The sequence below is a fragment of the Anolis carolinensis genome, chromosome 6, assembly GCF_035594765.1.
Source record: "Anolis carolinensis isolate JA03-04 chromosome 6, rAnoCar3.1.pri, whole genome shotgun sequence".
Taxonomy (NCBI): Eukaryota; Metazoa; Chordata; class Lepidosauria; order Squamata; family Dactyloidae; genus Anolis; species Anolis carolinensis.
The window spans coordinates 88,829,691-88,973,869 of NC_085846.1; the positions used below are offsets into that span (position 1 = coordinate 88,829,691).

Below are 144,179 nucleotides of genomic sequence, written 5' to 3' on the forward strand. Positions count from 1 at the left end.
TACTGAGCTGATTAACAACCCAAACTGAAAGACTTTTTGTGTAAGCAGCATTGTGATTATTTCCATTCAAGTGAGAAAGATCTGTGCAGATTCAAATTCAGTTACATTCAATGCTAGCACTTTCTAAAAAATTCAAAAGAATCAGGGCCTCACACAACTAAGTAAATGAAATCAGATAAAAGAGGGACATTTCTGCTTCCAAACTAACTTTTAGGGATGTTTCCACGGCTTCTGTTCCTACTCTTCTGGGAATGGGGTGAGATGTAATGTTTCCTTCCTATCTCACACAAGTGTTAAGAGCAGCTTCATAAGTAACCAGAGACAATAGGAAGTGGTCAAAGTAGCCTTGCTTCAAACCTTCCCACTGCTGAGGACACCTGATTTGTTAGGTGGTTCCTGTTTCCAGCTACTAATATGCACATTTACTGGAAAGTACAATTACATGCATAGTTCTTTTCTGAATGCTCATGACTCCAAAGATCAAGCAGAAGTTGCCTTGATGTTAGAAATAGCAGTAAAATCCTCTCTTATTAGTTCAATAATCCTAATCAACAAATGAAGGGTCACGTTAAAAATATGAATTAATGATGCAAAAAACCACTTCAGATTCATTTACCATTAAAAAGATTCCTTCATGTGGGATATCATGAAGTTGTGATAGTTGTTGCTGTAGTTCTTTTGGTTATATTTTAAAATATCCAAACCATATTTCTGTTGCCCCAGAGTATTTTTTGGCAGTTCCTTGCATCATTATGAGTTTATTTCCAGCCTTAGGCAACTTTCTTTTTAATTCTGAGTGATATTAGAAAAATGTTTCCTTTTCTTCTCTTATTTTTTATTTGGTGTTCCCGTGGCTCAGTGTGTTAATGCGCTGAGCTGCTGAACTTGCAGACCAAAAGGTCCCAGGTTCAAACCCAGGGAGCGGAGTGAGCGCCCGCTGTTAGCTCCAGCTTGTGCCAACCTAGCAGTTCGAAAATATACAAATATGAGTAGATCAATAGGTACCGCTCCAGCAGGAAGGTAACGGCGTTCCATGCAGTCATGCTGGCCACATGACCTTGGAGGTGTCTACGGACAATGCTGGCTCTTCGGTTTAGAAATGGAGATGAGCACCAACCCCCAGAGTCAGACACAACTGGACTTAACGTCAGGGGAAACCTTTACCTTTACCTATTTATTATTTATTTACCCCATTTATACCCTGCCTTTCTCTACCCCAAAGGGGACTCAAGGCAACTTACATAGGGCAGTTATTCAATGCCTTAAACACATACAAAACTTTGAGCTTAAAATAAATTAAGTTAAAATTACTACATATTTAAACATTTAAAAATTGCATTCAATATTAAAATCATGCCATCCAAAAATTCAGTGTGGTTTGGTGCATTGGTGACATGGCTCTTTAAAAAAACAAGTTCAGAGGAAAATATTGAACATCAAACCATAAAAGCACTCCAGTAAACCTTGTCCCAGTTTTAAAAGAAAAGTATTATGGAAAAAGCTCTGGTGTGAATTCAATAAATCATCACAAGCATCCCCGAACCAAAATCTGGTAGGAATGGATGTGAAGATGACAACAACTTGCTTCTTTAAGCCAATCTGAAAGAGCCCAAAATAGGCCTTGGCAGGCCTGTAGCGAGGGGGGGGGGGGTTTAGGGGTTCAACCCCCCCCCCCCCCCGAAATTTTTCAGGTTATAAAAAAAACCTGGTTTACTCATGAATTTTAACTGATTAACCAAATCCCCATGCTAAGTCTATGAGACACAAAACATTAAGAGTCCCTCCAGCCACTATCTTAAGCAGATATTGACAGGTTTGTAGCGGGGAGGGGTGTGTGCTAGGGGTTAACCCCCCCCCCCCCCGAAATTTCCAAAACCCCTCCCGAAATTTTTTTCTGGCTACAGCCCTGGGCCTTGGCATAGGCTGGCATTCAAAGACTCCCATGGATAACACAATCAGTAGGTTCTGACATCATGTTATATACAATGCCATGGGAAAATAGTGTCCCTTGTATATTTTTTTGTGTCCAGAGTGACTTGAGAAACTGCAAGTCACTTCTGGTGTGAGAGACTTGGTCGTCTGCAAGGACATTGCCCAGGGGATGCCCGGATGTTTTGACTTTTTTACCATCCTTGTGGGAGGCTTCTCCCATGTGTCCACATGGAGCTGGAGCTGAAAAGAGGGAGCTCATCCATGCGGCCCCCAAGGTTGGATTCGAACTGACAACCTTTAGGTCAGCAACCCAACCTTCAAGTCATCAGTCCTGCCGGCACAAGGGTTTAACCCACTGGACCATTGGGGGCTCCCATCTATATATATAAAAGAGTGATGGCATCAGGGCAGCGGACAAAACAACAAAACTACGCATCCCAGAAACACTAAACTTGGCAGCACAACCCCACATCCATGCCTCTACATTCATACAACATAAAGAAAAGAAAAATAAAGTCCTAATTAGAGGGAGAGGAATAATTACTTTCATCCAATTGCTGCCAGTTAGAAGGCTAAGCTCCGCCCACTTGGTCTCCTAGCAACCAACGCACCTCAGGGGACAGGCAGAGTTAGGCCTCACTTAGGCCTCTTCCACACTGCCTATAAAATACAGATTATCTGATTTTAACTGGATTATATGGCAGTGTAGACACAAGGCTCTTCCACACAGCTATATAACCCATTTATAATTTTATATTATCTGCTTTCAACTGGATTATCTTGACTCCACACTGCCGTATAATCCACTTCAGTGTGCATTTTATCCAGTTGTGTAGAAGGGGGCTCATAGAAGGGGGCTTAATGTCAGGGGAAAACCTTTACCCTTTACCTTAACTACCACCAGTTCCTCAATACTTTATTTCCCATACCACCATAATTCGCCACAGCAACGCGTGGCCGGGCACAGCTAGTCCCTTATATAAATTGACAAAAATCAGAGTTTGCTTTCTGACGTTTTGAAGGTATTTTCAAGCTGTGGATGTCTGAATCCATGGATTCAGAACCTGTGGATATGGAGTCTCAACCATAAATGCATAAACTGATTTAAAGTATGATCCTGTGGGCCCCTTTGAAACCCAGTACCAGGTACTATACAACATTAAATAATGCAATCCTAGGAAGCGGCTGGGGGTGGTGATGGTTAAAAAGCAACTTGTAATACTTGTTTTAAAGCACACTAAAATTGAACCTTGTGAACATTTTCCTGCTCCCACAGCAAACTCTGCGCCCGCCCGTTCACTAACCCAGGGAAATCCAGCAGCTAGAGACAAATAGCAACTGCTGATACAGCCTTTCATGGATGAGTGCTTTGGGAGCATGTGATTGACTTTTCTAGGGAAATCACCTTCAGATTCATCAATGCGTATCTTCTATTCAGGAAGCTATGAGAATTTTTCACTGCTCTGGTGAAACCTCTGACTCCATAGTGTGCAAATAAATTAACTGTGGCTGTCTCTCTCTTTCTCTCTCCCTCCCTCCCACCCTCATTCATTCATTTTTTTTTTCTAGAAATTCACATCCTGTACTGCACAGCATGCACAAATTGACTGGCCAAGCCCTAGCGAATGCCTTATATCAATGGCATGTTCAAAACCCGGCATAAATTCAGAGACATGGGACATACATATCTTGAATAAATAATTCCCATTTTATTCCAAAATGCCATTAATTACAACTGAGATCACATTGTTTGGAAACCTACTCTGAGATTATATTATGAGGTTGGATTACTAATCTGCTTCCAGTCCATTCTTTTGATTTAGCAAACAGCATTTTTGTTTGTTTTGTTTGATTCTACGCCTTCTTCTCTACTCCAATGTTTTAAGTGTCATTGCACACCTACTTTGGGATTTTCCCCTCATACAGAAATTGTGCTGTATTTCTATATATAGTTTAGTTCTCATCTCCTAAAGCAGTTCTTCTTTTGTAATATATTTCCACTCTTCCATATTCAAAGTTGTTTTATTTCTTTGTTTTTTCTTCTTCTTTCTCATCTTCTTCTGAGGAGAGGGTTAAATATTTCCACACTTGTATACAGTTTTTGCAACTTGTATTGTAGTACTGTAAATAAACCATTCTGGATGCAACTGTATCTAAGAGTGTAATATATATAAATAGTGATACATTTGTTCTGTGTGTGTATTTGTTTTTACAGTTGTTGCATTCTTTGAGTAGGAGTTAGTGGTGTAGTTTTTGCATTTATCGGAATGCCGCTATCATTAAACACTCACATGTTTCCAAAATGCTTCCTAGTTTGTTCCCATTATTTGCACCTCAGTTCTTTAACACTCTGAGCTATGCCAGTTGGCAACAGGAAACCCAAAGGTTCTGGTTTTATATATGATGGAAGACACGCTGGCTTTGGCAACCCTTTGCCTATTCCTATGGATGATGACCAAGAATGCCACCCTTTTTGCTGGTTTTCACTGCTGTCCTGCTGCTCCTTCTTGGAGTATTTTTTGGTGGAAACATCTACATTTAAGCTTTTTTGCCATGTATTCTTTGCTTCTTTTTTCTTCTTGCTTGGTGTCTGCTTCTGATCTGCCTAAAGTGGAGAAAATGAAAGAAACCTTAACATTCAGAGTGAACCCTGGACATGTACAAATGCCGCCCAATCCTTTCACATTTCATTGGTATGATTACTGTCTGCACATTGCATTCTCTTTACCTCTGCACTCCTGAATGTTTTGACTACTCCCTATAACACATGTTGTAGATGCTGGACTACAACTCCTGTATTCCTCATCATTAGACATCATGACTAGAGATGATGGGAGTTGTGATACAGTAACATCTGGGAGGCTGCAGTTGGTTCTGTTTAGTCAGGATAGTGGAGTTTGAATTTAGATACATGGCTTATAGATATGATGTCTGATTAAAATCTCTTTTAACCTTTCTCCAACCTCAGAGCCACAAGTGATGTTGGGTTGCAATACCCATTATTCCCAGTTCTCTTGGCACATAATCAAAAGTGGTGTAAGTTGTTTTTCAATAACATCTGGGGACCCAAACTGGGTAAATACTAATAGTGTGCATTTGGATAAAAGCTTGTCCCGTTTCGTTTCTGGCTTTCGTTGTGGGGCCTATCCATTTTCGGAAAGCCTCCCAAAATTGGGAGAGTTGTTTTCTATTGTTTGGTTTTGGGGAGAAAGAGAAGAAGCATGCACGCATGAAATTTCAGCTCCACACAAAAGCAGGTTTTCGTGTCGACCTGAGTTTCTTGTGGGAAGGGGGCTTTCTGTTTAGTGCTTCCAAATAAATGGAAGACACGAAAGACACAGAAGAAACAGTAAGAACGAATTTCGTGCACATGTCTAGTAAATACTAAAGAAGACTGACCACTGTATGTATGTGTGTGTGTGTGTGTGTGTATTGGCCCATGGATTCTCCATCCATGCATCAACGGCCCTTTGAAGGCAATCATGTGGCCTTTGATGAAAATGAGTGTGACATCCCTGCCCTACATAGTCTATAGTTTACCTTTACCCACTGCACTTCACAGAAATTGTATTCATTCACTATAGTCACCAATGATCTCTGTCAAATCCAGGAGTCTCTATTCTGTCTCCAAGACATTAGCTCGTGATCTTTGTTTTGTCTGCCTTCCTTCAAGTCTTTCTTTTTTAAAAAAACTCTCTTTATTTACTCCACATTTCTTTCTGTCTAATAACTCATTCATTGGAATTCTTCAAAGATCTGTGCCTGGGTCTGCTGTTCTTTTTTACACACTTCTTGTAGGTAACTTTGTCAAATTCCATTATTTTCAGCACCATCTACAAACTGTTGACAGCCAACACTCCTTGTTGACTCTAGAACTTTTCCTTTCCATCTCTGACTAAATTGGAAGTTTCTGTTGTGATATTTTGTTGGTTTCCTAAATTCAAACATCTTACATTTCCTCCCTACTTTTTTCTCTCTGTATGATCTGTATAGCCAGTTGACAACTTCACTGTTCATCCAACTGATCATTGTTAAATCTTTTTTCTTCATATCCAGTAGCCAGTCTAACTCAACTAATATTTTGTAGTTTTCTAACTACTGAAACAAAGTATGTGTAATAAAACCAACCACATATCTTTCCTGTTTATCTAAGCACTCATTTTCTATGCTGAAGTTTAGACTGACCATTTCTCACGGAAAGAGATTCTCAGTGTTAATCGGTAAAGATAACTGTTCAGTTTAACAACAAAAAAGCCAAGAACAGCAAATTTAACCATATGACATTTCACAGGGTGCTCACAGTTGCAACGTGGAAAGGGATTACATGCATTTAAGAGTCAGAAACACATTAATTCCAAACTGAGAACACTGATCAGGTTGGTTGGTAAGTTGCCCAGAGATTACATTTATGGGAAGCAGGTAAGACTGTTGCAGTGATGAAGAGATGGCTTTATAAGGCACTTTGTGCTCTGACCAGAAGCTAAATCCAGTGTTGCCAACTTCGTTTGGAAAGGAGGACATGATTCATCCATAAGAAAAGACATTTGACAAGTGTTAATAACCATAAGATGGAGGACTGTATACAGCCGACTGTCTACATTCACAGGGGTTAAGAGCACAAGATCGCAATAAAAATGAAAAAAACCATGAATTTAAAAAATGCGTTTTAACCCAAAAAAACACCTTTTAAGAAATTTCTAGGTACTCCAGCATGATGTTATGGTCAACGTCTGCCAGATGTTGAACATAGAGTTCCCATGGAGGAGACAGCGATTCCTAGAGAGATAATTTTTTATCAAATCCATGAATAACCACAAGTCAAACCCAGAAATGTGAAGGACTGATTGTAGTTCCCTCCTAAGTGGAGCACTTTCCCTATGTAGCTCCCTCAGTTGTGAAAAAACAAATGAGTAACCTGAATATTCTCTGTCTCTCTATAGCCCACCAGAAAGGATTCTTTACTGGACATTTTCAAAATTGAATCAGTTTGAAATTGGGTTATGAAATCTACTCAGTGGAAAGTTCTGTTATATTAAAACTTACCTCTTTCTGCCATAGCTTGCTTAATGTTTCTTCAATGCGTTCTAGGAAGGTAGTGTGTGTACCTCGTTCACTTTTGAACCTCTGAAGATGAAATCATTAAAAGAACATGAGAGAACTACTGAGAATCATGCTATAAACTGAAGACTGTCCATAATAGTAGTCATAGGGACCCACATATAGTTATGTATTATAAATGTATTTGATAAAATAAGATGAATGTAGCTAATAAGATTGCCATCATTTTTCCTGTAATTTTCTGTGAATCACTGTAAACCTAGCTTAAGGCAAACACACCCATATATAGTTTCGATCATATTTTATGATATATTATTATGATCATTCACATGTCTAGCAGAATTCTAATCTCACCTATATCAAAATCTAGTTCACAATAAACTTGGTATGATTAACTTTTCAAAACACTTATTCCTGAATATCACCTTCTGTGTCTCAGTGAGAAAGCCTTAGCTTTGGACACAAAAGTCCCCAGTTTTGGGAACCGCTTGGGTGATGGGATCTGTCACACTTTTTTCCTGTGGTGGACAACATGCTCCAAGCAATGACTATGGAAATGATTTGACTAATAATCCATCAGACCTAGAAGGTATCAGATTGTGGAAAGCTGGTATAGACAATAATGCAAACTACCTAGCCTGACATTCATTACAATTTACTATCTACAAGTAAATCTGTTGGCTGAAACCCTGCCCACTCACATGTAATGAGCTCCAATTTGGGCAGCAGGCATAACTACTCACATGGTAGCTGCTGGTGATGACTACTGTGATGTCCTCAATGACTTTGATTTTTGGTATAATCCCATTGGCAAAGCACAAAGCAATCAGAAATAGCTCAGCATGCTATAAAGTTCTATCATCTTTCTCATGATTGAAAGGCATTTCATAGTTTTGTCTACAGTATAAAACCACAACTTCAGAAAAATTTCCACAATTGTTGACAGCATTCACAGTAGTTGATCCCTTGAGTCTACTCTAGTTGGGACCAGCAATTGTACTTAGGCTCGTAGCCCTAGTTATTAATCCTTAACAGACTGTAAAGAGGTAAACATGGTGAGAGAAGAAGATGAATCTAGTGTGCTAGAACAGATTGTGTGTATTTACATATTTATGCAATTCTGTAAAGTAAAATGCAAAAAGGAAATCAGAATTAGACGGTAGTGCATGTGAGAGTTGTGACAGCTTTGTGGTTGGGCGTCTACTTTTTCCTTCTTCAAGTGTAGTTTCTTGTTTTGTAATATCTGTTGTTCCATCACATGAGCACTCATTCAAGTGAGAGAAGTGCTTTGAGCAACAGGAAGTACCTTGCATGATCCTCTGTAGAGTAGATTAATTAATTCATCTTTCTTCATATACATTTTGGACCAAATCATTGAGAAAAATACCAGAAGACAAAGAAAAGAGAAGTAGCAGATTGAAAGCTGCACTAAAAATGTAAACCCCCAGAAGAGAAAAAAGAGGAACAGTGCATATAATCCTTGTTCACGAGACAGAAAATGTGTTTAAACTAATTTCTGTTTCAGAAAATGGATTTTGTGCAGGCATGTGAATACTACTCTACTTCGATTTTGCCTACTATTGTATAATGGATACAAACAATTTTTAAAACACTCACCTTATTAAATAACGTCACACTATTTTGTGATCCACTACAATGTTTTTGTGATCCATTACAACATCTCTTTATAGGAAATAACAGCAGTGGTCCAAAACCCTGCGTGTACATGTGGGCAGCTTTATCAAACACCAAGGAAATACTTAATATTAATGGACACACTACATCACAGGATGATATGAACTTTTATGGTTAAGATTAGATATTTTACTCTGTGTGTATTAAGAGTCATAGTGAAAGAGCACACATAATCTCAGCAATGTTCACAGACAGGCAAGAACATTCTTCCACAATTACCACATTTGTGAACATGTATTTCCACCTCCTATCTTCAGCAAATGGAAAAGTATTCCTTCCTAAAGCTTTGAACTAGTTTTCCTATTGCAAAAGGTGAGGATGATTCAGAAGTAATGTAATTAGCAGGATTGAAGACACCAATCTAATGCAACAAGTAACATTTTCTAGCTATGCAAAAAGGGCATTTTAAGGCATACTTAGGAAACAGATTTTTCAAGTGTTATGCTTTTTCTTTTTAACTTTCAGCTTATTCTCCTACAAAAATGCGAAAGGAACAAGTGCAAAAAGTTACTTTTTCAAGTTGCATTGAATAACAACGAGATCCTTTTCAAATATAATTTTTTTTCCACAAAATACCTTTCCAAGTTGTGTTCTTCGTGCATCATTAAATAGCTCAGAATAATTACAAAGGCACTGAACAATGATTCTGACTTTGTTTCGAGAGTTGTCTCTGCCTTATTGAGGATGATTCATTACTGGAATCAGAAAACTCAAAGTTTCTTCTGATTCCTGGAAGCATTTAGATAGGTAAATCTCATCATGTTTCTCTCAGAATACAACTACGATCATTGCAAAACATGCAATGTTTTGATGCCAGTGTCTTTCAACTGTGCAAAGCATTCACGGAAGTTTTGCTGATGTAAACCAACACAGAGTTCATTGCACCACATTTGTGAAACAGTATGTATTTTCCAAAGCATGCCATTGGCAGTTTCATCTTTACATGCTTCCTTTCCCATCATCTAACTTTCAAATAAAACATTATAAAGACATTTTGCAAATGATGTCTTCTTAGATTAAAGTCAGGAAAGTCCTCCGTTTTGCAGATGCACTAAGTACTTGGGCAATTTGGCAAACTGAAATCCTCATTAAAATCACTCCAGACAAACTCAAAGAAGATGAAAAAAAAGAAAAGAATATGTGTTGTACATACTGTAAAAGAAACTGTTTTGGCCGGCCAAGGTTCTTTTGGTAGAATCAGCCTTGAATCCCACTTGCGTTCCACTGGCTTGTAGGTAATGAATTTTTGTCTTGATCTAGAAGGCAGCTTTTCTGTCAGTGGATGCAATCCATGAACTAAAGGGGTTAAATTTGAAAGAAAAGGACTGTGAAAAAATCCATATTATTGTCAATGGCCAGACAATTTAAAACGGCGGTCCTCAACATTTTAAGCAGCACACTGGTTCATAGTCCCTCAGATTGTTGGGGGACCGGACTATAGTTTTTTTAAAAAAACATGACCAGTTCCTATGGACACTGCACATATCTTGTAGTGAAAAAAAAACCTTGAAAGAACAATACAATATTTAAAATGAAGAACAATTTTAGCCAACATAAACTTACCAGTATTTCAATAAGAAGTGTGGGCCTGCTTTTGACTGATGAAATAGCCAAATTAATTAAAGTTGTTGTTGTTATTGTTGTTGTTGTGTGCTTCCATGTCATGAAAATGAAAATGGAGGACCACATCTGGCCCGTAAGCCTTAGTTTGGGGACCCCTGGTTTAAAAAGTTACGAGTCATGGTTCCTGTATGAACATTCCCCAACTCTTAAGATTTGGCTGGGACAATCCAATGAATCCTCTGTCATCCCATTTTTCATCTACGTTTTTAAACTGTCCCATTTTCTCTCTTCTCTCACCATCTCCATTTGTTCTCAACTTCAGTTGCTGCAAACTGAGTTAAAAGTGCAAAAGTAATTTGCGTTCAGTTAACTCAAGAAGAGAAAGAGGGAAAGTCTTGCCCTTGCTTTGCTACCATCAGATTCTCTGAAGATGGCAGGCACAGATGCAGGCGAAATGTCAGGAGGAAATAATACTAGAACACAGCCCATAAACCACTCAACTCCCCAGTGATTCCAGCCATGCAAGCCATCGACAATACAACTTACCTTGGCTTAAACCCTGCAATTTCAGCTTTAGATTCTGAGGGTCTCTGGCATAACTTGTCACAAACTTTCGTGGACCTATTTCATACTGTAAAGAGGGGAAAGGGAGAGGGAACATATTGATTTGCTGGCCAACACTTTTGACATAGTTTGTTTTGTTTTTTTGCCATCCAGTCACACATTTCTACTGGTCTCAGCACATCTCAGCACAAATGGTAAAGAAAGACAACAATCACTTTTGTTATCTTGCCATGCTTCTAGCTTGTTAGAAATTTGAAATTTTTGTCACAGCATATTTTATTTTATTTGTTTATTTGTTCATTTCAACTGGATGTGGTGGTTATGTGTGTCTATCTATGTCTTCAAGTCGCCTGTTGACCCATTTATTTATTTATTTATTTATATACTGCTTTTCTCACCCCTAGGGGCACCCACAGTGGTTCACAACATAATGCATGGCAAAATTCAATACCTAACACATATAAAACATCACATATCAAATTAGCCACATATAACAATAGATTAGGAGCCTCTGGTGGCAAGGAGCCCCTGGTGATGCAGTGGGTTAAACCGCTGAGCTGCTGAACTTGCTGACTGAAAGGTCGCCGGTTTGAATCCAGGGAGCAGGGTGAGCTCCTGCTGTTAGCCCCAGTTTCTGCCAACCTAGCAGTTTGAAAACATACAGATGTAAGTAGATTAATAGGTACCGCTATGGTGGGAAGGTAACAGTTCTCCATGCAGTCATGCCAGCCACATGGCCTTGGAGGTGTCTACAGACAATGCCGGCTCTTTGGCTTAGGAATGAAGATGAACACCAACCCCCAGAATCGAACACGACTAGACTTAATGTCAGAGGAAAACCTTTATCTTTACCTTTAAAATAGATTAAAACTATTAAAACTATAAAACTATAGATAACCATCACAAACACAACATAAAGCATTTAACTTCCTCCAAAATATAGCCTAAAGGACCGGGTTTGTGTTAGCAGTCCCACGTCCAAGTACAAACCAGGGCTGATTTTTCTTAGCTGGGACCTTTAGGGCTTTTAGTTCCATGGTAGTTATACATCTGTGATTTTTGCTTCCAAGGCGCTTTGGGATTTTCTTCATGGCCAAAAGGCAAAACAGAAATGTCTGACTGTGAGCAAGCAAGCAAATGGACAACATGTTCCCAGAAGAATTTCTTTCCTGCTACATCCAGTTCTTGTTATTAAGCCGCTCAGCTAGCAATGCATACCAGCTTTATAAGCCTCTAAGACCTTCATACACAAAGACACACCACTGCTGGTTAATAATATACAGTCCCTTCCTTGTTTAAGGGTGAAGCCAGTTATCTGATAAAACCAGTACCTCTCTATATAGAACTGCCAATCACATCCTTTCAGTACATTTCAGTACTTGTCTTAATCGGTCCAATTTAAGTGAGAGTAAAGGCTGTTACACAAAGAAGGCTTATAATCCTTGAGTGGTGTTTTCATGGCTAATTATATTACCTAATTTAATCTAATGCTTACATAAATCATAACAATATGTCTAAAGTAGGAAACCATGCAGTTTTAAATTTCAAAAGGACACCAATGGGATTGCCAGTTGTTCCCCTGACAAGGCATTGATTAGACAGATATTTATGTAACCTCAATAAGGTGTATCCCTTGTGTTCCTTAAGACCATGTACTATAGGTAAAGGCTTTCCCCTGACATTAAGTCTAGTCGTGTCCAACTCTTGGGGTTGGTGCTCATCTCTATTTCTAAGCCAAAGAGCCACAGCAGTACCTATTGATCTACTCACATTTGCATGTTTTTTAACTGCTAGATTGGCAGAAGCAGGACATATGTGAATGTATCACAATATAGATGGAAACATGTAATGGATCTCAGCTTGGTTTTGTTCACATTGAACATTCTTAAGCCACCATCAAGCACTGTGATTTAATGAGGAAGAACATGTCCAGCGACCAAAGGCTGCAGCAGTTTACTTTTGCCTGAGGCTACAGAAGAAGGTAAGATTGTTTCCTCCCTTGATAAGTTAATTGAGTAAAACTATTTCACACTTGCAACTCAGTTTTGACTGAATTAAGCTGAGAGCAAAGCAGATAAAAAGTAGGATGACCACACATTATTCTATATTCTGCAGCTGTGGTGGCGCAATGGGTTAAACTTTTGTGCCAGCTGGACTGCTGGCCTGAAGGTTGCCAGTTCGAATCAGCAAGATGGGGTGAGCTCCCGTCTGTCAGCTCTAGCTTGTAAGGATATTAGAGAAGCCTCTCAGCAGGGTGGTAACACTTCCGGTTGTCCCCTGGGCAACATCTCTGTAGACAGCCAATTCTCTCATACCAGAAGTGACTTGCAATATGTTCTCAAGTCGCTTCTGACACAATAAAAAATGTATATTCTCATGCAGAAGTCTAGAAATCTAGTAAAAAAAAACCTCCAAACCCTGGATTGACTTATCCATGGGTCAGTTTAAGTACTATATCTTAGCTCTCTCTTTTTTTTAAAGGAACCATTCCCGTCTTTGAAAAGAGTGGCGCTAAGACCCTCCCAGGATAACCTAAAAGAAGCACCAATTGTTTCTGGCCTTCTTCAATCCCGAGTTGGGGAAATGTCAACAATCTTGGCAGTTCTTTGGTGCCTCCCCTCAAAAGAGAGCCAAGAAAATGTCATGGGAAAGTCAAGGAAGTCAGTGCTTATTCTCTGTTCATCCAGGAGGACCCTCAACTTCTTCACGGATCATATCAAAATCCATAATTTTGGCCCCCAAACCCCTTGACTTATGCATGAGGTCAACTTATTCTCTAATATATATGGCACTTGGGACTACTCCTTCCAAATGGGGGCAGTTGAAGTCTACATTTTTAAGGAATACAAAGCTCTGTACAAAATTCAAAAACAAAACACTCTTGCCATCACAAGAGAAAATTGCTAAGTTTTGGTTCTGCTTTGGAAACAACACCAAATACTTCAGACTATCGACAGCCTAAAATAAATTTGGACAAGGGAAATACAGCATAGTTCGAGGCTGTTTGATAGATCTATATGGATAGATTCCCATATAAGCTTATTTGGCCCCTTCCTGATGTGTATATGGAGTAAGGAATAGACTTCTGCATTTGTATGGAATTAGTTACAGTTTGTTCCATTCGTATGGCCTACACAAATGGGCTTTTCTGTCCAAGGTCTGAAAAAAAAAAACCCCAACTTTTTTTCAGGCCTTGGTGGGCAAAACGCCAGGCCCTGCGAGCTGGGCCTACAAGCATTGAGCGCTCGATGGCTTATAGGCCTGGTTTGCAGGGCCTATTGTCGAGCGTTCGGCGCTCGACTGTAGGTCCTGTGAGCTGGGCCTACCAGACATTGAGCACTTGATGCTTGTAGGCCCAGCAGGCAGGGCCTATGAGCATTGAGTGCCCAGTACTTGGCTGAAGGTCTTGCAAGCCAGGGCCTATAGCCAAACGCCGAAAATCAGCTGACCAAATGGCTGCCATTCCCCTCTGCTATTTGTTTCACTATTTCTTTTGTTCCCATGGGGTTGTACTGAATGGATGAAATGGTACAAAACCATGAAAGAAACAGATGAAACAGGATTCGGGCTCTACTCTAGTAAGGAACCCACTTACTAGTCAATCTTGTGATTGAATGGAAGGAAGCAATGCAATGCAGACAGAATGAATGAATTGGCACAAACTGAAGATTGTGAATCACATTGATAAAAGTAAAAATTCTCTACTCACCAACGAAGCATTAGTGATTCAATACAAATAGTCCTACAGCCAACAATTATATGAATTTCTATAATTTTCTATAATACAAGCCACATAACTACCGGTAGCTTCACCGGTGATTCCCAAACTAGTCCTCCAGGTTTTTTGGACTTCAACTCCAAGAAGCCTCAGCTGCCTTGGCCAATGAGCAGGGAATATGGGAGCTGGAGTCCAAAATACCTGGAAGAGCAGAGAAATTGGGAAATACTGAGCTATCCACAACACTGAATTAACTGCACAAATTTCTTGTCACAAGAGTGCCATCTCCTGGACATAGTTAATTCTGCTTGATATTATTTTTTCATTTATACATATTCAATGAGGACCATGTTATGTAGCACCATTGCCTGAATTGTCCTCTCTTTAGATGTTTGTCTCTCAGTTCACCATTAACATTACCTGTCTATATTCATAGGGTGTGGGATCTTTGTATATGGTGCTCTTATACTTCCCGCTCTTCACAAATGATAACTGGGCTTCATAGGGGCCCACACGTGGAAACCTTGTAATGATTTTTGGCTGCTCCTTCTTCTGTTCCATGACCTGGTCAAACAACCTGGACCTTATACTAATCAGTTCATCCTGTATGGTGCTGGCTCTTGACATCTGCTTCTTCAGTTCTTTCGGCTTTTCAGAGCGTTTCCTCATAAGGTTTGGAGTAATGTATAGTTTATAGCTAAGATCAGGAGGCTTCCTCATCCAGCCTTCTTTTTCAGGAGATTTGGGTTTCCGGGATGTGTGCACTTGATTCCGTGCTAGAGCTAACTCCAGGTTTGTGGTGAATTTTTCCTTTAAATCGAAAGTCCACCTGGATTGGTTCTTGTCATGGATATTAGGAAACATTCTGATTTGTCCCTTTACACCTAAGGAAAGTAAAAGAAAAGCATTGAGTATTACATTTTATTCTTACACATCCATCATCCAGTCAACATCATCATCCTACATTTACTCCAAGTAGCTCAAAGCAACATACATGCTTCTACCCTTCCTTCTTACAACAAGCAGATAGTCCAACCCCTGCCAAGAAGCAGGAAAATCACATTCAAAGCACCCCTGACAGATGGCCATCCAGCCTTTGTTTAAAAGCCTCCAAAGAAGGATCCTCCACCACACTCTGGGGCAGAGAGTTCCACTGCCGGACAGCTCTCACAGTTAGGAAGTTCTTCCTGATGTTCAGGTGGAATCTCCTTTCCTGTAGTTTGAAGCCGTTGTTCCGCGTCCTGGTCTCCAGGGCAGTAGAAAATAAGCTTGCACCCTCCGCCCTATGACTTCCCCTCACATATTTATACATGGCTATCATGTCTTCTCTTAGCCTTCTCTTCTGCAGGCTAAACATGCTCAGCTCTTTAAGCAGCTCCTCATAGGACTTGTTCTCCAGACTCTTGATCATTTTAGTCCCGCTCCTCTGAACACTTTCCAGCTTGCCAACATCTCCCTTCAATTGTGGTGCCCAGAAATGGACACAGTATTCCAGGTGTGGTCTGACCAAGGCAGAATAGAGGGGGAGCATGACTTCCTTGGATCTAGATGCTATACCCCTATTTATGCAGGCCAGAATCCCATTGGCTTTTTTTGCCGCCGCCGCATCACATTGTAGGCTCATGTTTAACTTGTTGTCCACGAGGACTCCAAGATCTTTTTTACACGTACTGCTGTCGAGCCAGGGGTCCCCCATTCTGTATCTTTACATTTCATTCTTTCTGCCTAAGTGGAGTATCCTGCATTTGTCCCTGTTGAACTTCATTTTGTTAGTTTTGTCCCATCTCTCTCATTTGTAAATATCATTTTGAATTCTGCTCCTGTCTTCTGGAGTGTTCGCTATCCCTCCCAATTTGGTGTCATCTGCAAACTTGATGATTGTGCCTTCTAACCCTTCATCTAAGTCATTAATAAAGATGTTGAACAGAACCGGGATCAGGATGGAACCCTGCAGCACTCCACTCGTGACTTCTTTCCAAGATGAAGACGATGCATTGGTGAGCACCCTTTGGGTTCGTTCACTTAACCAATTACATATCCACCTAACTGTAGTTTTGCCTAGCCCACATTTGACTAGTTTGTTTTCCAGAAGGTCATGGGGGACCTTGTTGAAGGCCTTACTGACATCCAGATACACTACATCCTGCATCTACCCAGCTGTAAAAAAAAAAAAAACTACTTACAATTCTCTCCAATCTGAGCACATGTTCCAAAAGTAAAACCATTTTTATTTATACCAGTAAGACTGCAATTGCTGGAAGAAATGAGCTGAAATTTATAAGAGCTGCTACTCACCTGCTCTTAAACCAAATCCTTTTTCAAACTTCTCTTGCTGGGTCACAATCTTTTCTTCACAGTGCTAGGGAAAAGCAGTAAAAATCACAATAATGTTTGTTTTGGAAGATGTGTATTCTTTTTAATTATACAAAGAAGCCTGGTGCTAAGTTTGTTTGGGTTGCTAAGAAACAAGACAATTTTGCCCCTGGATTCCATTCAAAATTCAAAAAACTGTCAAGGAAAGTAGTGCCACTGTATAAGATCAGTGCAAAACCCAGCAACAGGGCCACTTGTTCAACACTTTATTTCACAAGCTAGACATCTGAAAGATACTAGAAGGTAAATATGACCAGAGAAAACAGAATGGTAGAAAAGGAATCATTAGGAGAGACCTGAAACAAATATATCAGCTTTACTATTATTACCATTACATTATATAGACATCCCTTTCTCAGGAAATACTTCTGAAAAATACAAATCCCACAGCCATTTGGCTGAGCCTTGATTTATATACTTGGTGAAATTGTGCAGAAGCGCTGAACATGAAGCTTCAAACAGACATCTCCAGTAAGCATTGTGTGGTGAACTGGAAAGAGGAAGAGAATAGGGAATTGTAGAGAAGAAGTATCCCTGTACTTTTGCCATACAGTATACTGCATTTATAATGAGGAGTTCGAGTAAATTATTAATGAAGTCCTTTCCTTGACTTTCTAAGATTCTCAGCTTGTTTTATCCAGTGTCCCTGTGGTGCAGAGCATTGGATTGAGATGTGATAGTATGATTATTATATGTAGGTGGATAAATCTTGCCAAGAAAACACATGCTTTGAAGACACACATCAAGTAAGACAGAGTAGCACTAATGTTTTGTGATGGCACAGAATCCCAAGTAAATTAACCCATTTGTTGGACTACAGCCAGAAAATCAGAAGATGTTTACTTCTTGGGAGGAGAGCAATGATCAATCTCGATAAAATAGTGAAGAGTAGAGACATCACACTGGCAACCAAAGTCTGCATAGTTAAAGCAATGGTATTCCACGTAGTAACCTATGGATATGAGAGCTGGACCATGGGGAAGGCTGAGTGAAGGAAGATAGACATATTTGAACTGTGGTGTTGGAGGAAAATTCTGAGAGTGCCTTGGACCACAAGAAAATGAAACCAGTCCATCCTCCAGGAAATAATGCCCGGCTGCTCACTGGAGAGAAGGATATTAGAGGTAAGACGAAATGCTTTGGCCACATAAATGAGAAGACAGGAAAGCTTGGAGAAGATAATGATGCTGGGGGGAAAGGACCAAGGGCAAGATGGATGGATGGTATCCTTGAAGTGACTGGCTTGACCTTGAAGGAGCTGCAGGTGATGACGGCCGACAAGGAGCTTTGGCATGAGCTGGTCCATGACGTCATAAAGAATCAGAAGCGACTGAATGAATAAACAACAAAAAGTACTATCCTTTAATGATGCCATTAATGGCTACTACTAATCCAACAAATGCAATTCAGATAATATTTTGCATTTATTGTAAATGGTATATTCCCAGAAGCCTAAATTTACTTGTGCGTGTTGGACGTTTTTCTTTTTCAACTAAATGTGTAACAAATTTGAAAGAAGTAAATGTTGAGATTGTGTCCAGGCTACTACATCGGAGAATATTGTGACCTGAAGAAATAATCCTGATGTCTCATGATTTCTCTGCACTACATTTACACCAAATAATGTGAATTTCTTTCAGTGTATTATTAAAAATGAAAGAAGTCCATAGTACAATAGAGTCTCACTTATCCAACATTCACTTATCAACGTTCTGGATTATCCAACACATTTTTGTAGTCAATGTTTTCAATACATTGTGATATTTTGGTGCTAAATTCGTAAATACAGTAATTACTACATAGCATTACTGCATATTGAACTATTCTTTCTATCAAATGTGTTGTATAACATGATGTTTTGGTGCTTCATTTGTAAGATCATAATCTAACTTGATGTTTAATAGGCTTTTCCTTAATCCCTCCTTATTATCCAACATATTCGCTTATCCAACATTCTGCCAGACCCGTTTATGTTGGATAAGTGAGACTCTACTGTACCTACATCAGCAATGTAAAAATTGTGCTCCTTTGCCACTAGATGGCAGAGTATTACTTTTTATTGCTGTGTGGCTGCACATATTATTTAGAAGTGAAGTTTTGCAAAACAAGTTGGTACTTTTCTAACCTAAGGCACTATTTATTTACACCTGAATTAGAGCAGTTTAAAAAAAAAAAAAAAAAGACCAGGAAGCAATGACATCTGTTCTGGGAAAAGATGAAAACAATAAAAATTTAGAAGTGACAGAATGAAGAAAAACCAAAAGGGACTATCTTAAAGCGCCAGAATGTTTTTTTCATGTTTTTTAATTCAGAAGATGGGTGCAAAACTGAACATGGCAATAATTATTATACCGAGCATCACAGATTGAGTTTTGACACAGGCTCCAATAACAAGATTCTAAACAGTAGATGAGCCTTGAATACAGACTGGGCCTTAAAGGCGGATGAACCCCAGGCTAAATATCACAAGCACATGTGCAATGAAGTCACAAGCAATGTGCTCAATTCATAATTTTAAATACCAATCTGATTTCACAAATGCTGCTTAAAGTACTCAAAATCTTTCTCTTTTTGTATGAGTGATGAGACAAAGAAGAATTGTGTCCTTTTTAAAAATGCAGCTGACAGATTGATGAAAAGTGGATTTACAAATGCATGTTTTCATCTTTCTAAGCTATTTTCCCAATGGAGGGGTTAGCATTGTGATTGTCATTTCCACAGGGCTTTGTTTTGGGCATCAGCAGGTTGGCAGCACCCATGTCTTCGTTGATGGTGTCCATCCATCTTTTCTTTGGTCATCCGCATGATCGTTGTCCTGCAATCACCAATTGTAGTGATGTTTGTGCTACTGATATTAGTTCTCTTCTCATGACATGGCCGTACCACCGTAGTCTTGCTTCCTGCATTTTTTTGCTGATCACTTTTATTCCTAGTCTTTGAGGGTGGTCATCATTTGGCACATTTATATAGGATTAAAAGCTATTTATAAAGGACTGGAGAGGAAAATTATTAGACTATATCCAATGGCCAAGCTGTCCAATGGCATTAAGGAGAAATAATGAAGACTGTTAAAAAATGGAAGCTTGCATTTGAATATTTAGAAAAGAAGCCAAAAGTAGACTTTAAAATAGCAGCAAGAGGAAGTTGTTAATATGAGGGTTACCCAGAAAGTAGATTATGTTTTGGAATTAAAAATGAACAAAGTATAGGAGAAAACATTTACCATATGCAGTTGAAAGCCACACCCAAATACCACTTCTCAACATAGTCGCCATTCAAATCTAGGCACTTATCATAGCGATGAATGAGCTTGGAGACTTCTCCCCCACAAAACTCTGCCGCTTGCATCCTCAACCAGCTGGTCACCCTTCCCCGCAGCTGCGCATCGTCACCAAAACTCTGCGTTGAGAATGCAAGCGGCAGAGTTTTGTGGGGGGAGGGGGGAAAAACAATAGGCATAAGTAGGAGATAAAGGTGGAATTAGCAAGTGTAATGCTATTGAGAATATATAATTTGATGTATATATCAAAACTGTGATGTATTTTGTTGTTATTCTGCCGGTGTTTACAATAAAAACATATTTTAAAAAAACCATATGAAATACTCCATGGGCTCTTTCTTAAACTTTGGAGGGCAAAAGCCAGACCATTTAAGAAATTGAGCAACCTTTGGACATTTTAATCATCTTCCATGAATGGAACTGTCTCAAAACAATGCCATCTTCCTCTCCTCGAATTCTGAATCACCTCATGCCATCATCAGCCATCGCCTCCTCCATTGTTCAAAGACCTGCCAGCCTCTCTTTCAACATTGGACAGAAGGAGAATTTGCATCGAAGGTAGACAGCACTCTCATTGGCCAAGGCGTGTCAAGCTCCCACCTCTCCAGGGAGCCCCTGCCAATCACAGCAAGGCTGCGTCCAGCCAGCGGCGGTGGGAATTTTGAACCTGAAAACTGTATAAAAGTGCATGCTTTGCTATGTTATGTATCCCAGTCTATTTCTGGCGAACTATCATAGGCTGGCATCACTTTAAGAAATTAAATAAAATTATTCGGTGGCTTCTGCTTCAACTTGGTGAGTTATACTCTGGAAATTATTGAATTCTATTCTCACCAGGTCTAACCCACAACTTGGATCTCACTATCCAATGCTGCTCTAAATTGCTCTACAACAGCGTCGCAAATCAGGAAAGTTACTGCTCCTTTTTTGCTTTCTTTCCCAATAGGCTCCTCCAACCTTTCCTGAAGCCGCCTCTAACCTCCGCAGCTGCTTGAGGCAAATGAGAACTTGCTTTCTCAGCAGCACTTTGTGAGGTGAAAGCATTGAAGGAGCCTTGTGCTCTCTTCCAGGACATGATGGGAGTTGAGGTTTCTCTCTCTGTGTGTTTCTCACTTTCTTTCTCAGCCAATCAGAGGCCTGGTTGACTGTTTCCATTCTCCTTCCCTCCTGTGGCGTGCACTTGGAATTCCAATTCCCAGAACCCCCTCTTGTGGGTTTTTTTAAAAAAAATATGGTAAAAACTTTTAAAATTTCCAAAAAATTAATGGCTTGGTCAACATTCTGAAACTTCACCATCTTGCAGAAGTAAATGTGGCCTATAAGTGAGTTGAGTTTCATGTTGATAGACCTAAGGATGACAGAGAAATGAGCCTTTGAATTTTTCCCATTGGCAGCAATGGACCAAATCTTTCTGGCATGAAAACAGAAGCCCCTCTCAAATTTGGGAAGTTCCCTAAAAACGGAACAGGGGCAGCTGAAAGCTGGGCACCGAAAACAGCACAGGTTCTTGCCGAATTGCACACCCCTAACGATGGGTACATCTATACTGTAGAATTAATTCAGTTTAACATAACTTTAACTTGATGCTATAGAATTGTGGGAGTTGAGATTGGGGAGGCACCCTGGCAATTAAACTGGTGTCAAACTGCATTGATTCTACAGTGTAGATGCACCCTTAGAATCCTTGCAGCCCACAACACAGGGGGGGGGGGGGAAACACTTTCAAACTCTATGCCAAAAAAAAGTGCAAATCAATGAATTTGGGGTTACTTTACCTCTTATGAGCAATGGTATTGCTGCTAACATTCTTGTTTGTAATACTGTTGAATTGAACCAATTGTTTGTTTTTTAAGGCTTTTACAGAATAGAGTTCTGACCATTTTTTGTTTTTAAAAAGCTACTGGATGACTGAAACATCCTATACCCAACCATGGCTGAAAAGACCTCCTAATTGTTGTTAATTCTGTATAAAATTACATGCCATTACTTACTATTAGATCAATTATATTCACTTTAGTACACTCTGAATATAATGGATTTGGATGTTCATGAGCTGTAGGTTAATTGGAACCTGCAGTGTATAAAGGGCAGACCGCAGCTTCCTGGATATATTTACAACGCTATCATCCCCTGTGTGTAAATAATTCAGCCTATGCCCTGTAAGCCCAACACTTATTTTCTTTCTGATTTTTTCCTCTACTGATTTATATTACCTGCTAGATTAGATTTCACATGCACAAAATGCTTGACTACACAGACCTCCTCCAGTTCCAAGAGCCCCATACTTAACTCTGGCTGATTGCTCATCTCCTGAGGCTACAGGTTTAGAAGATTTTGTTACAGATAATTAAACAGGATGCATCTGTCTCTTTTTTTTGCTATAAATTCTACACTAATTCCTATAGCTTGCATTCTCAGATTGCATCCGAGTCTGGGTCACTTCATTCATGTTAGCATATTCTATAGATACTACATTTTTTTTGTTATTTATCAATGACAAAAAATGTTTAAAAACTTTTTAAAATGAAAATACGTCAGTGAAAGGTCAACATTAGTTCTTTGTTAGTTTAAAATATTACTAAAACCAAATCAGTTTAAATTTTGACAAAAAGCAAGTTTGCACAGTTTTTCCAGCCTTCAGAAGTATGAATAGGTTTATGACTGAGCCTTTACTCTGGATCTTTAGTTTACTCTGGATCTTTTTGCTCCATACCTATATACTGTAGCTACAACTCTGCCAAAGTCCAGTTGACCCTTAATCATGACAGACTATTCTAATAACCACCATGTCAGACTATACAGAGAAGCCAATGAAATCCACAAGCAAATGGACAATTTCTACAAAAAGGAGGAAACCATGAAAATGAACAAAATCTGGCTACCAGTATTTAAAAAACTCTAAAATCGGGCCAAGGAGAGTTGGCCTGCAGACCAACTCTCATTGGCGGCAGCCACACCCCCGCTGGTTGGTCCTTGGGTGGTGGCCTTGGCCTGGCCATAAAGCTCACAACTGACTTGGGCCATGGGCTCTTCCACGATCCACTTATGACACCACAACTGATAAAGTTTATGTTCCTCTGGACTTTTATCAAACTGATCAGCAACCTACTGCCATCATCAGATAAGACTGCCCCCCTCCCCGCTCTCCCCAAGGACCTCATATCACATTTACCATCCTCCAAGAAGGTCTAGGATGTTTTAGCCTCCCCATTCTGGATTCAATCTGTACCTAAAGAATTTTGTGTCTTGTGGGATGGGGGAGCAGGGAGGGTATAAAAAGAAGGGTTGAAACTCTATAGAGAGGGAGATGGGGGGTGGGAGAGAAGGGGTCTACGTTACTTGCTGCAATAAAATGTTTCATGCTTATGTCTATGTTTGATGTTTTTATAGTTTTAATGGTTTAATTTACAGTTATATGTTTTTGATTTAAATATGTGATATCATTTTATATACTATGTGAGGCATTGAATTTTGCCATTTATTATGTTGTAAACCGCTTTGAGTCCCCCCGGGGGTGAGAAAAGTGGTATAGAAATAAAATAAATTAAAATAAAATAAATAAATAAAGAACAACATCTTGAAAGCAGGGCAATCTCAGACATGAAACAATCAGGGCCAGCTAACACCTCCCAACAAAGGCAGGAATTAGCCAGACCTTGAGCTGCAAGGCCATTAAATGCTAATTAAGGTGATTAATTGCAACATTCACATTTGCCTCCAACAGATAAGAGTTCTTTCTCCTACTTCTCATTTCCTTTTTAATTACTGTTTCTCCTGCCCTGGACCTTCCACAGATATGTAAACCTCCCTGTGCTTAGTTTCCAATATACCCCACACCCTCTGAGGATGCCTGTCATAGATGTGGGCAAAACGTCAGGAGAGAATGCTTCTGGAACATGGCCATACAGCCCAGAAAACTCACAGCAACCCAATGGTAGAAAAGGTACAGAAATGTTTTCTGGATTTTTAAAGCATTATAATATAAAACACAAGAAGGTTTCTGTGCATTAATCAAGCATATGGACAAGATATTAACGGATAATCCAATCCAATAATTGTCTGCCAATTTTTTCTTTGAATAATTAGGAGAGCAGACATCCAGAAGATGTGGCTGATCTGATAAATTTGTAACATTTTGAGAATCCAGAGAACACTGTACTGCCCGCTTGGGACACCAATGTGATTTATAAATGTATTTACAGTAGGCATCCAGGTTGTCTTACAAGTTAAAGTTGTGGATAATTCTCAGTGTTTGGCAGTGCTGCACTCTGGTTTTGACTCATCTGGAATATCAGTTACTTTTCCATATTTTAATTTAAAAAATGTTAAGAAAGCTTGGAAAGGAAGAGCCATCTCATTCCTTCTGATATTTCCCACCATTCTCCTTTTCCCGCGACCCAGACAATAATCTTAACTAGGCAAAATAGCCAAGGATTAGCTGAGCTAAAATGACATGGGCTGAAACTATGTTGAATCCAAACATCACTCAGGCAAGAAAACTGAAAATTTCTTAAATCTTCAACTCAAACTGTGGCCCCTTCCACACAGCTGATTAAAATCCCACCTTATCTGCTTGGAATATACGGCAGTGTGGACTCAAATAACCCAGTTCAAAGAAGATATTCTGGGATTTTCTGTTTTGATATTCTGGGTCATGTGGCTGTGTGGAAGGGACCTAATTTACCATTGATAGTGTGATAGTGGAAGAGATGTGTATTTGGATTAAACTGCATCCATTTTCAAACTCATATTGTGTCTCTCTTTTTCTCTTCTGATGACAAATCTTAGTCAGACGTTCTAGCAGTAGATGATGATTCTTGGCAGATATTTTGAGGCAGCAGATAATTTTTACAAACAGAAGAAAATTGTGCCTAATTCTATCCCTTCCATAACTGTTGCACCTTTGAGTTAGGATCACACTCTTAGATATCGATCAGCCAAAGATTGTTTACCTTCATGTCTGAATACAGTATACAAAAAGGAAAGGAACTGTAACCATACCTATTAGATGAGATGCAGAAAGTCATCCAAACTCAAGGTTAGCGCATGCTAGATTCCTTCCTTCAGCAAGAGAGCCAATGATCTCACAAAGGCCTATTTGTGACGGGAAGTTCTAAAGAACTTCCATGTAGTGCATCAGTGATCTCATGAATACCAATTATATAAAGTAGCAACAGAAAAGACTTTTCAAATAGTTATTTCTCAATTTCTCAATCTGAATTAGAAGGAGGTAGATCGACACATACAGTTAGCCTTTTGTATCCACGGATTCTGCATCTACAGATTCAAACATCAATGACTTGAAAATATGTGTGTGTGTGTGTGTGCTAAACAACTACCCTGTGACTTTAAAACTCTTCCAAGCTCTCTGCACAAGTTTTCCAAGTTTGCGTTTTGGATATTGTGCGACCAGATGGATAAACTGCCATCTCAACATTGCACAGTGAATCCCAGAATATTACGTATGGTAAAAACATTGTCTTGCAATGTCTCATAAAGGTGAAAAATAAAGAGTATTGCTTTAACAACATTCATGTAAGATCTTGTGTATGGATTAGAAAAGCTGAAGAAACCCATCTTTATGTCTCTGTTCTGGCAGCAGAGAGATGCCCCTAAGTGTGCTACAGATGTTATAAATGGGATCAGTATTATCTTATATTCTTTTGAAGGAGAATAATTCTTTTTTCCTCAGTCATACTGCCATGAAAAATTAAGTAGTAGTTTTCTGTGGAACAAACAACTGAAAACTGGAAAAAAAAACTTGGAAAGAAAGAGATAAAGGAGACAAAAAAAGCATCATAAATCAAAATTCAGAATGTTGCCCACAAGAACCTATATAAATTAGCACAAGAAGGAAATGCAAAGTAGTAAATCAGACATTAGAGATACTTGAACAGTTTGAAATAACAATTATCTCTTGAAAAATACAATCTGCATAAATATTCTGTGGGCAAAATGGTTAACAAACAATATAGGATAATATATGGTATGGTCATACAGCTTTACTGATTCTTTGTGATTTATTTTGCAAGGCATCTTGATATCATCACAGAAATGTGGGATATAAATAATAATAAACAAATGACCAGGTTATACAATTAGCTGTGTACCATGACCTTGTTTTTGATTGAGTTTTCACAAGAGATGGAGAACGAGAAAACTAGTAATCATAATCCTTGCTATTAGTTTAGCTCACAGAATATTTCAGAATATCAGTTTTAAAATGTCATATTTCGTAATTTCAGTTCTTCAGTACCATTTTATGTGTTCTGCTAAAGCCTCAGCTGAAGTCTGCTTTGTAAGCCTCTAGCTCTGTATTTGGTTACCTGACAGATAGAGCTGATCATTTTTTTAAAGTCTGGAAATGGAAGGATAAGACAAGGGAGTTTTTTTTCTTTAGGCAGGACATAGAAAAGTAGGAAGCAAAAGGAATGAGAGCAGAAATGGCAATCTCTTCAGAATTCATGCTTGATCAATATCAGCCACTTTAATGGACTGTAGTAGCAAAGATGCGACACTGAGGATGTTATCCCATGTAGATAGGGGGGAGTGTCATATACCCGTGGTGTTATGTCTTGAGGCATTAGAAAGCAAATCATATCATTTCTCAGATCCCATCACACATTGTTCTTTGTTGTCTTTTTTTCCTGAAATCATTTTTCACATGATTTATCACATGGCCGCCCACTCAGTAAAAACTTTGGGGATACTAGATTTTCCCTTCCAAATCTGCTACTCCTGAAAAAACAGGATACATTGAACTGGGAAGAGAGACATCACTTTCGGGATATAGACCACCCATAGGAACCCCGCTTGCTCCATGTTACTGACGTGATTCAACATGGACAAATTTGACAGATCCCATCCCATGTGGGTTTTTTTGCCATTTTCTCCAGTTGTATAGTGATTGCTGAGCTCAAAACATGATCACTGCCTATCTTTTCCCTTCGACATTTCCAGACACCTTCCTGATAAGGCATGATGGACGCAGGAAGAAAGTCCTCCTACATTATCTGGTGGGTTCCATTATACATTGTTTCCTTTCTGTATTACAAGTTTTCAAAAATGTGGAGTGGGCTTCATGGGATAACATCCTGAATGGCAAAACCATGCTGCTGCCTTCCCATATACTCTCAATTCGGCATATGTTTTTAGGCTAAGGGAATATTCACACTTCACAATTATAGAACTATGATTCCACATTAGCTACTATGGCAATATCCTAAGAAATCCTGGTGTTCGTAGTATGGTGAAGCTGAATTTTCAGTTTGTCTGAAAATTCTTAATGCTCCTCCATAAACTACTAATGATTTAGCTCAATTTCTCCTAGAAAGTTCATTATATTCAGACTCATGTATTCATGAGATATCTCGACTCCCTTAATAGTCTCCCGAACAATTCCCATGCAACATATCAAACAACTTAATATGTTAAACTATTCCTCCTGGCAATAATATTTGCAGATGGAACCATTTCAATTAATAACTACTTAATTAAATAATTAGCTTGTGTAGTATTTTAGTATGCTTTGTATCACTGATACATCTCATTTCCTTTTTAATTACTGTTCTACATCTATTTGCCCCTCTGGTATATATCTAACAGTCCAGTTGGCCATTTGATAATAAACGGAACATGAAGCAATTACAATTACAGACCAGACTTAACCCAAGGTACACAGCCCATTTGCACTTTAAATAATCTTTAGCTCAAAATGTTCTACTCTTTTTGGTTGCAGTAAGACTTTGTTCTCTTGAAAGTATGCTAAACAACCAAAAAGCTTAAGTCACAGTATGCTCTATCACAGTATGAAACACAAACACCATAGGAGAATAGCTTACAGAATAAATACAGATCTCATTTGAGCTTGAATATACACCCTTATATTACTCAGTTCCAGCAATGGCAAGAGCTGTTTCTAGGTCAGAAATATGCCATGTCAATTCCTTGACCATCCCAAGGCCAAATCTTCCTTCAGTGGAGATTTGGTGGGAAACAGCTCTCCTGGTGGCTCACCCTCTCAGTCTGAAAACCCTGATTAACATAGCTGTTTGTGGTTGAAACACTCCATGTGGCATTGTTGAGTGTAGCCCACCAGTTTAATTTCTCATCATGACCCAGAGGATTTGATCACACAAGGTTAATAAAGTGCAATTACAGCAGGATAAAAGTGCATTTGGATGGAGTTTACAACATGGCATTATGCCTGTCCTGTTGTCATATTGTTTTTGATTATTATTTTTGTGTGTGTGTGTGTGTCAGGAGCAACCGGAGTTGCTTCTGGAGTGAGAGAATTGGCCATCTACAAGGACGTTGCCCAGGGGACGCCCGGATGTTTTTGATGTTTTACCATCCTTGTGGGAGGCTTCTCTCATGTCTCCGCATGGACCTGGAGCTGATAGAGGGAGCTCATCCGCACTCTTCCCGGGTGGGATTCGAACCTGGCAGCTTTCAGGTCAGCAACCCAACCTTCAAGTCACGAGGCTTTTATCCCTTTGGCCATCAGAGGCTCCGTTTTTGAATTGTTCTTGGATCATTTCTCTTCACCGATGGGAAAAATCCATCAAGAATTCAATGTCCTTAGTCATCCTGAGTGATAATGCCCAAACCGCTGCAATCCCAAGATTGCAAAGAAGGTCCCATGCAAACACTGCTACTATGTGACTTGGCAGGTGTGGCAAAATCCCAATATTGCAAAGTGGAGAAAAGTCTTATGAGGACACTGAAACTGTGTGACTTGTCAGGTATGAGGAAAATAGAAAAATAAGTGCACATGCTCTTGGTAGAACAAACACAGTACGAAGTGGGGCTGTGCAGAAGACTGGTTGCAGTACTTTGCAGCCACAACATACCAGTACAATGTGATTGCAGAAAGGTGTGAAAGTGATTGTTCCAATAACTGTGTTACTATTTGCTTAAAGAATGCGATTGCAATGAGACAACAGGCTGGTGTGATAAAGTCCTGAATCAGGAATCAGGATAACTGTGGAAAATTAAACAGCATAATCTGATTTTGGAAACTAAACAGTGTCAGCCCTGGTTAATATTTGGGTAGGAGCCTGACACATAGGCTATATTTCGTGGACTGAAAGTGTGTCACCCAAAATGATCCAGAGGGTTTCCATTGTTGAGCAGCGAATCAAACCCTGGTCCTCAGAGTTGTAGTTCAACTCTCCAACCACTACAACAGGAGTCTATACGCTTTTTAAGCATAGGGCTGGTTTACTGTTTGGGAGGGGCAGACTTTTATTATGTGCAGGCATCAGGTATGCATTGAGCGTGTGTACGTGTGGCGTATGTCAGCCATGCCACACCCCCACTGCTGCATGCACACACACACTTCCCGCCATATACTTGCCATTGCCGTTCACACTGACTCGCCACTATGCGCACACACTCATAGCTGCCACCACACCATCTGCCGCTGCTCATACTCACTTGCCACCACAGCACGTGTGCATCAGCTGTGAGTACATATGTGGTGGTAGCAGTGGGAGCCAGAAAAAAGACCTTGGCAGGCCAGATTTGGCCCACAGGCTTTAGTTTGGGGATCCCTGCACTACAACATGCTGGATCTCTCCAATTTAAGGATCTGCTTAGACAAAATCTCTGGAATTTCTGGATTTTAAAACTCTGAAAGATACCCACATTACTTACTTGTCTAATTCATCTCTCTTTTTTTCTCTATGGAAATGTTTCCTAAGCAATTAACACAGTATATAAGCTAACATCAGTGACTTGAAAAAGAAAGTAAAGTTTCTAATTGTGAAACCTGCCAACCTGTACATAAATTACTTGGGGTAAGCTCTTCTGAACTCAGTGGGAATTGTTTCTGAGTAGGTGGAAGTAGAATTGCATCACTGGTGTTTCCTCTCATTATAAACACTTAAGATATCCACAAGTTTTATTTTCTTATCCAAATGACTTTTGAACAGCCCTGTGCAGCTTCCTGAGAACTATAGATTCTCAGTACTGACATTCCAAAAAAGTTCTAGTGTTTAATTTTGATGAACAAAGAATGTGCTGTGCTCATGGTGTTAACCAAAAAAATCCGCAAATTATGACTGAAAAGTGAGGCTTTAAAAATCCCATCACTATAGGAGGTAGAGTGGAAGGAAGTGTTATTTTACCAGATGTAAATGAGGGGAAAGCCACAAAAAGAGAAGCATTATTGTATCTCAGAAATTCACCCAGGATTGCAAAATACATTGAGATCTGCTAACACACAGCTGTTTTAGTGTTTCTGGTTTGCATGGAAACTTCTTCAATGGTCTTTTTATTCTGAGCAGTCCCCTGGTCTTCCTTATACATTTCAGCCAAGTGACACCACCATTTCTGTTCTAATTGACAGGAAGTCCAGGCTCTTCGTACATTTCCAAGAAAAGTATATTCCCATATGTGTTTAATCAGAAATCAGCAAAAATGTTTCTGCAAAGTGCAGCTTACGCATTGCTTGTTCTTAACTTACCCAGAGGAAACAAATAAACAACAGAATTGATTGAGGTGGCTTTAGATGCTACAAACATGCAACAAAAGATTCATCTACAATTAGAGATTCCATAAGTCAGGGCCTGTTCCCAAGTCTCCAAATGGGATCCCTCTTCATTGAGTATCTGGGCTTTTCCAGGCAGGCCCAAAACATGGGACCTGTCTCTCTTCTATCTGAGGTGTCCAAATGACACCTCAGGTAAAAGCAAATTAATGTGGAGAAAACTGAGTTTCACAGTTTACTCCACATTAAACACCTGGAAAGATCCAGATCTTATGCTGAAATCCGGATTTTTCCGGTTGTGGGTCCTGTGGGGATTGACTCCTGGGACTCCTTCCACAGTCCAGGGGGTCAATTTCCACAGCAATCCCAGTTCTTAGTGCTCCTGGAGCCTAAAGGAGTGGGTGTGCACTCACCCCAGCCCCCCATTTCCCCCAAAATCTTACTGGAAGGGCCTGCCAGCAGTGCAGATCCCCCTCCCTACACAGTAGGTCTGCCGCTCAAAAAAGGCACAATAAGAGGTGGGGGAAAAAGAATTTCCCTCCTCCCTCCAACCTCCTGACATCATTTTCTTGTGTCAGGAATACTGTGCAGAGGGTCCTGTGCTGCCAGCAGGCCCCTCCGCTAAATCTTTTTGGGGAAAAGTGAGGCTGTAAGCCATCCTCAGTCAACCATTAGGTTGAGGGTGAGGTCTGAAACCCGGGCGAATGCGAGTTATTTTAACCCACTTCCTCACGGGTTTTAGGTAAGTGTAGAAGGGCTCTCAGAGTGATGGAAATAATCTCTGATTGTGAGTATTTGCTGAGATGAAGAAAAGGAAGTCAAGATTGATAAACCACAGAGATCTATATGTTTGGCCACCAAAATGGAAATCATTAAAAAAAAGAATAGAGGCTCCTGAGAGACAGAAAAAAATTATAATTGAAAAGTTCAAAATACGTTGGCATATTTAGGACCCCGCTGATTGGTTGTTTCATTTCATATGTGCATGTTGTACATTTCAAATAAAAGGTTTGTTGAAACATGTTCACTGTGTCTTTGTGTATTTATGTGTGCTGTGGGAACCTATTCTTTCCGTATTATTTCTGCCTCTGCTGTAACATTTTCTACTAAAGAAGTAATGCCCAGGAACACATTTACTTTGTTAACTTAGAAATACCTGTACGTGTTTACTTTGTTAACTTGGGTGTACCTGAAATTTACTTCTCCCAAAATACTGTTTAAGCAGATCATTTGAGGAAATTTCCACCTGTTCTTGCATTTTAAGTACAATGGAGTCTTGCTTATCCAACCTTGGCTCATCCAAAGTTCTGTATAATCCAACTCGGTCTGCCTCCCGCCCGGATCCACAGCTGTTTCTCTAGACAGGCAAGAATCACAGATTTTTAAATATCTTCACAGGACTGAACTTTTTACAGATTCAACTTCTAACAATGTTGTTATTGTAAGATCATTTCATGCAATTCCATCTTTATTTGTAGTCATTTTTAGTAGTCAATAGTTTTGTAGTCCATGTTTTCAATACATTGTGATGTTTTGGTGGTAAATTCTTAAATACAGTAATTACTACATAACATTACCATGTATGAAACTGATTTTTCTGTTGATTTGTTGTAAAACATGATGTTTTGCTGCTTAATTTATAAATTCATAACATAATTTGACATTTAATAGGCTTTTCCTTAATCCCTCCTTATTATCCAATATTTTTGTTTATCCAACGTTCTGCCAGCCCGTTTATGTTGGATAAGCAAGACTCTACAGTATGTACATTGGGCCCTTGATATCAGCACCCTCCCTCCAAAGATACCGAAATTCAAGGATGTTCTAGTCCCATTATATATAATGGTGTAAAAAACTATGTTCCTTATATAAAATGACATTTGATATTTGGAAATTTTGGCGGGGAATATTTTCAAGCAATTGATGCTTGAACCCATGGATATAGAGAGCTAGTTATATATTGTCAAATACTGTATTAAAGAGTAATAAGTACAGTAGAGTCTCACTTATCCAACATAAACGGGCCAGCAGAACGTTGGATAAGAGAATACATTGGTTAACAAGGAGAGATTAAGGAGATGCCTATTAAACATCAAATTAGGTTATGATTTTACAAATTAAGCACCAAAACATCATGTTATACAACAAATTTGACAGAAAAAGTAGTTCAATATGCAGCAATGCTAAATAGTAATTACTGTATTTACAAATTTAGCAACAAAATATTACGATGTATTGAAAACATTGACTACAAAAATGCATTGGATAATACAGAATGTTTGATAAGCGAATGTTGGATAAGGGAGACTCTACTGTAACACAGTGGTTGAAATAAAAAATAATACAACAAGCTATTTTTTTTTAAAAAAAATAATCCCACCCAATGCCAAATGAATTACTTTTTAAAAATGATCTAGCTCTGATCCTATTTCATCAGTATTAATTTAGATAGTACATTAAAGAATACAAAGCTAAGGGAATAATTAGTGGGAAAGAAGATTGAAGGCATTGGAAGAAGGTTTAAAGGAGGAGCGGAAGCGCAGTGAATGAGCCTGGGGACAGTATTTGCATTATATATGAGAAGTTGGCTCCTTTGAGGCACATTTAATTAGAGTTAAACATTTTAAACGATGTACCTTGGAAGGGGGAGGCTTAGCAATGATTATACAGAAGTTAGACAAACCGGACAAAGCAAAGGAGTTTTGCATATTCTATCAAGGCCTCAAAATTACAAGAAGCATAAATGCATCTCATTCTGAATAATAGATATTTAACCAATGCAATGAGCTTCTATGTAGAAACCTAGAGTTTAATTCATCTCTCCAATTTGCTATCTGCAAACCTCATTACCGGAAAGCTCCATCAACCTGTTTTTCATTAGGGCCAGGTAGGAAAGCTGCCAATCAGGGAACCACGGGCAGAACAAGATGACCAAAGAAAGCGAATGCCCTCGAGCTACATTTGCCTTCCTCTGAAGAACACAGTTGTGGAATTGTGTAAAGCCCTCATTATAACCTGAATGTCATCATTACTGTTGTGAGTAGCATCTTCTACAAGATGCCACATGCTCTTTACAAACCCGTGTATACCTTCTGCCTAAGCTACTCACAGTGTGGAGTCAGGCAATATTCAAAACACCCCACAAAAGAAAATAAACAGATTAAGATAAATTGGAAGTCATTGCCCAAGCAAATCACATTTTTTTTACTTAAATACTTTTGGACCTTAGCAAACAAGGAATGCACAGTTTTCGTTATCTATGATCATGAGAAAATCCTACAATAAATAAAAAATACAATTTAAATGCAAATTTAGACCGAGATTTCATATCTGAAATCAGATTGGCCTTCTAAAAACACACAATCTGAAAATTTAGGAAACATTAATTCAGCAGGTGGTCTCAAGCCATCGACTCTTTCTGAAACTGGAATCCTCAGCAGCAATTTGGAAATAACACTACAGACTTCCCATGTGCATTTATTTTCAGGATAACAAAGAAATATATACATAATATTTTGAACACCGTAAAAGCATGATATAAATGCTGAACCTTGCAATCTGTATTATTTTATTTCCAACACTGCTGCAATTCTGTCTGTCAAAGCTGGGACTAAGGATGATGTTGAGGAAAGCTGCTGAAGATTTTGTTGTCAGTATTTTATTAATCTGGACCTTCTTTTCATTAGGATGGGCCTTTTCTAGATAGGGAAAATATGTTTACTTTTGTTATGTCTGATATTGTTATATAATTGCTCTTTTGTTCAAATATTGGTTATAATTGTGTATTTCAAACCTGTTTTCAGGTTATGATGATGATTATTATATGATTGCTTTTCTTTGTTTGAATATACTGGTTTAATTAGATCATGTTTACTCATCATTCCATTAATTTCTTATGAACTAATATGTTAAAAACACTCATTATTCTATCAGCTTCCTATCAGTTCTGTATAATAAAAGTCAATGTCAAATGGTTTACAATTAATAGCAGTAAAATGCATTTATGTATGTAGATACAGAAATGATTATATTAGTGAGCACCAGATTTCCCTATCCATCCCTTATTATACTCAAAAGTATGCCCCACTTTATCTAATGAACTTTATTCTACATGGATTACATAATAATGCAACCAAAAAAAACCCCTAACACAGATTTTATTTACCAGCTCATTATTCTTTTACCACTGACATTGCTATTATTTTGTTATGCTGCTTGAAAATTCATTAAGAAAAATAAGTCAAGAAAAAAGACAACACTTACAAATGTGGATTTTATAATGATGAATTCCTTATACCTATGCAGTTGAGCCATTATATCTATTTGGGTTTGGGATGCCAAAATCTGTGGGTGCTTAAGTTCCATTATAAAAATAATTTAGCGCAATAGTATCCCTTTTATAAAATGCTGAAATCAAACTTCGATTTTAAAAAAAAATCAAGTCATAGGTGGTTTATTCTATAGATAGAGAATCTGTGGATACAGAGGTAGATTGTAGTGCAAAATGACTGAACAACTGTACACGGCTTATAAATTATCATTTGCAATGCTTCATTGAGAAAGCATAATGTTCCTTAACCAAAAAAGGTAACAAGGATGGATTGACAGAATAATTACCCTAAGTTGTCCATGAAACTCATATGCATTAATCAGCTTCCCGGGAGCTTGCTGTTCCAATTATACTTTTGGAAGTTTAAATATTGATGTCTGGTGGTTCATGTTGCTCACTGATTACTAGTAGTTTAATAAAGCATGTCAAACAAGACATTCCAATTTTTAAATTAGGACTGAAAGGTATGTCTCACTATTGTGACCTTTGATTAAAAACACATATAGTGGCAATGCAGGAAATATAGAGATAGAGTAAAAGATGTATAGATATGCATTGACTGATTGTCACCTTGTCGTGGTGAAGGGGCTTTGGTGTTCCAGTGAACTTGTGGGCAAAGCCATGGGAGTCATGTGCTCTGGGGGAAAAGAGTCTCCCAGGGCGACAAGATCATAAGAGAGGAACCAGACCAAATACAATCTGAAGTCCTCAATGGTGGAGCAGGCAGACATTAACATGTTACATATTACAACTGCTGTGAAAGTGGAAAAAGGCTGCAACAGATAAGAGGCCACCGGTCATCAGGTTAACCACACTACTGGATCTGAACCTCTTTCAATGAAGACTGTGTGTTAATCGGGTGTGCACTGATCTCTGCACACCATAGGCATCTTCCAAGAAAAAGAAAAGAAAACCAACAAAAATCCAATGATGATCAGCGAGTGGTGACTTCAAGGATGCCACTATCATCACCATCTTCAAAAAGGAAGAAAAAACAGACTGTAGGAACTATCAAGGTATCTACCTTCTAACCTCCACTGGAAAAAGCCTCACAAGAGTTCTTTGAAACCACCTTCTACCTTTCTCAGAAGACATCATCCCTGAATCCCAGAATGGCTTCCGAGCCTTCAGAAGAACAGTGGATATGATCTTCACTATACAACAGCTCTAAGAAAAATGCAGGCAATAAAATCAACCTCTGTACATGGCATTCATTGTCCTTGCAAAGGCATTCAACACAATGAATCGCAATGCTTTCTGGACCATCCTCTTAAACATTGGCTGCCATGATAAATTTGTGCACATCCCTTGGTTCCTCCATAATGACATGGTGGCAACAGTCTTGAGCAGCAATGACTCCCAAAGTGACCCATTTTAAGACTGAATCAGGTATCAAGCAGGGATGTGTTATTGCCCCAACTTTATTTTCCATCTTCATAGCTATGATTCTGTACCTTGTAAATGTGAAGCTTCTCATTGGTATGGAAATCACCTATTGGACAGGTAGCAAACTATTTAATCTCAGCAGGCCGAAAGCCAAAACCAAGATCACAACAACATCTGTTATAGAACTCAAATATGCTGATGATAATGTAGTCTGTGCTCATTCAGAAAAAGACCTACAAGTCACTTTAAACAGCTTTGCAGAAGCATACTAAAAGCTTGGCCTCTCACTGAACATTGAGAAAACCAATTGCTCTACGAATAGGCACCAGCCAATCCCTCCAAAATGTCAGAAATTCAGCTTAATTGTGTAATGTTAGAAAATGTTGACAATTTCCACTACCTTGGCAGCCACCTCTCCAAGGGGACTGCCCGTATAGATATGTATTTCTTTATGAAGACAAAAAGTTAGAAGCAATCTATGAGTACGGTTCTATGCACACAGGTGGAATAAGCAGCTCCACATACTGTTGGACTTACTTCTGAGTAAATCCACAGAAGATTTGTTTCCACATACGTTGCATATACTTTGACTTAAATGAATATAGCACAGCTGTGGAGTATTCTACAAGGCTAAACAAGGAGGAACAGCAATGTGCTAAATACAAAATTATTGTTCAAATATAGCAGCATAAAATAATCCTGTTCCCATCTTTTTTTAAAGGAATAATGCTTCCTAATCATTAGGGATTTTGAATATATACATTATGGCCAGCACATTTATTTAAAGGGGGAACTCCCTTCTCAGTGCTTACTGATGGCTTATTCCAAAAAGCAAGAGATACTTCACTTGGCCAAGAAACAGGCTGTTTGTACTCAGATGTCTCAGTTCAAATTCAGTTCAATCCAAGAATAATAAATAATCATTGGATTCCATCTATAGTATACACAGAACATTATCCCTGGTTTTATGTTGTCTTGTGCAAGGAGTTCTATACTAATTGAACTGTCATTTTAAAAACACTGAGAAAGACGTTCCCAGGGTTGTTGTGTGTCTTTCGGGCTGTGTGGCCATGTTCCAGAAGCATTCTCTCCTGACGTTTCGCCCACATCTATGGCAGGCATCCTCAGAGGTTGTGAGGTATACCTCACAACCTCTGAGGATGCCTGCCATAGATGTGGGCAAAACGTCAGGAGAGAATGCTTCTGGAACATGGCCACACAGCCCGAAAGACACACAACAACCCTGTGATCCTGGCCATGAAAGCCTTCGACAAAGACGTTCCCGTTTTTCCAATTTCATATTACAAACACTTTTGCTCATCTGTTTTTGTTAGTTATTCCTTCAGTGTTTTTCTTCCTATTTTTGTTGTTGATAATTAAAACAAGGTCTTGGCTCCATGTTTCCACATCACTTTTGGGCAAGACAGGTTTTTAGCTGCTTTGTACTAAAAGACCTTAATTACGGCATTATTTGCCTCTTCCATGAAGGTTTACCACTGACATTGATCCAAGACCTTTTTGGTAAGTTCTGTACAGGAGGACATCACATATTTGGGAACTTGAAGTCCAGTCCCATATTGGGCCTTTATGGGAAACCTCAAGTCCCTTATGACCATAGGTAAAGGTAAGAGTGCTGGTGCCTCACCAGACTACAACTCCCTTGATTCCATAGCATTGATCCATGGAAGTTAAAGTGATGCACCCTTGGACTTCAGGTGGGCTCGCTGAATGTATTTCCATTGTAGAATGAATGCAGTTTGCCATCACTTGAGCTATCATGGCTCAGTGCCATGGAATCATGCGGGTTGCAGTTTTAAAAGAACTTTAACCGTCCCTGCCAAAGCATGGTGCTTGGGAGTGATAGATTCATCATTGTGCCTGGAACCCCAGGTCTCAGCCGTGGCTAAGGGAGCTTTTGCACAATTAAAACTTGTGCGCCAGCTGCGCCCGTACCTTGGGAAGCCTGACTTGGTCACGGTGGTGCACACGCTTGTTACATCCCAAATAGACTACTGCAACGTGCTCTACGTGGGGTTGCTTTTGAAGACTGTTCGGAAGCTTCAGCTGGTCCAACGGGCAGCAGCCAGGTTGCTCACTGGAGCAGCATACAGAGAGCACACAATTCCCTTGTTACACCAGGTCTACTGGCTGTCAGTCTGCTACTGAGCACAATTCAATGCTGGCTTTAGCCTATAAAGCCCTAAACGGTTCCGGCCCAGTTTACCTGTCCAAACGTATTTCCGCCTAAGAGCCACTTCGGAGATTAAGATCATCTGGGGAGCTCCTGCTCTCGGTCCCACCTGCTTTAAAAGTGCAGCTGGCAGGGACGAGAGACAGGGCCTTCTCAGTGGTGGCCCCTCAGCTGTGGAACTCCCTCCCTAGTGATGTTAGATCAGCCCCCTCCCTTCTAGTCTTCAGAAGGAAAGTAAAAACTTGGCTCTGGGATCAGGCTTTTGGTGATTAGTACAGTGCAATAATAGACTTGGAATAATGGATTATTGATGGTGGAATGGCCTTGGACTAAGATTTTCAGATGATGTGATTTTAATATTTAATGTAATGTTTCAAATGTTTAGGTAAAGGTAAAGGTTTTCCCCCGACATTAAGTCCAGTCATATCTGACTCTGGAGGTTGGTGCTCATCTCCATTTCTAAACCGAAGAGCCGGCGTTGTCTGTAGACACTTCCAAGGTCATGTGGCCAGCACGACGTTACCTTCTCACCGGAGCAGTACCTATTGATCTACTCACATTTGCATGTTTTCGAACTGCTAGGTTGGTAAAAGCTGGGGCTAACAGTGGGAGCTCACTTTGTTCCCGGATTCGAAGCTGCAATCTTTCGGTCCGCAAATTCAGCAGCTCAGCGCTTTAACACACTGCACCACCAGGGGTTCCTTTTAAATGTTTCATATGTATTAATTTTAAATTTAATTGATTTTAAGTCTCTGTTTGTATGTATTTTACGGCATCGGTGATGTCTTACTTAGTTTCCTATCCCCTGCTTATTTCCTGCTTTGCTGTTCTTGGGTGGAATGTTCCATTGGCTCTTGTTTTGAGGGTGGAGCTTGGGACTCCCCTGTAGGTTTGGGTAGGATGGTACAGCCTGCAGCCTGTGAGCTAGTCTAAAAAGGCTTTTTTCCCCTCCTTTTTGGATTCCAGAGAAAAACCTCTTAGAGATAGGTCCTAGAATTTGGTCTGGGTTCTTTGACCTGGCAAATTCAAACAGGCAACATAAACCATGTACTTACCTTCTAGCTTATCACCTTATAGTTATTTCATAGCTAGTATTTACCTATAGCTTAGATAGCATACCTCATAGTGAAGTACTTACCTTATAGTTCACCTCATAGTCATTATAGTCATTATAGACGGTGCTTATCATAGCCTTGTAATTACTACATAGGTCATAGTTTAGGTATTTACCTCAAAGATAGCAAAGATGATAGCTTACCTCACAGCCATTATAGATAGTGCCTATCATAGCCTTGTACGTACCCTATAGTCCTTACCTTATAGTTTCCTCATACCTTGTGTGCTTATCCTTTATAGTCTTTGTAGCCTTCATTCTCTATCAATCAGAATTTGTTGTCGAAGGCTTTCATGGCCTAAATCACTAGGTTGTATGTTTTCCCGGTTGTATGGCCATGTTCCAGAAGCATTTTCTCCTGAAAACAGAGGAATTCCAAACATGAATCAATCAGGAGCAGCTAACACCTCTGAACAAAAGATTCCCCCAGGCAGGAAGAAGCCAGGAAAAGAATCTGGCAAGGTTATCAATAAGGTCTGGATTAAGGTTTTGTGGATGAATTTAAGTAATTTGCATTGTATTGTTTTAAATTTATTTATTTATTGTATATTGCTAATCTGTTCAACTGTTTTAATTGTTCATGTTTTAATCCTTTGTATTGTATATTGGCATCAAATTTTGCCAGATTGTGAGCCGCCCTGAGTCCCTTCGGGTGAGAAGGGCAGGATAGAAATGATGGAAATAAATAATAAAAATGCTGATCAAGGTGATTAATTACAACATTCACACTTGCCTCCAACAGACAAGAGTTCCTTCTCCCACCCTGGACCTTCCACAGATATATACACCTTCCTTGCTTAGTTTTTTCCAACCTCTGAGGACGCCTGTCATAGATGTGGGTGAAACGTCAGGAGAGAATGTTTCTGGAACATGGACATAGAGCCTGGAAATAAACAACAACTCTCAGAATTTTCCTCCAGCACCACAGTTCAAATAGGAGCTCCGGTGGCGAAGTGTGTTAAAGGACTGAGCTGCTGAACTTGCAGACCGAAAGGTCCCAGGTTCAAACCCCGGGAGTGGCGTGAGTGGCCGCTGTTAGCTCCAGCTTCTGCCAACCCAGCAGTTCGAAAACATGCCAATGTGAGTAGATCAATAGGTACTGCTCTGGCAAGAAGGTAACGGCGTTCCATGCAGTCATGCTGGCCACATGACCTTGGAGGTGTCTACGGACAACACCGGCTCTTCAGCTTAGAAATGGAGATGAGCACCAACCCCCAGAGTCAGACAGGACTGGACTTAATGTCAGGGGAAAACCTTTATCTTTACCTACCACAGTTCAAATGTGTCTATAAATAAATATTTATAAATTTTGTTTTCCGTGTCAGGAGCAACTGGAGTTGATTCTGGAGTGAGAGAATTGGCCGTCTGCAGGGACGTTGTCCAGGGGATGCACATATGTTTTGATATTTTTACCATCCTTGTGGGAGGTTTCTCTCATGTCCCAGCATGGAGCTGGAGCTGATAGAGGGAGCTCATCCGCTCTCTCCCCGGGTGGGATTCGAACCTGGCAGCCTTCAGGTCAGCAACCCAACCTCCAAGTTACAAGGCTTTAAACCACTACTCCACTGGAGTAATTTCCACTGGAGTTTAAACCACTACTCCACTATTAAAGCACTGAGCTGCTGAACGTGCAGACCAAAAGGTTCAAATCCCGGGAGTAGAGTGAGCTTCCGCTGTTGCTCCAGCTTCTGCCAACCTAGCAGTTCGAAAACATGCCAATGTAAGTAGATCAATAGGTACCGCTCCGGTGGGAAGGTAACAGCGCTCCATGCAGTCATGCCGGCCTCATGACCTTGGAGATGTCTACGGACAACGCCGGCTCTTTGGCTTAGAAATAGACATGAGCACCAGCCCCCAGAGTCAGAAATGACCGGTCTTATCATCAGGGGAAACCTTTACCTTTACCGTATCTTTATCTTCAAGTCACAAAGCTTTTATCCCCTAGGCCACTGGAGGATCCAATACTACAATTCCCTTAATTCCACAGCATTGACCCTTGGCAGTTAAAGTGATGTCAAGGGCCATTCAAGAAGCTTGAGGCATCGTCTGCCCTCAGGTGGGCTCGCTGGATGCATCTCCATTGTAGAATGGATACAGTTTGGCATCACTTGAGCTAAGACAGCTCAATGTCATGGAGTCATGGGAGCTGCAGTTTTAGAAGATTTTTTCTCTGCCTGACCAAACTACTGACCCTAGGATTCTATAGCCTTGGGCCATGGCAATTAAACTGCAGTCATTCTACAGTGGAGATGCACTCTCTGCTGCTGCTGCTGCTCCAGCTCCTTCTCCGGCCCAAAGGGAGAGGGCGCGCGAGTCAGCTCGTCCCAGGACTTCGGAAAACTCTTCGGTCGATCGCGCAAAGAACTTGGCCGGAGACAAGGAGGGCGACCCTTCCTTGCTCTGCTCCGGGGAGAGAAAGCGCAGAGTGGTCCAGAAGAGCTGACCTGATCTCCGGGTGACTTCCTCGCAGAGGCTGAGGAGGAGGAAAACTCTTCTGCACCTCGAGACTCCAAGGAAACGGAGAGGATGCGTCCTCTGGGGCTACCAGGCTGTGCTTTCCTCCTTTGGTTGGCACTGCTGTGCCCCTGGGCATCACAAAGCCAGCAAGGTAAGCATTGCAAGGCAGAGCTGGGTGCCTCCATGAAGCATTGGGTGGAAGGGTGGCTTGGGTGGAACCATTAACTTTTATTTATTATATTTAGAGGCTCCAAATTGCCTCTATAGCTTATATTTCGGCTCCAAATTGCATCTATAGTTTATATTTCAAGGAGGTAGCCCAAAGATGTGCTTTCAAAAGTGTGTCTTTCCCTTTAAAAACAGAAGTAGCTGCTCTTTTGCAACTAGTTCAGGCATGGGCAAACGTGGGCCCTCCAGGTGTTTTGGACTTCAACTCCCACAATTCCTAACAGCTGGTAGGCACAGTGGGTTAAACCCTTGTGCTAGCAGGACTGCAGACCTGAAGGTGGCCAGATCTAATCCAATCCGGAGAGAGCGTGGATGAGCTCCCTCTATCAGCTCCAGCTCCATGCAGGGACATGAGAAAAGCATCCCACAAGGATGGTAAAAACATCAAAACATCCGGGCATCCCCTGGGCAATATCCTTGCAGATGGCCAATTCTCACACACCAGTTTCTCAAGTCACTCCTGACATGAAAAAAAGTTAAAAAGAGGGGGGAAATGCAAATAACATCATTCTAGATTGCAACTTTAGCTTTTACAGGTACAGTAGAGTCTCACTTATCCAAGCTACACGGGCCGGCAGAAGCTTGGATAAGCGAATATCTTGGATAATAAGGAGGGATTAAGGAAAAGCCTATTAAACATCAAATTATGTTATGATTTTACAAATTAAGCACCAAAACATCATGTTGTACAACAAATTTGACAGAAAAAGTAGTTCAATATGCAGTAATGTTATCTTGTAATTACTGTATTTACGAATTTAGCACCAAAATATCACGATATATTGAAAACATTGACTACAAAAATGGCTTGGATAATCCAGAAACTTGGATAAGTGAGGCTTGGATAAGTGAGATTCTACTGTATTTAAAATTAGAAGAAAACACAAAAACATGCATTCAAATTGTAATGTTTTTGTAATAGCCCCACTTACTTCATTTTTTGTACACTTTTTCTTTGTTATTAAACTTTTTTACAGCTTTCTTTGATCATAATAGAAACAAACAAAAACAAAAATGGGACAATTAATAGAAAAGAGTTAACAGAGAAGTTTGTGTGTTTTGTTTTGTGTTTGGAGCACTTTGAAGGGATTATGTGACTCTATATGCTATATGAATGGTATTTTTCGAAGTTATTAGCAGGATTATAGTCACTACTACAGCTCTTCATAAAATAGCACTACCTCTGTGATAGCCAGCCACCAAGAGCTTTAATTGCATTGTTACTAGTTTTTTGTTGTTGTTAATAATGATGATGTTCAACAGTTTGATTGGCTGTGTTGCATTCAAGAAAAGTAGGACGTGAGTTGCTGTGAGTTTTCTGGGTTGTATGGCCATATTCCACATCTATGGCAGGCATCCTCAGAGGTCGTGATGTCTGTTGGAAACTAGGCAAGAGAAGTTTATATATCTGTGGAATGATCAGGGTGGGAGAAAGAACTCTTGTCTGCCTGAGACAAGTGTGAATGTTGCAATTGGCCAGTTTGATTACCATTGAATAGCCTGGCAGCTTCAAAGCCTGGCTGCTTCATGCCTGGGGGACTCCTTTGTTGGGAAGTGTTGTTGAAAAGCACTGCAGACGAACTCAACTAGAGAAGTCAGCCATAGCAGAGCACTTGTTGAACACAGCATATTATTTGAGAACACAGAAATGCTGGACCACTATAACCACCACCATGTCAGACTACACAGAGAAGCCGCTGAAATCCACAAGTATGTGGACAATTTCAATAGAAAGGAAGAAAACATGAAAATGAAAAAAATCTTGACTACCAGTATTTTTTTTTAAAAAAACTCTAAAATCAGGACAGTAAATAAAGAACAACACTCAGAAGACAGGGGAATTCCAGACAATAAATGATCAGGGACAGTTAACACCTCCCAACAAAGGATTCCTCCAGGCAAGAAGCTGCCAGGCTATTCAATGTTAATCAAGCTGGTCAATTGCAACATTCACGCTTGCCTCAGGCAGACAAGAGTTATTTCTCCCACTCTGGACATTCCACAGATATATAAACCCCACTTGCCTAGTTTTCAACAGACCTCACAACCTCTGAGGATGCCTCATGTGGGTGAAATGTCAGGAGAGAATGCTTCTGGAACACGGCCATACAGCCCGGAAAACTCACAGCAACTCAAAATAGGAAGTATTTTTCTGTTCTCATTCTATATTTTTTCTGAGGAGTTAGTGGCTCTGGAGGAATTACAGATAAAGCATAGATATGGTCAGAGATATAAAGGAAAAAATACTGGAAAAGGGGAAGTGAAGAAGAAATTGCTATATTACGCAATTCTGGAGCTAGCTTGTTGTAGCCATATGCACTTTGGGCTCTGATTCTAGAGACCAGGATTTGAATCCCCACTCAGCCATGGTTGCCCATAGAGTGACCTTGGGCAAGCCACACTCTCTCAGCCTCAGAGGAAGGCAAAGGCAAACCACCTCTGAACAAATCTTGCCAAGAAAGCTGTGATAGGGTTGCCATAAGTTAGAAACAACACCAAACTATATTGGTCCATGCATTGAAAGGACAAAGTCTTTTGTCCTTGCTAAAGTCTGTTAAGATCAAGTCCCAAGAGGACACCTTGCTCGTGTCTAGTTTAAATCCTGTTACTTTCAATTGGATTGTTGTTGTTGTGTACCTTCAAGTTATTTTGGACTTATAGCGATCTTGAGGCAACCCTTACCACAGGGCTATGTTGGCAAGATTTCTTCGGCGTGGGTTTGCCATTATTTTCTGCCCAAACTGACAGAATATGGCCTGCCCAAGGTTTCCCAGTGGTTTCACATGGTCAAACAGGGATTCCTTCAAGTCATTTGCATCCTTTAGTGGCCCTATGGTGAACCTATCACAGTGTTTTCTTGGCTAATATGTCCAATATTTTCGCAGCTCCGGAATGTCATTCTGCTGGTCATCAGATCCTTCATAGTCCGTATCGGAGTACCGAATTTGATTCATCACAACTTCAGCAATCAGCTATTCAGGATCTAATATGTGACCATTCATTGACTCCAGGATGGTATCGCTTCCTAATTTTTGATAAACAGGCTGAAATGCCAACCAAGTGCGTGGAGGTATTGGTGCACTCCCATCAACGCTATATAAAGTATTGTAGAATGGACCAAGTTAAAAGTACATTAGCAATAATTGCAACATACTGCATCAAAAGGTCCTTTCTTGGCAGCTGTCAATTGCCCAAAGCTCACCTGAGTAAAGTGTCTGTTGGTAGAAGGACAACAGTTCATCTGTGTTACTACAGTTTATCACTTATCTAAGAAACTGGCAACCTTTTCCACATTTTAGTGCCAGACATTTCTATTCATTGGTTGAGAAAAGCAGCAACCACTGTTCATGAGTGGTTGCAGTTTTTTGTCACTATTACTCCATCATTCAGACTTATTCTTTGACAGTAGTACAATTGTCATAGATTGCGTGATAAACTACAAATTGTGGATCAGGGGATATCTACACTGTAGAATTGGTACAGTTTAACACCACTTTACCTGCTGTGGCTCAATGCCATAGGATCATGGGTGTTATAAAGAGTCCCTGGTGACACAATGGGTTAAACCCTTGTGGCAGGACTGCTGACTTGAAGGTTGGGTTACTGACCTGAAGGTAGCCGGTTTGAATCTGGGGAGAACATAGATGAGCTCTGTCTGTCATCTCCAGCTCCCCATGCAGGGACATGAGAGAAGCCTCCCACAAGGATGGTATAACAGCAAAACATTCAGGCATCCCCTGGGTAATGTCCTTGCAGATGACCAATTCTCTCACACCAGAAGCGACTTGCAGTTTCTCAAGTCTCTCCTGACACAAAATTGGGAGTTGTAATTTTATAAGGTCTTTAGCCTTCTCTGCCAAAGAGTGCTAGTACCTCACCAAACTACAAATCCCAAATGTCCATAGGAATGAGCCATTCCTGTAAAAATGATGCCAAACTGCATTAATTCTACAATGTAGATCCATCCCAAATCTGTACTTAGCTTTTTTTTATTTTTTTTAAAAGAGTCAAAGTAAAAGACTGCACCAAAGAAAACAGGGCCAAAGATAAACATTTGGGGACCCACAGATTGAGAAGCACTGATCTAGCTAGATAATTTTCAGTTTGCGGATCTAATTCAATTTCAGAAAAGGTTGTATTAGGGACAAAGTTGTATTTAGGGACAAAGTTCTTTTAGCTATTGGAAAACAGATGCCAGCTTATTTTATCTTAATGCTATAATTGCTAATGACTTTAGAGAAACACTTCAGTTTTAGCAAAAGGGAAAAGATCGCTCTGAATATTTGAGGGGTATTCTTGATGGTTTGAAAATGGAACCAATTTCCTAGAGAAGTGGTGATGTTTTCTTCTGTGAACATCAGCAGGTATGAACTGCTACCTGTTGTGGATGATTTGGCTACAGATCTTGCACTGAGCAGGAAGCTGGACTTGCTGGCCCTTAAGGCCCCATCCAACTCTATGAAGCTATGATCAATATAAAAGCTGGGAAAATGCCAAACAGTGATACAATTTTTAGAAGGAACTGGAAAAAAGTTGGATTGAGATCCTTAAAAAGCCTGGTTCAGCTCAAGGGTTTGAGGATGCCCAACTCTGAACCCCCCCCCCCCCCCCAATGTGTATTATGGCCATCAAGATATATGTTCTATGCTTTGTTTTTGAATGTGAAAACAGTATACTGCATATATTTTCTTCTGTCTTTCTAAAAGATGAATCGCTGTGGAACACAGGCCCCGATCTGGTTGTCTCTCGGAGAGTCTGAATCTCTGCCTCGGCCTGGTGAGATGAAACACTTAACAGCCTGTGCAACTTGGCAGTTTTTCTTCAGTGCCACAAAGAACTGCTGCCTCTTTCGAATTCCTATTAGTGTCAGAAACTGTGGCGATTTCTTAATATACTTTCTCCAGCCCACGCAAGGGTGCATGGGATATTGTGCTGAAGGTGAGATGTTTTGACATCATATTCAACTCTGTAATTGGCTGAAATCCCCACTTTTAATGGTAGCATTTATTACTACACTTACCTGATATACTCATGTATAAACCTAGAGGTTGAACCAAAATGCCTAGGCCTACTTATCCTTGGATAAATGTGAGTACTGTATCTTAATTCTTATAAAAAAGGAATCATTCCTTTCTTAAAGTGGAGTGGCAAAAGTCATGATCTTAGTCCATTCTTGGAACACTCATAAAAGAAACACCAGCCTCTTCTATTTTCTCTTCTATGGTGCCACATCTGCTGTTTTAAATATATGGTCAGAGAAATTGTGGCAACCAGGGCATCTGGCACTCTGAGACACCAATGGTGCTTTCACCTCTCAGTGGAATGACCCGTGACTTATCAATGTGTCATAACATAATTTTGGCCCTAAAACCTGTTCCCGATGTTGAGAGTTGTAGAAATAGATAAATAGAAGCTTTACCACAGTTTCTGAATCAAGATAAAGTATAATAAAATGTCACTCAGGCTTGTGTAAAAAGTAACTATCTTTACTTCAAAAGTTCAAACAGGGCAACTATATATGTGTGTGTGTGTGTGTCTTGAATTCATACAGAGAACATAAAGAATAAACAGTCCCTTTAAATAGTATTTAAATATGTCTCATTTGCCTTATAAATAATCAGGCCTTGGAAAGTATGGTAGCCATGTCCTCTCTGACCATTTCCAGTCCGCTGCTCTCCTTCCTCTCCGAGATGAAAGTGGCAGTTAAAACTGTTTGCCTCAGCACCAGGCTAGAGACAGCAGCCAATCGGAATTCTGGCTTCTGACTGGCTCAGCCAATCAGCTGACAACACATGCCCTTTTCAGTCAACTCACCATATCATGGTGCCTCTTTTACAAATCCTCACACTTGATTAGGCCGACTTACATATGAGTATATATGGTATTTCGAAATGTGAAGCTAAGTTTGTTGGATTTGATGGCTCGCCTCCTCATTCTGCTCAGTGGGGTTCTGGAGCTCTGCCTGCCGCCAAATCTAACTCTTAATGGAAGGTGAGGAAGTTTGTGCCATAGCATTACTAAATAGGACTGCATTTAATTTCATCAAATGTACTGCTAGCTCTTTGTGCCACCTGTTTGGTTTTTATTTAAGGAAATGGCAGGATTCTCTTGATTACTTGCTTGGGAAAACCCACAGAAATTCATGGAGTTACCATACGTCGACAGGTAACCTGAAGGTGCACACACATTGGGAAATAATTATAGCTAAATGAATCTCTTATGCTAATACAAAACAGTTCTGTCATCTATAAGAATTCATTAATTCAGTGCAAGAATGAGCTGTTGACATGACAGGTTGAGCTATTTTTCAGAAACCAGATTTAGCAAAAATCAATTTCTGTCCAACGACTGGGCTGAGGAGAAAGCCTCTCACAGTAAAAGTGCTTTACTTGTAGTTAAAGAGGGTTTTAAATTAGTACCGTCTGGTGCTTTAATTAAAAGACTTGAAATAAACTTTTATTATCACAAAGAGGTATCTGTTACTTGCCCTAAGTTGTCAAGAGTAATAATGTTTTTTCATTACTGCTACGTGCTCAAATTGCTATAATGTAATGTTTTCTTTATTGTGCCAGAGAAAAATAGACAGTGTAAGGCATAAATGCTCTTCATCACCACATGCAGCTTATTTACTGAAATGCTAAATGTATATCTTGTGATATGCCATTTATTTTTATGGTGGAGAGCAATTTAAATATTGGAAAAAATTTCATTGCTTCATTAAAGTAAGAGCCGACTTGGTCCCTTAAAGTAATAAGCTGTCTTAAAAGAAGAGTAATGTACTTTGATTTGTTTTTGTTTTTTGTTTTTTATATTAAAAAAGCTCGGCACAGTTTAGTGAGATTACAGAACAATGGCAAGTTTAAAATGGAGCATGAAGTGAAGATACTTTGTAATAAAAACAGCACTTTTAATTATAAAAGGCACTGATTCAGCATAAAGTCTGTTAACCATTTATTACAGGACTGAATAGGGTCCCATTGATGTGGTCAAGTGCAGTAGAGCTTCTACTTCCATGGGAGTAAGGAATGCAGGACCCCCACAAAATGGAAAAACTGAATTTTAAAAGAAGTTATTATTCTATCCAAGATAATTCCTCTGTAGGAATCTCTAGATCCTCTAGCAGAACTATGTGATCAACCTCCATTATGAGTTAAACCCACAAATGTGAAGGGCCGATTCTACTTTTGCCATTTTGTAAGGCAGCCATGATTCACACTCTTTGAAGAAGGACTAAATCTGCATAAAGATGTGCCTTCAGAAAGGAGCAGTTGCTTGTTTTCAATTTGCAAGTTTCCTCCAGTTCTCATTCTTGGATGTATCTCCTGTGGAACCAATGCTGGCCTTTTCCTTCAATTTCTGTGTAGACCAGTGGTTCCCAACCTTTTTTTTGACCAGGGACCACTTTGACCAAGAACCTCTTTGACCAGGGTTCACTCTCTAACATTAGTACCAAAAGGGTTATGAATCAGATTTTGGTCAACTTTAGATTCAGTTTGGTTACTTAGGGTTCTGATTCAGAACACTGCATTGGATAGACCACAACAACTCTAGTTTCTGATACAGAACATATGCCATCCAGTAGTCACCATCTGCTTGCCTACAGAAACCATATTTAACAATCTAATGCTGATGTGGCCTATCCAATGCAATTTTCTGAATCAGCACCCCAGGAACATGTCTAAAAATGAAGACACCAAGGCACCCTTGCTTCCAGGCTCCAATGGAATGGCTCCCCTTGGAGAGGGAGGAGGAGGAGAAGCAGCAGTCAGGAGGCTTGTTGTTGTCCCTTTTGTGGGTAGTCAGCCTCTCCCCTCCTGACACATCCCCGGAACTATAAGAGGGTCTCTCGAGACCAGCCACTCTCATTTCAATGGTGTAGTAACACCACCACGAACCACAAATTGGGAACCACTGATGTGGACCATATAAGTTGTATCAACCGCTTGACCATTTGTTCCATGTTGTATTTCTTTTCCCTATGTTTTAATCTTGAATGCAATAAGACTGCCATAATGACAGAACCCATATCCGTGGTTTTACTTTCCTGCAACTGGAGGAAAAAAGAGAATTTGCTAGATCATCTATGTGATTCTATAACATGCTTCCAATGTTACCATAAAATTGTGCTGAAGGATCTTGCAAATTCCTAGAGAGGATGCTCATGCCATGCTGGGGCTGTAAGTCAGAAAAATTAATGTTGTTGTTCAGTCATATTGGTGGTTTCAGGTAACCACAGTCCAGCCAGGAAATATCCCCCTTGGATACAGAGGTATTACTGTAATTGCTTTGAGAAGAAAAAGAGTGCTCTATGGGGCAGCCATATACAGATTTATACTTTTGAAATGATTTGCCTCTGTATGTGCTCCCACATGTCAAAGCCTATACTGTCACACTGTTCCCTGTCTGTCACTCTTTGAAAGATGAGTATCCTGTCTCCTGCTGGTTTGTAAGGGAGAAATTAACATACTCTAAATGAAGATGTGTAGTAAGTGAAAATATGTAAGGTGTTTAAACCAGGGTTTTTTATTTGAGGTACCATTCATTTTAGTAAACTGATTGGTAAATGCTGCTTGAGTACCTAGCATTAGTTGAGGTTAATGCTTTTCTTGTTTGACCTTTTCAGTTTTCCTTCCTACTTCTAAATATCATTGTAATCAGGACTGGATAGGATATTGCTGAAAGATGTTGCAACAAAGGAGAGCAGACTAGAATGACTCCCAAGAGAAAACTTGAAATGGAAATTTTGACAAGTTTTATTTCATCATTAACTTCATACCAACATAAATCATTTAGCTACTACAAAGCCATATCTCTAGCATGCTAATTTATATTTGTTTTTTAAAAAATATTTATGTCCTTCACAGGAGCTTGAAAGAAAGCTTGTTCAATATAGTGCGACTAACTTCAGAATAGACATGCATAGTATCACTATGTTAAAGAAATACACCATGACCTCTGTATCTGTGGAACTGGTGCCCATTGCTTCATTTTACCCATTTCCTACATAATATAGCCTTTCTAGGCATTTTCTAGGCCCTCTCATAGGACTCTATAGCATTCTCATACTGAATGTCTTTAATTTCAATAGGATTTACTATTATCAGCATGAAGCAGCTGGACAAGGCAGCACATCTGGGGTATTACAGAAAGGCAGCAATACTGTAGTTATTAATTCCTTGTATTATTTTACTGCCAGGAAGATGGAGAAAGGTGCATATGGGATTTCCCTCCTTAGATACCAACGTCATGTGATTGGTTTTGGATAAAATGAATCAAGATGTTGCAGAGGAGAAGCACTTCAGCTGGAATTCTTTATCAAACTGTGGATAGATCATTCTAATAGACATTTGTGGCATTATCTGGTTTCACATCACATCAATCTATACACAGACGGACTTTGTGTTTGTTTTTAATCATCAACTTTTGCTACAGGGGATGGACTGAAGCATATTTTGGAATTTGCTACACCTGTTAGTCTAGTCTCGTGAGCTCAAACTGTTAGTTGCCTATTTTTTTCCATTAGTTTAACATAAGTCCAAATAGTACATGTTATTTTTGGATGCCAGCTATTGCATGTGTTTGTGTGTGCCTTCAATGTGTTTATTATGGCAACCCTATGGATTTCATAGGGTTTTCTTAGACAAGGAATGTTCAAAGGTGTTTTTTCGTGAGTTTATTCCTCTGAAATGTTGCCTTCAACACACGTTATTCATTGACCATTCTCATCCAATTACTAACTAGAGCTGGCCCTGCTTTGGTGGGACTGATGTATGGCTAAAGCACAAAGATATTGGATGAACGGATTTTAACCATATGTTTTATATTTTGTACTGTATTAATTGTTTGTAATAGATTTTATATGCTGTTTGATTTTAATTATGTGTCGGCATCGAATTGTTGCCAATTGTACGCTGCCCTGAGTCCCTTCGGGTGAGAAGGGTGGGATAGAAATATTGGAAATAAATAAATAAATGTGGTGCCTTTAGGATATTTATAGATATATTAACATAAGAAACATATATTCAGTTATTTCAGATGCAAATCAGCACTCCTGCCAGACTGAAAATACAGAAACTGGAAACATTTGTAACAGTAAGTGTTTCCATTTTCCTGCATTTGACTTTTACATTTATGAAAATGGTCTGATCAGTCAACATTTGTTATAGTTCTGTTATACACCCAAACACACACACACATTGTTTTTTTCCCCCTAAACAACCCAATTCACTATGTTAAGATGTCACAGTAAGTCAGCTTTTAAAAATGACTTTTGGGGAAAGAACTATGATTGACTGTGTTTAGTTGTTCCTATCATTTGTAACTTCAAATTTCAAATTCATCTGTGCATAATGGAGACAACTGTTCCCTGCCTGCACCCATTTATTAAATACTACATTTCATCTTTACTGTATAATATCAGGTCTAATCCATGTGCTTAAAATTGTTTGTAAAAGATCACACTATCAGCTGCTTCACACTGATAATAGTGAATTGCTTGCTGCTTGTTTCTAGAATACTGCAATACATTCATTTATTAGTATTATGGGTTGTCTTACTTATAGGACTCTCTGTTTCTTTTCTTGTTAGTTAAATTGCCTCCCTCACTGTTTCCACTTCCTTTGCCACCCGCTCCAAGCACACCGGACATTGTGGCAGAGTTGCAGGATGGCAGCATTTTCTTAAGATGCACCTTTGATGTTCCTACTGCAAACATCTCCATGGGCTTTCTTGTGGCTTGGTCCAGACTGTCTCCTGAAGGCATCAAAGAAGAACTGAAACAGGAGACAACAGTTCGGGAATTCTCGCTTTTAGAACTGGATGGGATAAACCTCAGACTGGGAGACAGGGTATGTTTAAGTGTCTTGGCGCTATTTTCCATTTCCACAAATAAATAATAATCAATACCGCCTAGTAATTACAAGTACAAAGAGTTAATCCTTATTCATGAAAGGATCTGCAGCAAACAATGAAAAGCTGAAGACAAACATCTTTTAAGTGTAACTCTTAGAAAAAAGCACCATCATTATCTCTCATGTTGTTGTTATTGTTGTTGCATGTCAGATTTCTAAAGACTTACAAGATCATCTGTCGTAATTATAGTGCATGGATGAAGATAGTTGATTTAGCATCTCTCTAAAGTCTAGATTTGGTTTTAAAAGGAAGAGGAGGAAAAATGTGGCAGCACCATAAAGGCTATTGGATTTTTTTTTTCATTTTCCAGTTATTATGGAAGCAATGATGCCACCTTCCTTCTCCCACCTTCTTGAAAACTAGAGTTTGTTTATTAATCTCTTGGTAATGGTGGAAATACCAGTTTTTCTGGCTATTAACAAACGTATAATTTCAGTCTCCAGAAGAACTGTCCCAGAACATGTTGGAGATGGTTGAGATATAATCTACAACTTGAGATCAGGGACCTCATCACATTAAGAAATACTTAGTTCCTATCAGTATGCATCCTGTAATTTTTCTGACTGGATGCATACTGACCCCATCATACCCAAATAGTATGGGTGTGCAAAATGGCAGAAATCGGTTCTGTTTTCATTTCAAATTTCAGGTCCACGATTTTGTTTTCAGGAAGATTCCGGGACTTTAGGAGCGGGGCTGTTCGGATTCGTAATTCGGGGTCCAGATTTCCGTTTTGGGAAGAATCTTCCCAAAAAAGAACAGAGACTGATTTCTGCAATTCCCCACGCCCCTACCAAACACTGCTACTGTTACCTTAGGAGATTTGAAAATGTACTCGCATCTTTGCTGTAAATGCATTCACCTGATCGCTATCGTTTGGCACAAAATACAGAGTTCTAATAAAGCATTCTGAGGAATCTAATCTTACTGAATTTCTAAACGAGAAGACTATTGATTAATTGAGTATGGCTATTTTTGCTACATCTAATGATGCTGCTACTGCGGTTACTCTTTAAATTTTATGAGGCTGAACTCAAAGCAATGCAGAGGTAACAACAGCCTCTGTTAGCACTGCTTCTCTTTCTGAAAAGGCATAATAGTCAAAAGTAAAAGTCTGTTGCTTCAATACAGATATGTCAGAGGAAGAAATTGCAGATTCCGGTTAAATCTTTTTAAAAAACATATGAGTTAAAGCAGCAATTCCCTGTTCCCTTTATTCTGGAGGTCTCCTTTGGCATCCCAAACAGAAATAGAAATTGCTTCCGCATAAAAATTCTGGGGTCAAAATACTCCAGCCACCAGACATGCCCCTGATGGCAACTTATATAATTTTTGGTGGGATCGGGTACTGATTTCCCGATCACACACAAAAACTGCTTCGGAGATGGAAAACTCCATAATATTTCAAATACTATTATTAGAATATATCTAGAAATGCATTCACTTGTGGCTATTGTAGATTTGGCCCTTCCAGAGTATGTTTGCTACTGTGCTTAAGTTTTAATAAACATTTTAAGCTACAAAAACAGAAGAATTGAAGAGCAGTTTGCAGGCCACATGTAGGCTGTTTAAATTTTACTTATTCTGTGGGCCTTCTATTAAAATCAATTTTGTAAATTTGCAAGAGTCCGACAAACACCACAATCTGGTTTAGTGTCTTCTATTCCTTTTTTATTCACTTTGGAATTCTGCCTTAAGGATGAGCCATGGCTGACTCACACATTTGTAACTACCAGTTTAGGCATTATTTAGAATGGAACTTTTTATCTTAAATTTGTTCTTTGAATATTGGCATGGGTACTGAGACTTAATTTTATACCAGAGTTATCACTTGGCCGTTGGATTACTCATCCACAACCAGTTTGCAATATTATTATGATCCAAAAATACTTTTGTTGTTTTAACATAATATTATCTTGTGTCTTTAACAGATTTATTGCAGCAGTTCTACCTTTTCCTTAGAAAGACCAGAGCTGCAAAGTTCTCTCATTGACAGTATGGAATTTTTTGCAGGAATTAAGGTACAATTACAGCAATTTGAAATATTCTTAAGTCATAATAAACTGTTCTTCTTCAGTAATAGTATGTACAAGTAGCAAATTATAGTTCTCCAAGTACAGTAGAGTCTCACTTATCCAACATAAACGGGCCGGCAGAACGTTGGATAAGCGAATATGTTGGATAATAAGGAGAGGTTAAGAAAAAGCCTATTAAACATCAAATTAGGTTATGATTTTACAAATTAAGCACCAAAACATCATGTTATACAACAAATTGGACAGAAAAAGTAGTTCAATACGCAGTAATGCTATGTAGTAATTACTGTATTTACAAATTTAGCACCAAAATATCACGATGTATTGAAAACATTGACTACAAAAATGCGTTGGATAATCCAGAACGTTGGATAAGCGAGTGTTGGATAAGTGAGACTCTACTGTACCTGCAAATCTGTCTGAGTTTTATCCAAAGGCAAAAAGCAATCCAAAGCTCCAATGCTGCTGGTCTTTAGATGAGCTAAGATGGGGTCTCCATACCTTCCTATTGCACTAGATTTGAAGAAGGCAGTGTCTTTCTGCCATTTTGATTTTCAGGGTATTTTGTAGATGGAAAGATCCTGATGGTTGAGAGTACAGGTATACCTCATTTAACATAATTGATGCATCTCTACACATTTAGCAGAAATAACTTGGCATTATACTAAATGTCCTTTGACTAGAATCTGGTCCTTCATTCTGCATGTGGCAGGGTTCAGACCGCATTGTAGTAAGTGGTCTATGGTTTGCTAGTCCCTACACTCACATGTCGTGGACTCCACTTTGTGGCCCCATTTCTGAAGATTAGCTCTGCATCTTGTGGTGCCAAAATTCAGTCTGTTCAGTGCCTTCCAAGTCACCAAGTCTTTTGTGTGCCCAGGAGGTAGTCTCTCATCTGATCTCAGCCATGGATTGAGGTTCCAGCTTTTAGCCTGCCACATTGTTCGTAGATTGTTACACTGTTTGAACAAGGAGATAATTCTATATATCTGTCCTGCATTGTTGGCTTTCTGTCTTTTTTAAAAAGCTTCATCCTGAGGCATTTATTATATCAGAAGATGGGAAGGAGTATAAGCTAACAATAGAGAGCAAAATTCCCATTCCTTGTCCTCAAGCTAGTCAACTGGAAAATGACTGTAAAATCTCATTAAAATTGAAGACGGTCGAAGAAGGTAATTTCTGCTTTGTTCTCCTTTTCACACTTTTGTTTTTAATTTGTTCTTCTAACCAGCATGTAGGTTCATCATTGTTATGTGGTGAAATATATAGGTATCTGAATCTAGACCTATGTATAAATAACGTGGGCAACCGCATGGCATGTATTAGCTAATTTTCTACCTCTCTTTTCCAACCGTTTGCCCAAATGCCATATTTTCCTTCTGCTTCCTTTTCAAAATGGCAACTGGAAATGACCATGCCATTTTGGAAAAATAAATGAAGGGGTTAGAGTCAGTGTGGGGTTTTGGTATGTTTGAATATACTTCATCAAATCCCATAATGTTTGATTTTAATCACAGTTGCGTGATCATAATTGATGTTTTTAATCCTCAATGTTTTATTTGCTTAGATTTTAATTGTATTTGTTTATTTTATGGACATATATGTGTATGACATAAAATTGGTTAAGCCCTTGTGCCAGCAGGACTGCTGACCAACAGGTTTTAATCTGGGGAGAGCAGGTGAGCTCCCTCTGTCAGCTTCAGCTCCTGACACACACACACAAAAATTTAATTGCTGGCTATTATAAGGCCGCCCTGAGTGCCCTTCAGGGTGAGAAGAGCAGGGTACAAATGTGGAATGTAAATAAATAAATAGTGATTTATGGGTATCAGAGATAGTGATTGAGGTCACTGTAATACAAAGAGGATCCAGTTGAGTAAAACTCCTCCTAAAAGGTTGTATATCATTATTATTATTATTATTATTATTATTATTATTATTATTATTATTATTATTATTATTGCTTAATAAAATTGGGGTCAAACAGCTAATTGCTGCAACATACTTCTTCATGCACTCATCTCTGCAAAAGGGACAAGACTCTACCTGTTCCTGAGTATAAAGTACTTAATGCTTGGTTGCAAAGCTAGCTTTGAAGTATTTGCAGCCAGCTGCTTAGAAAAAAAGGAATTTTATTTTATTTATGTGCTACCTTTCTCCCAAACTGGGACCCAGATAAAATTAGTTAAAACAATACAATTACAAACAAAACAAAACAAAATTAAAATCAGTATGAAGTTGTTAGAAGAAAAGATGCAACCATTAAAAGCATAAAAAACAGAGCAGGCACCCCATTGTCCTCCCTGAGAGCAATTACATATTAAAGGCCTGCTTGAAAAGAAATGTCTTTGCCTTTTGGGATTCCTTAACAGAAATTTAAATAAACACTTTTCTGTCAGCAGCATTGAAGTAAGATGAAACTTCCATGCTGGTCAACCTCTGTAGATAGAATGGAAAAGAGTCACTGTTTTGTTCTTTTGCTCAGGCAACAACAAAAAAGACTCAGGCCAAAGTCTGTGGATTTGTAACCTTATGATTTGTTTGTCTTTTCCTTTTATTTGTTTTGTTTTTTCTCAAACTGGCTTAGATTAGACCTTTTAGTGATTTTATGAAGCTATATGTTATCCCTTCAAAGAAGCATTACTCATGATTTATCTCTATTCGAACAGATAAAGATCTGGAGGTCTTAAATGTGGTTCTGTCTTCATGCCATATGGATCTTCTGCAACAATCCTGTCTCAATGGAACATGTAGCCAGGCCAGCATCCATTATACTGCTGTGATTGATTTCACTCGAGATGGCATCAGAAGAACCAAGATTGTGGTGGAACCTATCATCAGTGACAATTTTGTATGGAATGGCTATACGCCAGAAAGCATTCAGGTGACAACCCATCTCCTTCAGTCTTGTTAACAGAAAAGGAAAGCACTGTGGAAACACTAATGGAAGTTTGTAATTCTTTCCACATTTAGCGACTAGTTTATATCTTATATTTCTTCCATGCTGAAACAAGTTAATGTACTGGGGAATTCCCAGGCAATTTCCCATGTAGGTGTTGATCAGACTCAAACCTGCTTAACTTCAGCAGAGTGGCTTTATAAGGAACCTACAGATTGTCTTCTTGCCCCATGCCAGAAAGAAAGAAGGATAATCAAATGGATAGACAGGCAAAGGCATACACACACAAATTATCCAAAATGCTTGGAACACTTCAGGGTTTTTTGGGGTTGGATTCTAAAATACCCATTGTTGCATTTATGTATATTGTGAGATAACTCAAATCTAAATACAAAATGTATGTATGTTCCATATACACCTTATATATAATCTCAAGGTAATTTTATTCAATATTTTAACAATATCGTGCATTAAGTGAAGTTTGTGTACATTGAACCATCAGACTAATTTGAATTTTGGAATGTTTCAGATTTTAGAATTCCTAGTAAGAGGTACTCAATCTCTCTGTATGTATACACAAAAACATATATTACATACTTACATACACATACACAGTAAAACTCATGGAATTGCAGAACCAATATCCACAGTTTCATATACCTGTGCCTGAAGAAAATGGTTTCTTTAGTAATCTCTAGATCCTTGAATACAGTCATACGTCAGGATTGGACGTCAGGTAATTTAATGGCATTAGATATCCTTGGTTTCAGGCTGAGAAACCTGTAACCAAGCAGTTCAGCTGAGAACACATTCCCCCCATGAATACAGGATCTTACTGTGTATATATTTGTGTATAGAACATAGTGTTCCCCTAGGGAACTGGAAGAGGATTGTCAATCTTTTAAATAAATGCAACAATATATTTTAAACAGATACTGAAGCAGTAATGCTTCTAATTTGTGGCACATTTTTCTGTCATTGTCATGCTATGCTTTCCCTATACAACTGGGATGATGACTGCTAGAAGTTTCATTAGGGAAAAAAGACAGATGAAAAAATTACTTCTTCCTATATTTCACCTTGAGTGTCAATTTAAATAAGGAATTGGGAATGTCAGTTTTGAGAGACTTCAGCAACTGGGGTCATATTATGTGCCCTGATTTAAACTATGCATATTTCACATAGCAATATATGGTTATGGGAACAGAGCTGGGAAAATTACCATATATACTCATATATAAGTTGAGGGCAGGTTTTGAACCAAAATTATGAATTTTGATATGACTTCTGTATAAGTCAAGGGATGGTCCCTTTTTAAAATAAAAGGTAAAGTACAGTAACTCTTATATAAAAAGTAATCATCCTCTTCTTTGAACAAAGTGATGAAAGGTGAGTGCCAAGTCCATCCCAGGAGAATCTAAAAGAAAAACGAGCCCTTCTATTCTTTTGAAACTCCTTTAAGGGAAAGTGCCAAAAAGCCACTGCCACCATCATTTTCCCACCCAGTCATCCAGAAAAGTTACAAGTGGAATTGCAGTGAAAAGAGTAGCTGTGGTTGATCTTTCTCTTAAAGTCTCCTGGGATAGACTAAGCTCTTGCCTTTCACTACTTACTCAAAGAAAGACATGGTTCCTTTTTCTGCAAAGACAATGGTTCTCAACCTGTGAGTTCCCAGGTGTTTTGGCCTACAACTCCCAGAAATCCCAGCCAGTTTACCAGCTGTTAGGATATCTGGGAATTGAAGGCCAAAACATCTGGGGACCCACAGGTTGAGAACCACTGTGCTAAGAGGTAAAGAACAGACATTATATTGATACACGGATAAGTCAACCCATGTTTCTTGGGTTGATTGTGTGACTAAAATTTCTAGACTTCTACATGAGTATATACAATCCTTCTCTGAATGACCATTCCCAGCATGTACAAGCCAGCATGAGGCCAATAGCATTTTGGCAGAAGAGTTCTAGAAGTATTAGGACAAGGATCTAAAGCAGTGGTTCTCAACCTGTGGGTCCCCAGATGTTTTGGCCTTCAACTCCCAGAAATCCTAACAGCTGGTAAACTGGCTGGGATTTCTGGGAGTTGAAGGCTAAAACACATGCGGACTCACAGGTTGATAACCACTTATCTAAAGGATTCTACAATAGAAAATTTGCCATAATCACTTTTTGTGAATATCTTCCTTTTTCTCCCAAAGGTTACTGTGAAGGACCTTCCCTGTTCATACTGCTATTCTTTTACTGACCCACATATAATTACCTTTGATGGCAGGTAATTCATATATTTCCTACTGTGATGTGTTTTTTCTTTTTCAAAAAATGTACAGCTTTGTGCCAATTTTATTAAAAATCTTGTTTTATCTGTTTAGTGGATACTAGAATGAAAGGTTTTCTTTTAGCAGTGGTTTCATTAGTGGTGATGGTTTTTATATTTCTGAATGAAAGCTGATCACTTCGTTGCGATGAAACACAGCCAATGAAGATTATATCTTCTGAACGGTTGTATATAAAATATACCTCTGGAAAAGTGTAATGGTTATATAGAGTACTACATGTCTCATAGTGTATATTCAGGGACAGCAGGCATTCAAAGCCCATATTGTAGTGAACATCAACTAGGTAAAGTAATGATGGTAGATTTGATTCAGCCCAGTCTCCTAGCAACTGCTTAGAATACATAAAGTGGAATGCAACCTAACTTAATGTTTTTTTTGTGGCAACCATGTGCTGTGTTTTTCCAACACTGTCATACAGTCTTTCAATTTTTAATAAAGACAATATCCCATGTATTTGAATAACATATTGTGAAAGTGGAGCAAACATTGACACACCAAGGAATCAGGGATGTTATTCATGAATATGAGGGAGAGAGCTTACCACTCCTCTCAGTTCCCAAATCGGATCTGCAAAAGTTAAATCCACAGATGTGAAGGGCGTGTTGTATTTTGTGAAATCAAAATGAACAAAATATCAGAGACAAATTAGACCCAATAGCAAATCATGTGTAATTTGGCCCTGTGATTTTGGAGAGGGAGGTTAAAATCTTACTCATCCTTACCATGGAATAAGGTCCATTATATTCAGTGGACTGTCTAAATATGCTAGAATTAGAAATGGTAAAGATAACAGTGTAGCCCCGACGGTGCAGTGAGTTAAACTGCTGAGCTGCTGAAATTGCAAGGGTTCAAATTCAGGGAGTGGGTGAGCTTCCACTGTTAGCCCCAGCTTCTGCCAACCTAGCAGTTCGAAAACATGCAAATGTGAGTAGATCAATAGGTGCCGCTTTGACAGCAAGATAACAATACTCCATGCAGTCATGCTGGCCACATGACCTTGGAGATGTCTACAGACAACGCTGGCTCTTCGCCTTAGAAATGGAGATGAGCACTAACTCTCACAGTCGGACACAACTAGACTTAATGTCAAAGGGAAGCTTTTACCTTTACCTTTTAAAAATGACAGTGTGGCACAAATTTGCAGATAGTTAAAACAAGTTTTTAAAATAAAAATTATGATTATTTCAAAATTAAAAATAATCTTCTGCTTTTTTTTCCTTCTAGGATGTATGACAATTTTAAAACAGGAACATTTGTACTTTACAGAAGTACTTCCCGTGATTTTGAAGTCCATGTTCGCCAGTGGGACTGTGGAAGCCTTTATTACCCAGCATCATGTAATTGTGGGTTTGTTGCCAGAGAAGGGGCTGATACTGTAGCATTTGACATGTGCAATGGCCAGCTGCATGATTCACAGCCACACTTATCTGTAAAAAGCAGAGACCCGGCAGACAGCAATGTCAGGATCACTGAATCATATTTAGGAAGAAAAGTCACGGTGTGTAATCAGTTTTATATATGTTTTAGTTATTTGGTTCAGGAGATGTTTTGGGCTTCCTCTTCCATATACAAAATCTGCATTTAGACCTGAGCTTGGAAAACAATTTTGGTGACAACTCTCAGTATTCCTCAGCTTGCTAGTTGGGGGGATTCTGGGAGTTGAAGACCAAAACAAAGCAATTTTCCAAGCTCTGATTCGGACATAAGAAGAAATTTTGGTTCATCATTACAAGAAGAAATGTAGGCAAACTCATGTATTCCTGCCTCTTCTCATCATTTTGTCTTCTGGGATGGCCATGAGGAGATAGTGGTGCATCTACACAGTGGAAGTAATGCTGTTTGATACCACTTTAACTGCTAGGGAGTTATGAGAGTTGAAGTTTTACAAGGGCTTTAGCCTTCTTTGCCAAAGAATGCTGCCTCCGCATCAAATTATAAATCCCATGATTTCATAGTAATGAGCCACGGCAATTAAAGTGATGTCAAACTGCATTAATTGTACAGTGCAGATGCACCCAGAAAGTCTTAACTCTAGTTTGCTGAAGAAAGTCATTGAGGTTTTGTAGTTTGAGCATTGGACGATGACTCTGGAGACCAGGGTTAAAATTTTCGCTTGGCCATGGAAACCCACCGAAAGACCAATAAATCCCAATCTCTCAGCCTCAGAGAAAGGGAGTTTAACTAAATTTTGGTGAGGAAACTCTATGATCAGTTTGTCTTATAGTTGTCATAAACTTGATATGACTTGATAACATTCAGCAATAACATACCATATATACTCGAGTATAAGCAGAGTTTTTCAGCCCTTTTTAGGGCTGAAAAAGCCACCTTCGGATTATACTCGACTGAGAGTCCTGGCCGATTCATATTCAGGTTGGCTTATACTCGAGTATATAGGTAATCAGAGTTGGACAGTCTCATCTTAAATTACAGTTTTATGCACATATTCAAAAACATTTTACTTACTGATGTCTTAATGTAATTTTATTGGTATCTATTTTTATTTTTGAAATTTACCAGTAGCTGCTGCATTTCCCACCCTTGTCTTATAATCAAGTCAATATGTTTTCCCATTTTTTTTGTGGTAAAATTAGATGCCTCAGCTTATATTCAGGTCGGCTTATACTTGAGTATATACAGTAGTTTGCTGAATAAGACAATCCAAGTTTACAACACTACTTTGTTTCAATAAAGCATAGTTAATAATAACTGTTTTATAGTATTAGAATGTATAGCGAGACTCTTAATTATCACAATTGAAAAGAGAAGAAAACATGTCTAATTTCATTTCAAAGCCTGACAAAAGTGGAACTGGGAAAGATCAAGCTACAGGTTTATTTATATAACAATTAGCCATCATTCTTCAGTCATAGTCATGTCTACATTAATTTACGAAGCAAAATGACTTCAATTACATCCTCTAGCAAAATGATACTCTCTCTTTATCACTTTATAACTTTTAAAATGTGCTTCAATTTGAAAATTATAAAGTAGCATGAACTAAGTTCAAGGAATGAGTTATATTTGCAAGTGCTCATTTTGACTAAAAAATGGGAGATGGTGAAATCTACACTTTATCCCATTTCCTGCCCCTGATTTTTCTCCTTAGTGTTCTCCTTCCTTTTATTTTATCTGAACCTCATTAAAAGACACTAACTACCTCCAATCAGTTAAAACAATCATATAATAATGTCCAGTATTGGCCATTATCCTTCCACAGTTCCTTCCTTATCAGACCTTTTCTCGTAAAAGCTCATATTGCACATATCATCCATTTTCAATAGATAATGCTGTATGTTATTCTTTAGGAAGGGGAAATAGTCTTTTCCTGATTTCAGATAATTGCCTGAGCTTCTTGGGACCAAACTAGATGTTACAATAAGCATATCATTGACCTTGTATATTTTAATGCTGGAGTAAAGAGGAAAGCAACTGAATGGAAAAGACACAAATTTGGGGCACAGTCTGGTTTAGAGTGTGCTTGTCACATTCCCCTGTACTATTTTCCTTTTAAATCCCATCTGCCCACAAAGAGGTCAGCACAGCAATTGTTACTCTCAAGAACATGATTTTTGGAAGGAAAAAGGTTCTGGAAAATGGAAGTCTATGTTTCTGTAGCCCTCCTCCACCATTCTCCCAATGCTGATGCAGCCTTAAAAAAACTTCTAACTAGAGGAGAAAAGAGTGAATGGAATAAAAAGACTTCGTAAAAAGGAGTTTTACTAGCAGAATCTTAGTTAACTGTGGCATACATACCACTCAATGATCCCTTATATTGAAGCCCCCAGTGGCGCATTGGGTTAAACCCTTGTGCCGGCAGGACTGCTGACTTGAAAGTTGGGTTACTGACCTGAAGGTTGTTGGTTTGAATCCAGGAGAGTGAGGATGAGCTCCCTCTGTCAGCTCCAGCTCCTCATACGGGGACCTGAGAGAAGCCCCCCACAAGGATGCTAAAACGTCAAACATCCAATCATCCCCTGGGCAACGTCCCTGCAGACAACCAATTATCTCACACTAGAAGCAACTTGCAATTTCTTCAAGTTGCTCCTAACATTTAAAAAATCTTTTATATTATTAAGTATTCACTCAGGTGTTTCATTCTACAAGGAGAAACCTCATAAGGGCAGAGCAAGTTTTCAGCCCTTTGGATGAGCTTTTTGGGTGGAGGTAGCCATCATGTCTGAAGAAACAGGGCCAGAGCTCTGTTCCTACATAGTCTGCCCTCATGATCTTTTAGGCCAATGGTTCTCAACCTGGGGTCCCCAGGAAAACTGGAAAACTTGCTGGGATTTCTGGAAGTTGTAAGCCAAAAACATCTGGGGACCCCAGATTGAGAACCACTATGTTAGACTGATGTTGAAATGCTTTTAGGTATGATCCTTGGTTTTAAAAAAAAAAACCAAGCAGCATGAAGCTGTTTCTGTTAACAAGCCAAACATTTATACTTATGGACGCTTAAGCAAGCCATTCTCAATGAGGTCAGTGATAGGTTGCTTCAAGATCCCAGCCTGCCTACCTTAAAAAGGCAGATGTCAGTAATAAGAGAAAGATGATTAAAATGATAGTTTTATATAGAACATGTGTCTTTTTAAACACAATACTACGGGGGGGGGGGGGGGGGGATGAGAGAGTTTAAAATGGGAAGAGGAACAAAACATTGATCTATATCATTTCCAAAACAGTCTTGAATTGGAAACTCTATTTTCAGTGAACGTAAAAAAAAAAATCCTTCCCGTGGTCTTTGTGATGTTATTTTTTTAGGTTTTATTTTCCTCTGGAGCTTTTATTCGAGCTGATGTGAGTGAATGGGGAATGAGTCTAACTCTCAGAGCCCCCAGTTCTGACTACAAAAACACGTTAGGACTTTGTGGAACATTTGATGGCGTTGCAGAGAATGATTACCATGATGTGTATGGAAGAGAAATCGATAGAAGAGTGGATGCTCATCTGTCTTTTATTAGTGAGTGGAGGTAATAACAGCTTTACTAATTCTACCGGGATTTTTAAAAAACAAACACAAATGTTACTATTTATTGAAAACAGACATTGTAATCATCGGGGCAGAATGTTGGATTTAGATGACAATTTCCCCACTTGCAATTCTCCTGTATATTTGTCCTACCAATCTGGAATATAGTAGAGTCTTGCTTATCCAAGCTTCTGGATTATCCAAGAAATTTTTGTAGTCAATGTTTTCAATATATCGTGATATTTTGGTGGTAAATTCGTAAAAACAGTAATTACAACATAACATTACTGTGTATTGAACTACTTTTTCTGTCAAATTTGTTGTATAACATGATGTTTTGGTGCTTAATTTGTAAAATCATAACCTAATTTGATGTTTAATAGGTTTTTCCTTAATCCCTCCTTATTATCCAAGATATTCGCTTATCCAAGGTTCTGCTGGCCCGTTTAGCTTGGATAAGTGAGACTCTACTGTACATGGAAGGAGGGACTCTAGGTGTTGTAGTGCATCAGAAATTCATAGTTCAGAACCTACAACATTTCCAAGTGCTGTGCAAAACTACACAACCAATTATCCCCATCCCTCCCATATGACTACAGCTGATCTGGGTTATGGTCATCCTTGAGTTTTTCTGTTGTTTTTCTTTGCAGGGTTTTGCCAGGGGAGAGCTTCTTTGACAAAGCCCCAGCTCCTTCAACTGCTGCCAAGAAAGCACTTTTCTGTAGCTGTAGTGCTGTTAAACTGAGAGCAGACCAGCCAACAAATAAACTGAATCCTGTTTCCGAAGCAGGGTTGCCTTTATCTTGCAAAAAAAGTGAGAAGAATGTCTGGTTCCCTTCTTTGATTCCAGAACTGGATGTTACCGTTGAGTATATTAGTTCAGCTGATCATATCAGGGGCTTAAGGAAACGTGCAGCTGTTCTCAGAGAGGCCTCTCTTGCTGTTCCCTCCAAAAAGGGGCACTCTTTTAATCAAACAACTCTTCAGAAAGCACCTCCATCACCCATGGTTAACTCTCCAAACTCAAAGGCAGGCTTTGCAACACATAAACCGCCTCTTGGGAGCTTAATGGCTCACAGATATGCTAGCATTTATGATAACCAGCAGCACCGTGCAAAAGAGCGTACAAAGCGCCAGCAATACTATGAGTACCTTTCTGTATTTCCATCCCAGAGTTTAAGCCAAGCAGATCTGGACGGCCTAAGCTATTTCTTTCCAGAGGATCACACAACTGACACACATCAGGACTTCTTGGCTTCATGGCCTACACCTTCTGGACTCACTGAGTCTGATGTACAGGATCTGTGTTGGCAGACAATAGCCAATTCCAGCATAGTCACAGCTTGTAAAGCTTTTCTCAGCCAACGGATGGAGGATGCAGTTCTGATGTGCGTCAAGGATCTACAATTGAAGGATGATCTCAGCTGGGCAAAGAACACTTTGGCGCTGCTAGAAAATGAATGTGAAAAAAGAATTTTGGAAGAAATGAATGATCCCACTGAAGAAAATGAGGGATTAATGGAGAATGCAATCATAGCACTGAAATGCCCCAACTTTTGCAGCGGGAGAGGTCATTGTCTTGAATGGGGCTGTGCTTGTTTTCTAGGCTTCAATTCTTATGACTGCAGTGCGTCATCTGGTGAGTTGAACCCTACAGTTATTCGCTTTCTCTCTCTCTCTTGCGTTTGGCAAAGGTGTATATACTATCTCTGTTCTAATCTAAACTTGTCAATCCTGCTTTCTATTCAGTGTCTGTCCTCTTTCCCTTAAGTAAACCATGCATGTTACATTTCTGTCATACTGTATTTAATTATTGATAAGCAGATCTCTAATCTCAACGTATGCTCAAGGAATACCATTTCCCAACCTGGCTTCCATATGGAATGCAGCGTGATTTTTAACATGAACTGCCGACATTAATTTGTTCATTTGCCCAGATTATTGGTAATTCCAAGTGGTGGATTTATTATTATTATTATTATTATTATTATTATTATTATTATTATAATTATAATTATTATAATAATATAATTATTATAATAATCCAACTGCAAAAGACCACCCTACTGGGATCTGCACGCATAATCCGAAAATACATCACACAGTCCTAGACACTTCAGAAGTGTTCGACTTGTGATTTTGTGATACGAAATCCAGCATATCTATCTTGTTTGCTGTGTCATACAATGTTGTTGTGTCAATAATAATAATAACCCGCCTCTCCTCTTGGCTTGAGGTATGGCACATCACTACCAGTTCAAACACATTGTGAAACTACTTTGTATTTTTTTTTCCTAAAAAGAGTATTCTGGCAGAAAAATTGAGGAAGCATGAGAGGAATACAAATGGAAGACATTGCATCTGTAATGTGCTATTTTCTCCATTGTTGTCCACATGCCTCTGTATATCTCTGTATTTGCATGAAATGTCCATGTATTAACTCAGCATGTTTCACTATCTGATTTTCATTCCAAAGATCAGATTCCAGAAATTGTAGAGCTGAATCATGAAGGGTTATGTGATGTCCGACAGCACGACTGCACAACCGTAAGAGCTTTTGGACATGGATTCACAGAGACATCAAGCCTCAGATGTGAACTTAACAAGCTGCAGGTGACTTATGTAGTAAATCTAACATTGAATCCTTACTGGTGTTCAGGTTTTAGGCACAATGTCCTTTTGAGCCATATTTCATCAATTTTCTTTCTGTAATATTAAATTTGATGTCTTTTTTACCTGATTAAGGAAATTGGTGAACCGGTAAAAGGCTGTCAGAAGTAAAGATTTGAAACCCCTGTTGAGTTTGATCTATACATGAAACCTCTGCTCACTTTTGATGGATGGTTTTATTCACTCACACTATGTCACAGTGCAATCCACGGGACTCATCAGAGCCATCTTGCCTTTTATAATAAAGTCTAAAATAGCCAAGTGATATTCTACAACTCTATTGGCCCATTGATGAATAATGATATGTTCCAACACTGATTTATTGATAATGGTTGGGTGGGGTGTTCTTCTCTTAATTGAATTACAATCCATATTTGTCCACATCTTCATCTTCCTGTCACAACATCAATATAGGATGAAAGTCCCATATCCAAAATGCTTGGGACCAGAAATGTTTGTGATTTTCAAATACTTGTTTGTGCATATAAGTACATAATGAAACCCAAGTCTAAACAGAGAACTCATTTGTATTTCATATACACATTGTGCACATAGCCTGAAAATTATTTTATACACAATTTCTGATAATTTTGTGTATGTAATCAGGATGGTGTAAACTGAACCATCAGAAAACAAAGCTGTTATTATCTCAGCAACTCATGTAGACAATTTTGGATTTCGTATTTTGGGATTCCAGATAAGGGATGCTCAATCTGTCATGTTATGAACGATTTGACTTAGCAATATTCTAGACACAAATCCTGGACACGGGGTCTGGTAAAAAGTTCCTTTGATAACCAGCTTTGTTTTATAGTAACAAATTTAAAACTGTGTTACTTTCCCCACTGCGATGGACAAGAATGCAATTTTCTTATTTTCAGTGTGATATAATAGTAGAGAGAGACATACTTTTCAGTGTGACATGCATTTCACTACTTTTCGTGTGACATTGCTGAGTAACGGAGAGACTTGTTCAGTCAGAGGAAGAGGAGAAAGTGCCACATGGTTCAGCAACATTTGCCTTATAAGTTTTTATCTCACTCTGGACTGCTCTGGTTACAGGAGTGTACACTTTCAATATTGCATTCTGTTGGGCTGTTTGTTGATTTCACTTGTTCTCTAGCATAGTGGTAACTTCATGGTAAACTAGATATCATATAGTTGATGTTAAGATTATTCAAATGTGTGAGTATGCTGGAAAGCATAATATACACTTACATATTATCTATTTCAAAGTTCACATTATGTTACCAGCTGGATATTAAGATTGCAAGTAAATATTAGAGGAAGGGTTTTGTTGGAAATAAAACTACTCAAGTTGGAGTATATGCAAGAGACTGGATTAATTGTTCAATACTAGAAATCCAGGGTTAATCATCTCAGTCTAATATGTGACCTCTGAATTTGAGCAAGATGTATAATGTGGTGTATTTTTAATCCCTTATGTATAGAAATATCACTTATGTACGATATAAAACATTTCCTTTTTCCAGGGACTCTCTTTTTTTCTCCTTGACTGGTTCTTTCAGGTGCTGAGCTGAGGTTATTTTGGCAGGTTCTGTTACAGGTCAGGCCATGGATGTTCCTTGAGCTCAACATGGATCCTCTCATCTGCAAGTCACTTTGAAATGAGACAGTCAACAGCACATTTACACTCCATTAAGTTAAAAGCCTGCCCGATCAAACTCCTAGTGAGACAATTATTAGGAGTTCACTTATCACAGTTTGAATTGTCTCACTCCTCGCTCATTGCAAGGAGTTTTGATTTGTTTTGTTGAAACAGCAAAACCGCTGGGCCTGTGTTTCCAAAAATGAAAGCTAAGAAAAGAGGTTACTATAGTCCAGACTTACATTTTTACTGAGCAAACAAAAAATACACGTAGCCTGAAAGGTCTAACTATTACTTTTCTCCAGTGAAATAACAGTTCCTTTTCTTTCTGCGAGTTGGTTCCAGCACACAACAACACATCTTCGTGTTTCCTTAAATAACATAGTCTAATGTCAGAACCCTGCTACTAGAGCCTGTATGTGGCTCTGAGTTTCAGGGTCACTGACATTGATAAGACACCTGCGTCTCAGGACTCGGAGAAGAAACGGCTGCTGGACTTGGCGGGGAATTTGCGCGGGGTTTTACTGAGCGGGAAGAGACTTTTCAAATGAGGGGGAGGGTATATAAAGGATGGTTGGCCGGAGTCTCCCATTCTTGGCTTTTCTGATGTTTATGTTTCCTGCAGTAAAGTTTCTGGTGATATCACAGAGAGTCTCGTGTGTTCATTCAGGAGCGGCTGTGGTGAGCTGACACTAAGCCAAGAATATAGACACCATCCCGCTGTAGCGGTGAGGTGTAACATGCAAGTGGAGGATGAAGAGCTCTTGGGCGCAGGAGGAGGAAGGTCGGGAAGGGCCACTCCCGAGCCGGACGCTGAGTTCCACCAGCTGGCGGCCCTGGCGTCATCCACCGCTTATGCCCAGCCAAATGGGGTAACCCAGAGGCGTGGAGTGGTGCGGGGAGATAGCACCGGAGGAGAGGAAGGTTCACCTTCCCCAGGCCCACAAAGGATGGTGTTTCTGGAGGAGAGGATGTCGGCGATGGAGACCACCCTGGCAGTGATGTCGAGGGCGATGGAGCGCCTGGCGTTTTTGGCGGAGCCAGAGAGAGGAAGGGAACTTCGGGCTGGCTCAATGTGGGACGTGAGCGTGGGAAGCAGCCAGGGCTTTGCAGACCTTCCAGCACCGAAGGGAAGGGAAATGCGAAAGGAGCCTGGCGCCCAGCCCAAGACCCAAACAAGCCTGACGCGGGTGGAGGAGAGTGACGACGAAGGGGAAAAGCCTCCGAGAATCCCGGCTACGCTCCCAGCTGAGACCCTAGTGCCCCTGGCGAATGCCGGGCGTGGCACAGGGCAAAGAGAAACAGCAGCGGGGCCCACTGGTCCGCAAGGGGGCTTGCGACGGGCGGAGAATTGGGGATTGCCACCACAGGGACCCCTACCGAGACGAGAGGAACTAAGGATCGAGTTTGGGGGAGAGTCCTCTGAACTGGATTTTTTCCTTACCACGGTGAGGGGCTATATGGAGGACAATGCTCACACTTTTAGAACGGAATCCAGCCGGATACGGGCCATTGGTGCAGTGTTGAAGAGGGGAGCGGCTAGCTGGTACATTCAGCTGCACGCGCGGCGCGACCCATGTCTGGGGTCAGTCCGACGCTTTATGGGGGCCCTGGAGACCCGTTTCCGAGATCCATTGGAGCAGATCCGGGCGAGGGAGAAATTGAAGACCGTCTCCCAGGGGCAGAGGTCGGTATCTGAGTATGCGGAGGAGTTCCAATGCCTCGCCGAAAAGGTGCCGGAATGGTCTGCAGTGACAAAGATGGAACTCTTTAAAGAGGGGCTCAGGCGGGAGATCCTCCCCTGGGCGGTGCATCGTGATGAGCCTGACACACTGCGCGGATGGATTCAGCTGGCGGGGCGCGTCGAGACATCGCTGGCCCAGGCGAGGAGGCACCGAGGAGCGCTACAGCAACGGCCGCAGATGAAAGAGGGGAGCCGGAAGGAGGGATCAGCCCCAGCCGGGAGGAGAGCGGAGCCGACAGGGAACGTGAGCGCCAGCAGGAGTGGCTGCTTTGTGTGCGGCCGGTTGGGCCACAGAGCTGCCGAGTGCTGGCAGAGAAAAGGGGAAAGCGGAGGCCAGCCCAAACCAAGAGCCGTGGCAGGAAAACGCGCCGAGGAAGAAACACCGATGAGGCACCATTCGGGGGGGTTGGTAAGTCAGGACAAAGCTATGATAGTGGTCCCCATTCAGCTTGAAAATGGCAGCAAACAAGCAACTTGCAAAGCGTTTGTGGATTGTGGATGTTCCAGGAACATCATTTCCCCTGAATTAGCCGAGGGATTGGGATGCGAAAGAACGAACCTAGAATCCCCAATAGCATTTTCGCAGTTGGACGGATCCACAGCATCAGGATCGTTAGCTAGGTACAGTGCCGAAGATGTAAAGTGTAAGATAGGGAGTTGGGAAGGAAAGGTGTCATTTGTGATATCACAAATAGCCAGCTATAATGTTATACTAGGCATGCCGTGGCTGGGGCAGGCCAACCCGCAAATCAACTGGGAGGATAAGAGCATGATTTTCGGGATGAATTTGGAAGAAGGGAGCCAGGAAGTTGAGAGGGAGCCGGGGAAAAGGGGGGAGGAAGACTCTATCAGAATAGCAGAACTGGCAGATAAATTACCCCCAGAGTATCGGGATTTTGTGGACGTGTTTGACGAGAAGGAAGCAGACCATTTCCCACCGAAGCGGAGAGTTGAAGTGAAAATAGAGCTAGTCCCAGGAGCAGAGCTTCCCAAGGCAAAGATATACCCGATGTCGGCTAGGGAAAAGGAGGAACTGAGAAAGTACATTGATAAAAACCTAGCGAGGGGTTTCATAGAACCTTCGAACTCCCCTTTAGGGGCACCTGTGTTGTTTAGGCGGAAAAAGGACCAAACGCTGAGGCTCTGCATTGACTACAGGGGCCTGAATGCAATCAGTACTGTAAATAAATACCCCCTACCCTTAGTGAAGGACTTGATCGCCCAGTTATCGGAGGGACAGATATTCACTAAATTGGATTTAATTGAGGCTTACCATAAATTGCAGATCAAACCAGAGGACAGGTGGAAGACGGCCTTCTCCTGCGCCTTCGGATTATTCAATTATTGTGTGCTCCCATTCGGTTTATGCGGGGGAGGGGCCGCGTTCATGCAATTAATCAACGAAGTGTTGCATCCATTATTGTACAAGGGAGTCTTTATTTTTTTAGATGACATATTGATAATGTCTCGGACTAAGGAGCAACACGTAGAACTAGTCAGGGAAGTCCTACAAAAGTTGAGGGAAGCGAAGCTGTATGCGAAGCTTGCCAAGTGCGAGTTCAATAAAGACCAGATAGACTTTCTGGGGTATAGGATTTCCTCCCAGGGAGTGGCGATGGACCCTGCGAAGGTGGAAGACGTGAGGGGGTGGGAAGCCCCCAGAACACGGAAGCAGCTGCAATCCTTCCTGGGGTTCGCAAACTTCTATAGAACATTTATCAAGGACTTTGCGCGCCTCACTTTGCCGTTAACGGATTTGTTAAAGACTAAAGGCAGGGGAGAAACAGCCAAAGTGAAGGCCCCAGGGGCCAAACTGACCTGGACAATAGAATGCCAGGAAGCTTTCGAAGCCCTTAAAAAGCGTTTTACTGAGGAGCCTGTCCTACAGCACCCTGATATGTCTAAGGCCTTTGTACTACATTGCGATGCGTCAGACCGGGCATATGGGGCAGTTCTGCTGCAGAAAGACGAGGGGGGGAACCTGAAGCCATGTGGCTATCTGTCGAAAAAGTTTAGCGATACAGAAAAAAACTGGCCGATTTGGGAGAGAGAAGCCTTAGCGATTCTGAAAGCACTAGAGTGCTGGAGACACTTTCTGGAAGGAAGTGGAACACCGTTTGAGGTGTGGACTGATCATAGAAATTTACAGTATCTAAGATCCCCTCGTAAACTATCAGCGAAGCAGATTAGATGGGCCCAATATTTCAGCCGTTTTGATTTCAGACTCAAGTTCTTCCAGGGGAAACACAACATACTCGCTGACGCTCTCTCTCGGATGCCTCAGCACGGGGGAGGAATTCAGGAATCTGAGGGGAGCCTTTTCCTAGATAAGCAATGGGGCCTGGCAGTACTGACTCGAGCACAAGCGGCCAAAGAAAACAAACGTACTGCCATTTCCACGGGGGGAGGAGAAATATGGGAGGAAGAGTTGAAGCGAGCATATGGAATGGACAAATGGTTACAAACGAACAAAGAACAGGGAGAACTGTGTGGGGATTTGGTGTTTGTAAATAAGAAATTGTATATTCCTGAATGTTTAAGACAAGAAATGTTAAGGAAGTGCCACGATCACAAGGGTGCAGGTCATCTAGGCCCCACCAGGACTATTAAACTGTTGGCCAAACAATGCTGGTGGCCCGGAATGAGGAAAGACGCCAGGGGGTACGTCACGCAGTGTGGATTATGTGCAGAGGGAAAAACACCACCTGGGAAGCCCCAGGGGCTATTGCAGAAGGTGGTGGAGCCCATGAGGCCATGGGAATGCGTGGCAATGGATTTTGTAGGCGAACTACCCCCCAGCAGAGGCCACAGATACATTTGGACAATATTGGACCTATTCTCAAAACAGGCACACTTTGTGGCCCTGCCAAAACTCCCCTCGGCTGAAAAGCTCGCTGATTTGTATGTGAAGCATGTATATCGCCTACATGGGTGTCCCGACAAAATAATTAGCGACCGGGGAGTCCAATTCACTGCAAAATTTTGGGGAAAATTCTTACAGCTGTTAGGAGCGGAAAGGAATCTGAGCTCGGCTTTTCATCCCGCAACCAACGGGGGGGTCGAACGTACCCAACAGACACTGTGCCAATTCTTGAGGATGTACACCAATTATAGACAGGACGATTGGGCGGACCTTCTTCCGTTTGCTGAGATGGCTTTTAACGGGGCCGTACATTCGGCCACAGGTCGTGCCCCATTCGAAATAGTATACGGACAGGAGGTGGCACCTTTCCCCAGGCTACCCGAGTGGAAGGAAGGAGAGGGCCAGACCGACAAGGAATGGCCGGCCAAAATTAAGCAAGGGTGGCAGACCGTGGTGGAGGCATTGCGGGAAACACAAAAGAAGTACAAGCTCTTTGCAGATCGTAGGCGCCGAGAGGGGGACAAATTGGGCGAAGGAGATCTGGTTTGGCTGAGCACAAAAAACCTGAAATTGGGGTTCCCATCTAAGAAATTGGCTCCACGCTATATAGGGCCGTTCAGGGTAGCGAAAAGAATAAACGAAGTGACCTATGAGCTGAGGCTACCCAAGGACCTAGGAAAGGTACACCCGGTATTCCATTGCAGCCTGTTAAAAAAGTATAAAGGAACTCTGGACAGCGGAGAACAATAGTTGTGTTTAATCTTTTCCTTCCAGGACGAAGGGGAGGAGGACGCCATGTCAGAACCCTGCTACTAGAGCCTGTATGTGGCTCTGAGTTTCAGGGTCACTGACATTGATAAGACACCTGCGTCTCAGGACTCGGAGAAGAAACGGCTGCTGGACTTGGCGGGGAATTTGCGCGGGGTTTTACTGAGCGGGAAGAGACTTTTCAAATGAGGGGGAGGGTATATAAAGAATGGTTGGCCGGAGTCTCTCATTCTTGGCTTTTCTGATGTTTATGTTTCCTGCAGTAAAGTTTCTGGTGATATCACAGAGAGTCTCGTGTGTTCATTCAGGAGCGGCTGTGGTGAGCTGACAGTCTAACCTAATTAAAGTTTGTATCTGGTGTGCAATTTCCAGGGGCATGCACCATTGAACACAGTATGACCTATTTTTGATTAAATATGCATAAAACTGTTGCACATGCCTACATAACATCTCCACTTCCTCCTATAAAATGCAAACTGGGATGTTATCACAATGCCTATCTAATAACATTTTTAAAATATCGAATCCCCTTTTCCCTCAGGGCTCCATTTGATTTTTGTTTCACATCCGCCCTAAAGAGTTCTAGGGACCTTTCTAATTCTTTTCTGACATTTTTAGATTGCTTTAATGAAAGTGTTAGCTAGTAGAAAAGCCTGAGTCAATTGACTTTAAATAAGCCATGAACCTTCCACCCATCCGATTGCAGATAGCTAACTGAGAGAATTTATTTGCAGTATTTAAACTCAACCATTCAACTCCCAGGATGGCATATATCCACGAAAGCTCTTACTAAAATAAAAAACTACTTAGTTCTAAAGGTACTGCTACATTTCTTCTTCTTTCTTCCCCTTCCTTCTGTTTAGGGTGGTTTACAAATAATTAATTAGATGGTTCCTTGCCCCTAAGTTTTACAGTCTAAGGACATTATCATACAAGGAAATTTCAACGTCATAAGATGCTTTTGCCCCAGTTGAGCCACCGAGCCGCACGCCACCCATCAGACAATGCAGGTTCACTTCCAACAGAGCTCTGTGGCTCAACCAGGGTGAAAGCATCCAATGACACTGCGCCGGCAACACAGGAGCCTCACTGTTTTCCAGTAGGATGAATGGGGCTACCGTGGAGGGGGGGGGCATGCGCCAACGCTTCCCCACAAATGATAGAAAGGCATCACTGCCGGTGAGGCAAGGCACGGTGTGCCGGGATTGCCCAACTGTCCCACCAATTCACCACGGAGGTTGGAGAATTGGCATGCGGGACCTCATCAATGCCATGAGGTCCTAAATAAGACATGACATAAGAAAAAGGGGATGTTGGAAGAGGATGAGATGAAGTCCATCAGGTGCTAACTGGTGTTCTCACCCTCTGAGTACAGAGCCATAGACTGGCTTCTCACCATCCACTGGGCCAATTAGAACATTGGCATTTAGAACATATAAAATAATACATAAGAGTAAAGAATGATGAAATCTGCACATGAACATGGTTGCAGGAGACACCTTAACTGGTTTGATGACAAGCTAGATGTAAGGCAACTCTCATGTATAAGTTAATGTGAGATCTGTGATGTGCTTATTGTGCATTTCTTTCCCTGAGTTTGATTTTCCTAAGTATATCATAAAGTATGTACATGTACATTGTTTTAATTTGCATTGTGCCATATTTATTGTTAGTTGTCTTTGAGTCCCTATATCAAGAGAAGAGCACGATAAAAATAAACTAAATAAATCAGTAATCATACAGATAGATCAAGCCCCCACACATACCGCTTTTGTTTTGTTTGCCCACTGTGCAACTAGTAGGGTGGGGCAAGTTGGATTAGGAAATTGGTGGGAGGGGAGAGAGAACTGTCCTAGCCCTGATTATTTTGTCCTCTGAACTATTTGTCCCTAATGCATGGGTATTGTTTCACCATCTTGTACACTACTGTTGGTAAATCTCAGGATTTTTTTACTGTGTTGATTGTCCCCACCTTCCAGTTTAACTAAATCAGTCTTTCTGGTCCTTTCATTCAGTACAGTGATAACAAATGGGTGCTTGGGGAATCTTTATTCACCCACACAACTTTCCACAACACCAGGACTGTTGATTGCCAACTACCCACCGAAGGAGACCAGTCTGCTCCTGTACACGTGGCAGATGGCCATCCCATCGCTAGATGGCAAATCAAGGTGATCTATGTATATTTATGTAGTTATTTATAGTAAGTAAATATAAATGTATGCATTTCTGTAGACCTCTGTAGTTAATTTCTCATTTAGAAGTATACGCATTCCCATTATATTTATTTAAAGCTGTATTTTTAATAGATATTTAAAGACTTCTACAGGTTTTTTCCCTTGAAGGTACATAATTTAAATTCCTGTGGAATCTTTCAAAGCAAAAATATTCAGGAAAGTGGGGGTCATGAGCAAAGTTTGGCCCATAGGTTGCATGTGCCAAAGACCACAAAGATTGCTTTAGAATTCCTTCTAGGGAACATGGGGCCATTTTATTAGATTTTGTTCCTCCCAGGCTATTTTAGGCCAAGAGAAGGGCATTCTGAAAACTGGAAGTAAACTGGAAGAAATGGCACAATTGGTAGGTTCATGTTTAGAAGATGTCAGAGTTTAATGGTTGAGCACCTACTTCATACTCAGAAGGTCCCAATCTGAGAATGGCTAGATGTTTTAGTTAAAATCTAAAAGAGTTTACTATGCATGCTTGGGATGTCCTAAATGCCTTTCTCCAAATGCTTCTAAAGCTGTACAGTGAAAGAAAACCTTCTCATTGATGTCACCAGCTTGAAATTGCTTCCTGAAATAGGTCTGCTTGGTACCAATTGTTATCATTTCTGTTTTGATTCTCTGAAGTTTTTACAATGTATTTCAGTATTTTTTGATTGTTTTTGGCATGTGTAATTTGTGTGTTTACCTTGTTTTTTTGAAATTTCATTAGAAGCTGCACCGAAAGGCAATATATACACCATTTAAATAAGGATTACTAAATAAAATGGTTTCCCAAATGTTATGTGCTTTAAAATATATAGGATCCAACCCAGTTAAAGCTAATTTGGGTGTTGTCACTTTTAAAATGTTCCATTATTCTGTTTTGGATGCTTTTGTAACTGTCAGCACAATTGTTATCTGTCTTAACAGATTTCTAATGATGGTCTTACTTATAGCAACCCTAAAACAGTGACTTTGTTTGATGGAGCTTGTCAGATATGTGATCCACAATCGAATGGTTTATGCATATTAAAGGCAAGTTTTTATTTCCTTATTTTTATTTTATTTATTGGTAACCTTATTGGTGCTAGAAAATAAACTAGGATAGCAGCCAGCTGGTTAAATTAAATAAATTTAAGTCATATGAGCTTTAATAACATTGTAGTTTGGTGGGTCACCAGCACTCTTTCGCAGTGAAGGCTGAAGATCTACACCTCCCATGATTTCAGAAGCTTGAGCCATAGCAGTTGCAGTGTATCAAATTGCATTAATTGATAGTGACAGAGGAAGGAGAAGATTGTTCATTTATGACAGGGATATCTGTTTTGTTGTCCTGTTGCTTATTTTTGTGCATTGTACATTGATGGTACTAGATGATGACAACAATGACAATAGCAGCAGTAGTAGTTAGAAGACTGGTGCTGTGGAAGTTTAACACACAAATGTTTCCAATATTTTAGACCCTTAATAAATGTCATTCTTGTTTCTATGAAGGAGAAAACTTGCAACATAGATGGTCTTTGCTATGGTGAAGGTGATATAAATCCTACCAGTCCCTGCTTGCTTTGCAGACCTGAATTATCAAGGTTAATGTGGTCCATTTCTGAAAGTAAGTTCTGATTACTTATAATTTCCCCTTGTCAAATACTATAATGTAATAGCATGTTTGTTTTAACGCTTTCTTTTTTTTGCTTTTTTAAAGCATGATATGTTAGTCTTCATCTTTTCAACTCAGATGAAAATGTCCATGAAATAACCTCTTATGAATGATACTAGGACAGGGGTGGGCAAAGTGTGTCCCACATGTTTAATACAGCCCCCAAGGTCTTTTTGTGGCCCCCGAAGGTCAAAGTACTTGTTTTCTCCAGAATTCCCCCAAGGCGAGAGTGTGGAGGACATTTCCACTCTCTTTGGAGATCACCTACCCTCCCCAGGGAGCGAAAAACATTTTGGCAATTTTTGTCACAAAAACACTCATTTTTGTGCCCCCAGATATGCCAGAATATCCACTAAGGGTTATGAGGTACATTTCCACCACATTTTTCCACCCTGCCCAATTTAAGCCCAGGAGAGGGCTTACTTGAAACTGCATTTACTCCTGAGATCTAAAACCCTAATGATGCACCTTCAGGGAAAAAAAACCTGACCACTTAGGACTAATGTAATGATCTGTTTTTGCATCTCGTATACTCCTCATTCCTGGTTGAAAACAACGAAGCCATAAACAAAGCATTGTACTCAGAAGCTTACTTGTAGTAGTCCCTTAACGGTGGCTATGTATATATCTATGGAGGGGCTTCAGGGGTGAGGAATGGGTCAATACATGCCCTTGCTGTGACCATTTTGTGGATTGATATTTTTAATACTATTTCCCTTTTGACCCCCACAGACAACCAGTCACCTATATTCCAAAACTTACAAGAAAAACTGCAAGCATTTTATGGAGAGCATTTTGTATATCGGTTCACAGCCATGGATCCAGAAGGCTCTGCTGTTTCCTTTTCATTTGATTCTGGCCCTCCAGGTGCCAGTCTTTCCCCTGCTGGACTCCTCATCTGGAAGGCATTATCAGAAAATGCTGAGAAATTTGCTTTTTCTGTAACCGATGACTGCAGTGCTGAAACCAAAGTAATAATAGAGGTAATATCTGTTGTGATGAAATGGCCAACATTCATTTCTATAATATAGCAATAAAACCCATTACAAATGAATATATAGTTCATGAGTAAATAACCTGCTGTTTATTGGGTATGTTTTGTAGGTCAACGTGAAACCATGCAACTGCTTAAATGGTGGGTCTTGTGTGACAAATACCAATTTCCCCCCTGGAAGTGGGAAATATTTCTGCGTCTGTTTGCCGGGATTTGAAGGTGACCTTTGTCAAGTGAACACCGATAACTGTGTCTCCAATCCCTGTGGTCGTGGCAGATGTTTTGATGGGATAAACAATTTCCACTGTGAATGTACACCTGGGCTGCTGGGTGAATTGTCACTTAGTCTGAATTTACATAGCAGTAATTCAATTATATGCTTGATTTCAGTATTCAGTATTACTCTGTTAGTTATTTAAGCAGAACTGATAGGTTCTAAGCATTGCTTACTGAATTGCATCTTTACATAATACCTATGCAAGTGCATTAATGCCAGTGAACAAGAGGGCAAATGTTCAGCTTTAGCCTTGTGAGGTTTCTGGATTACCAGGTAAGGCAGCCTAAGAAATAGAAACATGATGTGATCTTGTACATGTCAGTTCAAAAGTACATCCTGCAAAGTTTAATGGGGTCTGCTCTTGGGAAAACAGCCATACATATAATATAATAGTGTGTGTGCATATGTGTGTGTGTATATACAGTATATATATCAAAATGGCATTGGAAATACTGAGATTTTTTTTTTCATTTTACTAATATTATCAGAAGTCTGCTAGACTAGAGGGAATGCAGGTTTCTACAATTTGTCAATTTTGTTTTGTGAGAAGAACAACTTAATTCTGAACAGTCTATCAGTGTACCTAAATGTTTTTGTTTTTATTTAGGTAGATATTGTCAAGAAGATATTGATGAATGCAAATCCACACCCTGCTTCACTGGAGTAGCTTGCTTTAATACTGTGGAGTCCTATACTTGTGGCCCATGTCCAGAAGGCCTGTATGGTGATGGGAAGATCTGCCAAGGTAAAAACAATGTGTTGTTTTGTGCCTAAAAGTCATTTCCAATTTATAGTCTTTTAGATTTTAGTCAAACATTCTAATAATTAACAAGAAATAAAGACTGATGCCCCTTCACTGCAGTCAACTTGTAAAATTGTTCACATCAGTGGCTGAGATAGAGACTCCTTTGCTTTCTGATGGCTCAGAGTATGCACACTTCGCTTCATTTATTTATTTATTTATTTCAATTATTTATACCCCGCCCTTCTCACCCGAGGGGACTCAGGGCGGCTTACAAGTGGCAATTGATGCCATTACACTGATATACAATAAACTAAAACGATTAAAACAGTTAAAACAGTCATAAAATAGTCATAAAATACAATATACAAGTTTAAAACAATGCAAAGTGCTTATGCCATTCATCCACCAGACCTTATACAAGAGCCGTAATTCAGACCGCGTCGAAGCCAACACATGCTTATTCTTCAAATGCCTGCGTACATAGCCAGGTCTTCAGTTTTTTCCTGAACCCCAAAAGGGATGGGGCCTGCCGAATGTCACTGGGTAGGGAGTTCCACAGCCGGGGAGCCACCAAAATTATTGAACATAGTGGTCTGAAATTATCTTCAGGCTATATGTCTATGACGTTTATGTTTAAACTTGGGTCCCATGTCCAAGATATCTCATTATGTATTCTTATGCAAATACAGATATTCTAAAATCTGAAAACAGAAATCCAAAATATATCTAGTCTGAAGCATTTGTGATCAAACTTACTCAATAGATATAGTTTTATGAATGCCAGACTGTGATTGGAGACAGTTTTCTTGTGATGATACTGCATTTGAACCTTCATTTAAGACTGTCTCAATTAAAGAGCTTTTTGAGTTAAGAGCTGTTGCTCGGCTTGGGTTTTGCTTTGACATGCGAGCAGCAATTTTGAGTTAAGAGCTAGTGCCAGAGAGAACTCTAATTCCAGAATACAGGGTTTTGGGACTTCAAGGGAGCAGCCTCCATGCCTCATGCTATTATCCACTTTGGGAGATTTCTGTCCACTTTGTTCTTCTCTATTTTGAGGAGCTTTGGGTTATTTGATTTTTTGTGGAGAGAGGGAGAGAGAGTAAGAGAAGGAAGGAGGCTGGAATGAATACAGTATGAAGAAAATGATGCTTCTGTCTCTTAATTTTGTGCTTTGTGCTTCCTTGCCACCACTTTGTGCTTCTACCACTTTAAAGTTGAACTTTCTTCTTTTTTTAGTTGTTCTATGTGAATATACAGGTTTTGCCTTGCTGTTACACTGGCCAACATTTGCCTCAAATGTGCTTCCTTGCCACAGCTTTGTGCTTCTACCATTTTAAAGTTGATCTTTCTTTTTTATTGTTACATGTGAAAATGCATTTATACATTATTTGTTATCTACAAAGTACATTTTCTTAGGGTTGTTGTGTGTCTTTCGGGCTGTGTGGCCATGTTCCAGAAGCATTCTCTCCTGACGTTTCGCCCACATCTATGGCAGGCAACCTCTGAGGATGCCTGCCATAGATGTGGGCGAAACGTCAGGAGAGAATGCTTCTGGAACATGGCCACACAGCCCGAAAGACACACAACAACCCTGTGATCCTGGCCATGAAAGCCTTCGACAATACATTTTCTTATTTTAAAACATGCAACAAAAAGGGGGGGGGGAATAGGGGGGCCAGAATGGATTAATAGCATTTCAATGCATTTCAGTGGGAAGATTTGTTTTGCGATAAGAGTGATTTGAGTTAAGAGCTCAGTCACAGAACGAATGAACTCAAGTCATCACTGTATTATCTACATATAGATTTTTGTAGGAATTTTTATGCCTGACAGCAGGTTCCACCTGAATGAGGTAGAAGACAAGCTTGGAGTTAAGAAATTATGACTTAAGTCAAGATGGTTCTTTTAATGGGTCCTTTTATCAATAAAAGAGACATCTTTTGTTCATTTTGAGACACATCTCCAGTTTCTCCTGCAGATTTTATTGGGCTCTCCCCAATTTTGGTTTCTTTCCTTAAAGTCTGTAGATGTCATTTTCCAAAAGTCCTCCTCTTAGATGACCTACCTGAACTGACACCTACATATGCATGTCAGATTATATGTCTGTTTCAAACCAGCATTACTTTCTCCTTGTACTAATGAATGTATATCCATAAAACACTAAAATAAATATGGAAATGGGCTATATCAGTGTACATTACGTAGTATAAATGCATCTGAAGTGCCTACACAAATACAGCCGGAAAAAGCAGCAAGTAACCAAGGCAACAGAGAAAGAAGTTGCCAGTGCAGAGCGACTGAAAAGCTGGAGGGAGAGAGATGCTATGGACAGAAATTAATTTTTATGAAACCAAAGGGGAAGCAGTGAAGAAGGTAGAGAATAAATACCTCCATCAACAACAGATATTGAGCAAGTGATCTGAATATTAGAGAGACATGATTACTATAAACAGAAGAATGCCAATGGAAGATCTGTGCTGCGTAGCAGACTTGACTGAAGCCGAAAACATATTAGGGTTTTGCATTTACTAAAAGGATGCCTCTGGAGGTGGGCAGTTGGTGTTAAGGGGAAAGAATGAAATGCACTGTAATAGATTCTAACCATGGCTCATACGGATTTGTTGAAACTGTGCGTATTTAAATGCTCAAAGCAATTGTATATTCTGGTACGACTGCATCTGGTTTCTCCATGTTTAAAATCTGAATTCTATCTTTGTTTACAATTTTTGTTACTGTTGTCCTGTTATTCAGAATGAATTCAATTCGTGAATTTTGGGTCAAGGAAAATGCATATCTTCAACAATACGTTACTGGTTTCAAAGTATTCTGTATGAAATGATAACAATGTACTCTTAAATAATTGGATATGAAATCATGGTGCAGCCACACTATCCAATTGTACTATTTTGATACCACTATAACTGTTGTGGCTCAATCCCATGGAATCCTGGGATGTATAGTGAGGAGTGAGATTTCTGTGCTGTTCTAATGCAGTTGTTGTGGCAGGTGAACTGGAACATTCGAAAAACTGTTGTAAATCTCAGGCTTCTGTGAGATGAAATCGTGACACTTGAAGTGGAATGAAGCTGCTATAGTTATTCAGAGTGGATATATTCTATGTGTTTCATAATTTATATTGCTTTCCAAGGTATGAATTTATAAGTTTATCCCATGTCGGATATCTGGATGATGATGATGATGATGATGATGATGATGATGATGAGGAGGAGGAGGAGCATCATATTCTTTTACTCATATAGTGCTATTGCTGTACATGGTGATTTACAAGCAGAACACCAAACTGTTCCCTGTTCTCAGATATGCAATCTAATTAAGATAGGACACAAAAGGAAATGGGGATGGCAATTTGGAATGGGATTACATTCAGTAAATTATGCTCCTTCTTCTCTTTTGTCAAGGTCAGGGCAGTGGCAGTTGGGATAGAGTGAAGTTCCCTCTTTGGCTATTGGGTTTTGACACTATAGAGCTATGGCTGCCTCTTCTTCGGTCTCCCTGAGGCCAGGCAGTGATAGGGGGTGTGGAAGGCTTTCATGTGTTTCTGATCCTAACTACAATTGAATAGTGTCTGCCTCTTCTCCCTGCCTGCCAATGGCAGGGCAGTGGCAGGTAGGATAGAGAAAGGGTCTTTCATCTGCCTCTAGACCTGGGCATAATGGAACTTGCCTGAGACATCTTCTCTTCTTCCAAAGCCAGGGCAGTGGCAGTTCAAATAGAGGGATGTCCCTTCATATGTTTCTGGTTCTATCTGAGATGGAGCTGTACCTCCACCATAGACCACAGTAGTAGCATTTGGAATAGAGGCAGAGTGATAATTTTGTCGCCGGGGAGGGAGTGGGGGGTAAGAAGGAAAATGGAAAAGATTGAATTCTGAATACATTCTGAAATAACATTCTTGAGGAAATGTGGAAGTTGAAAAAAAGGGAAGATATTGAATTTTCTAGGAGATAATCTGAAGGATCGTCAAAAAAATATTTTCTAGAATTGTATTTCCTAACACAGTTTCATTCCCACCCATACAAAGCAGAACCCCCCTTCCCATTATGGTAGCTCTTTAGGAAGAAAAAGGATTGCTCTCTGGAGATTCAGTAGAGAGGACTTGCTAACCAATGTGGCCATGGTGGATTCTGAAAGTTGTAGCCCAATAAAAGTTGAGATAATTGATTAAAATTCCCATCAGTTTTAGCCATCCTGGCCATTGGTGAGGCATTATGCTACACCAACATGATGCCACATCTTGAGAGCCTGAGGTTATTCAGCCTTGCAATGGGAGCTATACTTATAAAAGTAATGCCTTAGAAAACCTTATGTATGTGAAACCTTTGATAATCTTTCCAGGTGTTTTAAATGGAGCCGTGCCTTAGAAGCACGAAAATTCAAGTTTGAACAGAAGAAAATGAATTTGTTGCTGGGTAATGGGGTGTCCCATAGATAGCTCACCAAAGTAGTTTTACTGGGGATGGAACTGATTCTTTTCCAATAGAAAAGAGCATAACAGCTTTGGGAAACAGTAGCACGCCTGTCAGAGTTTTCCCCTTAGGACCTTCTCCCAGCTATTTACTTGTTTGTGCAGAACTTCCTTAGTACACTTGCAGAAAGTAGAGTGTTTTTGTGGGAAAAACATGGAAAGGCATACAGATATCTTCATGAAATAGTGGCATCTTTTTTGTAACTCTCCTATAATGAAGCAATTCTACAACTCTTTCCTTTTTTGCAAACCTTTGACTGGAAGCAATTTTATTTATGTTACAGTTGGAATAAAATCAACAAGTACAACCCCATTTCATCCTTGGACATTAGGAGACGCATATAGCCAAAAAGAGGACCCCTTTGATAGAACGGAAATAAAAGTGGGGGAAAGTAGTGCTGATCAAGTAAACAGAACTGCTGGTGCTCACACTGGTGAAAATGTCTCTGGCAAGTAAAGATCTCAGGTTTATGTTATTCATATACTTTTTTAAAGAAAGAGAAACTTCGCTATTATTACTATTATCATTGGAGTTCCTTTTGATATCTGACTTTTCAAAACTAATAGTTGTGTGCACATGAGGTTCTTTAATGCCTAGACAGTAAAATGTGTTATAGCGATTCATATTTCTTTGTACTTGATTATTTATATCGTTTTGATAAATAATTTGAGTCCAGGTTCAACTACATGGGAGTCTTGTTATATCAGTTTATTCAAGTGGGACTATCTCCCCCAGCCTAACTTTGGAGGGGCTTGATCCCCTTCATGTTTCATGATCCATGACTCTATGGTGATTTGGAAATTAGCGAGCTCTTGATAGGTTGTAATTGTGTTGTGTGTATGCATGTGTGTGCATTCACACATACATACAGTTGGCTTTCCATATCCACAGATTCTGCATCCACAAATCCATATATTTTGGTCCTGGAATTAAACACCAAAAGATATCATAGGCACATTGCATGGATGGCAACAGACAGACAGACAATGCTAAATAGCCCATTGTATGTATGTATGTATGTATGTATGTATGTATGTATGCATGCATGTATGTGTGTGTGTGTATGTGGATAAATAGATAGATTATGCTCAGCAACACTAAGTGGTATAGAAAGAATTCTGATCAATATAGAAAACTCATTTTTTACACATTTAAGATTTTTTTTCCCAATTGAAATGTTGTAATTATTTTTCCTTCTGTCTTCTCTGTTTCTTTGGCAGGTTTTGTGCAACGCTCAGCAGCCCAGGCTCCAAACATTACTGAGCTTCCTCCTAATCCAACAGATGTTCCCAAAAGTTTTGTTCCCACAGAAAGAGCCAACAGCATTCCACTAATGTCTGCAGCAAAAACAACTATATCTTCAGATGTATTTCTTTCACAGAGAGCAGGTTTTAGAAGGACTGTCAAGAATAAATACCCTAATTATGCATTTGGTATCAGTACCACAAATGTTCATTCTGGCAATGCAAGGGAAGACGTACCAATAAACTCTACATCTGACACATTGTTTAGGAAAAACGCAGTCTTCGTTGAGAAGACAACAAAGATACAAGATCACTCAAACTATTCACCACTTGAGGATGGCATCACATTGAGCAGCAGAGCTAACATGATCAATGGCACATGGTTCTCAAAGAAAGAGCTGGGGGAAAGAAATAACCACAAATTTCAAAGTCCCTCCAATAGGCACAAAGATAATTCTGTACCATCCACCTTTGAGAGACATGCTATGTACCCTAAAGATACAGGCACAAATAAAAAAACATTCTCATCAGCCATGCCACGACTCTTAACCTGTGCAGATTCACCCTGTTTTCCTGGAGTTCCTTGCAAACCAAGTGAAAAAGGGAGCTTCAAATGTGGTCGTTGTCCTTTTGGTTATTATGGAGATGGTGTCATTTGTAGAGGTATAAGTGTCAACAGTAATATAATAACACTGTCAATTTTTTCATTCAGTTGTTTAAAATTCAATTTATACTCTTTAATTGTAAGCTACTCTAGGTCTCATTCAAGGAGAAATGTGGGGTATATGTTTGTCAGGTTCAAATTTTCAGGTTTTTTTGCCTTAGAGATCACCTCTCTAGGAATCCCTAGATCCTTTAGTGTGATTTTATGGCCAATATTGGAAGTTTAACAAATAATCAGGCTGGAGGATGTATAAATCCCCAGAGAAGTGTTCTCTGTAGTTATTTCTAGATCCTCTAATGTGACTCTGTGGTCAATTTCTGGTAAAGATTGACCATGGAGTCACTCTTGAAAACCTAGAGATTCCTATAGAGAACATATTAATCAATTCCACAAATAATCAAATCCACAAAAACAAAATCTGCAAATGTCCACAGTTAACTATAAATCAAATTAATAATTTCCTCCTCTCTTGTAGCCATATGCAGGCACACATGTGGTCAAAACATGGAATGTGTAGCACCAAATACATGCAGATGTAAGCTTGGTTATTCTGGTCTTAGTTGTCAGGCAGGTGAGTAATACATATTGCATTTTCCCTGTGTGAATGATAATCCTAAATAATACTTCTAAAGGCTGGATGTTATTTTTATACAGCTTTGTGTCGACCAGAATGCAAAAACCATGGGAAGTGCATCAAGCCTAATGTATGTGAATGTCTTCCTGGGTTCAGTGGTTCCATCTGTGATGAAGGTAAATGAACTATTTCTTATGGATGATCCAAAATGTATACTGGACTTTGCTGTGAATATTGATCCTTGAAATATGTCAGTGTCAATTATTCCTTTTAATAAAACCGAATCTGAAAAGTTATCATTCATTTTTGTTCAAAATTCGTCCTAAGATCGGGAGTTCATAGACCTGTATTCTTTATTCTAAAGACATTCTTAAAAGTTGAAGTGACATGTGAAGCTGGAGAACACAATTTGTATGAAATATCACTTTCCTGCCATCAAACTATAATTATTTAACACTATGTGTTTGGCACAAAAATTGCTGTAATGTTAAGAGTCCAGCTACCTTTGAAGCACTGTAGATTTCCTCAGCACTGAACTAGAATCTCTAGGTTCATTTATACTCAAGGCAGTCCTATTGAAATCCATGCACTTTTTAAAAAGTCATTGCTAATATTAACTCAAAGGGTCTACTCTAAATATGACTAAATCAGAAAATACTCTGCTTATATATTTCTTTTTGTTTAGATTGTTTCTGTATATGAATATTTTCTGATTTAGGAATAAGCAAAGTTCCCACAAAACCACTTTTGTCAGCCAAGTTCCCCTTTCCAAATTAGCAGGTTTTGCCAATTTTTACCCAAAATCCCCCCACTAGCTAAAAAGATGCAACTAAGGCTATCATAGTCTGGACATATTATGAGATTGGAAACTATGAGAAGGCTGGGGGAAGTGGTGGAAAATGAAATGCTATAGTCAAGGAGGTATCTGAGCATGCAAAAGTGTAATAGGACTGTTGATCACCAAGGCTCTTGGAGAACCATCATTCTAAGGTCGCCATATATCAAAGAACAACAAAGGGCACATAGAGGCAATTTTACCGTATTCTCTGACTTCTGTTCTAGACCAAGGAGACGGCTTTTCCAAGCAAAATGGAAATTAGCAGTTGCCCATGCCTGATTTTAATGTGCATAATTCAGTTAAACATATTCTTTACTCAGACTACTCGGTCATGACTGGTTTCTTTGAACTCAACTACTAATATATAGTAATATAAAACCCAGATTGTACTGACACATGATAATTCTGGTACTGTCAAACTCATCAGGTTGGCTCTCATATTGAAAACGTAGTTTATCATTTGGTCTTCTCTGTTTTTGATATTCCAAGGAGCAATTTCAGTTATTTGTTTTTAAAAGATTGTTGTTTCAAACAGTTTGTGTAGAATAAGATATAGAAGGCTGTTTTATTTTATCTTTTGTTTAAACATCTCTGATTTTCATGAAATTTTTGGAGCTGATTTCCTGAAGAGACTACTTTTGCACCTGCAGCATACTGTGACCCACCTTGCCTACATGGAGGGACCTGTCTTTCTCGAAATCTCTGTACATGCTCCTATGGATTTGTTGGTCCACGCTGTGAAACAAGTGAGTTGTTCAAAGAAATGTCTGTGCTTGAACTTGTGCTCTGTGGATTTGGGTTTCAGGTCAATCAGTACAATGTGTAAATCAGATGAACAGGGAGAATTGTTGTATAGCCAGACACACCCGAATTAGAGTCAGTAACATTTCTGATCTATTTATGCTACAAAACCTGCAACAGCTTCGTTGTAAAAATCATGAAAGACTTTTAACTTGTAAGATGAACTTCTTGATATGTATGCTATAAGTAAATGCTCTTCAAACAGTCTAAGAAGGCTATGGGAAACATTGTTTTCAAAATCAGCAAAACTGGAGTAATATGAATGTTCATCTTTTATGTGAATATCTTTTGATATAATTCTTATCACTAAGGTTAAATGGTAAAGACGCATTTTGATAAAAGCTATGAAATTATATGGATGCCTTATATTGTTGTTTTGCAGTGCTAGCTTCTACTAATTCCTGGTTATTTCAATTCTGTTGTTACAGTGGTTTGCAACAGGCACTGTGAAAATGGGGGTCAGTGTCTTACTCCAGATGTCTGCCAGTGTAGAGTTGGCTGGAATGGACCTACCTGTAGCACAGGTAAAAAGCATAGCCCAAGGAAATTGCTTTGCATTAGAACTGCTGCACAATTCAGTAATACTGCAATCGCAAACTGGATATATTATAAATGATAGACTACGAAGTACCAGATATCTAACATAAATCATTAAGCAGTTGTGTAGTACGAGTAGGTAAGTATCCTGTTTCCATAACTTGGTGATGGACTTGTACTCAGTGTTGCTTCATTGAAACCTCTGCTTTCACTGTGAAAAATTATGTCCTTATAGTGCAAGTTGGCACTATTTTCATGGATTCAAAGAAGGCAGAACTTTCTGTAAGCCTTGAAAAGTAAATATCCTGTATGTACAATTTCAGTTCTTTATTTTTTAAAAAAATTTTTTTAAAAAATCATTGGTATAGATTTGCTATGCCAGCATTTTTCAACCTGGGGGTCAGGACCCCTGGGGAATGGTCGCGGGGAGGGGGGGTGTCAGAGGGGTCACCAAAAACATCAAAAAACACATATTTCTTATGGTCTTAAAAAGAGAAATTTCTTTGGCAGAGAAATCCCATCAACTACAACTCCTAAATGTCAATGTCTATTTTCCCCAAACTCCACCAGTGTTCACATTTGGGCATATTGAGTATCCGTGCCATGTTTGGTCCAGATCCATCATTATTTGAGCCCACTCAAGGTCAATGCGCACCAAACCCTTCCAGTATTTTCTATTGGTCATGGGAGTTCTGTGTGCCAATTTTTGTCCAATTCCATCATTGGTGGAGTTCAGAATCCTCTTTGATTGTAGATTAACTATAAATCCCAGCAATTAAATCTCCCAAATGACAAAATCAATCCCCCCAACCCCACCAGTATTCAAATTTGTGCATATCGGGTATTTGTGCCAAATTCAGTCTAGTGAATGCAGTCTTGAATTTTGCTAGTTTGTTCTTTCTGCCAGACAAGTATTATTTATCTGGGGAAGAAGGATGTTTATTTGTTAACCAGAGTTACAGTTAAGGATAGTTAAATTGCCATTGTCATCGAACATATATTTCAACAGATAACTAATACAAATATAAACACATTTCCCCTTTTGGATTGGGAAAAATACAGCCAAATAGAGTTGGATGAGGATTTCCTTTTAAATCAGTTTGGATTAGAATTTATCAACATTCAAATGTGGGAGAAAATTAAACTGACTGTACTGGGGCCTATTTGGGAGGGCTCATATATCCTGCCATTAGGGATAATACATTTTGAGAAGGACATATGGAAGAGCCTTTTTTTGATCTGTTACTTCAGCAGTGAAATCCATCCCACTGGAATCCTGATTGGCGACAAGCTGGTATTATTTCAGTTCCCCATTGAACAACTTTTTATTAAGCCTTTGGATCCAAAGGTCATTTGCAGGTAGTGAAATGATATTGTACTGATTGTAATTTCTTCCCTTGTCTTTTACAGCTGTGTGTGATCCAGTGTGTCTCAATGGTGGGTCATGTATTAAACCAAATACATGTCTTTGCCCATATGGATTTTTTGGTGCCTATTGTCAAAATGGTAATTTAATTTGATTTTTTGAAATAAAAAATGATCATTTTTTTTAGAAATAAGGAAATGGGGACATTTCTCTGCTTCTGATCTAATGGGAGCAATATTGAGGGAATAAAATATATTTCAGATCATATAGAGAGCACAACACAATTGTATGTTATATGCCAGCCATGGGCAAACTTGGGACCTCCAAGTGTTTTAGATGTCAACTCCCACAATTCCTAACAGCCTGTTAGAAATTGTGGGAGTTGAAGTCCAAAAGGGCCCAAATTAGCCCATGCCTGTTGTATGCTACGTGTTGAAAAAATCAGTGAACTTTGGATTAAAGAACTTACTAGCAGTTCAGGATAGATCAACAAAATGTGCCACCCCCAATCGAGGACAAAGCACATAATACGCAACTTGTTTCTGCACACAAAATAGAAAATCCCATTATAAAGTCTCCCTCCTTGTTAGCAATAATAATATTCTTTTATGAAACTCAAAAATGCTGCTTTAAGGTAGCCATCCCCTCCTACCTTTATCTAATGATAGAATCGGCCCTGCTCAGTGAAAACTGGTGTGAAGTGATTTGCTGGATCCATTTATCTGAGTCCATATTGGAGGCTTTGAATTTCTCCAAGTCTCTATCCCTTTCCCATTCAAACCTGATTGTGAGTGAGGAGTAAACTTTGTACATGCAGCTGACAAGACTAGAAAACTGTTGAGAATACAAGCCTTTTCAAACCAAAAAAAATCCTTCTCTAGTCAGCCTCAGACACAGCCTTTTGATTGTAACTTCCTGGATTGCAACTGTATGAGATAACTTTTATTTTAATTAAACTTTTCTCTCAACATGGGGTCTAGGGAAAGAGGTAGCCTTCAGCCTGGCACGTGTGGTGGTCCAAGAAGAAAGGATTCCCATCCCTTCTGCCCCACTCTATTCCATTTGCTTACATCAGTTTAACAGACACAAGTCCATGTAGATTGGAAGACAGATTTGCTGAATGTGGAATATTGAATGTTGACATGAAATATTGATGTTTATGTGAGAAAAGAGGTCCTCTGCTTTTGCGTGTGAGATTCAAGTTTAGCCTGGATGTGCTCATCCCCAGAGTTTAAAACTGGACTGTTTTTCAGCTAAATGTGCAAGGTTTGCATAATCAAGCAGTGAATAACACAGACAAGGACATAGAATCTTTTCCTAATACAGTGGTTCCCAACCTGTGGGTCCCCAGATGTTTTGGCCTTCAACTCCCAGAAATCTTAATAGCTGGTAAACTGGCTGGGATTTCTGAGAGTTGTAGCCCAAAACACCTAGGCACCCACAGGTTCAGAACTAGTGTGAAAGGCTGGTCAGTGATTCTCAAGCTGGAGCAAGATCTATGCATGACTTGCCCAGGAATTGACTTATTTCAGCTTCATTGGTTGGTTCGACAGTTGCTTTGATATTTTGTTATAATGTTGTTTTATTCTATTTTATGCTATTGTCTATGTACTTAGTATGTTTATATTTTAACTATGTTGATTGTGCTCGTCCCCATGTAAGCCGCCCCGAGTCCCTTCAGGGAAATTGAGGTGGGGTACAAAAATAAAGTTGTTGTTGTTGTTGTTGTTGTTGTTGTTGTTGTTGTTGTGTGACTGATGCTGCTTCTTAGACACTCTTAACATTATGCAGTGTGTCTATCAAATGTGCAGCTTGGATAGATGCTGTATCTACTATTACACATTTACTGCATAGCTTGCCAAGAGATATTGTCACTTGGAAAAGTGGAGTGTCCTTGTGTAAACATGTGCATTGATCTAGCTGGGGGCTTATGTAAATAAATGTCTCTCTGCACACATGTCTGTGAATGTAAATGCACTTTTATGCATAAACTAGTCTGGAACATGCCACCTTCCATTTTATGCATATGCAGAGACTGGAACACATCACCTTCAAATCCATTTGTTGCAGTTAGTCAGAAGAGAAACTCTGTTGATATTTCCATTATTAGAGGGAAACAAAAATGTAATGTCACGTAATGTCAAGTGTTTGAACTTGCACCTCACTTCTGTTTGTTTTATCTTTAGCCGTCTGCAACCCCCCTTGTAAGAATGGTGGTCATTGCATGAGAAATAATGTTTGCACTTGCCCTGAAGGATATATTGGCAGAAGATGTGAAAAAAGTAAGGCTGCTTCAAAACTCTGGCAAGTCTCAGCTGGCTAAAGTGGGGAAATGTTGCCAGCTTTATTACATGCACTATGTAATTTCTTAATATTCTTCGATTTTAGGTATCTGTGACCCTGTGTGCATGAATGAAGGGAGATGTGTGGGTCCAAATGTTTGTTCTTGCCCTTCTGGCTGGAGAGGCAAACGATGCAACACCCGTATGTATTTATCTCAGCACCTGCAACCATAAAAAAGGATGCCTGTTGTTAAATTGGGTAGATAAAGAGCATTTTTTCCTAAGCTACATCAGTGAGGAACATGTAATTTACATTCCATTGTAATTAGAGGGCATCTATTCACAGCAGCTTAATGTGACCCTTGGGGTTTTCCCTGTCTAATGGACCAGGCTTACCTTCTCTTTCAAAATAATATCTGTAGCTTCCTTGTTTATCTCCTTTCTTAAGCAAGCAAGTTTATCTCCTTGTTTAAGTGTTCAGTATCTCACAGGCACAGCATGTCTCCTTGATAATATATTTTTAAAGAACTATCAAAATTTCGAGACAAATTTCCACCTCTCATACTGCAGAGGTCAGACAGTGGCTTTGTTAAACCAACTCAAACAAGATCAGAATCAAGCTGCATTGATTTCATACATAAAGGCCAGCAAAGGTCTATGACCAAGGGCAGAGGGCAAAAGAGCAGATGGTTCCAGAATCTCTTTTCGCTTACAGAAAAATATCAGAAGGTTTGAACAAGCTCTGTCAAATCAAGTCAAATAATGTCACTGACATCAGAGAGTGGTATGTGCACTCCAGTAGTTGAGAGCTAAGGAAACTTAAAGGGGCTTATGTTGATTTAATTTATTTTTTAGAGGAGATGGAGATGGTGATTAGAGGATGCAATTCCTTCAGTACTAATTTTGGCCAAGGATATTTTGGGCCACAAGGAGGATTCCCCATCATTGTATTCATTTTTCTATTCCTAAATCTTTATTAGCACACTCCTTTCCTTAGCTGATTTTTCTAAAACCTCAACTTTAGATTCTCATTGTAAGGAGGATGCTTCTCTCCCCTTGATCATGTTAATAGTCCTATTCTGTGTCTTTTCCAGTTCATTCTGTTCTTGTTTACACATGGGTATTGACATTAGGGGAACTAAGAATGCTATCTTGTAGAGACATGTGGGTAATTCATAGCCATGTTAGTTTTGATCAGTATGGAAAGGAATACTATAATAGCTTTGAGACAAATTGACTTGTCTGAGGCCAACCAGTGGGTTTTCATGATCAAGTGTGGGTTTGAACCTAGTCTGCAGAGTTGTGGCCAAACACTCAAAACACTACACCACATTGGCTCTGGAAATTTCTATATGCATAATATTTTTCCAAACCATTAGAAATATAGGAAACAAATTTGGAAAAGATGCAGAGGTTGATTTCCTCCAACCCTAAGGCAAGACTAAAGATGCTCAAACAGATTTTGACTCATCAGGGATATTCATGGTTCCCTTAACATCAATGCCTGTGTCTTTATATATCTTTTGTAGCTATATGTCTTCAGAAATGCAAGAATGGGGGTGAATGCATTGGACCAAGTACATGCCATTGTTGTCCAGGATGGGAGGGAGTTCAATGTCAAACACGTGAGTCACTTTTACGTTTTTTATTTTTATTTATTTGTGAATTAATTTATACCTAGTTTTTCTCCCATATGGGACCCAAGGTTCAGATTACAGTGGAAGAAAACAATTAATTTTTTTTTAGAATAATCAGGGCTTCCTTCTTTGCCAGGGAGGTTTTATTTACCAGGTAAAAAACTCCTTTGTATGTTTCAGCTGTGTGCAACCGGAAGTGTCTCTACGGAGGCATATGTATACTGCCAAATGTGTGCTCTTGTCGTCCTGGCTACAGCGGAGTCATCTGTGGGGAAAAAAATCAGGTATCTCAAATAATCCCTGCTTTCAAAAAGTGAAAAGTGGTTGGGGCTGAAACTGTGTTAAAATTAATCTGTCTCCCCCGCTCTATTTTCTTCCAAGGTGCAACGTGTTTGAAGAAGAAATTTCCCTGAATTCCACATTTACTGAACATGGACTACAGGATTCTTGGATATGAAAAAGTTCTTGCAAGGCACTGTTTCATAAAAAGACTCAACCCTTTCTTCCATAGGCAGATTGTTGACATACTGTAAATAGAGATGAAATCCTGTTTAGATGGTCTAGCTAGCTGGAGTGGGAATGGAGAGATGTAATATTACTTCGAGCTGCCTAGCCATTCATATTGACTTTTAAAAATTCTCACCTCTAAGCATCCCATTGCCCCCATTCTTGCATAGGCCATGAGCAAAGTGTAACTTTGCAGGTGGTATATGGCTCCCCCAGGACTCCCACTGAAGCCCCTCATAAATACCCATTAAACATTTTTGCCCCAAAATCACCCCAACCCAAAACTTTTATAGTGTTAGCAGGGGTCTGGTGGAGATTAAGTCCTCCAAGATAAAGAGAAATGGCTTCCCATGAACCTCAACATTTGCCAACCCTTACATTACACCAAAGCTGCTTAAATTATGAGTCACAACCCCATTTGAAGTCCCTTAACTCAATGTGGGGTTCACAAAATATTTGTGTAGCTTTTCACCTAGTGGCTGTTTTAGACATTTGCATCAATCTCTTAGCAACAATGTGCCGCAAATACTTCAGCTGTACTTCATAAGAAAGGAAAATCAACATGTCCCTTTTTTTTAGCAAGCCCTGCAAATGCTGATTTTGCTTGATGGCTATTTTATCTATATACCTAGGGTGATATAAAAAATTCTTGTGTGAAAGTAGAAAAGGTTTAAGAGACCCTGCACTAGACTATGAGCCATTTACGTTGTGTTCAGTTTCAGGATGAGTATCCTTTGTCCAAAATGCTTGGGTTCAGAAGTATTCCGTATTTTTGATCCCCTCCAAATACTTGCATATGCATAAATAGATATTTTGAGATGAGGCCCGTCTAAACATGAAATTCATTTGTGTCGTGTATGCCTTTTATCCAGAAAGTAATTTTATACAAAACATTTTTAATAATTTTGTGCATGAAACAAATAAGAACAAGAATAATTTTTATTTATATCTTGCCCCATCTTCCCAAAAAGACTTGGGGTGGCTTACAACATGAATAAATGCAATAAATAATATATACAAAGTAAATAACAAATCAGTATAAAAGGGAAAACAAAATAAAACAAAATAGACAATAAACAGTATAAAAACATTAGATTAAAATACAGTGGTTCCAATAAATTAAATAAAAGCCAAAATATCAGAATGGGCGTATATCCATAGAATGTTGAAACAAAGACCTCATCTACATTGAAAGATATTAACCTAACAAAGTTTATGTACATTGAAAAGTTTACTATATCAGCCACATATGTAGATACTTCTAGATTATTTTGGATTTCAGAATTCCAGATGAGGGATACTTAAGCCATATAATACTGTGATTCCAACTTTTCTGTCTATGGAATCTTGGAATCTGGAGTTTAGGGAAGTGCATATAGAATTTTGATCCAGGGAGCACTGGTGCATCACAAAACTATAAATCCCATTGTTTCATATGATATTGCCATGGCAGTTAAAGTGGAATTATAACACTGACAACTGTATATTGTGAATTGGTTCCATATCCCACTGTTTATTTGTTGAAGAAAACCAATGGGACTGAGTAGAGGTGGGCTATGAATATTTTCAGGTGGGGTCAGGACAAGCCCTGAATTACTATGAATGAGAAATAAGTAGTAGTGAGCTCAGCACAGCAACATGGTACCCTATGCAAGACGTGACTGGTGGAGAACAGCCCCTCCATGTCATCTGTGTACTGATTTCTGCTATGATTTGTTGAAGAAAAATATTTTTATGATACGTCTTAGTGTAACTAAATGGCCACTGTGATCACTTCCAACTTTATAATTCTGTGATTTGAATATGTAGGAAATTGCCCCTGCTGCCAGGGCGATTCTGGGAATTAACAGTAAAACAACAACACATTTCCAATCTCTGATTACTATACCACTTTGCTTTTTTTGTTGTCCTTGCTACCTCACCTCTAGAAACCACAGTTAGTAATTGCAGTAATAAACTTTTGATCAAGGCAATCCATATTTGTAGAACAGCTGGGGAAGCTTGCTTTAGAAACAGACCTGTATAGATCTTGCTTGGGATCCTATCTTAAAAGATGTGAGGTGCCTATAATACTACCTGCTTGGATTGTGTAGGATCTATTCTTCCACATGAATTATTTAAAAAAAGACGTTCAGAAATCATATAAAGTTGGAAGTCAATTAAGCAGTTATTTAGATGTAATATGCCAGCATCATATATTTTCTCCATACTCTGAAAGCCAGGTGAATTCCATGTATTTTACTTGTGAGTTTTTTTCCCTCCAAAACTGCAGTGTTCAAATTATAATGAAAATGATTTTGTTTATGATTCCTATCAGTTCATTGGTTAAATCATCTCTTCTGGTGCCTGCGATGTATGGAAACATACAAAGAGTGAAAAAGGTGTAGAATAATGGGGTACACTTTGTGGACAGTCCAGTGCCTTTGCTTGCCTCTCGTTGGAGTTGAATTCAGGATGCTGCGCTGATTTACTATGGATTTTCGTGAGATTCAAGTTAGTCATAACCTACTTTTCGGTGGTATCAAGCACAACTAAACTTGGTCAACAAAATGAGTCCACAGCACAGGAGAGTTGAATGTGAGCCATACACATTTCCTCTACTATAAATATGATTCCTACTGTTCAGTAAGAGCTTGCCACCAGTGGGAAAAAATTGAGTCTCCTTGGCACTGCGATCCTGTCACACAGCATTCTAGACTATTTGCTTGCAACGTGATTTTTTTGGTATTTAATCTGGAGTATCTTAGATATGAAAACTGCTCCTTGGCCACCTTGAAGAACAAGAGCTTAGAGGACATCAGTAGTTCTTTTATAAATCACATGCCTTGTCATTTGAAATGTTTGTGATTGATGGTGAGTGTTTGTTACATAAATTACCCTTCCAAAGTGCAAACTGCAGAAAGTGTCTGCGGTGTTTCCAGTCACATTTCCTATTTCAGACCAGTAAATGGGTGACATGATTTACATTTATAACTTTCTTTTATCATCTCATCGTAAGCAACTTGACATAATCTTCACGCATAAACAGAAGGGCTTTCTGCCTTGAAAAATCTCACCGGAGCACCCTTGATGCAAGCTTGACATTTTACAAGCTCCACAGTAGAAGGCTGGAGGCTATGCTGCTCTTATCTGAATATAAAGGCTCTACAAATGTGCAGCAAAGACTTGCCGAAGGGCATGTCAGAAACAGAGGCAAAGCTGAGTTTTACTTTTTATGTTTATTTCTATTCCAAAGTTTGAACTAATGTTGAATTTCCAGGCAATTCTTAAAAACTGATCCCATGAGCAGCTACCTTCAGAAGGCAACTCATCATTTTATCCTTGGATTGCAACACTCATTCCTAGCACAAAAGAGAACAGCAGTAGGACTATCATCTTCCCCTTACACACACATTTGACCCTAGAAATGAGGATAACAGCTCAGGGGTAGTAGGGATGTTGTAAAATGCCGCTGCTACCAGCATGGAGAAGATGGTTGGAGGCAGAAAAACTGAGTTCTGCTGCAAGGAGTTGCAGCCCTCCAAGGTATTCTTCAAAAACGTGGAAGAGAGTACTGTAAAACATTGTTGTTTTCCTTGGACCTCATACTTGAATGTTGAATTTGATGACATCTTGAATTTGACATCTTTTGCAATGCTAAAGATGTAGACATAGAAGCGAGGAGAAGCTGAAGGCACTACTGATTATTATTGACCTAAAGAAGGCGTGGAGTCTGTGTGGTACCTGGAGCTTCCCATTAAAAATATGGTTCCCCAAATGTCTTTAAACCCTTACAAAAAGGATTTGGGGCCTCCTTATTTTTCCATATATACAATAAAATCCTCTGATGATTTTCTGGAGCAATTGGTCAGAAACCGCAGTGGAAGTGGTATGACACCACAGCTGCTAGTTTTATGTTTGTCAGTGTAATCTCCAACAAAGGTTCATAAATGAAAAATGGCTCACATCCTCTCAATTCTTGCTTAACCTTGCTATAGTCATTATGCTTGTGATTGTGCAGATAGTAGTGGAACACCATCCTTAGAAATTTGTTCACTAATGTAACGATATAGCCTGCTATGTAAAACTACCCTGATGAATTGTTCCAAATGGATGGAAGGTGAACACTCCATTTAACTTTCAAAGACCTCATATGGTTGCTTTAAACCTCTCAACTTGGGTTCCCAGATGTTTTGGCTTACAACTCCATGAAATCCCAGTTTACCAGCCATTAGGATTTCTGGAAGTTGAAGGCCAAAACATCTGGGGACACACAGGCTGAGAACCACTGTTCTAGTAACTATGCTTTGGCTGGGAGCATACCATAGAATCGCAACAAAGAACTTGGAGAGACCTACAAACACTTCTTGGGAGGAAGGGATGATTTTTTTTTTTTTGGAGCAAGTATAAGTGAAACTGAATACTTATTCCATGGACAAGGAGGTTATACTGCTCTAGACCTTGGCACTGTCAATATTGCAAGTTTCTAGTATCAGCACTTTGGGCCAAGGGATACTAATGTAATTCTAGGCCACTGTGTTTTGCTTGTTTTCTAATAACTTGGAAGATTTTGTGGCCAGTAATGCAGAAGAGGCTATCTCTTGCAGCAAGGCATACAAACTGCTGTTTGCACCACAGAAATTAAAGCCGGTTCATGTAATTAGGTTCCAGTCTTATCTATTGTTTTAAATCAACATAATTATGCCTCTATCTACAATACGCACACATTCACCTACACTGACAAAATCTTAAATGCAGCCTAATGTGCAAATATTTTCCCATGCTGGCAGTAGCAGTTTAGAGTTTGTGCAATTCTGCATGTATTTATTCCCTTTTTTAAAAAGAAGAGGAAAAAGAACCCTGTCATGATTGTAGCACCAACTCAATCCATACATGTTGAGTTTCCCATATCTCTAGATCTCCGTTCAGATGTTTTTGGATTTAGTTTTTCCCCCAGATTTTGGAATGTCTGTATTTGCATATATGCACATTATGAGATATTTTGGAGATAGGACTCAAGTCTAAACCCAAATAATTCATATGATCTGCAGATACCTTCATGCAATATTTTTAATACTTTGGTGCATGGAACAAAGTTTGTGTACATTGAACCATGCAATGATGTCACTATCTCAGACATCCATGTGGACAATTTGGATTTGGGAATATTTTGGATTTTGGAATTCCGCATAAGGGATGCTCAACCAGTACTGCATTTCCCCCCTCAAATAAGGATGTGGTTATTTTTAGACACAGTAAAGGAAACCATACTCCTAAGTCTGCAAGACCTCAGCAAAGCTGTTGATGATAAGGTGAATTGAAGGTCTCGCATTTATAGAGTCCCAGTAAATTGCAGTTGATTTTATAGCAGTTAACAACAAAATAACACCGAGTCTGTTAAACTAATGTAATTGATGTAAATGTTACCTTTGTAATTTTATACTTACAAACCTTGGTTTGACACACGTCAGAGAATGATCCATTGTATGAGGCCTAATTCTCAAAAATAATTAAATTTAAAGTTTGGAAGTGATGAAGTGTGGAGAGAAGGCAGGAACCAGAACAGCCAGCAGATGGTGCTGAATTCAAGCAATCTTTTAAACAATTTATCATAACAGAAATTTAGCAGAATCTTGTAATAGCCTACTTTTAATTAAGCAGACTTTTAATTAGAGAATGTACAAATGAATGTTTGGTTTGTGCTCTGAAAGTTCTGATTTGATCGTTAGGGGGTTTACAATCTATCTAAAATAAAAACGAATGCCCTTCTCTCTTTAATAGCCCAGTATTTGACACACCAAAGGAATCATTTAATGGCTTGGAACTAATGTCATCATGTACAAAGAAGATTTTTTTAGTACATGGTCATATTTGCTTCAACAGTAAACTGACTAGTGGAGAGTGTGGAAAATTGGAGACACATCTGACTGCTTCCAAAACCAGAGGCGGAATGATGGCATCTGCCATGATTTGTCAGGTCCTTCAGAGGCAGGCCTGTAGCGAGGGGGGGGGGGGTTAGGGGTTCAAACCCCCCCCCCCCCGAAATTTTTCAATCGTTTACTCATGAATTTTAACTGGTTAACCAAATCCCCATGCTAAGTCTATGAGATGCAAAACATTAAGAGTACCTCCAGGCACTATCTCAAGCAGATATTGACAGGTTTGTAGCGGGGAGGGGTATGTGCTAGGGGTTCAAACCCCCCCCCCCCCCAAATTTCAAAACCCCTCCCAAAAATTTTTTCTGGCTACGGCCCTGTTCAGAGGTATCAGTGTATGATGCTATTGGTCTCTGTCTGACTATTGAGACAGCAATATGTGCCAGCTACAGATGCAGGTGAAACGTCAGGAGAAAATGCTGCTAGAACATGGCCACACAGCCCGGAAACCACACAACACTCCAGTGATTCTGGCCATGAAAGCCTTCGACAATACATAGCTAGATGCTTCTTCAACTCTCATTAGTAACAGGATGGTTAAGTGGGTTTTAAAAAAAAATTACAATGAATCACTGGTGAAGTTTTACATGCGATGCAGGGAGGGAATGAATATAAACCCCAAGAACAACCTGGTCATAGACTAGTAGATAGCTGTGCCTTATCTTTAGGGCAAGTGCTTCTGGAGAGTTGTTGAAAGACGATGGCAGAAAAAAGCTATTATCCCAATGGGCTTTTCATATAGCTGAGTTTTTACTTTGATCCAGCAGTCCTGTGCTTTTGTTCATGAAAAATGTATTTTCCTTAACCCAGCAAGTCATACATAGAAAAGTATTTCATTACTAGTTATGTACAGGAAAATAACAATGGATAGTGATTTCCAAAAGAGGATGGCTTGGGTTAATTTTCTGGAGTACAGTTCTCATATCCACCCTATTGGGAGATTCTGGGAGTTCTAAAGAAACTTTTCCACATTTTCCTGAAGTTACAGGTATCATATTTACATTGCATGACTACTGATACTAGTGCTGCAGCTCTAATGAAAATTTCATAATTGTATGCTCATCCAGTCCACAGACATCATCAAAACCAAATGTGAACGGCCTCAAATGCTAAATATGAAAATCTAAATAAATCACTCAGCAGAAGTCACATAGGGACAATGTCTTATGCTAGACAAAGAGAGCTTGAAAATCAAGAAACTATATTCATTACATGGGACAACAAATGCATTTAAGGGAATGGTAAATGAGAGGAAAGAACACCCACTTTGCGAAATGCTTTATTTATTTAAAATATCAGTGTGTAAAATGTGCTAAAATAACAAATCCACATGCAGTAAAAATCTATGATTAACACAAATTTTGAAATACATTCTGGTATCAGAATTATGGTGTGTGTGTGTGTGTGTTTTTTTTCATAGAATCATAGAGTTGGAAGAGACCTCATGGGCCATCCAGTCCAACTCCCTGCCAAGAAGTAGGAAATCACATTCAATGCCCTTTATTATAGGAGAGCTTTTTTATTAATACATGTTGAGGGTGTGTGTTTGGGTTAAAAAAAAACTTCTTTCTCCCAATGGCTATTTATTCATCTCATCTTCAAAGGAGGTTTCATTGTTTTATTTTCTTCGTACACTGAATACCAGAGTATGGTGATCGGCATCTACACACATCTGGAGCAATACATTTGCCTCCATGGTGACAAGGCAGTGTACACAATGCTGAAAAAAGAAAAAAATCAATTATGCTGTACAGTTCCATGTTATTAAACATACACAATTAGACCAAAGCAAGAGTATAAAAACAATGCTAGTAAAACAGTCTTCAGGTCTGACAGACATCTCCACAAGGTACTAAAGTTCTCATTTGTGCAAATTGATTAGAATTTTGTGGTGAAGGATCCCCACAAAAATGGAAATACCACAAATATCAATATTGCAATTTTTTAAAACAAACAGAATACTTATCCAGGCATACTTGATTCCTCCAGTGCAATTTTATGGTCAACTTCCACCAGACAATGACCACACAATAGCACCAGATGTTAGATTAGGACCAGCACACTCTCAGGGCCCATCCAGTCATATGTAGGACAGCAGCAGAAGTGCTAGCAAATACAGCAATTGTGAAGGATCAAAATTGCAAATGTACAACTCACAACGGCCAACTAATTGAATGACTCTCCCATTGTTGTGGTTTCAAGTCAGCATTACAAGAGCATGTAGCCTATATTACAGATGTTAAACTCTGACCCAAGAACTTAGCACCATGGTCCTCACAGTTCTACTTTTTCCATCTAACTCCTCCATATGCATATATTAGCCAGCCACAAAAGACAGCTCTGAGCTCTCCAGTTCAGAATCATGACACTGGATTGCTGTGAGTTTTTTGGGCTGTATGGCCATGTTCCAACCGCATTCTCTCCTAACGTTTTGCCTGCATCTGTGGCTGGCATCTTCAAATGTTCTGAAACTCTGAAGAACCTCTGAAAATGCCAGCCATAGATGCAGGCGGAACATTAGGAGAGAATGCTGCTAGAACATGGTCATACAGCCCAAAAAACCCACAGAAACTCAGTGATTCTGGCCATTTGACAAAATCATGGCATTTGTACTTAGATGTTCCTCAACTTGGATCCTCACACTTGAATACATTTTCCTTCCTCAACCTTGTATGCTCTATATGATTTGGGATTTACCATCATTATGTCAATGATGCCCAGTTCTATTGCATCCTTCAGATGATGTTGACATCCACATATAAGAGTATTGAGACCTCAGAAACACTCACCAGATATTGTCATGCTAAATCAGAGGACACTGAAATGTTGACCTTGACCTGGAAGTAGTTTTGCACGTTTCAAAGCATTTGGGAAATGAATGATTTATAGAGAGAAAGGTGACAACAACAGCCTTTCAAACATTAAACCTGTATCTTAATTTGGAATCTGTGTCTAGTATTCAGTCCTGACCCAGGCAAATGTGGCTCTAGCAGGGACATCCCTTATGTCTTAACTGAAAGAGACGAAAAGCTGCTGTTAGATTATTCTCTTAACCACTTGCATCTCTTTGTATTTAACCCTCATTACTTAGTCTGGTGGCCCAGCCACTTGACTCATATCATCTCCTTGAGGAGGGTTGTGACCCACCATTTGTATACCACTATATTAAGAGGCTTGCCTATCTTTTATGTTGGACACAATAGTGAAGGCAGAGGTGATTTTTCTTTTTTAAAAGCCCTGATGAAAGAAAAATAGAACATCAGAAAAGTCTGATCTTGTATAGTCAGACAATTGATTCATCTTAGGCCAGTACTTTCCATTCTGACTACTGGCAACGTGCTAAGATTTCAGGAAAGTGTGTTTCCATCTGAACCTGGAAATCCCTAACATCCTGATGTATCTGATCTGAAGACTAGTTAGTGCCAGTCCTGCTCAGCTTCTAAAATCAGGTGAGATCAGGTGTAGTCAGAGTGTTAGAGCAGTGTAATTGCTTGTGAAATCCATGAGATCACTATAGTTTGCAATGTTGCTTTCAGTTACATAACTTGAAACTGGAGATCTGGGACCTGTCTTTTGTGACCATTATCTGGCTGATCATGGACATGTATACTTTAAAATCTAAAATTAGGTATAATTTCCATATATTATGGTAATCAGTAAGACCACCATATCCATAGTGGATACATTTCTAACTGGGTTGTGGTTATGTGAAACCACGGATGTGACCAAACTCTATTAAATTAGCTAACGGTACTTCCAGTCCCAGCATTCCATAGAATTGCACTGGAGCATCTAGAGATTCCTAGTGTGATGTCCCTTCTAAGAATTTGTTAGGTCCTCCAACATTACTCTATAGTAACTCCTAGGCAAAACATACCATAGAATTGCCTGGCAGACCTAGCAAATTTCTGGAGAGAACATTTTCCCCCAGTAATGGATAACAGAAACCACAGATATTACAAGAGTCTTATTTTATATCACAATTAGAATATATGGTAATAAATGGAAAACACAATCTGTTTGTTAGTTTGCAAAAATAATGCATTAGTCACACTATGGTATATTTCAGTGGAGTTTGCTCAAGGTGTCAAGAAAGCAGTCTAGCCCATGATTTTCCAATCTTTTCTTTCTTTTGAGCAGATCACAAGTGCTTTCGGTGACTAGTGTTAACCAATCAAAAATCCTTTCTTATTCCATCTTCTCCTTCTTAGCATAATGTTTTGCCAAAAGAAAAAAGAAGACAGAAGATGATTTGAAAAAAATGTTCTTGTTAAGCATTTTCTAGGTCCTCCAAAGCTGACCACAGAGTCATGCTGTAGGACCAAGAAATGCTAAAGAGCTGTTATTTCTAGGGAATTTCTAGGTCCTCCGCTGTGACTTTATGGTAACTTCCCCTAGAAGTCATTCATTTCAACAGGATTTGCTATAATCAGTGATTTCATGTTGCCATAGTATGTCCACAAACATATCTATCCCCTGGTGATAATGGGGGTTGGATGATAAATAGAAGGTGTCAGTGTCTGAACTCCTGGTGAAAGTATATGATTAAGGTATATCAATAGTACATAAAAGGATTGTCTGACAGCAATGATGAGTTCCCTGGCTCTGCTACAAAAGAAGAGTGACTCACCTAAATGACATGCTCCACCAACCCACCCAGTCGCACAGCTGCAGATTCCAGGAGCTACACAAACACCTCCATTGCGACATCCCTGGGGACAAACCGCTGCACCAAAAGAACAAAGAGACAAGATATTCTCAATAACTCCTCTCTGAATTTTAAGGAAAACAGCCACCTACACTTTGAGAGTCTACATTGGGGGAAGGCTACATTTCACATTTTATCACATAACTAGTTTCTATGAAAAAAAATGATACATCCCTTATCCAAAATGCTTGGAACCAGAAGTATTTGGATCCCCCATCCCCTGGATTTCAGTATACCTGTTTTTCTTCGTGGCGCCCAACTATAAACATGAAATTCATTTGTTTCTTACATACCTTATATACATATTCTGAAATCAGTGTCATATAATGTTGTTAATATTTTTGTGCATGAAACAAAGTTTGTGTATCAGAAAGGAAAGGTGTCATTATTTTTGCTCCCATATGGACAATTTTGGAGTACAATCAGCCATCTACATTTGCGGATTTGATTATTCATAAATGTAATTATTCTCAGATGTGATTGTTTGTAGATTTTATTGAAATGTTTTCTCTTGGAATCTCTAGGTCCTCCAGTGTGACTATGGTCAACTTCTGCCATAAGCTGGAGGACCTAGAAAAAACTTCTAGAATTCTTTAGATTCTTTAATGAGGTTCTTTGGTCAACTTCTTAGCACTAGTTGAGATTCCCTCCTCTTTCTTGCTTTTTGGATATAAAACTATAATGCAGTAGATAGTGTTGGATTTTGAAGAGGAAGGTCTGGATTCAAAGCTCCATTCAGTCATGGAGATGACTGGCTGCTCTTGTACAAATGATTTAACTGGCAGTCCAAATGTGCCCCATAAACAAGAGGTTTGTCATTCCTGAACAAGAAGACATGAGGTTTCCAAAAAGTTTTTACCTTCTTGGCATCGTGATCCTGCCCAACCTGAAATACAGAGACACTTGGCCACTCCACTGATAGCGATGCACTCCCCACCATTTTGGCATCCTCCTTCGCAGCTTACTGGACCAGGAAACAATACAGAGAAACAAGTCAAAAGTTGGACTTTAGCAAAATGTTTCATTTCAAATAGCTTTTCTCCTTGAAGCTGCCCTAACGAATTGTTACTTTTCCAGCTTTCTATCGCAATATGACTAATTCACAGAGAGTCACAGCTGATCTGTAAACAATTCCCCAAACACAAAAACCAAGCAGGTAAATATAAATTGATCTCGTCCGCTCCCCCTGAAGCCTTAGAGTTGAAAAATGGAAAACAGGACAGGGCTCTTGTGTCTTTAAAATTTGTGTAGAAGAGGCATTTCAGCAGGTATTCCTTGTCTTGAATCTTACTTTTTTGGAAAATGGGGCTCCAGACTCTGAGTTCATGATAGATTAGTACTAACACTCTCTCGGGGCCCATCCAGACAGGCCCAAAATGGTCCTCCTCATGACAGAATGGCACGAAGAGGACCGTAATGGCAGCCAGGTAAGTTTTCTTTACTTTTTAGGAGGAAATTTGGGGGGCTTCAGAGTGGCTGGCATGTAGACATCCCCACCAGGGAAAGCCTGGGTTTTTGGAGGGCAGTGAAGACTCAAACCCACTTCAAAGCAGGTTTTTAAAATCCACTTTGGCATGGGTTTTAGTCCTGTCTGGAAGTCCCCTCAACCTCAAAGGAAGGCAAACGCAACCTCCCTGAACAAATATTGCCAAGAAATCCCCATAATAGGTTTTCCTTAGGGTCACCATAACCCAAGGGAGCCCCCAGTGGTGCAATGGGTTAAACCCTTGTGCTGGCTGAACTGCTGACCGAAAGGTTGACAGTTCAAATCTGGGGAGTGGGGTGAGCTCCCATTTATCAGCTCTTATGCAGGGACATAAGAGAAGCTTCCCACAGGATGGTAAAACATCAAACATCCGGGCGTCCCCTGAGCAACATCCTTGTAGGTGGCCAATTCTCTCACACCAGAAGCGACTTGCGGTTTCTCAAGTCACTCCTGACACGAGAGAAAAAAAAAAACATAAGCCAGAAACAACAAAGTGGTATTTGATGGATTCATAGAGCTATTGAAAGTGAATGCTGAGAACAAAGTTTGGAAAAATCTACAGACTATATCTAGCACTTTATAATGCACTTTGTTCTACCTTAAACTCCCCCCCCCTCAATAATTGACAAATTGCCTAAGATAAGCTTACCTTTATGACAATATCTTCCTCCATAGCCTGGCTGACATCGACATTTTCCAGGTCTTAGACACCTCCCGCCATTTTTACATTTTGGATAACAAGTTGCTATAAATAATAATGAAAAACAAAGGACAAGGAAAATAGAATGAGATCTTCTGGGACGGGGTAGAGTCAATTGCAAACAATCCTCTTGCTTTGAAATGCGTACCAGTGAATTCATACAGCTGCCGGCTCTCAATGGGCTGACTTGTTATTCATATCATTCATGAAGTATGCTCAATAATGGCAAATATAATCAGCTAATTTGGTTTGTGAAATAGAGCTAGAATTTTCTTATCGCATAAACACAGGACATGAAGTGGCTGGGAAAAAAAGCTTATCAATCGATAACAACTAGCACAGCTGATTATATTCACCAGCTGTGACTCTCTCAAATTTTAAAACTGAAAGATGATTTCAACTACTCTTTGGAAGGAAGCAGCAACAGAATGTCACTGAGCCAAATATATAGCAGCTGTTGGATAAAGTCTGGTCCTTCAGTTGCAAATCCAAAAATAGATTTCCTAGAATACTTACAAGGGCAAATTTAATAGGAGAAAAAGCCCCATTCAAATTAAAATCAATATGTATTTGTCTTAACTCGTAGTATCTTAACTATTCTTCCAGAAACAGTGGTTAAATAATTTGGGAAACACTGTTCATTCAAAACTTTCTTTTCTGGGGTGCTTTTAATTATTAAACTTTTAAAAAATTGGCAGAGATTCTGCATTGTGACCTATTTTTCTTAACTTTGTGAATTTGTATTATACAGGTAATCCCTGAATTACAAACATCCGACTTACAAACAACTCATAGTTAAGCATGAGTGTGAGACAACAAAAAATGAGAGAGATATACTCCTCAGAAAGGAAATTCACTCCTGAAAGAGTTATCACGACGAAAAGGTTTCTCACCAATCCTTGTTTCCACAACAAGCCAATTTTTCAAAATCTAGTTGTCCCAGGGACAGAAAGTGGGGTGAAATCTTCTGAACAGAGGCACAGATAGCAAGGCAAGCATAGCAGGGGTCTTACTTAAAGCTTTTGCTATCCAAAAGCTATGCTATCCAAAAGCCATGCTATATGGTTGGAGTTATACTTTAAAATGTACCTGTTCCGACTTTCATATAAATTCAACTTAAGAACAATATTACAGAGCCTATCTTGCTCATAACTTGGGGACTGCCAGTACAGTTAGATCTCCATATCTGCAGGGAATACACATTTAAAATTATAGATATGACCCAATGCCATCAAATTGGCTGACTTCTGATCCTACCACAGAGTTGCCCTGAAGGACATAGAGATTCCTAAAGAGTTATACTCTCTACGGAGCCCCCGATGGCGCAATGCGTTAAACCCTTCTACCGGCAGGAGTGCTGACTGAAAGATTGGCGGTTTGAATCCAGCGAACAAGGTGAGCTCCTGTCTGTCAACTCCAGCTTCCCATGCAGGGACGTGAGAGAAGCCTCCCACAGGATGGTAAAACATCAAACATCCAGGTGTCCCCTGGACAACATCCTTGCAGACGGCCAATTCTCTTACACCAGAAGCAACTTGCCGTTTCTCAAGTCATTCCTCACATGGAAAAAAATCCTCTTGTGCTAGGTCCTCTAACACAACTCTATATTAATCTCCAGGCTAAGCATAGAATCACATGTAGGACTTAGCAAATTCTTAGAGAGAGATTTTGTTGTCCTGGATACTAGGAAGTGAAATTATGAATATGAGTTCTGCAGTTACAAAGATTTTACTATATTGTAAAAATGCAATGAAAACCTGTTAAATGAATATTGCAGATGCATACCAGGACACTGGCAAGAATGTTCCAACAGACTTTGAGCACTTCTCATATTTAGTGAGCACTTCTCATGCACATTTGGCACTTGTGTTGTGCATTGATTATTCCTGGCACATTTCAGCACTTCCTAGCCAGTATCCAGATGTGCACTGAGAGTACCTCAATGTGCTTCGGGAACCCACTGCACACTGGAGCCATGGCAAATCATTCACTTCACTGCTTACCGTTGCATGTAGGATGCCCTTACATTGTAACACCGTATCAGCTCCCAGGTGACTATGGACATTGCAAAGCTACTCAGTTCTACATCCTGCCCACATAAGCCCACTTACCAAGACGTGTGTCACCTCCTGGATTCCTGCCATTTTTTTCTTATTTCTGATTCAAAACTGTGCAAAAAAGCATGTTTTGTTCACTGTAAATTTTTGTTCCGCTTTGGGTAGGCCAAATTTTAGCAGTGGTCAGGAGTGCACCTACTCAACTAATGCCATGCAAAATGCAACTACAGTAGAGTCTCGCTTATCCAAGACTCGCATATCCAAGGTTCTGGATTATCCAATGCATTTTTGTAGTCAATGTTACCAATATATTGTGATATTTTGGTGCTAAATTCGTAAATACAGTAATTACAACATAACATTACTGCGTATTGAACTACTTTTTCTGTCAAATTTGTTGTATAACATGATGTTTTGGTGCTTAATTTGTAAAATCATAACCTAATTTGAAGTTTAATAGGCTTTTCCTTAATCCCTCCTTATTATCCAAGATATTCGCTTATCCAAGGTTCTGCCGGCCCGTTTAGCTTGGATAAGTGAAACTCTACCGTATTTTGGAAAATAAGTACAATTCCTGTATCCACAGGACTGGTACCTGTTGTTTTATTTACTTGGATCTGAGTTAATGAAACAACAGAATATTTCATTTCTAGGCATTTCCTGGAAGCCCCTGATGGCGCAGTTGGTTAAACTGCTGAGCTGCTGAATGTGCTGACCGAAAGGTCTGCAGTTCTAATCTGGGGAGCGGAATGAGCCCCCCCTATTAGCCCTAGCTTCTGCCAACCTAGCAGTTTGAAAACATGCAAATGTGAGTAGATTAATAGGTACCGCTCCAGCAGGAAGGTAACAGCGCTCCATGCAGTCATGCCGGTCACATGATCTTGGAGGCATCTATGGACAACGCTGGCTCTTCCGGTTAGAAATGGAGATGAAAACCAACCCCGAGAGTTGGACATGACTAGACTTGATGTCAGGGGAAAACCTTTACTTTTTCTTAGGCATTTCCTAGTTTGTAAACTGTTCTGGGATGTAACTGTTGTCTTTTAACCAAGGTGACTATGTTTTAATGACATTCCTTCCTATGTGGCTGGGCTGTGGCGCAGCTGGTTAGCAGCCAGCTGCAATAAATCACTCTAACCAAGGGGTCATGAGTTCGAGGCCAGCCCGTGTCAGGGTGAGCACCCAACAATTAAAAATAAAATATAGCCCCTTGATCTTTGCTGACCTATGCAACCTGAAAGATAGTTGCATCTATCAAGTGGGAAATTTAGGTATCACTTATATGTGGGGAGGCTAATTTACGACACCATAAAAACCATCCAGCCGCGGTTGGAATGAGGAAGTTGCTATCGCAGTGGATGATGAAGCAGCTGTTCCCCTTGGGCCAGAATCAAGCATACCCTCAGAAAGCTGGAAGCTGGAGAAGGTTTAAATTGCCTCTGCGTCTGTCTCTGTCTCTGTTCTATGTTATATGGCATTGAATGTCTGCCTTATATGTGTACAATGTGATCTGCCCTGAGTCCCCTTCGGGGTGAGAAGGGTGAAACATAAATACTGTAAATAAATAAATAAATAAATAAGTTTGCATTTTATTATTGTTAACCACTACATTCATTGATAAGATGAAATATATATATAAAGGAATGATCTAAGAGGTATTTCCCAGGTTTTCAGGCAGCCTGGTTATAAACAACAACTCTGGCAGCAGCTATGAATCTACATCCAACCTACAGCTTAATATCTTAGGATATTTTATGATTTATGATTGGAAGCCTTGTGGAACCATCTCCAGTGAAAATGGCTCATGCTTGAAAACTGATTATTTATTTATTTTGTCGTTTCTCTCTGCACCAGCAACTTCTTCTCAAAGATAAATCAGCTCCTACCTTCTCCCTCAAATTTCTTTGCAAATGGCTTTCCCATGCCAACCAGCATTTTTTTTCTTATTTTTCATCTGCATTAAACATGGGCTTTTGGTGAAAAGTTGCTGAGGAGGCAGTCTTCCTCATGGATCTCACAGAATTCTTTGTGATTGACAGCTAAAAGAACTCCCTCCGTAACAGGCAAAATAAATAGCTGGAAAATTGCACATTTTTGGAGTATGGCGGCTGCGATGATTTCATGCAAACATATTATCTGACCAATTTAGCAGGCTCTTGGCTCATAAATCTTTCATGAGTCAGTCCTGGTTTTGATGTGTTTGCTATCTGCTATGTTCAATAGTACACTAGCCGGTTTTCTTCTGGAATTTGCTGTAGGGACTATATTGAGATTCGAGAGATTGTCGGAGATTTATTCGCAGCATTCTGCAATGTGCAGCAATGGTTCTACTCTCTGAACACATCAATGAAATCTTTGAAAGAGCAGAAGGGAATAGTTATTTAACAAGAAGAGTGCTGCAGAAAAAAAATAATAAATGGCAAACATTCTTGTCACCAGAAGAGCAACCATTCCTCAGAAACTCTGATATGAACAAGATTTGTTTGAACAATGATCAGGAAGGATAGAGGTAGGAAAAGCAAAATGAAATGATTCCCATGGAACAAGTGATGTTCATAAATACTAGTCACATATTGGAGGCATAAGACTTCCAATATTCTCTATTTTATCTATGCTACCACTTATGGGTTTTTTTATTATGAAATGCTGAAACCTGTTTTAAAGGTCCCTGTATACCTGAGATTAACTTTTTAGAAGTTCAACTGTTAAATGAAATGTGATGATTTAATATATTTATACCTCAATAGTCAACCTCCCCTACATTGGTTGGGATCATGGGCACAAGACGGCCATGAAAAAAAAATATCGTGTCAGAAGCAACCTGAGAACATGCTGCAAGTCACTTCTGGCGTGAGAGAATTGGCCGCCTACAGAGACGTTGCCCAGGGGACTCCCGGATGTGTTAGCTGGGAGGCTTCTCTCGTGTCCCTGCAAGCTAGAGCTGACAGATGGGAGCTCACCCCATCTTGCGGATGGAGAGTGGTGCCTGGTCAAGTGGTCTCTGATCAAAAAAAGGTTGGGAACCACTAATCTACACTGTAGAATGAATACCATCTGACACCACTTTAGCTATGGAATCATGGGAGTTATAGTTTTGCAAGATCTTGAGCCTTTTCTCTGAAAGAGTGCTGGTGCCTCACAAACTACAACTCCCATGATTCCATAGCATTGAGCTATGGTAGTTAAAGTGATGTCAAACTTCAGTATTTCTACAGTGTAGATGAACCCCAAGTATCCAGAAACCTCTCTTTGCTCCCTATTACATCTATGTTGATATCCAAGGCATGTGCAGGCTAAATTACCCTTACTAATAATAGACTCTGAGTAATGCAAATCTGATTTTCCAAAGAACGATACCTAATTCAATTATACAACTGATGATTCCTTATATTTAATCTCACTCTTGTGATAATCCCATATAAGTATCATCTACCCCACAATAACTATGCCTGATTAACTGTTATAATTTCCTTTTATTGTAGTGTCTGAAGCAGCATCCTATTGAGCAAGATGTACTAAAGAGGAGGGTAATGCAATTTTGTAACAGATTTCAAAGACACCTTTATTAAGATGAGCTTTAAAAACATAGAACCTCCTTTGGTGTTTTTAGTTAACTACTTCTGGTGTTTTTTATGATGTTGTTCCTCCTGATTTTTATTTCTGTTCCATCATTAGGAGCCTTCAGTGTCGCAATGGGTTAAACCCTTGTGCTGACCAAAAGGGGAGCGGGGTGAGCTCCCATCTGTCAGCTCCAGCTTCCCATGCGGGGACATGAGAGAAGCCTCCCACAGGATGGTAAAACATCAAACATTGAGGTGTCCCCTGGGTCACGTCCTTACAGATGGCCAATTCTCTCTCATCAGAAGCAATTTACTGTTTCTCAAGTCGCACCTGACACGGAAAAAATTAGGATTTGAATGTTTTACATTTTTTTGCGATTTATCATACTAATTTGCAGGCTTTCTTGGCTGTGGAGTTATTCATAGAAAGGTGGAGTAGGAAGGCCAAAATAAAAACAAGTGTAAGCCTTATACAGGGGTTTCGTTATAGGGTGAGGCAAAAGAACAGCATTGCTCCCCAAATAAAAATTTTGATCCCTCCAAAATGAATCACACTGGCTCTCCTTCCTCCATTTTTTTCTGTTTGCTGAAATAAAAATAAATAAATAAACCCAAACCAACCAATGCTTTCTGCAAAGTACTGGCCATAGGATTCCTTCATGTATCCGTATTGTTCCATCCATTTGGATGGCAGGGAACCGTACAACCCCCCTCGGAACAAAAAGAGCAGCGAAACAAACGAAAGGGAGGAAGGCAGGGCCTACAGCCAAGCACCAGATACTCGACGTTCATAGGGCTGGCTTTCAGGGCCTACAGTTGAGCGCTTAACGCTGGTAGGCCTGGCTCGCAGAGTCTACAATTGAGCGTTGAGTACTCGGCTGTAGGCCCTGCCCACTGATGCAGCTACACTGTCAAATTAATGCAGTTAGACACCACTTTCACAGCCATGGCTGGCTATTATGGAATCCTCAGAACTGTAGTTTGGTGAGGTACAAAACTACATTAATACAGTAGAGTCTCACTTATCAAACATAAATGGGCCGGCAGAACGTTGGATAAGTGAATATGTTGAATAATTAAGTAGGGATTAAGGAAAAGCCTATTAAACATCAAATTAGGATATGATTTTACAAATTAAGCACCAAAACATCATGTTATACAACAAATTTGACAGAAAAAGTAGTTCAAAACGCAGTAATGCTATGTAGTAACTACTGTATTTACGAATTTAGCACCAAAATATCACAATGTTTTGAAATCATTGTCTACAAAAATGCGTTGGATAATCCAGAACATTGGATAAGTGAGACTCTACTGTAACTGTATTAATTCTATTGTATAGATGCACCCTGAGATAAAAGCTCCTCTTTTAATTTGAACTGTTGTCATTCCCATTTCTCTCGGGTTATCTTTTTCAAATTTCTGGCCCCCAATCATGGTATGCATAGCTTTATCCCTTCCTGTTTTAAACTTGGAGAGGCCTCCTGTACCTTTAATCACTGCATACCAATTGAACATTTAACTAGAATTGCTTGACCCTAGAAGTGTCAAACCACTTAGGCAGAAAAAAAATGAAATGCAAAGAGCCACAATGGGGGATGCCTGGCTTGATAGCAATACCGTGTAAAAAAGATCTTGGAGTCCTCATGGACAACAAGTTAGGCATGAGCCAACAATGTCATGCAGCAGCTTAAAAAGCAAATGGGATTTTGACTTGCATCAATAGGAGTATAGATCCAGGGAAGTCATGCTCCCCCTCTATTCTGCCTTGGTCAGACCACACCTGGAATACTGTGTCCAATTCTGGGCACTGCAATTGAAGGGAGATGTTGACAAGCTGGAATGTGTCCCAAGGAGGGCAACTAAAATGATCAAGGGTCTGGAGAACAAGTCCTATGAGGAGCGGCTTAAAGAGCTGAGCATGTTTAGCCTGCAGAAGAGAAAGCTGAGAGGAGACATGATAGCCATGTATAAATGTGTGAGGGGAAGTCATAGGGAGGAGGGAGCAAGCTTGTTTTCTGCTGCCCTGGAGACCAGGATGCGGAACAATGGCTTCAAACTACAGGAAAGGAGATTCCACCTGAACATTAGGAAGAACTTCCTCACTGGGACAGCTGTTCTTCAGTGGAACTCTCTGCCCCAGGCTGTGGTGGAGGCTCGTTCTTTGGAGGCTTTTAAACAAAGGCCGGATGGCCATCTGTTGGGGGTGCTTTGAATGCAATTTTCCTGCATCTTGACAGGGGTTTATTTATTCATTTATTTATTTATATACTGCTCTTCTCCCCCTGGGGGACCCAGAGTGGTCTTACACAATGGCAGAATGAGATGACACATATAATACAAATGTAGTAAAACCAAACATAAAACACGGCGGGACCGAGTACAGGGCCTTACTTGAAAATCTTAATCTGCAGAATGGCCCGTAGTGATGAATGGCCCATGAGGTCTCTTCCATCTCTATGATTCTAATTGTATCTCTAAACTGCTGCAATGAATGCAGTTTGACATCACGTTGACTGCCACGACACAGTGTGGTGGAATCATGGGATCTGCAGCTTGGTGAGGCACCAGCAATCTTTGGCAGAGAAGGATAAAGACCTTGTACAGGTAAAACACTCACGATTCCTTAGTATTATGCCACTGCAGCTAAGGTGGTGTCAAACTGTGTAGATCAGGGATGGGTAGGCTGTTAGGAATTGTGGGAATTCCAAAATACCTGGAGGAGCAAAGTTTGCCTGTGACGGCGCGAGTGGCGCCATCTATATGTCAAACTATACGTTTCAAGATCTGAATTGTTGTATCATGCCTGATTTTGCCCTTACCCTGTAAATGTAGTTGGATTGGTTATTTATATCTGTCAATCAATGTTGTTTGTACCTGTTATATTGCTCACTCAGCAAAACTGTTTGGCTCCACCTCTTCCTGGAGTAGGACTGTGTTTCCTTTTTTCATTCCACCAGCAAGCTCTCTATCGGATGGACGTGAGAGAGAGACTTGGCACTAAAAGCCCTTCAAAAGTTACCTCTCAGCACCAATTCTGAGGTTCTTACCCTTGGGACTCACACTTCATGTTCAGGGCCAACCTGAACAACGTTGAGGAGTCTCAAGCGCCTTCACATCAGTCCTTTGGCAACAGAGGAAGACTCTTGTCTTCAGATATAGGTCATTGGACTGAGGCTAAGTTTGCTCCGGCATTCACAGCCAGAGAAAGAGGGATCTAGAAGGCTCCACGGACTTAAACAATCAAAGACTGTAATGTATATTTTCTTTTACCCCCTTTGTGAACAATAAACCCAGTTTTTGAGTTATCTACAGTGTTTTGGTCCTTGGGAGTTCCAGTTTCCCTAAAGGAGGGCAAGAAGCAATCCCCTGGGGAAAGATGTCACGTCCATGCCTCTTTCACTAAGAGTTTACAGCCCCAGGCGCGACGGCACATTGCCCATGCTTGGTGTAGCTGCACCCTTGGCCTCAAAGGATCACCTCAAAGAGAATCCACAAACCATTCTAAACATTCTCAGCTTGAACAAGTTACTTATATACACACACACACACATATATGTAAAGGTTTTACCCTGACATTAAGTTCAGTCGTGTCCGACTCTGGGGGTTGGTGCTCATCTCCATTTCTAAGCTAAAGAGCCAGTGTTGTCCATAGACACCTCCAGGGTCATGTGTTCAGCAAGACTGCATGGAGTGCCGTTACCTTCCTGCCGGAGCGGTACTATTGATCTACTCACATTTGCATGTTTTCGAACTGCTAGGTTGCCAGAAGCTGGGGCTAACAGCGGGAGCTCACCCCGCTCACCGGATTCGAACCGCCAACCTTTCAGTCAGCAAGTTCAGCAGCTCAGTGCTTTAATCCGCTGCACCACTGGGGGCTCCTATCCCCACACACACACCCACATATATAACAACTTTTAGAACTTCTAGGAATTATAATATTATATATACGTATATATATATATATATATATATATATATATATATATATATACAGTAGAGTCTCACTTATCCAACACTCACTTATCCAACGTTCTGGATTATCCAACACATTTTTGTAGTCAATATTTTCAAAACATCGTGATATTTTGGTGCAAAATTCGTAAATACAGTAATTACTACATAGCATTACTGCATATTGAACTAGTTTTTCTGTCAAATTTGTTGTATAACATGATGTTTTGGTGCTTAATTTGTGAAATCATAACCTAATTTGATGTTTAATAGGCTTGTCCTTAATCTCTCCTTATTATCCAACATATTCACTTATCCAACGTTCAGCCGGCCCGTTTACGTTGGATAAGTGAGACTCTACTGTATATATTTCCTAGAAGTTCTAAAAGTGTTGATCAACAACAAAAGTCATGTTCCCAAACTTCTGCCCTGCCACGTGTCCTCCTCCTTGGCCTTCAAGCTCTCTAAACTTTCCTAACTTGGATAAGTTCTCTCTCTCTCTCCTGCTCTCTCTTTAGTTTCCCAAAAGTGCCAAGATGAAAGTGTTGATCCCAAAGAGAAGCCCTGTCTCCAAAGGGCTGCCCGCTTCTTCCTCTTCCTCTTCCTGTCCCTCTCCTCCTCCCTCCCCCTCCTCCAGCCTTATTGTACGTACGCACCGTACTGGCATCGCTCTCCTTGGTAGCCCTTGGGGCAGAAGCAGGTGCCGTTGCGGATGCAGAGCCCGTTGTGCTGGCAAGGCGGCTGGCAAAGGGCGCCCGGGTCGAAGACGAAAGGCACGGCCAGGCCCCGGGAGACCTTGGACGAAGGCAGCAGGGCCTCCCCGGGCCAGAAGGGAGCGCAGGCGGCCAAGGAGAGGAGCAGCCAGGCGCCAGGAGAGAGCCCCATGCCCGCGACGCCCCAGTGGCTTTCCCCTTCAGCTCTTCTTCTTGGTCTTCAGCTTCTTTTCCTCAGCACTCCCTCCTTTTCATCCCCCCTTTTCATCCTTTGGCTTCCCCCTCCCCTTTCCTCTCTTCTTCCAATTTTTCTACTTTTTACCTTCTCTTTTGGCTCCGCTTTCCCTATACCGTTGACTCTCTGGCCCCTTCCATACAGCTTTCTGCTTTGAACTGGAATATCTGGCAGTGTGAATTGTGTGGATCATAATAAACTGTGGCATGTTCTTGGTGGTATGGGGATACCAAGTCACCTTGTCTGTCTCCTGAGAAATCTGTATAAAGGCCAAGCAGCCACAGTAAGAACAGACCACGGAACAACAGATTGGTTCAAGATTGGGAAAGGAGTACGGCAGGGCTGCATACTTTCACCCTCCCCATTCAACTTGTATGCAGAACACATCATGCGACGTGTGGGGCCTGAAGATTCCAAGGCCGAAGTTAAGATTGCTGGAATAAACATTAACAACCTTAGATATGCAGACGATACCACTCTGCAAGTTCAGCACTGAGCTGCGGAACTTGCAGACCAAAAGGTCCCAGGTTCAAATCCCAGGAGCAGAATGAGCGTCCGCTGTTAGCCCCAGCTCCTGCCAACCAAGCAGTTCGAAAACATGCCAGTGTGAGTAGATCAATAGGTACCACTCCGGTGGGAAGGTAACAGCACTCCATGCAGTCATGCCAGCCACATGACCTTGGAGGTGTCTATGGACAACGCCAGCTCTTTAGCTTAGAAAAAGGAGATGATCACCAACCCCCAGGGTCGGTTACGGCTGGACTTAACGTCAGGGGAAAACCTTTACCTTACCTTTACCACTCTGATCGCCGAAAGTGAGGAGGAGCTGAGGGCTATCACCAAGGTGAAAGAAGAAAGTGCAAAAGCCGGGTTGCAGTCAAATGTCAAGAAAACCAAGATCATGGCAACTACACCTATTGATAACTGGCAAATAGAGGGAGAAAACATGGAGGCTTTATATTTCTAGGCGTGAAGATCACTGCAGATGCAGACTGCAACCAGGAAATCAGAAGACCAGAACTCAGATGACCCAGTTCAAAGCAGATATTGTGGAATTTTCTGCATTGATATTCTGTGGAAGGGCTCTTCATGAGAATGGGTAGATGCAGGACGGATGTCGTTTCTGGTTGCTTCAGTGTTACTATTTTAAAAAAGCCTAACTAATACTCTATACCCCACATTGCTATGAAAACGCCCCACTCTCAGGGTACATCAATCCACATTGTAGAATTAATGCAGTTTGACACCACTTTAACACACCTTTTTGTGTGCCTTCCAGTTGCTGCATTAAAAAAACAGTTCCAGTTAACTCTTCATATCCACAGATTGCATATCAATAAACTCAACTACAGTAGAGTCTCACTTATCCAACACCCGCTTATCCAATATTCTGGATTATCCAACATATTTTTGTAGTCGATGTTTTCAATAAATTGTGATATTTTGGTGCTAAATTCATAAATACAGTAATTACTACATAGCATTACCATGTATTAAACTACTTTTTCTGTCAAATTTGTTGTAAAACATGATGTTTTGGTGCTTAATTTGTAAAATCATAACCTAATTTGATGTTTAATAAGCATTTCCTTAATCCCTCCTTATTATCCAATATATTCGCTTATCCAACGTTCTGCCTGCCTGTTTATGTTGGATAAGTGAGACTCTCCTGTATATACCCCACATTGCTATGGAAATGCCCCACTCTCAGGGTGCATCAATCCACATTGTAGAATTAATGCAGTTTGACACCACTTTAACACACCCTTTTTGTGTGCCTTCCAGTCGCTGCATTAAAAAAATAGTTCCAGTTAACTCTTCATATCCACAGATTGCGTATCAATAGATTCAACTACAGTAGAGTCTCACTTATCCAACACCCGCTTATTATCCAAGGTTCTGGATTATCCAACGCATTTTTGTAGTCGATGTTTTCAATAAATCGTGATGTTTTGGTGCTAAATTCATAAATACAGTAATTACTACATAGAAATTATTTCGTATTGAACTGCTTTTTCTGTCAAATTTGTTGTATAACATGATGTTTGGGTGCTTAATTTGTAAAATCATAACCTAATTTGATGTTTAATAGGCTTTTCCTTAATCCCTCCTTATTATCCAACATATTTGCTTATCCAACATTCTGCCGGCCCGTTTATGTTGGATAAGTGAGACTCTACTGTATCTGTGGTTTTAAAGATCCAAAATAATTCCAAAAGGAAATCCATGACTTGGCCACTTTATATGAGAATACTATTTTATAAGCCTTTGTATATAAAGCAACTTGAACAACTACAGATTTTGGTATTCATGGGGAATCCATGGGTGGAACTGCTGCGTTAATTGTACACCGTCCAATGTTATGGAATCATGGGAATTGTAGTGCTGGTGGTGCCTAACCAAACTATAAATCCCAGGATTCCAGAGTATTGAACCATGGCAGTTGAAATGGCATCAAACAATCACAGGAGAAATGTTTTGATATTTTGCAGAGGTAACTCTGGGTTTTTAAGTCTGCTTGCAAACCTCATTCTCAGAGGACCCATTAACTCATCCAATGACAACTCAACCCTCAATCTCAGTTGCTAACACAAGAACCAAAACCAAATGCTAATGTATAAAACAGGAATTATTTTGTCTCTCCTCCAAATAAATCTATTGGCTCTGTTTTGTTTTTGTTTTTTGTCAAGGAAAGCATATGTTTTGCTAATTGGAAAGTTAGTATTTGACTTGGATAGATTAAGTTGAACATTTGTTCTACTGAGGTTTAACATCTGTGGCTTTCAGGAATTAAAATGTTCTTCAAAATATCTTCCACTCAGTACATTTCATTTTCCCTTCCTTCAACTGGAAACTGAAGCAACATGCTTAAGCACTATATTTCATCAATTCTTTGGCTCCATCTATACTGCCATATAACTCAGTTTGAAACTGCATTATATGGTGTGTGTAGACTCATATAATGCAGATCAATGCTATTAATTTTTATTTTATTAGTCTATACTGGCCATATAATGTAGTTTTCCCATATAAAAGGGCAAAGGTAAATCCAGTCATGTCCGATTCTGGGGGTTGGTGCTCATTTCTAAGCCGAAGAGCCGGCGTTGTCCGTAGACACCTCCAAGGTCATGTGGCCGGCATGACTGTATGGAGCGCTGTTACCTTCCCGCCGGAGCAGTACCTATTGATCTACTCACCTTTGCTTGTTTTCCAACTACTAGGTTGCCAGAAGCTGGGGCTAACAGTGGGAGCTCACCCCACTCCCCCAATTCAAACCACCAACCTTTCAATCTGCAAGTTCAGCAGCTCAGTGGTTTAACCCGCTGTGCCATCGGGGGCCTATATATGTGTGTGTGCGTGTTTGTGTGTGTGTGTGTATATACAGTAGAGTCTCACTTATCCAACATAAACGGGCCAGCAGAATGTTGGATAAGCGAATATCTTGGATAATAAGGAGGCATTAAGGAAAACCTATTAAACATCAAATTAGGTTATGATTTTACAAATTACCAAAACATCATGTTATACAACAAATTTGACAGAAAAAGTAGTTCAATATGCAGTAATGCTATATAGTAATTACTGTATTTACGAATCTAGCACCAAAATATCACGATGTATTGAAAACATTGACTACAAAAATGCATTGGATAATCCAGAATGTTGGATAAGCCAGTGTTGGATAAGTGAGACTCTACTGTGTGTATATATCCATGATTCCAAGATGCACCCCTCTTTTCAAAATGTTTATATGGGGAAAAGTATGTCTTAGAATAGATGAAATACAGTCTTAGGAAAGACACCAGTTTTTTTTTCCTGTGTTGTATGATTAACCACAACTTAATATAAACATGATATTCTTTCTTGGCACACAAGACATTTACATATGTATTATTCATGCATAGGGATAGATTTTAAAATGAGAAGGGATGGCATGTTGGCAGCACTCCATAACACCCTAGAAGAAGATATCCAGAGGTCCGGGTTAATTAACAAGCTTTTTTTTTCATCTGTGCTTTCTTTGAGGGTCTTAAAAGGATTAATATGAAAGAAAGAGAAAACCCCTAGCAGGAAATATAGTAACTGTCCCTTCAAAAAAAAAGCTAATTAGATGCAAGGGTGAATCAAATAAGCTTCTCCAGCTGTCTCATTGAACTAAATACATTTGTTTAAACATTATCCCCATATTAGGGATTAGGTGTAGTGAGTATCTTTGTGCGCCTAAATTCATCTAAAGGTTTATCAGTCTTGTAATCTGCATTTTGAAAAAGATGTAAGTTGTACAGTTGGCGTTTTGATGGAAACAAAAGCAAGCTCTGTTTTTTCCTTTCCAATTTATATTATTAAGAAGAACGAAATCATTGCGATCATCCCTTTCAGTCATAGTGAACGATCTTAAGGAAAGCAAATCAGAGGTATTAAATATCAAAGCAAACTGATTAATAAGTTCATTCTATGTGGATGATGTGAAGCTGTTTTGAAAATTACCAGCAGAAATCCGATCCTTATTAAATAAAAGTTAAAGGATTTTTTTTGTGTCTTGAGAAACTGCAAGTTGTTTCTGATGTGAGAGAATTGGCCGTCTACAAAGATGTTGCCCAGGGGAGACCCGGATGTTTGATGTTTTACCATCCTTGTAGGAGGCTTCTCATGTCCCTGAATGGGGAGCTGGAGCTGACAGAGGAAGCTCATCTGCACTCTCTCCGGATTCGAACCGGCAACCTTCAGGTCAGCAACCCAACCTTCAAGACAGCAGTCCTTCCGGCATAAGAATTTAATCCATTGCTCCACTGGTAAAGGTAAAGGTTTCCCCTTGACATCAAGACTGACTCTGGAGGTGGTGTTCATCCCCATTTCTAAGGCAAAGAGCCGGCGTTGTCCATAGATGCCTCCTAGGTCATGTGACTGGCAGAAAAAATGAAATGCAAAGATACAGAATGGGGAATGCCTGGCTCGACAGCAGCACGTGTGAAAAAGATGTCTTTGTGGACAACAAATTAAACATGAGCCTACAATGTGATGCAGCGGCAAAAAAAGCCAATGGGATTTTGGCCTGCATAAATAGGAGTATAGTCTAGATCTAGGGAAGTCATGCTCCCCCTCTATTCTGCCTTGGTCAGACCACACCTGGAATACTGTGTCCAATTCTGGGCACCCCAACTGATGGGAGATGTTGACAAGCCAGAAAGTGTCCAGAGGAGGGCGACTAAAATAATCAAGGGTATGGAGAACAAGCTCTATGAGGAGCGGCTTAAAGAGCTGGGCATGTTTAGCCTGCGGAGACATGATAGTCATGTATAAATATGTGAGGGGAAGGAGGGAGGAGGGAGCAAGCTTGTGTTTTCTGCTGCCCTGCAGACTAGGAATCGGAACAATGGCTTCAAACTGCAGGAAAGGAGATTCCAGATGAACATTAGGAAGAACTTCCTCACGGTGAGAACTGTTCAGCACTGGAACCCCGGAGTGTGGTGGAGGCTCCTTCTTTGGAGGCTTTTAAGCAGAATCTGGATGGCCATCTGTCGGGGGTGCTTTGAACGCGATTTCCTGCTATTTGGCAAGGGGTTGGACTGAATGGCCCGTGAGGTCTCTTCCAACTCTATGATTCTATGATTCGTGCAGAACTAAATATATTAGTTCCTGTCAATGGCAGAGGACAGGTTCGTCATGGGGAGGTGGCATTGAGTCATGTAATAACCATATCCAAAGACATTCTGTTTTAATGCCAGTTTTCGTCCCGGTGGCGAAGTGCGTTAAAGCGCTGAGCTGCTGAACTTGCAGACCGAAAGGTGCCAGGTTCAAATCCTAGGAGCGGCTTGAGCGCCCGCTGTTAGCCCCAGCTCCTGCCAACCTAGCAGTTCAAAAACATGCAAAGGTGAGTAGATCAATAGGTACCGCTCCGGCGGGAAGATAACAGCGCTCCATGCAGTCATGCCGGCCACATGACCTTGGAGGTGTCTATGGACAATGCCGGCTCTTTGGCTTAGAAATGGAGATGAGCACCAACCCCCAGAGTCAAACATGACTGGACTTAACGTCAGGGGAAACCTTTACCTTTACCTTCCACCATTGTGTAATAAAGTCAAATTCAAGTAACAATCTATTTATTCTCTAAGTAAAATTACATGGCCTGGCTAGATGTTAGTGTTTGTCCTTTAAAAATCTTTGGGAACTGCTAAAACTATTCTCTTAACTGCACCGTAACAGCTTGACAACAGATTACACACAGTCAGAATTCCATCATTTCACCCAAATTCCACTTGCTTAATACAGGTCACAATCTTAAACATCTGTCATACAGGAGAAATTGAAAAGCATTGCAGCACTATTATTCTTTTGCAAAGCACTTGGACTGAGGGGATAACCAGCTTGATCTTAGAGCTCAACTGTAGAATACAAATGTTTTCTTTGTTGAAGAAGGAAAGCTACAACATTACTAGGTTCCAGTGTAGTAATTAAAATATATACAAATTGTGAAATAATATACAATGTTTTAGGGAACCTCGTGACAAACAAAAAATTCAGTGGTGTCTTGCCATGCTGATTTGTCCCTTTTCAGAAGGCAAAATGATCATTGCTGATGTTCTTCTGCAAGCCGCAAAAAAGAAAGAAAGCATTTGCTTTGATCCGTTCATTGCTTTGATTGTAAAAAGATTAGCGCAGACATTAACCGCTGCAAATCGAAGACAATAAGCATTTCAGCCACCATGCTGTAAACTTTATTAGGCTCTTATCTTTCAGAAACATTTGGGAACAGCCAAGCTAAGATCCTTGCAGACGAAGCCAATAACTGCTCATCTGGTCATTTGGGGGGAAATGTCCTCCCTTTTCTCAAAAGAAAGACTGATCTGAATCCTCTCATTACCAAATGCACAAGGGATGGTCATTGATTGCAGAATGTAAAACAAAAATCCAGAGACAGCAGTCGAGGGAAATGCAATATCACATGAAGGTCATTGAGGCAAACACATGGTTGTTTTTAAACAGAAATCAGCTCAGATTTTCAGCCCTAGGATTATTGATTGGAGGATCTTAACAAAAAGCTGCTATGTTTAGTTCCACTGTTCTCTATAAGAGAGAATCCTCTGTAGACCTATCATCTAGTCAACATCCTTGCAGACAACCAATTCTCCCATACCACAGGCAACTTGCAGTTTCTCAAGTCGCCCCTGACATGGAAAAAAACCCCTATAAGACTACATAGTCTTACTGAATATCAACCAGTTATGGATCTGAAACTCTAGGTTACAAATCTGTAATTATAATATTGCATTGAAGTGTTTATATGCCTATATTTGTCATTTTATGCTGCTTCTGAGGTCTCTTCAACACAGTTGAATAAAATCCCACATTATCTGCTTTGAACGGCATATATGGCAGTGTGGACTCAGAGATCCCAGTTCAAAGTAGATATTGTGGGATTTTCTGCCTTGATATTCTGAGTTATGTGGCTGTGTGGAAGGGCCCTGAAGCTTTGATGACATGGCTTTTCCATTTCATACCATGGCACTGAGCAATTAGAATTTCCACCAGGGTTGCCACCAGGATGTTTTTGATGTTTTACCATCCTGTGAGAGGCTTCTCCAATGTCTCCGCATGGGGAGCTGGAGCTGACAGAGGAGAGCTAGCTCATCCTCCCCAGATTCCAACTGGCAACCTTCAGGTCAACAACCCAACCTTCAGGTTAGCAGTCCTGCTGGCTCAAGGTTTTAACTCATTGCACTACTGAGGGCTCCATAGTCTAATGGTAAAGCTACATAAATGCCACTTCAGCCCACCTTAAGAGACAGCAACTGGGCAAAGATGTCAGGTTTTCCACTCCTCACTAGTGCGTATAGAAATCTTCTCAGAAAGAATTTGAACCATTCCAACATTTCATGCAAAGATTTTTTTTTTTTACAAAGCAACACTAACTGACCACTGAAAAGATCTGAAAGACCCATATCACCTTTGAAAATTTAGGTCAACATGATTTCTGGATCCTATCGCATTCTAGCTCACAACTGTATAAATATGCTTTATGACTCAGGTCTTAATACCACTTGGTACTGTGTCCAAACATATAGGTTTATGACAGTAATGAAGGCTCATATAAAATATAAACCGGTTACCCATAAATCTGCTGCCACATTTCTTTTTTAAATCCCCTCCTTTTCTCGATTTTGTTTGCAAGTAAGTTCCATTAGGGTTGCAGCCTGTATCAATTTCTAAATAAGTACAGTAGAGTTTCACTTATCCAACATAAACGGGCCGGCAGAACGTTGGATAAGCGAATATGTTGGATAATAAGGAGACATTAAGGAAAAGCCTATTAAACATCAAATTAGGTTATGATTTTACAAATTAAGCACCAAAACATCACGCTATACAACAAATTTGACAGAAAAAGTAGTTCAATACGCAGTAATGCTATGTAGTAATTACTGTATTTAAGAATTTAGCACCAAAATATCACAATGTATTGAAAACCTTGACCACAAAAATGCCTTGGATAATCCAGAATGTTGGATAAGCGAGTGTTGGATAAGTGAGACTCTACTGTAGATGGATAGCCAATGGGTTCTCTTTTTTCAAGGAGTTGTGAAAAAACGTCTTTGAGTTTCTTTAAGCAATAACTAGAAGACATTGGTAATAGCAGTGCAGAAGCAAGCTAAAATAATAAGAAAAAAATCTGGAGTGCTAGTAAGCAACTATACTAATATGGTGACAAGATATTCAGCAGATACAACCATTCTCATCCCATCTATTCTGAGTGCTTAGGTTCCAACAATGGCCCAGTGCCTATCAATAGGACCAACTTTGACTGAAGGTGTTGTGAAATGCCTTCAAGGCTATATAAGTCTGGAATAAAGGTTAGTTTGTTAATCAAATGACACCAGGGATGTAGTTAATGCATCTAGAAATGCAATCGGGATAATTTAGAAAGATGTTGCATTTATCTTTAAGTGACATTGATATATAGATATGACTTAATTATATTCCACCATCTCCCTAGAGATTTTTCTGCATTTTCTAAATGCAGGATCCATAAGGGAGATAACCTTTCCACAAACGTTTTGTCATTTCTTTTTGTTCTATATAGCCCACTGAGCTTGAACATTGGAGGATCTAATCTCATAAAATCTCCTGTGTTGTCTGTAAACAAATAATTTTGTTCCATTTTGTCAGAAAATGGCCTGCTCCCCAAGAAATCTAACCCTGAGATAATTAAGAGAATAATTAAATGGAGCTTCCTTCCAAATATTTCTATATTGCTCTGAATCCTATATAATTCTACTCATGTAAAAGTAGGCCTATCTTTTCACATATGCAGTTGCAATCCTATTTTAATCTACTCAGATGTAACCCCCACTGAGTTCAATGAGACTTACTCTGAGATAAGAATGTGTAGAGCTACAGATTTTTTTTATCTGTAAAATTGTATGTCTCACCTTTTGGTGTAATTAGCATAGTTTCCCCATGTTTGATAATATGTTCTTTTTTTTTAACCCAAAAGGTCAATATTGATATCGTCATTATATAAAATGGACACCATTTTATTTCATCATTGTATATAATAGGACGTGAGTATCAAGCAAATATCAAATAACCCATTGCAAGTTATTAACATCCACTTATTAAGGATCCCTGGGACAGGGGCAAAACAATTATGAAATGGTGATAAGACAACAGAACAAGTATAATGGAAGTTAAAAGTATAGAATCCATTACAACCGTTTAACATGATGGCTAAAAAGCTAATAATAAAGGCATCCTTTGGGATGATATTCTGCTAGGGTCAAATAATGGAAGTGAAAACCTGGTTTCTATTATGCAGTCATGCTAGCTACATGACCTAGGGGGTGTCTATGGACAACGCAGGCTCTTCGGCTTAGAAAAGGAGATGAGCACCACTCCTAGAGTTGGATTTGACTAGACTTAATGGGATGTGTGGGGGCAGTATAGTGAGTAGTTGTACTAGGGAAGAAATTTGGAAATCCTTATACAGTAGAGTCTCACTTATCCAAGACTCGCTTATCCAACGTTCTGGATTATCCAACGCATTTTTGTAGTCAATGTTTTCAATATATCGTGATATTTTGGTGCTAAATTTGTAAATACAGTAATTACAACATAACATTGCTGCATATTGAACTATTTTTTCTGTCAGATTTGTTGTATAACATGTTTTGGTGCTTTATTTGTAAAATCATAACCTATTTTGATGTTTAATAGGCTTATTCTTAATCCCTCCTTATTATCCAACATATTCAATTATCCAACGTTCTGCCGGCCCGTTTATGTTGGATAAGTGAGATTCTACTGTATTATATAATCCTATTCCGTATACAAAGTACAAAGAACAGTCAGGTTCAGTAGAAACGTTTGGCATTTTTTAGCCCTCTGTACAAGAGGAATGTGTTCTATTAAAGTTGATGTTGCTTATTCTAACAAGATTACATTACTAAGCTGTTGCTGTGCATAATCATAGTATTAGAGAAATGACTTCAACTTCATGACATTGTTTTGACATATGGATTTTGAACTCTTTTTAAAAAATAATGGGAGGAAAACCTAGATCCTTTAAACTTCTAAATGCGGTTTCATATGTTACAGATGTCTTTCAATAGATATATAGATAGTAGATAGATAGATAGGTAGAGATAGATAGATGAGAGAGAGAGAGAGAGAGAGAGAGAGAGAGAGAGAGAGAGAGAGAGAGAGAGAGAGACTAAATCCATTAGAAGGAATTGAGGTTATACAAAGGTGATGTATAGGTCAAACCTGCAAACATAGAGGAGAGTAATGACAGGATTGTGATAAATGATGCTAATATTGCCATGATATCTAACTTGCAATAGAAGTTTCCAACAATCTCTGAATAATATGGTCTAAAATATAATGCTGTGCATGATCAAAAGCAAGAAGCTGGCACCATAGCAAGCCACAGGGGTTTCAACCAGTCCTACAACAGTAGCATATAAGATCGATGCTTCACACATTCCTGTATGTTGTACAGGTCTGGCACAATCATTATTTCATATGTTAGGCCCAGATTTTAGCATAAAGCCCACAAGTTTGGGGTTATATGAATGTAGCGTAAAGCAAAAGAAGAAATAAAATAGGCTGTATTGCGTTTTAGTGGGGAGAAAAATTCTTTACTGGGGGGGGGGTCAGGTTTGACTTCACAATCCTTTCCATTCTTACTTGATAGCGGGTGTTGGACTGGTTTGAAAGTTGGAGTAGGACTTTGGGTTCGAATACATGCTTAGTCATAGAATGACTGAATGACCTAATGCAAGTTAAAATCTCATCCTCCGAGGAAGGCATTGAGAACCCCAGTCTGAACACACCTTATCAAGGAAACCTCTTGAGAGATTTAGCTTAAGGTTTTGATATATTGGAAATTACTTTAAAACACACAACACTAATAAGCACAGTTGACCTCTTTGGTATTATCCATAGTAAAGGTAAAGGTTTTCCCCTGACATTAAGTCTAGTCGTGTCCAACTCTAAGGGTTGGTGCTCATCTCCATTTCTAAACCGAAGAGCCGGTATTGTCCATAGATACCTCCAAGGTCAGGTGGTCGGCATGACTGTATGGAGTGTTGTTACCTTCATGCCAAAGCAGTACCTATTGATCTCACATTTTCATGTTTTCAAACTGCTAGGTTGGCAGAAGCTGGGGCTTAAAGCAGGAGCTCACCCCACTCCCCAGATTCGAACTACCTCAGCTCTATAATTAATTAGAGTGGAGAGTGCAGTCACAAAGTCAGAAGAAGACTCAGATATGGGAAGGCTATTATGAAGGAACTAGACATGATCCTCAAGTATAAATAAAATTCAATATTAGAATCTCAGAATCATGGCAATCATGTCTTCTCTCAACCTTTTCTTCTGCAGGCTAAACATCCTCAGCTTTTAAGCCACTCCTCATTGGGCATGGTTTCCTGACCTTTGGTCATTTTAGTCACCCTCCTTTGGACACGAGAAAGATGCCTCCTAAACCTTCATCCAAATAACTAATAAAGATGTTAAAGAGTCACTTCTTTCCAGGATGAATAATCACTATTGGTGGGCACCGTTTGGGTTCCATCGCTTAACCAATTACAAATCCACCTACCAATAGTATTATCTGGCTGACATTTTACTAATTTGTTGATCATTAAAGGGAAGCCTGTCAAAGACCTTGCTGAAATCAAGATATGCTACATCCGTGGCATTCCTTGTTTCTACCAAGCTTGTAGTTGTCATAAAAAGAGATAAGATGAATCAGGCATGTTTTGTTTTTGAGAAATCCATGATGACTTTTAGTATTTTTTCCAATGTTTCTGCCTCTAATGCCAAATTTTATATAAAATAATGAATACACAGGAACACATCTACTTTGATAAGTAAGGTGCACCTTATTTGTTTTATGGATGAAATGCAATGAACATTTATCTTAAACCTTGCCCCTTTTTGCCTTTCTCATCTATGTGCTTTGTGTTGCTAATATTATGCTGACGTTGGCTTTTTGACATACTCTGCCCTGCAGTAAACAGTATTATATTTAATGGCATCTTTACAACCATTTCTTCTGAATCCCAGATACTCACCCTGCCTGCAAAGGCCTGCAGATTTGTTTACAATGTGTGTGTGTATGTGTGTGTAATTCCATTTAGCCTGCTTTCACATCTATTATGACTTTTTGGCATTTATTTGCCAACAGTGATATTCTGTATTTCTAAAATTAATTTTCCACTTGACTAAACTTGTATTTTATTAGACAATGAGCTTAGAGGCAAAAACTTTGGCAGGGCAAATTGCTGTAGAAAGACAGCTAGAGATAGAATGACAAACAGATATTTAATGGATTAGCAGTATGCTTCGGGATAAATACTTACAGGCAGCCGTCCGTTTCCATGGATTCAACCAATCACAACTTTAAATCTTTTTTAAAAATCATAAAGCAAACCTTGATTTGGCCATCTTGTAATTTTGTAAGATTATTACCCTATTGTATGTAATTGGACGTGAGCATCCCTGTATTGTGGTATCCAAAGGGGACTCTGGAACGAAACCCTAGCAGATACCAATTACCCACTGTATTTGTTTGTTTGCTTGGTATATAGCGAGATTTTTCTCTAATGTTTGATATTGTGATATTGAACCAGTGTGCTGCAGTAGTTTCAATGTTGAATTCAAAATATTAGGGTTCGAATCTCTGCTCAGACATGGAAACCCACTGGGTGATCTGGGTAAATGGCAAACCTACTGTGAACAAATCATCCCTCTTGCTGGTTGCATACGTGTCCTTTATGATATCAGCAGAAATGCCTGCAATGCCCGGAAACTCAGAGCTCCATAAATGGCTGAGAGTGCGATGTGGGCCATCCCAATGGAGTGGATGAGCTCCTGGGCTGTCTACTCTAGACAGTCTCAGATCTGGCACAGACATTACCAACAAGTTTTTCACTTATATATACTCATATATTTTCTTTTAGAACTGTTGAAGCAGGCTATATATTCTCTTTAAAAAATTTCTTTCACTACTTGAAGTGCTCCACTTCAAGGCAATACCCAAGAGAACAGTTACAAGGAAGTCTGTTCAAAGCACATTTTTCTTTATTAGTATGACAAGTTTCAAAAGCACCTTGTTGTTTCACATCATTTGGGAAGGGGAGAAAGTGCACTTGCCAGCCGCAAGATCTTTGTTTTTAATCATTTGAGCAATGAATCTAATAATGAAAGGCAGCTTGATAGCCTTGCTGAACTGTACACATCCCACTCTTCAGTTCCCTGCAGACACATACAAAATGCTCAGGTATAAAATTTCTAAAAGAGAGTATGGAACGGTTACACAGTGTTTAGCAGGTCAACATCGCAATCAGTTGTTGTTCATTTAACTGTGGGTGAACCCATGAGAAATAATCATAATTAAGGAAATTTGCATTTGATGTCCTAGACAACACACAGCATATGAAAACCAAAGGGAAACCTGACTATCTAAAGCAGGGGTCCCCAAACTAAGGCCCGGGGGCCGGATGCGGCCCTCCAAGGTCATTGGCCTGGCCCCCACCCTCAGTTTTAGACTTAGGCTTGCCCAAAGTCTGAAATGACTTGAAGGCACACAACAACAACAATCCTACTTAACTTGACTATCTCATTGGGCAGAAGCAGGCCCACACTTCCCATTGAAATCCTGATAGGTTTATGTTGGTTAAAATTGTTTTTATTTTTAAATATTGTATTGTTCATTCATTTAGTAATATTGTGCTATGGTAATAATATAATATATTGTGTATACATATACTATTGATAATAATATTATAATGTAATACAATATAATATTTATTTATTTATTACAGTATTTCTACCCTGCCCTTCTCACCTAGTAGGGGACTCAGGGCGGCTAATAATAATAATAATACAATGTAATAATATTGTATAATATAATAATATTAATTATATATTATATATTAAATGTAATATTACTAATAATAATATGGTATATTGGTATAGTACAATATAATAATATATATTGCTAATATCGTGCTATGCTAATAATATAATATATTGTATGTATATACAACTTGTAAGCCACTCTGAGTCCCCTTCGGGAGTATCAATGTAGCAAATAAATAAATAAATAAATAAATAAATGTTGTTGTGGATTTTTTTGCACTACAAATAAGACATGTGCAGTGTGCATAGGAATTTGTTCATTTTTTTTTTCAAATGATAATTCGGCCCCTCAACAATCTGAGGGACCATGAACCGGCCCTCCACTTTAAAAGTTTGAGGACCCCTGATCTAAAGAGAACGGATTAGAACATAGCTGAGACAGGAGTTCATCAAAATACTAATGTGTGTGTCTATGCAAGTAATTTTGGAACTGAACCATACTGAGTTCAAGAAGAACATGTTGTACTATCAGTGGTGCCATTAGGGTATGGTGTCACCCCACATCCATTGGATTTCCATGGCCATGCTGCTGCTGCTCAGTCGCATAGTCGTTTCCGACTCTTCGTGACCTCATGGACCAGTCCACGCCAGAGCTCCCTGTTGGCTGTCACCACCCCCAGTTCCTTCAAGGTCAACCCAGTCACTTCAAGGATACCGTCCATCCATCTCGCCCTTGGTCGGCCCCTCTTCCCTTTTCCTTCCATTTTCCCCAGCATCATGATCTTTTCCAAGCTTTCCTGGCTTCTCATGATGTGGCCAAAATACTTCAACTTTGCCTCTAATATCCTTCCCTCCAGTGAACAGCCGGGCATTATTTCCTGGAGGATGGACTGGTTGGATCTTCTTGCGGTCCAAGGCACTCTCAGGATTTTCCTCCAGCACCAGAGTTCAAAAGTGCCATACGGGGATGCAAACTTTGGTCTCTGGAGTCGGTCCAACATTGAAGTTGCTATGTTATTCTGGCTATCCTGATATTTTACATCCCAAGACTATAGATAAACAGAACACCTTAACCGCGAAGGAAAAGAAAACAAAAACATTGCTCTTTGCACATTCTTTTAGAAGACAGTGTTTGATTTGAAACTGAGGGGGGGGGGGGGGGTAAAATGAATCTGTCCCATATTATTCCATGCCTCTTCCATCATTCTGTGAACACGAAAGCATGAAGAACATCAGTGATCCATTTACACCTTTGCGGTTTGTTAGTGACAGTGTCTAGGTGAGACGGGGTGGGGGGAATGGAGTAGTTACAGCTAGAAGCCTATCATTAGTCTTTTTTGTCAGCAGCAGTACCTCTGTGAACTTTATAAGTAATTTATGTCATCCTTTCCCTCTCACCCTTCCACATAAAGGAACAATCCATTAAGACTGATTTCTTACAGATCTTTGCAGGGAACCAATGGATGGTCAGGGTGGGAGAAAAAAGCCTGGTAAGTCTAGGATAAATTGAAAAGCTATTTAAAATTCCCCAATTAAATTTCAGCAGAGACACAGTGGTTCCCTGAAACAAAAGAACATTTTTTCTTTCTTTCAAGGAGTAATAAATCACAGTTGTCACATTTAGGCAATATTTAAATGAGACTAGTATTCTTAAAGATACCCATCCTAAATTCAGCAAAATGTTCCAAGCACACCTGTAACAATGGGTGTGCTTTCCTCACTAAAATCAGGATATCTGTTTGCATTGTGGGACTGAATGTTTTATGTGTACTTGGCACTATGGAGGACTAGAAGTAATGACATAATTTTCTTTACAGGGGCCGTGGTGGCGCAATGGTTTAAACCCTTATGCTGCTGAACTGCTGACCTGAATGTTGGCAGTTTGAATCTGCGAAACAGGGTGAGCTCCCATCTGTCAGCCCTAGTTCCTGCCAACCTAGCAGTTTGAAAACATGCAAATGTGAGTAGATAAATAGGTACCGCTTCGATGGGAAAAAGGCAAAGGACCAGGAGGTCACAATGCAGGCTCCTTGGCTTAAATATGGAGAAAAACACCTTCCAGAGCCAGAGATGAGCACAATCTCCAGAAGCCGAAAATGAAAGAAGCCTTGCCTTTGTTTGTGTTTGTGTGTCTCATGTGGTTGTAAAGCCATTGAATGTTTGCCTATGTATGTAAATTCTGTAATCCGCTCTGAGTTCCTTATGGAACAAGTCCGGAATATAAATAAAGTATATTATTATTATTATTATTATTATTATTATTATTATTTATTAGATTTAATAATGTTGCTATTTTATTCTGTTTTTATGAAGGGGAAGGTTAAAGTAGCAAAACTGAAAACTCAGCAGCTCCATTTTTAACAATAGATTTTTTAAAAATGAAATTCAATAGGTTAATTTTATCCCAAACCAGGTTGCGCACAATGACTGCCCCCCTCTTGGTTAGTCCCAATGTTATCTCACTTGTTGAATGGTGAGTCAACCAATCCAATTGATTCAATGGCTCTGTTCTAATCAGTGCATTTTATTTTGCTATCACAACAAAGTGACTTTTATTTTTGAAAGGATACTAGCACTGTATTTTTTCTTCTTCTGAAAATGTCATATTTTTTCTGAAAATAATTTTCAAAACTTCCAGAAACTGCTTACTTCAGTCAATGGCATCACTAGGGAGGTATGAACCATATCAGATGACACCATCCAAAGAGGCAACATCAAAATAACTGTCTATAAAATCTTACTGCAGTTTTAGTAGAAATGTATTGTTTTTTCTAAAAATATCCGTATTGTTAGATACAACCATATTTCCCCCATAAGTCCAGCTTGCATATATTGTATCAAGGCTAAAACCCTATGGCATGCTGATTTACCATTTGAATCTTCGTCCTTCAGCAAGAGGAAAAGTTTCCAACTCTAAAAAACCTAAACAAGTATTTTTGGACTGAACCTAGGAACAAACAAACAAAAATCAATGTACAGCAAATCTAGGACAATCAAGGCCCCAGCATGTGTTTCCTAAATTATTAAAAGAGAAAAGGGGAAAGAGACCAGAGAAGTCTTTGAAAGCACAGAAAGGGATAAACAAAGCCAAGTCATGTTTGCTGTTTCTTCCATTGAAATCTCCAGCAACTAACGTGCAATACATCAACATGAGGCATTAATAATGCCCACTAGAGTGGAAAGTTAGCAGGTCATTTTTCACAATATCATAGTTACTTGCTTGCTTGCTTAAAGTTTTTGACGAAACAGTCCAAAATTGGCATAGAGTCATGGAGAAAGATCTATGTTTAACACATGGCACTCTTTTTCCAGGAACAGTGCAAAGTCTCCAGGGAAAACCAGGCAGCATCTTAGCTGGAGTCTTACAATACAGTAAGGAGGTAGATGGCAAACAAATGTGTTTTTGTATTGGAAAAAAGATAGTGCAGCAAGTGGAGAATTGCATTGACACAAGGACTTTTTCAATCAGAGTTCCCTGGAATACAAAAGTTCTGTGAGAAATCACAAGGAGTTCTGCGAGAGATCGAAAAGAGCTACAGATATTATTATGCAGAGTTCCCCGAGACTTGAAAAGTTCCCACACAAACCCTAAACAGATTAGCAGCCAGGAATTCTGGGAGCTAAAACTGTAAATATCTGGAATTCCAAAGTTTGGGAAACACTGGTTTTAGAATGTATTTACATTGTAGAATTAAAGAAGTTTGGCACTAATTTAAATGCTATGAATAATGGGAGTTGTAGTTTTGGAATTTCTTTAGCCTTCTCTGCCAAAAGTGCTGGTGCCTCCCACAATTCCGTAACATTGAGACATAGAAATTAAAGTGGTTTCAAACTGCACTAAGTCTGTAGTGCAGATGTACCCTTAGAAGAATTGCAAAGTTGAAGTGATATTCAAGTTCCACATCAACAATAACTTTATCTTTAAAACTGAACAATTTCTGTTGCTAAGGAGATGCTTGTCCATAAACCAGAACAGTTGGTTGAAATTTTCAGGAGAAACAAATGGCTGGGAGGTAACTAACAATCTAACCCTCTATTTAAAGGAAGTGACCATTGGATGTTGGAGAAGGAGGGGAAAATGTAGAAGAGAGAATACGTGTGAGAGAAAGAAAAGGTGAAAAGATGTATGACAGGGAATCCAACCATTCCTTTAAAACAAATGGAACTATGCCTACGGTTCTGTTATGTATTAGGCAGTTAATTAAAATGAGACCATTACAATGTGGAAAAATTACTTTTTCGGGATTCTGGTAAAGCTCTGCAGAGCAAAACCCTGTAATCATTGGCCACCTCCAACAGACCAAGTGCCAGGAACTGTATGATTGCTTGTTTATCTTTATCTTTTGCAAACCAGTTATTGCAATCAAATTCAGGGAGCGCTAGACACGGCAGTAAAATACGGCATGCAGAATGTTGATGAATAGGAGAAAAAGATAATCCATTCTGCCTCCAGATGAGAACAAAATCGGAGCTTTTAATTTAGCAGGACCCAATAAAAAGCAACATGTAGCCATCCATTAAAGGCATTCAAGCATATGGCTCAGTTGGAACATCAGTGGGGATTAGATAGAAAGTGGTAGAATCATTACAGTACAGGAGGATGTAAAGGAGAAATGTATTTTGCAAAGAATGTCTAGACCAGGAGTCCCCAAACTAAGGCCCGGAGGCCGGATGCGGCCCTCCAAGGTCATTTACGTGGCCCCCGGCCCTCAGCTTTGGACTTAGGCTCGCCCAAAATCTGAAATGACTTGAAGGCACACAACAACAACAACTATCCTACTTAACATGACTATCTCATTGGCCAGAAGCAGGCCCACTCTTCCCATTGAAATCCTGATAGGTTTACTGTATGTTGGTTACAATTGTTTTTATTTTTAAATATTGTATTGTTCTTTCATTTACTAATATTGTGCTATGGTAATAATATAATATATTGTGTATACATATAATATTGATACGAATATTATAATGTAATACAATAAAATACTAATAATAATACAATATAATAATATTTATTATATACTATATATCAAATGTAATATTACTTATAATATTACAGCATATTGGTACAGTACAATAAGGTAAAGGTTTCCCCTGACGTTAAGTCCAGTCGTATCTGACTCTGGGGGTTGGTGCTCATCTCCATTTCTAAGCCAAAGAGCCGGCGTTGTCCGTAGATACCTCCAAGGCCATGTGGCCGGCATGATGGCATGGAGCTCCGTTACCTTCCCGCTGGAGCAGTACCTATTGATCGGCTCACATTTGCATGTTTTAGAACTGCTAGGTTGGCAGAAGCATGGAGCTCCGTTACCTTCCCGCCGGAGCAGTACCTATTGATCGACTCACATTGGCATGTTTTTGAACTGCTAGGTTAGCAGAAGCTGGAGCTAACAGCGGGAGCTCATTCCGCTCCCCTGATTCGAACCTGCGACCTTTTGGTCCACAAGTTCAGCAGCTCAGCAGTTTAAACCACTGTGTCACTGGAGGCCCCATAGTACAATATAGTAATATATAATGCTAATATTGTGCTATGCTAATGATATACTATATTATATGTACATAAAACTTGTAAGCTGCTCTGAGTCCCCTTCGAGGTGAAAGAGGGTGGGGTATAAATGTAGTAAATAAATAAATAAATAAATGTTGGGGATTTTTTTGCACTACAAATAAGACATGTGCAGTGTGCATAGGAATTTGTTTGGGTTTTTTTTTCCAAATGAAAATCCGGCCCCCCAGCAGTCTGAGGGACCATAAACGGCCCTCCACTTAAAAAGTTTGAGGACCCCTGGTCTAGACAGCTGGTTAATAGACAACTGATGGTTAGTAGCAATGGAAAAGACAAATTCGATAGAGTATACTATATATCACAGGCATAGATATCTCCCTGCATTGCTTTTCCTGCAATATTTCCATGTAAGTTGTGTTTCTATCATAGGCAGTAAACATGCATCTGGGCTCTGTAGGTTGAGCCTACAGGTGCATCTATACTGCAGAACTGGTGCAGTTTGACACCACTTTAACTGCCATGGCTCAGTGCATTACAGGAGAACCTTGTGATATCAGAAAACCTCGTGTGATAAATCTAATTAAGTTAAGGTTTCTCTTACTCCTCCTCAATGGACAAACCCTGCAAAAGAAATGAGACTGGCTTCAAAACAAAAGGCCTGTTTTTAGCATTATTACCGAAATCCATTAGTTGATTTGGCATTACCTTCCTGTTCCTTTTGAGTTATGAACACAAACACAGTTCAGATACATATGCCATATATTCATTTTTGTAGATCCCCAAACTATGGGTTTCATTGAAAGAGGAAATGCAGATGGTCTTTCTTAGATGTGATCCAAAAAACTAATTTCCTTTTTTCACAATGGAATTAAAGATGCTACTCCTATCAGCATAAACTGTCTTTTTCAGAGGGATATATTTATGTCCAACTAATCAACATTCTATTAAAATTATCTTAATTGTATCCTACCTGTTATATTATTTCAGTGATTGCACATATTATGCAGAACACATTTCAGATTTCATTATCAAGGTCTTCAGTTTTGTAAAATGACTTCTACTGATTTGTTTCATAATTTGTAATTAAAAGATCGAATTGATAAAGGGGGAAAGCTAATGTTTTCTGTAATCAACTAAAATAAAATAGAACATTGTAAACTGTTTTTATTGGGGGGGGATTGTTAACAAAAAGAATAAAATTACATAAAATTAAAATAAAGTTTGATAGCATTTTGTCTATATTCCAACAAACATGCTAACAAGCCTTGCATGGAGTCATTACCTTTATTTTTGCAACACTATTATAGTTAACTGAACAGAAGATAATAGATCCTGAAAACAACAACAACAATTTTATTTCTTACGCACCTGTCATCACGGCTTGTGGCTGGTCACACCACAGTCAAATCACATAAAAATTGCAAAAATTCTATAAACACGTATATTAAAATGTAGCTCTACATGGTCCACATTAGCTAGTGTTCTTCTTATCATTTTTCACATAAGGAAAACAGACTGGAGCAGAGATCTGGCTGACAGTATACATATTTTTAAGGGTATTACAGAATGAATACTTCAGTTAGCAGTGCATTTTGGCTACCATTTTCCTCAGTTGATTAAAATAAAGGAGAATTTATATCCAAGATGAGTTTAGAACATGCATTCTTAAAAGGATGACGTACATCTGGCTTAATATCATATGATATTCATGTCCTGGGTGTATGCATCCAGAATTTTCCCTTTTTGTCTAAAATGCTTCAAAGAAGCTGCAATGTTCAGAGTTAGTTTTTTAGCCATTAGGTGTTCAAGCTTCCAAGTCAGGATTACAGATTTGTGATTCCTGCAACTTTCTCCACTTGCTACAGATTGTATCTGAATCCAATCACATAAGACTACAGAACTGGAAGATGATGTTTTCTTTGATATAGTAGGTCTGCCAGTCAGTTTACTTCCTCCTCTTCTTCTTTGCACCATCTCCTGGAAAATCATCACGACAAAGAATAGTGCATTCAAGCATTGAGATGGTAAAGTTGGAATTCCATGGAATGAATGCATTTGAAACCACTTTGTCTGCCATGCCTCAATGCTATGGAATCGTCAGATTTGTAGTTTGTACCAGCCCTCATTGGCACAGAAGGCTAAAGACCTTGAAAACTAGAACTCCCATGATATCATAGCATTAAGCCATGGCAATCCAAGTGGCCAAACTGCATTAATTCCACTAGAGTCAAACTCCTTTGTCTATATCAGAGAAATTTCTGAATTCTCGGTTGATCTAGCCGTTTATATGAACAAATAATTACATTGTAAGTCATCTCATTAATTTCAAGTAACAGGCAATGCATAAATATTTCAAGTAAATAATTAATAGTTGCAACTAGTTCCTCTTTCCTTGATTTGTTTTTAATTCAACTTTTAAAGCACTTTTACCATTTCAGGGGCCTGTGCTTGTTAAATTGTAAGCCTGGGGGTAGGGTCTTATTATAAGGTACTGCAGGAACCTCTATAGCAGGATAGAAGTTGCATAAACAAATCACAATTGTTATTTCCACTATTATATTGAGACTCCACCAAATAGTGAGACATTTGCAGCTTTGTGTAGAAGACACTTGCTGCTCTTTGAAAATATTAATCTTCTCTTGATCAGTTCCTAGAATATGATCTTCATTTATTTACTGGAGTTTCTATGACAGTAATGAACTAAGATTAAAAAAACATATTGATGAATTAATGCTGTTAAAAGAAGTAAAAAATTCAGACTCTACTCCTTAAACCTGATTTCAAACTAAACACCACATGAAAACGGAGGATTTTTGATGAACAAAGAAAGGTTAGATGCCACCATAATCCTCAGTTTACCTATGACAGGCATTTCTATACATAGCCATTTTTTTGTTATGGGACCAAATAGAATATAATCAACCCTATTTATATGTATTATGCAGAGGTTCTTGGCATATTACATATAAATAGGGTTCGTTATTAAATCTTGTTGTGGGACCAAATAGACTGTTTCGATTTAATAACTGACCCTATTTATATCTAATATGCCAAGAACCTCTTTTCCTTTGTGTCAAACATATATGAAGTTCATACTTAATGACTTGGAAATGCTGATTTCAACATATCTTTTGTTGCTGTTACTAAGGTAAAATGGAACTTGAATATATTAACTGGGTCAGAATTTATATTTGCAAAGGTTAAACCACAGGTAACTACTGTTAACATTCTATTTTCAAGCAGCAGAAACGGCTGACTTGATATTGTTCAAAATGGACTGCATAAACAATGTATGTATTAAAATATACATCATGTGGAATAATCATATCTTCTGTTACATTATACATCTTGTCATTTCGAGGGAATGGCTAATTTCTAGTCACAATTCTACCCAACAAGCAATAGTTGACAAATGCCAGACTGTATATTATAACGTATCATTTTTCACGTTGTGCTTGATTTTTTTATTATTGCAAAATCAATGTGTTCATTTCTATGAACCTTAATAAAATCCAGAGCAACCTCTGCCTGAAGTATAAAATGCACATTGCTGATATGAATTCAAAGTATATGGCACCATCTGTTGAGAAAAATCAACAATGCATATTATCATATTTGTATAAAAAATGATAGCATCTGGATTATAACTACTACTGGGAAAGATAGAGTGTGTAAAACAAGTAGAGTAAAAAAATTGTCTTGATTTATGAAATATAACTTGATTAGAGCCAAACTTATATATATTTTAAAAATCCAGAAATGTGCATATTTCACTATCCTTTTGTGGTTTTCAAAATGTGTTCCTATAAAGCAAGGTTAGGGCTTCCCATTTCAGATAGGCTTTTATGCTAGGGAGCCAGACTAAATGTGCCAAAAAGCTATCGGGCAGCAGAAGTGTGTGTGTATGTGGGTGTATGTATGTATGTATATATACTTTGGGGATCTCTCTGTTTGAATCTCTTACAAGAAAACCTCTATGATGAGACAATCTGAAATATTTTTTTGCCCCTAAATTCCCTCCAAAAAGTGATAGCAGCGGCATGTTTCTACCATGTTTTGCATGACTCCCAGCCCACTCCCTTTTATTTTTAAAAAGGGCACCCCCAGAACCGAAAATAGACAAAAAATTTAGGCTCGAGGCAGGATAGAATATAGCTAAAACACAATAGTTTCAAAACAGACAAGTATATAAAATAGTATAAATACATTCATACCTATAAAACGTCAGTTGTAACCCATAGTTTGAAATTGACTGAGACTTGTCAGAAAAGATTGGTATTCAATTCTTTTTAAAGTTCTGACAGCCCGTTTACCTGCTGAATCTCTTCCAGCAGTCATTCCATAGTCTAGGGATGACCAAGGAAATGATCCTTCAGTGACAGGTATCAATCAGATTCTAGCTGGTTGAAGTCAATGTCCCCCAGAGGACCTCAATATACAGTGCTGATTGTACAGGAGAAAGTGATCCCGCAGATAACCTGGACCAAAATCATTTAGGACTAACCTACACTTTTTTACTTTGCCCAGAAAACAAATGTTTCCAGGAAGGTCCCAAAACATTGGGGAAACATCCATCATATCGGTGGGTTGCTGTGAGTTTTCCGGGCTGTATGGCCATGCCCCAGAAGCACTCTCTCCTAATGTTTCGCCAACATCTATGGTAGGCATCCTGCCATAAATGTGGGTGAAACGCCAGGAGAGAATGCTTCTGGAACATTACCCTACAGCCCAGAAAACTCATAGTAAACCAGGGATTCTGGCCATGAAAGCCTTCAACAACACATTATCCCATCATATCCTCCTGGATATGTGTATTTGTGTATGTATGAAAATAGGTAGGTGGAGACCCTCCAAGGCCTTCTGAAGGTCTAATGTAGCCCCCTAACCTTCCACAATGGCCCACCCCACTCTCCATAGTTTCTTATCTTCTGCACTCAGTTCATAACCTATTTGGAAGGTATTTTGTATGTCTTGTCTAG

The 144,179-nt window shown here is 39.5% G+C and overlaps 3 protein-coding genes across 6 annotated transcripts; 1 reads left to right on the forward strand and 2 right to left on the reverse strand.

The window, feature by feature from the left end:
• Positions 1-3,621: 3,621 nt before the first annotated feature.
• Positions 3,622-25,263, reverse strand: LOC100554884 (uncharacterized). The gene is made up of 7 exons (XM_008112596.3): positions 25,185-25,263; positions 16,826-16,889; positions 14,951-15,414; positions 10,795-10,879; positions 9,839-9,981; positions 6,976-7,056; positions 3,622-4,537 (listed from the first exon to the last, which is right to left on the reverse strand). The coding sequence occupies exons 3-7, from the start codon at positions 15,392-15,394 to the stop codon at positions 4,256-4,258; spliced, it is 1,035 nt and encodes a 344-aa protein (XP_008110803.1). The 5' UTR covers positions 15,395-15,414; positions 16,826-16,889; positions 25,185-25,263; the 3' UTR covers positions 3,622-4,255.
• A 16,756-nt stretch (positions 25,264-42,019) lies between these two features.
• Positions 42,020-98,309, forward strand: vwde (von Willebrand factor D and EGF domains). Of its 4 annotated transcripts, XM_008112694.3 has the most exons (31): positions 42,020-42,304; positions 45,267-45,451; positions 47,088-47,319; positions 52,408-52,473; positions 52,969-53,228; positions 55,224-55,313; positions 56,356-56,500; positions 57,998-58,212; positions 60,425-60,498; positions 61,787-62,060; positions 65,324-65,532; positions 66,182-67,170; positions 68,008-68,144; positions 77,201-77,356; positions 78,323-78,427; positions 78,887-79,001; positions 79,782-80,032; positions 80,154-80,262; positions 80,928-81,065; positions 85,836-86,000; positions 86,773-87,459; positions 87,936-88,031; positions 88,115-88,210; positions 89,523-89,618; positions 90,102-90,197; positions 91,621-91,716; positions 93,763-93,858; positions 93,965-94,060; positions 95,388-95,483; positions 95,676-95,779; positions 95,877-98,309. In XM_008112694.3, exons 1-31 carry the CDS (start codon positions 42,223-42,225, stop codon positions 95,889-95,891), a joined length of 5,571 nt encoding a protein of 1,856 aa, XP_008110901.2. In that variant the 5' UTR covers positions 42,020-42,222; the 3' UTR covers positions 95,892-98,309. The 4 variants fall into 4 exon arrangements, with proteins under 4 accessions (XP_008110901.2, XP_062840036.1, XP_062840035.1 ...); XM_062983966.1 differs by lacking the exon at positions 87,936-88,031; XM_062983965.1 differs by lacking the exon at positions 52,408-52,473 and having other exon boundaries at positions 42,021-42,304.
• Positions 98,310-103,472: 5,163 nt separating this feature from the next.
• On the reverse strand, positions 103,473-119,332 carry LOC100563155 (von Willebrand factor D and EGF domain-containing protein). The gene is made up of 5 exons (XM_003222129.4): positions 119,039-119,332; positions 108,761-108,856; positions 107,485-107,589; positions 106,548-106,643; positions 103,473-103,637 (listed from the first exon to the last, which is right to left on the reverse strand). Exons 1-5 carry the CDS (start codon positions 119,265-119,267, stop codon positions 103,528-103,530), a joined length of 636 nt encoding a protein of 211 aa, XP_003222177.1. The 5' UTR covers positions 119,268-119,332; the 3' UTR covers positions 103,473-103,527.
• Between the last annotated feature and the right edge of the window lie 24,847 nt (positions 119,333-144,179).

Coding starts and splice junctions, on each gene's coding strand:
- LOC100554884 (XM_008112596.3), bottom strand. CDS start 15,394: ATGTTTCCTAATATCCATGACAAGAACCAATCCAGGTGGACTTTCGAT. Junction 7,057..9,838: donor CCAAAACAGTTTCTTTTACA/GTATGTACAACA, acceptor TTTCATCTTCAG/AGGTTCAAAAGTGAACGAGG. Junction 4,538..6,975: donor GCAAGCTATGGCAGAAAGAG/GTAAGTTTTAAT, acceptor TCTCCACTTTAG/GCAGATCAGAAGCAGACACC.
- vwde (XM_008112694.3), top strand. CDS start 42,223: ATGCGTCCTCTGGGGCTACCAGGCTGTGCTTTCCTCCTTTGGTTGGCA. Junction 81,066..85,835: donor TGATGGGAAGATCTGCCAAG/GTAAAAACAATG, acceptor TTTATGTTACAG/TTGGAATAAAATCAACAAGT. Junction 93,859..93,964: donor TGGCAGAAGATGTGAAAAAA/GTAAGGCTGCTT, acceptor CTTCGATTTTAG/GTATCTGTGACCCTGTGTGC.
- LOC100563155 (XM_003222129.4), bottom strand. CDS start 119,267: ATGGGGCTCTCTCCTGGCGCCTGGCTGCTCCTCTCCTTGGCCGCCTGC. Junction 108,857..119,038: donor AGGAGAGCGATGCCAGTACG/GTGCGTACGTAC, acceptor TATTATTTATAG/CAACTTGTTATCCAAAATGT. Junction 103,638..106,547: donor TGGTGGAGCATGTCATTTAG/GTGAGTCACTCT, acceptor TTCTTTTTTCAG/CATTGTGTACACTGCCTTGT.